Source organism: Thunnus maccoyii, chromosome 10 (assembly GCF_910596095.1).
Source record: "Thunnus maccoyii chromosome 10, fThuMac1.1, whole genome shotgun sequence".
NCBI lineage: Eukaryota > Metazoa > Chordata > Actinopteri > Scombriformes > Scombridae > Thunnus > Thunnus maccoyii.
Genome location: NC_056542.1, coordinates 4,580,079 through 4,685,456, shown reverse-complemented (window position 1 = coordinate 4,685,456; position 105,378 = coordinate 4,580,079). Strand labels below are relative to the sequence as shown.

General features: G+C 39.3%; 4 protein-coding genes and 1 long non-coding RNA gene across 8 annotated transcripts; 2 read left to right on the top strand and 3 right to left on the bottom strand.

Moving 5' to 3' along the window:
• The first annotated feature begins 4,974 nt into the window (after positions 1-4,974).
• On the top strand, positions 4,975-17,876 carry onecutl (one cut domain, family member, like). Of its 2 annotated transcripts, XM_042422627.1 has the most exons (4): positions 4,975-5,441; positions 5,898-5,976; positions 6,135-7,297; positions 14,316-17,876. In XM_042422627.1, the coding sequence occupies exons 3-4, from the start codon at positions 6,253-6,255 to the stop codon at positions 14,624-14,626; spliced, it is 1,356 nt and encodes a 451-aa protein (XP_042278561.1). In that variant the 5' UTR covers positions 4,975-5,441; positions 5,898-5,976; positions 6,135-6,252; the 3' UTR covers positions 14,627-17,876. The 2 variants fall into 2 exon arrangements, with proteins under 2 accessions (XP_042278561.1, XP_042278559.1); XM_042422625.1 differs by having other exon boundaries at positions 5,898-7,297.
• Positions 17,877-21,397: 3,521 nt separating this feature from the next.
• Positions 21,398-34,503, bottom strand: ctss2.1 (cathepsin S, ortholog2, tandem duplicate 1). Its single transcript, XM_042424762.1, has 8 exons — positions 34,203-34,503; positions 31,128-31,252; positions 30,899-31,021; positions 27,574-27,726; positions 25,739-25,963; positions 23,757-23,922; positions 23,352-23,454; positions 21,398-21,614 (listed from the first exon to the last, which is right to left on the bottom strand). The coding sequence occupies exons 1-8, from the start codon at positions 34,219-34,221 to the stop codon at positions 21,515-21,517; spliced, it is 1,014 nt and encodes a 337-aa protein (XP_042280696.1). The 5' UTR covers positions 34,222-34,503; the 3' UTR covers positions 21,398-21,514.
• Positions 34,504-37,220: 2,717 nt separating this feature from the next.
• Positions 37,221-57,012, bottom strand: LOC121906130 (cathepsin K-like). The gene is made up of 8 exons (XM_042424812.1): positions 55,486-57,012; positions 54,009-54,132; positions 48,749-48,871; positions 47,067-47,219; positions 41,011-41,229; positions 39,101-39,266; positions 38,298-38,406; positions 37,221-38,080 (listed from the first exon to the last, which is right to left on the bottom strand). The coding sequence occupies exons 2-8, from the start codon at positions 54,129-54,131 to the stop codon at positions 37,981-37,983; spliced, it is 993 nt and encodes a 330-aa protein (XP_042280746.1). The 5' UTR covers position 54,132; positions 55,486-57,012; the 3' UTR covers positions 37,221-37,980.
• Positions 57,013-79,648: 22,636 nt separating this feature from the next.
• On the top strand, positions 79,649-101,120 carry lingo4b (leucine rich repeat and Ig domain containing 4b). Of its 3 annotated transcripts, none has more exons than XM_042424312.1 (3): positions 79,649-80,033; positions 97,679-97,794; positions 97,967-101,120. In XM_042424312.1, exon 3 carries the CDS (start codon positions 97,979-97,981, stop codon positions 99,791-99,793), a length of 1,815 nt encoding a protein of 604 aa, XP_042280246.1. In that variant the 5' UTR covers positions 79,649-80,033; positions 97,679-97,794; positions 97,967-97,978; the 3' UTR covers positions 99,794-101,120. The 3 variants fall into 3 exon arrangements, with proteins under 3 accessions (XP_042280246.1, XP_042280248.1, XP_042280247.1); XM_042424314.1 differs by lacking the exon at positions 79,649-80,033 and adding an exon at positions 93,147-93,194; XM_042424313.1 differs by lacking the exon at positions 79,649-80,033 and adding an exon at positions 95,425-95,495.
• LOC121905797 lies at positions 84,257-85,299 on the bottom strand. The gene is made up of 3 exons (XR_006098474.1): positions 85,213-85,299; positions 84,722-84,855; positions 84,257-84,634 (listed from the first exon to the last, which is right to left on the bottom strand). It is a non-coding gene; the product is annotated as an uncharacterized LOC121905797 (long non-coding RNA).
• Positions 101,121-105,378: the final 4,258 nt, after the last annotated feature.

The following is a 105,378-nucleotide window of genomic DNA, read 5'->3' as shown; positions in this document are numbered from 1 at the left end:
TACGCTCTATCTGTGCGTCTCTCAGGTTGTTTGATATTAGACGGGTTGGGTCAATATTGAGGTTTACATCAATGCTAATTTCTAACATTAATATCATCATTATTGTTATCTTTTTCTTTTTTTCCTGTAGATTTAATCTGGTCAAATTAATTCAGTTATTGATTATTCGCATTGTGATGTGTGTAACGTCAGGTCTCTTGGTAATAATTGATTTTATCGATTGGTTTGAGATGGGAGAGAAATAAAAAAAATTAAAAAAAAAAAAAAAAAGGAAGTTGACAACAATAAGGAGGAAGAGCAGATCAGTGTCATTTTATATTGTGAAAGGTTTTCAAAAGTAAATTAGTTTCAAATGTTAATTAACTGCTTTAGATTAATAATGAAGGCAAGAATTTTTAAATTTGCTGTTTTATTTTTAAAAAATCGATATATTTTTTAATTTGATATGTTATATATATATAAACTATTTTTAACCATATTGTAGTCTCCCCTCCAAAAAATACAATAAATGTGATTAAAGAAATATTATTTACAAATAAATAATAAAAGCAGTATTTTATTGTGATGACATTTCAACACTGTGTTTAAAAAAATAAATTAAAATAGTGATAGTAATTGTGATTATTATAATAATAATAGCACTGTAAAGATGTTAGGATATATATGATGATATAGGAGTTTAAGAAAAAGAGAAATATTAAAGTTGAGTTCACACTGTGGAGTTTATATCAACTTCTCACTGGTTTAAACTCCACCTGCAGCTTCACAAATACTTTTCTCTTTAACTCAACATTGTGTGTTTTTATTTTCCTGCTGTAAAAGTTTTATCCTAACAAATAAAATCACACTCTGAACACCAGGAAGCTGCACTACAAGCTGTGAAACTCAACTCTGTTTATTATAAAATAAAAAAATAAATAGAGACTCTTGCTTTTTAATATTTGCTTTTGCTGGTAAATAAAGTGGATTTTGGAGGGAAATATTGTGGCAGATTGACGAAATTAAAACTTAAATATCGTCAGTTTGTATTTGTTTCATTGCAGCCTCTTTTAGTTTTCCTGTAGTGAAAACATTCCTCACATATTCTGAAAAGAGGCGCAGAAATTTATTTTTAGGTGATGTTCAAAACGGCTGTAAAAGCAGATGTGTCATATTCGGTATATTATGGTACTTTTAAACATCGAGGATATAAACTACGAAGAAGAATGCAGCTACACAATAATGTCAACTAAATGAACATTAGTGTAAACTGCAGCTGCTGGTGCATATTTGTGAGTTTGATGAAGAAAACAACAATCAACACTGATGAAAACCATATCTTATCTTTTTTTCCTTTAACTCCCGTCAGTTTGGAGCCATAATAGACGAGTCACACCTGAAGCCTTTTATTTTATTTCATTTGATCTTTTTAAAGTTTGTTTTGCAGTGTTTGGTTTTTCTGTGCAAAGTTCATTTTCGCCACTTAAAGTATTGAAACAGATTAAACCACTTTTCTATCATTTTTTTTTAACTATCCATTCCTTTTCAAAATAAAATACTGACTGTCCAACACGTCTTAAATGTATCATATATATACAGTATATGACAATAAATCACTTGGAAAATGAACTGTTTTGTGTTTTTCATGAATGCACTGCATGTGTATGGGTACTGTATGTGTGTACAGTACACACACACACACACACACACACACACACACGCACACACACTCCAAAGGCAGAGGGAACATGCATGGCTTAGTTTCAGATGTCATGTTTTGCAGCCATTACAGTGTGTGTGTGTGTGTGTGTGTGTGTGTGTGTGTGTGTGTGTGTGTGTGTGTGTGTGTGTGTGTGTGTGTGTGTGATTAAATAATGCATGGGATATCCAGATTAAATTAAAACAAAACCACTGATTTAGTCTAATAATAAAACTATAACAACAACATCTGCAGTCTCTCCTATCAATTAAATTATTATTATTATTATTTGGAAATAAAACAACAACATATTTACGTCTGAATGAGTCTTTACATCCGGATTTCCTTCTAAAGACGTAATAACTGACACAAAACTCACACATCAGCTCATCAGAAACTGAAAGAAGCAGCTTTTTGCTCTTTTAATCCCGCAGATTAGCTTCTTCTTCCCTGCTGGACGCTGCTGAAATATGCGTCATTTACATGTTGTTGTTGTTTTTTTGTTTGTTTTTTTATGACTCCGCTGCTGCAAACAGGGAGTCAATATCTCATTCAAAACTGCAACCCCACGCGTGCTCTCCATCCATTATCATTTACCAATAAGTGATCACATTTACTCGGTGATTAAACAGCAGATTTGGGAGGCGAGTGTAAAGTTCAGGATGAATAATGTTGCACTGTGTGTTTTCCTCTTCCGTCCTGTTGCTGCTGCTGCTGCAGGATGTTTGCAGGCCTGCAGGCCAGCATGCACAGCACGTCCGAGCTGCAGAAAACACCAAGCTTCTCCTTATTTATTTATTTATTTATTTCTCTCTCCTTATAATAAAATATGAATTCATGAAGTCACTCTTCCTTCGCAGGCTGGAGTCTCATCTGTTCTGTGCCATTTCTCTCTCTCTCTATCTCTCTTTTTCCATCATTTTTACCAGAAATAAAAACCATTTCTATCCCTTCTGGCTGATTCTATTTATTTTCCAGCACATTCGTGGTCATTTTAAGGTCACGCCAATGTCCTCTGACCCTTGACCTCTTCGCTATTGGCTGCTTGTAATATTGGTAATGCAGGATTTGATGCAGTCCTACATGTCCCTCAGGATGGACGCATCAGCTAAATGGTTAAAAAAAAAAATGTAAACGCCATCAATATCGGCTTCAGATTAAAAGCTACACCCTCCGCATCTACAGTCACTTTGGATGAGAGCTGCGGCTAAATGGCTCAAATGTGAGTATTCCTCAGTTTATTTATTGCCTGTATCGATAATGGCGGGTTTGAAGCTTCTACTGTTGCTTTCACTGTAAGTCCCCTCTGAGAGCTTGAGCTAAATGGCTGAAATGTAAATGATTTGGCCGTAATGTTGCTGATCCTGCTGCTGCTGCTGCTTCTCTCACTGCGAGCAAAGTGACTCTGAATGAGAAGCATCAGCTAAATGCTCCAAATGGAAATGAGCTTCCTACTGGTTATAATGGTGAGATAAGATTTTTGAGGTTATAATGTGGGAATTTAGCTTAAAAGGCTGGAATGTATATTTCTCAACATGCAGGAATTCCTCCTCGTTTATTCATGAGCTCATTCCAATAGGCCTGTTATATTATAAGTGGCTGAATGTGGAGCCCAATGTTGACCAACCAGGACCCTGAACGCCCCACCGGGTGTCAGTTTCCCTCCAGGCCCCGCAGTGTAAAAAAAAAAAAACTTTTGGGGGGCCTTGAATCTCGGGTGTCAGTCTGCCTTCTCGGGTTTTTTTTCCAGCCACAGAAGGTGAACTTTCACCCCGACCCTCCAAAAGGACCTTTTTTTTTTTTTTTTATTTTCGCTCTGTAGCCGTTGACCATTTTTACCTCCAGCTACTCGCCATCCATACTGCGCATCCCTCCTCGCTGGATGCGCGCGGGGCGGATCGATAGGGCAGCATCTGCTCCGGGAAGCCGGCGGTCCCACACCGCGCACCGCTCCGCTGTTTCCAAACGCCAGAACTGCTCATCTCTGAAAATTAAACTGACAGACAGATATGATTAGTATGCGCTCTGCCTCCCTGCTTCTGTCTGTCCGTGTGTCTCTCCCTCTCTCTCTCTCCCTCTCTCTCTCTCTCTCTCTCTCTCTCTCTCTCTCTGAGGCGCGCACAAACACGCACAGGCCTGACTATACACACTATATCCATGCTGCTGCTTATATGCACGTACAGGCGCCAGCACACATAAATGGGTACAAATCATGTGAACACGCGTATACAAGCATGCACAAGTGCACACAAGCACAGATCTGCACGCAATACGTGTATAAAATCACACAAATTAGACACCAAATCAAGCATACACATCTACATTTACGCAATATTACATTCAGTGGACACGCACGGCCTGCAGTGTGTCTGCTCGGTGCTGCAGCAGCAGCAGCAGCAGCAGGTCGAGGGTCTTCTGGAGAAAGAAAAAAAAAAAAGGGTCGCATTGATCTTGTTTGAGGGACTTTCCAGACTGAAGTGTTGGCGTTGCGGAGTGAATGCAGAGTGCTGATTAAGAGCTGAGCTAAACACCAGCGTCACTTGACAGCATTTATTCCTGAAAGGTGGGATTTTACATTTGTCTTAAACTAACAAGAGGAGTCTGGAAAAAAATAAATAAATAAATAAAGGCAACATCCCTCTGGAGTATGTGGTGCAAGACAAAAAAAATACAAGATGTGGCCTGTGAGAAGATGGCACGCAGCAGAGTGTAAATGGATAGATTTTTTTTTTCTGGAGTCAATAAGTTAGTGAGGCGATTCTCATAATTGCATATTCACCCTTAATACAGTTTTTAATCATCTCAGGGTTTTCCAATCGAGTCTCCTACTGATATCAGAAATTAGAAGTAAAACTTTACAACTAAAATCATAGAAATAATAAAAAAAAACCCACACATAATAATAGTAGAGAAAACCTGAAATGCTGGTGTATTATCTCTATGTTGCAGATGATGCTCACAGTGACAATAGTACTGCCAACAACGACATCACTTGTTACATAAAAAAAGAACAAAACGACATTAGCTGCAGCCTGTGAAAATCCATCGATCAGACACAATGAAGGAGCCGAGCGCAGCACAATGACCAGGATGTGCGCATATAATTCATAAATTGTGCATGCAATCAGCTGAAGAAGGCTTAACCTGTGGGGTTATGAGAAAGGGAGCATCTCCACCTCCACACCTCCCCCGCCCCCCCCCTCCCCCCTCCCCTCGTCAAACCTCCCCTCCCCTCCCCTCCCTCCCTCCCCCCCCCGGAGAGAAAGGGTTAATTGGAGTAGGAATTTCATCGCACATCTGTCAGATTTTTAAGGCCGTGACGCACTGAAAGCAGAGAGTCAATGTGAGCAAAGGGGGAGGAGGAGGAGGAGAAGGAGAAAGAGTTGGTGGTGAGATCGATGAAGTGGCAGGCAGAGGGAAGAGGAGGAGGAGGAGGAAAATCTCACGAGATAATGAAAGAAAAAGAGGAGAGCTGCTAGTGTAGAGCGAAAAAATCGAGGCTAGACCCGGAGAATTTTTGTGGAGTGGAAAACAAAGACTGGGAGAGGAAGAAGAAGAAAAAAAAAAGGGGGAACGAAGAGAACGAGAGAGAGATTGGTCTGTAACCGCAGATGGTGTTTGCACTCTGGTTTTGGTGAATGTTGCACCCCGGGGCGCAGCGGACCAATTGTGTGAATCTGCAGGGCTGCTCGGCGACACAATCGGGAGAGATGCACAGGACGGACAACAGCCGCGGACGCGCTCTGAGAAGTGGATAATAAAGGTAGGACATTTAGATCTCCATTAACCGCACATGTCGGTGTGTTTTTTTTTTGTCTCGGAATCGCCATCATGTTTTTTTTTTTTTTTTTTTTTTTTTTTTTTTTTTGCTGCTTAGTTAACGCATCGTTCAGATTCATTACATGTGGAGTAAATATGCAAACAGCGTCTCGCATGCGCGCTACTTCTGTATTCATAACTTTGCATAAGAAAGAAAAAAAAATCCGAGATGAGATTTGGGTTGAAGTGATTAAAAGATTGGTATCGGTGTTTTTTTTTTTATCGGGATGTGTGAGGGGAAGATTACTCAAACGCTTCTGTCGTTGTTATCATTTGCGATGCATTAGTATAAATTAGCGGTTTAAACCGAGGAGACCAACGTTTTGCGATTGTTTGCCTTGTTTGTAACGATGAAAGTTTAAATACAGCGGAGTAACAGCGGCTGTCTTGTCTCACGCAGGCACAAAAGCGAAGGCTTCTTGCCCAGGAACACAGCTGAGCACCAAAGAGACAAGAGAGAGCAGAGTGCTGATGCTCAAGTGAGAATAAAATCACAGTTAAAGCTCCTGATGCGGTTGCAAACTCGTTTTCCTGGAGTTTGAGGGAGTTTGAAGACAGTACTTAACGTTATCAGATAATTAATTAGACACCCCATAAGCCCGGAAATCAATTAATTCACAAATCAATAAATCCATAGTCTGGTGTAACAAGAGACCTTCCAGACTGTTAGCCCGGCTGTTGAACAACAATAACAAGAAGAAGAGCAACAACACGCGCAGGGGTAAGAAATACAGATTTATTTGCTGAAATTGAAGATGGATGGGAGTCTAGGGGAGATGTCCCTCCACAGCCACTCCGAACTGGCTCACGGCCAGGACGGCAGGGCCATGCTGCACTCGCGGGACCTTTCAGCTGCTTTCCCCAGGCCTTCCCTCGGGGGTCCCTCCATGTCTCTGGAGCATGAGCCTCGTCCGCCGGGCTTCGACCACTCCATGTCGGCACTGGGCTACAGCGGTGACTCCCCGTCCAGCGCCGGCAGCACCTACACCACCCTGACGCCCCTGCAGCCCTTTGATGACAAGTTCCACCACCACCACCATCACCACCCCTGCCTGCCTGTCAGCAACGTCATCGGCAGCTTTACCCTCATGCGTGAGGACAGAGGCCTCAGCACCAACTTCTACAACCCCTACAGCAAGGACCTGGCCATGTCCCAAAGCCTGTCGCCCCCCTCCACAGGTTCAGGCCTGGGCTCTACCATGCACGGCTACGGCAGCCTGGGCAACAGCCCCAATGGCAACGCCGGTCAGATGCTCCACGGCGGGTATGACGTCCATGGGGGGAACCTCTTCTGCAGGACATCGGATTTCGCCCGCGAGATGTCCCCACCAGGCCTAGGAGGAGGCGACGTGTCAGTGGGGCATCAGCTGAACAAAATGGAGGCCCATCAGCACGCCCCGGGCCACCACCCTCACATCTACAGCCAGCACTACCAACCCCACCATCACCCGAGCCAGCAGGCCTCCAAGATGGGCGAGCACCTGCATTCCTCCTCGTCCGCCTCGTCCTCGCCCGGAGAGGGCATGCTGCCGGGCTCGCAGGGCGGCGGAGGCGGCGCCGGGGAGGAGATCAACACCAGGGATGTGGCCCAGAGGATCATCACCGAGCTGAAGAGATACAGCATCCCCCAGGCCATCTTCGCCGAGAGGGTTCTGTGTAGGTCACAGGGCACTCTGTCTGACCTCCTGAGGAACCCCAAGCCCTGGGGCAAGCTCAAGTCTGGCCGCGAGACCTTTAAGAGGATGTCCCGCTGGCTCCAGGAACCCGAGTTTCAAAGAATGGCCTCGCTCCGGCTGGAGGGTAAGAACTGGCTTTGCTCTCTATCTGCCTCACACACACACACATACTGTATCTACGTACACACTCATGCTCACACACAAAAAAAACCCACAACAACAAACAGACACACTCTCTCTCTCTCTCCTTGTTTTCCCCAAACACCTTCCTTCTCCATGTCTTCCAAAAAAAATAAAAATTCTCCTCTCCACTAATCAGTATGCAGCTCAGGTTGAGACATGAGGAAAAGCAAAAGCATCATACTGATGTTTCCCTTCTTCACACCACTGAATGTACCTCTGGTTTGTCTATTGTCTCAACAGCCTGGATAATAAGAACTTAGCAGCACATTGAGGACAGTTTGGGCAAGAAAGGGCCATATGTGCCGTTCCTTTGTTTACTTTGCTCCCAAACAGCTCCTATTGATTTGTACAGTAGCTACAATAAAAAAAGCCACAGACATTTGCCCTCCTCTTAAATGAAGCATGAAGATCAGCGTGAGCAGCGGTTGGGCAATTTAATCGCTTTTGAGCCCACAAAATAATTTGTGCAGATATGCCATTCTGGAGCGATTGATTAATTCGAGCGGTGATTTATATCTGCTCAGCGCGCGCGGCTGAAGTTGAGTTGGCAAAGGTAGCTGATGCAAATTAGACTTGAGCTTCTGCCAGACGTCTTTTATCAACGTCGTCACCGAGGGCAATTACTGCGAGGCTAAATACAAATGTTGTCCCGGCTCAGAGGCAGCACCTTGTAGGTTTGTGTGAGATTCTTCATATGTGGAAGGAGGGAAAGAAAAAAAAAAAAAGTGGAGGCACGATTAGTCGACTAACTGGGAAGGAAGTGGCAACTGTTTTGCTAATCATCAACATCTACTGGTTTCAGCTTCTCATATGTGAGGATTTGCTGCTTTTTCTCTGCTTTAATACATTTGAGGTTGTGTGTAAGACAAAATAAGCAATTTTAAGACGTCACATTGGAGTCTGGGAAGTTCTGATGAGCATTTTACTTTTTATCTGACTACATTTAATTGCATTAATCATGACAATAATTATCAGATAAAGCCATGATGAAAATAATCACTAGCTGCAGGGCCTGGTTACATATATATATACATATTTCAGGGGGTAAAGATTTTTTTTTTTTTTGAAATCTGCTGCTTGACATTTAATATTCTTTGGGGATGTGGATTGAAGACACGACAGCACGCTGTACAGTGCCGTGTTACAGTGTTGTCCCTCCACAGGGACCGAGGACCCATCTGATACACGGAGAGCACAGAAAGAGATCCAAGTGAACACAGTAACATGAGACAAGCATAGACGAGTGTATGTGTGTGTGTGTGTGTGTGTGTGTGTGTGTGTGTGTGTGTGTGTGTGTGTGTGTGTGTGTATTTGCAAGTGGTCTGCTCACTGCGGGGGTCTGTGAGCAGTACGTGTGTGTGAGCTTGCCCGGTTGATCACTGCTTTTTCGTTCTCTGTCAGCAGCTCGACTGATTAAGCCCAACAAACACAATAGGGTTCATAGGTAATGATTGTGCACTCTTGCAATCCCTTCACAATTATTGATCTTTGATTGTTTGGCTCTGAGAGCACATGTGTACATCCTCCATTCAGCAAAAAAAAAAAAAAAACATTACAGCAATCAAACCTCTTATCTAAAGATGAGTTATCTCTGCGGGGTTTGTTCTGTAATTCCACATGAAATGTTGTGTGATGAATGCTGACGTGTGAATGCTTTGTATGCAAAACGTCTCTTCCTGTCCACACCACAAAAAAAAAAAAAAAAAAAAATCTAATCTTCCTCAGGATAAAAACAGCCCTTTGTTCCTTTGAGCGGATTGCTAGTCATCAATCATTCTTTCTTTATTTGCAGCATCCTTGTTTCTTCATCTTTTACAAACACAAACATTATTTTAACGAGTCAGGTGCTCCAGAAGTCCGAGCAGCCGATCAATCAGACTCATAAAAAATTAAAGTCCCTACACAGAGAAGTGTGCTAATGTTTGACGATGCTCTCTCTCTCTCTCTCTCTCTCTCTCTCTGCTCCCACACACTCTGAAATTGCATATTTAGTTCTTGGCAAAGCCACAATTTGGACAGCTCGGCACTTTTCTACATAACCTACTTTCCGAAGGGGGTTGTTGTTTTTTTTCCCCCCTCTGGCCAACCCCCTTTTGTTTAATTACAAGCCTCTATTGATTTCCATGGGAAAGAGCAGCACGCCTTGCCCACACACACCTCGGCCGCATCGGCGAATCGAGACTGGAATTAGAATGCGCGGTGCCCTGTGCTCCCCCAGTCTGAAGATAGCTCAAGTGCTCTCTGCTTCACGCCTCAAGTTTTAAGATGATCCTCCTTAATGCAGCGCTCGCTTAAATACATAGAAGGCCCTTCAGTGTCAGCCAGCAGCGCCGTGTTATTTCCATAACTATGTCTCTGGAATGGAGCACTGCAGAGTCTGTCTGTCTGTGAGGCTACTTGGAACATAGTTTCTGCCATTTTGTCTTTCAAATAATTGTTTTTCTGCAGAGACATTTTGCTAAACACGGAGGAGGTGATCCCTCGGATTTATCCGCAGTATCTTGTTTGTGTGTGTTTGTGTGTGTGTGTGTGTGTGTGTATGCTCTATGGATTACTGCGCTGTATATGAGATGCATCTCCAGCCCAACCTCAGGCTGTGGAGGAGGCAATCAGGATTTAGTCGAGAGAAGAAGGCAGGATAAAGACCACACAGCCATGCTCCGACACTTAAAGTCGGAGGGTGGAGGAGATGGGTGGGAAGGGGGGGGGGGGGGGATCAGAGACTATAACTTTAAAGATGATGGCCGAAGCCCTTGACTAAAGGTCTAAATGAATAAGAAAGGTCAATGCGGTTTACGTGTCGGCTCCAGCGCCTGCACCACCCCCCACGGTAATGAAAGCCACAAAGCCCGGTCCACCTCTCTCCTCTCGCTGCGTACAGTTCACATTCGGGCTTAGCCAGGCTCAAAGGTCAAAGCCGATTCCATTTGCATATCAGGAATTGTAAACAGGTCGACGTGGCCTTAGCTGCGCCAACACCAAACAAACAGGGGTTTTTTTGTTTTTTTTTATCTGGCTCTTACAGCTCCCCCCACTCAGGCGCTGAAGGGGTTAACCAGCCTCTGTGGGTCGAGGAGTCTGAGCTGCACAGATTTAATCAATAATTTCTATCAGCCCCTGGCCCAAGAAATCAGCAGGGGGTGGGCTGGGGCTGGAGGGGGGGATAGAGGGAGAGGACAGGGAGGGAGAGGAGGGTGGGGTGGGGGGGGTGTTCTGGCTGGGAGGGGAGGTGGGGGGGGGGGGGGGGGGTGTAGGTTGAGACGCCGGGGGGTAGGGAAAGGGCTTTCGATCACGTTTCAGCAACACGAGACAGGGGCATACATCATGATTAGGGGCTGTTCCCACGATCATAAGAAGCCTATAGGGGAATATTTATGTCTGCAGGAGTAGCCCCAGTGCCGGGGATTTATAGCATGGTAATTGTGAGCCTTTTACACATGATTACAGCATAAGGAAGCATTTACTTAATGGTCGGCGTTATGATCGTCAGTAAGGGAGAGAGAGAGAGCCAAGGATGGGATGGAAGCGAAGGAGGAGGAGGAGGAGGAGGAGAGCGTCAGGACACCCCGACTCCTCCAACAAGCCATAAATCCACACTACAAGCAAGCTAGCCAGCACTATCATGTCATTCCTTTCATTACTACATGAGCTGAGAGTGCACCGCTGTATATACCTTCTATATAACTGCAGCCCCACCACCCGACCCCCCACCACCCCCCCCACCCACCCAAACCCAGAAATATTGACGATGCGGATGGTATAACACCCGTGAAAAATGTAACATTTGGAGGAAAAAAAAATATTTCACTTGTAGTGATATTGACATGCTTCTGACATCTCGGCCTGTTCAGGTTTTAATGAGACGTCGCTCGATAACTCTCAGAAATGCAAACGAGCTCTGGATGCCTAAAAGCTAACAGGCCCCTGTAATCTCAAGTTGACAAGAGTGCATCCCCAAGTCAAAACATTTCCTTCAGATAATGATTTTAGAGGAGAACGTAGAGGGAGGGGGGAGGAGGAGGAGGGAAGGGGTTGGCGGGGGGGGGGGGATTCACATTCGCGAGATTTATTCATGTCCAGTTGAGTGCTTAAGTTTCAGAAAGTCAGCTGGATGTCAGAGCAATCAAAGCCCACGCTCTCGCACGCACACACACACACACACACAGCTCCGGACCTTCTGATGCCGCCGCTGCTGCTGCTGCTGCTGTTGTTGTTGTTGTTGTTGTGATGGCACTCGTGTGGAAAAGACGGCAGTAAGGTCACACTTATTTCTCAAGCGCTCGGCTAATGAGAGAAATTTGCCGCTGCGAGTTCTTAGGAGCGAAGAGCCGGTCATACAGTAAACATCAGCAGCAGAACCTCGCTTGTGTGAGATGTTTCTCAATGGGAAGATGTAAGCCAATCAATCGAACGCGTGTCAGCGCGGCTTCACACCGAAAGGCTGCTTCTCTCTCTCTGTGGTTTTATACAATGTATGTTTGTAAGCTTGTGTGTGTGTGTGTTTGATTGTGTGTTAAGGTTTGAAATATGGGATTTCAAGGTTATACTTAGCTGATATCTCCATCTAATCAAGTCATTTTGTCAATAAAAGAGTTACACAAACCTTGTTTTCTTCAAACAGGTGAAGATATCTGCCAGCGCAGCGAGATTATTTCATCCAGTTTCCACTAGAAAATGGCTCGTTTGAAGGGTTTTCATTGATATTTTTCTTGATTTTAATAATAATCAGCCTGATTCACGATGCAGATGTTAATTTCTGGAATATTCTTGATAAAGGATGGTGATTTGTATTAGATATTGGTGGTAAATCTCTTTACTTTTTGTGAGGCAAAACTCAAATTTAGAAAATATTCTGGTTCATTGAGTCAGAGATATTTTATAACAAGCATCTCAAGATTTGTTTTCATGAGAAAAAATCCCAATGACTCATCTTGTTATTCCTGTAAGTGAGGTTAAAGCCTGTAAAACAGCATCTAAACTACCACGGACATTATAATTCCTTAGTTAACACCTGATAATGACTATATTATTTTAACGAGAACATCAGATCAATTAGCAAAAAAGCAAAAGAAAGAACGAAAAAACACCTTAGTTTCCAGTTTCCAGACCTCCAGGCTTGTGTTAAATAAAAAGTCCAGTATCGGCACTAATCCATTGGTCCTCCTCCCTCTAGTGTATGTGTGTGCATGTGTGTGTGCCTTGTTGTGTTGTGTTGTGTGTGCGCACATACACCAGTGCTTACACTTAGAAACGCGATACCATCAGCAAAACAGTCACTCAACTGCACGGCGCTGATTGAAACCTCTTAAAAGTGTGCATTTAGGTAATTGCACGACTCCCCCCAAATATGTTTTAGTCCACTTAAGGCTTCTAAACACCCCAGGCAATGCCGACTCCGCTTGTTTCACTCACCCCTGACGTAACCCGCCTTTAATAGAAAATAAATTAGTTCCCCCTCTAAAGTGATTATTACTCACTCACTGCCGCCACATGTAAATGACTTTTATGAGAAACTAATGATGTCGAAGTGTCCACTAAGGGAAAGAGGGAAGAGAGGAAGTGGAAGGAGATGGACAGAGAAAGAGGGGGGGGGGGAGGAAAGGGAGGAAGGGAGGAAGGGGGGGGGGAGTTTGGCTCGGTACACAAAGGCAGAGGTTGGTGTTGTGTTTCCTGTAAATACAGAATTACAGCGTGTTAGAGGTGAAAGGTTCAGCGGTAGATATGCAGAGGAAATATGCAGCCTGAATTCAAAATGCTCGTCTGATTCTCAAAATGGATCTGAGCTCTCAGCCCACACACATCAGGCTATTTTTCTTCTTCACTGAACAAAACTGGCTTTTTTTCTTTTTTTTTTTGTATTGTATTTATTTATTCATTTTAAATTTCTGACTTTTCGTGAGGAAATATCGATTATATAATTGGGCGAGCTGCCGCAGCTACAGCGGTGTTTAACCCAGACCCTGAGTTTTTTTTTTTATTTTATTTTATTTTGTGCTCAGTGTAAACTAGACAGACTTTAAAAAGAACAAATTACCAGAAGACTTCATCACCTTTATCACTGCTTAAAAAAAAGTTTGAACTCAGCCAACTTTTACACTGAATTAATTCAGCGAGACATAACGACTTTTTAGCATTTTATCCTCTGAAGACAGAAAAAGCAGATACATAAATATATTAATTAAAGTAAACTAACAGTTACAAGATGTTAGAACATCCAACACATAATTGTTGATTATTCAGTCCCTTCTTACTGAACATGTGAGCGAGTTATTCTTCTTCAGTGTTTCTGGAGTTTGTTATTTTCTCATTTGAATGTAGATTGCAGTTTAAAATGTAAAACAGGCCCGGCGCTGTAATGACTTTAACTAGCAACCGACAAATGAGTTGCAGGAGTATTGTTAAAAAGCAGTAATTACATTGTAGCAAAAAAGAAAAGAAATGCTGACGGTGAAGGATTTTGGCTGAAAAAATTATCTTCATTGTTCTTTTTTGGAAAATTTGATTCTGCAGCTGTTTATGAGTTTGTATGTGATTCATTTTTTGGAAGATAGAGCCATCGTCAATACATGACGACGCCCGATTTTGTCTTCCAGGCCAGATGCATGTAAAAAAGTACACAGTTCTCCAAAGGGAGAATGAAGAGTATAATGAAAACCATGAGGATCATTTAAGAGCTTTTGGACTGGATGTAGATATCTGCTTTATCCCAGCAGTCTACAGCAACTCGCTGGCAATAAGATGTGATAGGTTGAACATCTTGATTCCTTTACTGCACAATGAAACAAGTTGCTGATTCATCTCTTTTAACTAATCAAAGTTGCTTAGCTAATCTGTTTTCTTTCAACAAATCCACTTTCTCTCAGTCTAATCCATTTGTCCTAGTTAGCCAGCCAGTCTGTTAGCTAACTTCCCCTTTCCTTTTTTTTTTTTTAATTTATCTTTTATCCATCTGCCTGCAGCCTGCAAGCGGAAGGAGCAAGAACAGAGCAAACTGGAGCGCAACCAGGGCCCGAAGCGCACCAGGCTGGTGTTCACGGACCTGCAGCGGCGCACGCTCCTGGCCATCTTCAGGGAGAACCATCGCCCGACCAAAGAGCTGCAGATCACCATCTCCCAGCAGCTGGGCCTGGAGCTCTCCACTGTCAGCAACTTCTTCATGAACGCCCGCCGACGCAACCTCAATAAGTGGGCGGACGAGGGTCGTCCCTCCTCCACGGGTTCCTCGGGCTCCAGCGTTTCCTCCTCCGTAGTGTCCTGCAGCACGGCGTGATGACGGACCACCGAGGAGGTGCGGCGGGGAGGGTGCCGAGGGAGCAAGGGGGCACATAGACTGGTCTAGGCAGAGATCAGCCGTAATAAATGTCCTCCTCGTTATCAGAAGGAGCGACGGAGCCAGCTATTATAGATGATTTTATGAAGATGAAGCATTTTCCAAACCAAAGTTGATTGCTCCCTTGAAATGGAAGGGGGGCGATACCCAGAGTGATATGACCGCAGGATGTGAGGTCCTGCTTTGTATAGTCAAGGGTGCGAAGATGATTCGACTCAAAGAAGAGTCACACCCTTACATAGACACCATCTCATTGCATTATTTTGATTATGTAGATTAGAGAGAATGAGGGTATTACAAATCAGGAGGAAGCATATTTTGGTGTACCTTCAAATCTATAGTCATCTCTCCAAACGTGAAGAATCAAGAGATGCCCGTTTGCTCACATCTGGAGAGCTCCATTGTGTAACTTCTTAATCAAAAAGTGTTCACCATCATCCAAAGACGTTAATCTCCTCCCCCCAATGTTCTTATGGTCCTGTTTTTCCTCAAGAATCAAGGTGAAAGAGGAAGAAAAGGCTTTTTTTTTACTTTCCTTTTTTTTTTTTGTGAAGAACCTAATTCCCTTTTCTTAGCATGTGTTTCCATGGTGATGGTTCCCAGGATTGTATGGCGGTGTTCTAAGTGCGGAGCCTGGAATTATCAGGAGGGCTCTGTAGCGTCTCTGTGTGACTCCCACTTGTCAATCATTTACCATCAACAGGAGCCTTTCCTGTTTTTTGGGGGGTTTTTTTGGGTTTTTTTTTTTTGTGAAGATGGTCCTGCCTTGAATGAATCAGAGTTTTCAAGGGGGGGAAACCGCAGCGCATCTCGCCATACACCAGGATAGAATCAATAAACACAAGTAGGACGTAGAAACAGATTTATTGGTGCAACCGTCTAGCTTTAAGACTCTCTCACTGAGCTTCCAAACGAAAGCTCCACAGCCATTTTTTTGACTCAAATTCAAGCCAAACAAAAAAAAAAAAAAAAAAAAAAAAAAAAAATGGAAAAAACAAACTTTGAACACAAAGGCTCCAGAGGGAAGAGGTACACCTGACACAATGTATAGTGACATTGCAGTATTTTTTTCCACTCATTTCCAAAACAACTGTAAACACCTCTGCTCCAATACGAAATCTTTTTTTTACAGATGTCTAGAAAAATGGAGGAATGTGATTCTTTCAACCCTTTTTGTACAGATTTCAAGCACATCGCTCTATTTATAGAAACACGTTGGAAGTGCGGGGCAGTTTGTTTCAGCCCTGCTGACGTACAAGGTCATTTTTTTGGTCCACAAAGGAAAGGCTTTAACATGCCTCCTTATAGCCAATAGTTAAATCGAAGCAAGAACGTTTCAAATGCAATTGCTGATCTGATCAACGTATTTATTACTGCATTTGTGTATTTATTGTTTTCCATTTTTCTTTCCTATCTCTATTTATTTGGTTATTTATTTATGCTATCTATATACTGTAAGTATTTATTTAACAATGCTCTGTATGTCTGTGTGAAACTGAAGACTTTTTCTGATGGGCACTTTTAGCTGTAGAATCCCATCGTAATACCAAAGATTAACATTGCCTCCCTGAATGTACGGCCTGAATCCCTAAAAACCTGTACCCGACCCCGACCCCGGTCCCGACCCGATCCAGCCCAGCCCACCCAGTGATGTTACGTACAGTATCTCTCTCTATCTTTAAGGCCTGGCCTTTGTTTTTGTTTTGATTTTTTTTTTTGTAGAATAACGGGGATTTCTTTACTCTTGCAAATGTCTCTGTGGTCAGCTCTTAACGCCAAGGCCAAAGCTTGTTTGAATGTTGTGATAATATTAATAATTAATAATACTATGAATAATAATAATAATACTATGAATAATAATAATGATAATAATAATAATAATAATAACGTGGCATCCATTAGGTTCACAGGTTGCTTGTAAAGTTGTGTCCAGACCAATGCCATCTGGCGGAGTGTGTAAAGTATCTGCGGACCCACTTAAAGCGCCATCTGAAGGCCCCATTGAGTGCGAGTCCTTCAGGGTCACATGCAAACATGCGTACTGTGTGTCTGCCTGGGGAAATGCATGATTGTGACACCCTCCCTCCCCCCTTCTCTCCCTTACTTGCCCCCCCTCCCGCCCCAGTGCAGCGCAGACACTCCTGTCTATGTCCAACTCAGTGTGATCTCACCGTCCTCCACATGCCAAGCCCTTCTGCCAGTTGTCTCAGTTCCATGAGGGTTCGTTCCTGGAGTTTTGGGGGTTTCTAAGGTGTGTTCCTCATCTTTTGGGGATCTTAGGGTTTTTGCTCCCTGGGTTCTGAAGGTTTTAGGATTTGTTGTTGGTTCTTTTAGGGTCTTGGGTTTCTTCACGGCCTTTTGGGGTTCTTGTGGTTTGTTTCTCATCTTCCAGGGATTGTTGATTCTCTTAGGCTCTCTCTTAGGCTTGTTAGGATTTGTCCCTGGACTTCTAAGGATCTTATGGTTCGTTTCTCTTTTTTTTTTTTTTTTAGGAATTTCAGATTTTGTTTCAAGGCTTCTGGAGCTCATGGGGTTCGTCCCTGGACTTCTAACAGCATTAAGGTTCATTTCTGATCATTTGGGGTTCTTGGATCTTCATTCAAGATCCTCCAGGCTTCTTAGGGTTCCCCCCTGCAACTTGCACAGGCAATATGTTTTGCGCAGTGAATGCTTAAATCAGGACAGAATCACCCAAAATCTGATTTTCTGACCCCTGTGTAAATGCTGCCAAAGAGTGGCGAGGCTAGCTTGACCATTTTCTACCCTCCCTCTCTCTCTCTCTCTCTCTCTCTCTCTCCCTCTTTTTCTCTCTCTTTCTCTGTCTTTAACGTTGGAAGGGGTGGACTGCCGGGGCCCCCTTCACAGCGTGTACTTGAAAGACGGGCGGTCATGAAAGAGGCCATCGACTTTTTCGTGGACTTCAAAGAGGAGACTTTTTTCATCCCGTCTCCTCTCTGGGTATTTGGTCTGGGGTCCGCTCTCGGCCAGACCTGTGGGCTTTAGGGGGCATTCAAAGGGGGCGGGGGGAGATCAGAGAGGAGGCTGAATCATCCAGAATGAGGATAGTGGTAGCGGTGTGTGTGTGTGTGTGTGTGTGTGTGTAGGAGAGGTGGGAGGGGGGTTGTTTGAGGAACAGGAGGTGTTGGAGTAGTGGGGCATGGAGCTGAATTAAACTTTAATGAGTAACAATTGTAAGCATGCTGAGAGCAAAGGGGGGGGGGGGCGGTGGTGGGGGTGTGCAGTTGAGTCTGTACAGGGAGGAAAAAAATAAAAAATAAAAAAAGCTCGGAGGCTCCTCTGCTGACCCCTGGTCGCTACTGTCATTGTATCAAAGCTGAGGTGACACCTTTCAGGTTTGTCTTTGTCTCTCTGACCGGGAGCCTAAAATGGAGACAAAGCTTTTTGTATCGAGCCACCTTCTGCTCCGTGTCAAGCAGGGAAGCTCTTCCCTCTCTGTACAGAGCAGAGGCGGGAGGGAGGAGTGAATCCAGTTGGCTGCTGCAGGTGATCCGCATTGCCATTTTAGCCTACGGCACCCCCTAGTGGCTTTTCTAGTAACTTGACCCTGAAACAAGGCCGGCTGCCGAGGCTGTTGCAGAGCAATTCTGAGGGGCGTAAATAATGAAATAGCAGAACTGAAAGCTTCCATATACTTTCAGGGTAAAAAAAAAAAAAGAAAAAAGACCAAAAAAACCTTTTTTTTTTGATAATGTTTAAACCAAAAAAACAACCAAAGATTGATGGGTAACTGCTGAATCATTATGTATCATGGGTAGTTTTAGCAGTTCCCTATCAGAGTTACAGTAGCACTCAGAGGATTCAAAAAAGCACCAATGGGGTTCCGCGTGCTGATTATTTATGTTTTGCATAAAACAGTATTATGTTGAGCTGGAACTGAGAAACTGACATGAGGCAGTGTCTTCAGATGGAAGTCTTTTGACTCTGTAAAACCCCAGTATCCCCCAGTCTGTCTCCACCCTCTCCCCCTGTGTGTACATGAAGACTTTACCCATCTACCTCAACTGTGTGAGATGTTGTGTGGCAAAGATATTCCTTAACCAAAGAATCCATCCTGTCAGGGTGTCTGTCTATCTATCTATCTTGTCTGTCCATCCGTCTCTTCTTCATGCCTTTTACTCCGAACCAAATGTGCTGGAATCAATCCGTAACAGGAGCCGAACGAGGCCCCAGTCCAGCCAAAGCTTAAATCCAGTATGCTAGAGTGTCCCATCGATCCATGTTCTGTATATAAATAAAAATCATTCTCAAGACCAAAAAAGAAGGAGGTGACAATCCAAGCAAGGAGGATCTTGCTGTAATCAACGTTGCCTATTCCTTGTTTTTTCCGAAAAACTAGAATCATGTGACTTACTTTAACAGAAAAGCCCAAAAATCAAGCGCTCATCCCAAAAATAAAAAAAAGGTCAGAGGAGACAGAAGCTATTTTTCCACATTTGTAAGCCACCCCTCCCACCCCTGTTTTTTCCAAAAATGTTTAGTGTAGTTCAAATACTGTTTGATCCCACTGTTGTAAGTAGGAATTAATGAAATCCATACAAAAAGCTTTAAACGGGGAAGAGCTGAGGGAAATATTATATTTGACTGAGTCTGAGTTTCCTCAGCTTGGACTCGACCCACCATGCTTTATCGTGCCATTCTTGTCCATGTGTTAGACTTACTAATGAATGTGGCTAACCAACCAAAGGCTTTAAAAAAAAAAAAAAAGATACACAACACTTTAAACGTCAATCATGGTGGGACATTTTGTATCAACAACTAAAGAAAATCCCTTTGAATACCTCATGTGAAAATTGTTTGTTGTGATGTTGCACTAAAAAAATAAAAATGACTCATTTGTAACCCAAACATTGTGCACTGTTGACTTCATTCTGACCTTGGGGGTATAAGTGAAGAGGGGAGGGGGAAGGGGGGGGGCTCTCTGGGTTTTTAAAGGCCAACATTGACATCAGTGTTCTTTGAAAATGCTATTATCCAACATTTGAACTGTACTCTTAAATTGGATTTTATTCATCCAACAAAAATGCAAGAAATCACCCTCATGAACCCTTAAAGTTGGTCTTAAGTAGATTTAGTTGCTTTTTAGCATGATGAATATGCAGTATGTTATGTATCTGCTTCTTTCAGCACTTCAGTGTGGCTATACGAACCCGGGACATGTTTTTCAAATGCAAATATTCTAGATTAGGGCTGCAACTAACAATTATTTTCATAATCGATTAATCTGATGATTATGTTCTCAATTAATCGATTAGTCATTTATTATAAAAAATGTCAGAAAATGACAACCGACTAACAGTCCATAACCCAAAGATATTCCGTTTATTATTGTAGAAGACTCAAGAAACCAGAATATATTCACATTAATCAAAAACAGTTAGACAATTAATTGTCTGTCGATTGCTTCATTGACTATTTGTTGCAGCTTTACTCTAGATAGTGTTCAAATTTTTATAGAAATGTCACCAAAATTCATTCTCAAGTATTTGGTATCTTTGGAAGGTTTCGGATACTACAAATAAAAATTACGTTTAGTGACTTTAAACACACATCACTGGTAAAAGTGATGGAGTTTAAGAGATCTGAATGATTCAGTGTTCTCTAGTTTTGTTCTATTCAGGATGAAAAAGCTTGTAAATCTTCATATACAGTAAATTTTTCAATCAAAACCCATCTTACACACATTTTTTAAGTAACAGCTTTCAAAGCAATTGTTTGATATTTTGGGACTCGTACGCTCATTCGGTTTCTTGCAGAGAATTTGGTCACTACCACTCTTATGAACGCTAAATATGAAGCTACAGCCAGTAGTTCGTTTGCTTAGTTTAAGAAATAGTTCTGTAAAACCACAACTTCTTGCTTTTACAGTCTCATTTTTGTACAGATTAAACAAATGAGATAGATAGAGATGCTGCTAGGCGGATTTTGTGCCATTTGGACAAATATAAACTAGTTGTTTGCAGTCTTTATGCTGCTGGCTATAGCTTTATATTTAATGGACGACAACAAGAGTGGTATCAATCTTTTCATCTAACTCTTCACAAGAAACTCTTCTTTTAAACAAACTCTATTGACTTTTTGAAAAAAATTATCCCGTTTGATGTGAGGTTGGTAGAAAAAAACCATACCAAAAGGCTTTTTTTTTTGTTACATAAGACAATGTTACTTGCCTACAGGCAGTTAATATATGGTATGCTTTCACGTCAGCATGTGCACAGGATAGAGATATTTACCAGAGACTCAGGTATTGATTTTGGCGTTCATTGTGTTGTAACATGTAAAGGCTAAATTGACCAACAAGCCAATTTCCCAAAGAGACAATGGAATTCTTTCAGGCAGTTTTTATGGCAGTTGAACCTGCCGACAGACAAACCTGAAGCTGGTTGAGTAAAATCAGATCTTTACCTCCACTGTATCAACGGCACAGAACATAGATCTGATATTTACTGAAAGGAAAACTGATATATCGATCCAAACCTGTTGCGTATCACTGTGACTGAGCTCCAGCAAGGAGGATGTCTGTCCTTTTAAATTTTTTTATTACAGATTCAAACACAAGTATACATACAGTCTTAGAAGCAAGCATACAAGGAAGTTCTGTGATCATGTGTAGAGGAAGAATTTTATTCCTCCTCATAATATGAAAGGAAACACCTAATGTGCTGGTGTTTAAACCTTAGTATTTAAAAAAAATGCCATTTTTGGCGTATGTAGTAAAAAGAAAGTAACTTGAAATAATAAGAAAAATGTACATAAGAGATATAAGGGGAAATTAAGTTTGCAATGGATTCAGTTTGGTTTCCTGTGCAGCTACATGATGGGGTAACAGCCGTACCGAGCGATGCCACACTGGTCGTTCTTGTTGCGTGCCATCCGGATGAAGCCCTGGTCTCCAAAAGAAGCTCCCCAGCTGGATGAAACGAGAAGAATATGATTACATATAAATATTTTAGCTCTAAAGCTAAAATCTATGTTTTTTTAAATGGCACATGGTAAAGTCTTCTGCTTATTGGCAGTGGTGTGATGTAACAAGTACATTTACTAAAGTGCTGTACTTAAGTACAAATTTACAGAGCCTGTACTTTACTTGAGTATTTCCATTTTATACTACTTTGTACTTCTGCTCCACTACATTTCAGATGGAAATATTGTACTATTTACACCACAACATTTATTTGCCACTTGTAGTTACTTGTTACTTTTCAGACTAAGATTTTACATAAAATAATATATTTTAATATTCTAACTGTTGTTTAAATTGTCTGCTCTTTTCTTTTAAAAATTTTGTGTGTAATACTTTGTGATAGGTGCTATATAAATAAAGTGTATTATTATCATTATTATTATTATTATAAAAATATATGATACACGTGAAGTATCTAAAATTGGCTCCACATTGATGAACTACAACATTAAAGTGCTCTTACATGTATTTTTTAGTGATAAAAACAAACAGTGTAGTATACTGTAAGAATTTAACACTCAAGAAGCCAGTCGGCATAATTAGTACTTTTACTTTTGATACTTATGTACATTTTGCTGGTAATACTTTTACTTGTAATGGAGTATTTTTAGACTACAGTATTTATACTTTAAGTAAAGGGTCTGAGTACTTCTTCCACCACTGCTTATTGGTATAATGTTACAAGTGAAGACTGACACAAAACAGGAAACAAGAACTAGCGTGGCTTTTCCCTGGTTTCTATATGAAGAGAAGGTGGTGGGCAAAACACTGAGTGGATGGATGTGTAGTTGCTTAGATTAGCTGCTCTTAATTTTTCCAAATTATCAAATCTACGGGATAAAAGACAATATATTTCTCTTCCAGTTGGCCAGTCTTCTGTCTTTATCTAATGCTAGTTTCTCAGTTTTATTCAATATGCTGTGTGTTAATATAGATAGGGCTTATCTAAAATAATTGTGGACATTATTCTAATACTAAAATCAGTTTTCAAAATAAGAAACACTGTCACAAAAGTGGTCCAAAAGCTCCAAATGCTTTTGAATATTTTTATGAGCAAAGAGGGGCTAAACCAGCACTAACCCCAACGGCACAGATGTTCAAGCTTTTTCCAGTGTGCTATAATGTCCTGAAAGCTGGATTAAAACATTTAACTCCATTTAAACCAATCTACTACAAAATAATTTCCCTTATATGTGAAATATGGAGCAACTGAATACATGGATGATTCATTTGTGTTATGTTGTCAACATTTAACCTCTAAATCAAAGGGCCAACATTACACATCTGCACCAAAGATAACACATAACAGGAGAGAATGATTCTGGGAACTCGTGATGTTTCTCATGTGGTAAGTGACAGGAAATGAAACCCCTTTTTCTTTATTATACAGAAATAATTTCATGACTTAGACCAACCTTGCAATCTGAGTTTATGATTGCTTTATAGGCAGGCGGGTGAGGAATTTGGAGTCAATTTTGAGTCACCACAGCACTCATGTCAGCAAAACACTCGAAACATGAACAACACAGTTGTCATGACTTCCCTATTTCACTTCCCCTTTGTCCTCCAGCATACCCAGAATGCACCACGCAGGGGAACAGACGCAGGGAGGAGCATGCAGGAACTATATATGGACTTAGTTTATATATATATATATGTATATATATATATTTATATTCTTACCTGTTCTTTACCAGCCAGTAGTCTTGTCCATTCAGTGTGCCGTAGCCCACAGCTAACACACCATGGTTCACGTCCTGAGAGCAGGACGGGTCATCATACACTCCTGGAATGACATCATCATCATATTTATATAATTGCAACCTTCACAATTACACCTCAAGAGAACTTTAACAACTTGAACATGTTATAAATAAATATTAGTTCAATGTTATGTTTGTGTTTTTCTTCAGGGGAAAAGATTATAATATGTGAATGTGACCTGATTCTTGCATAAATACATTTTTCATAAACTTTTTTAAGGCAACTACCTTATGTCCATGTCCCACCCCTCTCAAAAAACAATATCTCTTCATATTCATGTCAATAAAGATGAGAGCCTGTGCAGCTGATGATGTGTGAATGTACCGCTTCTGTAGAAAGCAAATCTGGGCCGCTTGGCGTCGATGGCCACTGAAATGGGTCCGATGGTGGCGAGCGCCTGTTTCAGAGCCCCCTCATCCCCCTCAGGCAGGAAGTTGTAGTCGGAGCAGTTGGCAGCGCGGTTCATGGAGTTGTAGCGGCATTGTTGTTGCTGAAATAAGAGGACAAACTGGGTTTAAAACTAAGAATTTACACGTGATCTATGTGAAATATACTTGATGCTATTAGAGATATTTCTAACATGTCTTAAACATTTTTGAAGGGGATGTTTAATAAATGGTCATTGCACAAGAAATAAAACAGAAAACTGAGGCAAAGAGTATTAAGACTAACCCAGTTTACAAGGAATTAAAACATGATGTTCATTCCTAGTGGAAACAAGTAGGAATCCAGTGCAAACTCAGGTTTACAGTTAAATTCCTGTATGAGATAACAATGTGGGTGTAAAACAGCAACAAGAAGTTAAGTCCGACCCTTCAGGCTGTAGACAGCAACACTCTTTCACTTGTCTGTGGTCTGCTGTTAATGTCTCTTTGGAGCAACAATAAATTAATCGGAGCGGACAACATGTTTGTCCTCCAGGCTTCATCTGGTTCGCAGTTGTTTGTTTTTGTGTGGAGGAGGAGGAGGAAGGCAGTTCTGAGCGGATCCGACAGACTGTTCCGGTCTCGCGGAGGTGTTGTGGCTCTTAAACAACCCAAAAATAAATTAAAAACTGTAAAAAAAAATCTGTATCTCTAATGTGAAATGTTCTCTTAATAAGCACTGCGACTGTTATCTGTGTCTGAAATGTACTTTCTGGATCATCTGCCAAGAGCTGGAAAATGTAAAAATGTTGAAAATGTTTTTTTAAAAAAAAACAAAAAACAAAAGTAAAGCCGATCACGGACAAATGTCATCCTAAATTGCTTTTTTTAAAATTAATTTTCATGTGTATAAACAAGAATCTTAAAACTAATTTTATTTTATTTTTTAAATTTTTGCTGACTGTAAATCTTTTATATGTTCCCATCAGGAAAGTAAAAAAATTAAAATTAGCTGTGAAATGATTGGCTGATGATACTTCAGTTGTCAGCAGGGAAATAGATTGAGATCTGGCACAAGAGACCAAAGAAACTAACAGGTCCAACACTTTTCAGCTCAGTGTTAACCCTCCTGTTGTCCTTCCGGGTCAATTTTGACCCGGGAGGACAACATGTGTCATTGTCATGGTTTCAAAACAGTATCCTGACTAAGAAATTACGGATTATTTTAACTATAGTTGAGATCAGAGGAAAATATGTTGATGGATTATGGCAAAAGTTTAGTCAGGATACTGTCCTCCCAGGTCAAAATTGACCCAAGGACAACAGGAAGGTTAAAGGAAAATTACCATATTTTTCAACCTCGGTCTCATTCTCATAATTGTGGCTATTTTAACTAATGGGTCATAATAATCTTGCACGTCACATTTCTGCAAATTGCATATTGGAGCATGATAAACTAGTTGTGATGTCACATAATCACACTCATATGTACACGTCTTAAACTCAAATGTACAGAGTAGAAACTCATCAGATAAACTAAAAACTCAGAAAAGCACACAGACAATGCAAAGACAAAAAGCAAACTCCATCTGCTGATGATGATCATGTGGTATGATCGAAAGCTCCAGACTTATATCAACAGAGGTCCAGGCTGTTTTGATCCTGATAAAAACAAAACTGCTCTGCCTCTCCTACATTACAGACTTAACTTGGAATCACATCAGTTACAGATCCATACAAATCTATATTAGCACTGACCTGCTGTTTCATGTTTTTAATTATCTTTCACATTTTTTGCGCAGTAACAAAACTCAAAGTGGTCCAATTACTTTCACATAGTTTCTCAAATGTCCTAAAACAACTCCCTGGAGTCCAAGCTTAATGGATTTTCCTAAATCTGTTTGATACATTTTTAACCAGCAGGTTAAAGCAGTTACTTACGCGTCCTGTGTAGGGGTATGAAGCGTCAGAGTCGATGCCCTGGTTGTCGATGACGTACTTGAAGGCTTGATGCATGAGGCCACCATTGCAGCCGTGGTTGCCATATTTGCTTGAACAGTCCACCAGGTTTTGGGGGCTGAGGTCCACCAGCTTCCCTGTTTTCTTGGCTAACTGACCCTCCAGGGCCCCGGCAGCACTGAAGGCCCAGCAGGAGCCACAAGCACCCTGGATTTAAATGACTGTTGTTACTTTAATATCATGGACACAATGTAAAAAAAAAAGGATGCATCATATTCTCAGTCCAAAAGTGTTGTTGCAGCCGCTGCATTACATCAAACTGAAATATTCTAAATGTCTTGTGCACTTTATACTTTTCCACATTTGGCAGCACACGATAAGTCGGTTAAGACGGAGCCAGCAGAGTTCAAGAGGTTGAAGGACTCCACCGACTCTTTGGGAATTCAGCCCGTTAGTCAATTTAGCTTTTACATGTTGCAACAGAAGGAACGCCAGAATCAATACTTGTGTGTCTCTGGTTGAATGATACTCATCTACACAACATGAGGTGGTGACAAGTTGAGTCTAAAAATGTGCTTTTTTTTCTTCAAAACATAATAAGGAGTCTGCCAGCAGGATGCCAACTTTTTTCAAGAATTTGCAACTTGAAAGTTTAAAATTCTACACGTTCTTACTATTGACTTTTCAGTACATGAAGGTTTCAAGTTTTCCACTAACAAAACTGTACATTCGAAGCAGGCTGAACTGCTGAGCAATAAGTATGTTTTACTCTTTCAATTGAAGACATTTTTACAGAACAGATGTGGTTTAAACTACGGTCCTGAGAAAAGAACGTAATTGTTATTTTGTTAAGTGATTTGGATTTCAATCTTTTTATTTGTTCAAATTATTTTCATGTCATCATATCTTACAACTGAAATTTGTCTGTGTGTCTTTAAGACTTTGTAGAAATATTATTTATTTATGTACTGCTCTTATAATGTTGCTCCAAAAACAATTTTTGTAATTTTTCAAGTTCAACCATATAAAATACAGTAAAAATTTAATATAATTTCTTCAGGACCAGGGTATGAAAACTGAAAAAATGTCAGACAAAATATAAAAGAAACCAAGACAAAAATATAAAATAAACTTGCAATAAAAGTTCAAATGAAGTGAATATAGCAGTGTGGAGAAATCAAACAGACATATACTGTACATACGAGTGTGTGTTTTTACAGTATGTTAGCTGAGGTGTGTGTTGAGTGCTGGGAAACTATTTGTCTTCATGAAGATGTCGTAATAAAGTCTTCCTAAAAACTAGTTCCTGCCTCTGACAGTGGAACAAGTAATAAGTATAAAATGTTATAAATTTGAAGTGGAAGTTCAAGGATCTAAGAAGCCAAATGAAGGCTATAAACACATTTCTAACACTAATTTATACAAACAGTGGCTTAAAAAAAAGTGATGAGAGAGAGAGCTCAGATATTTAATTGATAAAAATAAAAAAACAACAGTTGTTAGAGGGTGAGTTGTCCTGTGTGTAGAGCAGTGATCTCACACTTCTGCAGCAACAAGAACAAAGTGGGTGGATGTGACAAAAAAACTTGCAAAACTTGCAAAACTGGCAGCCGTGGTGGCGACTTCTTGTGTAAGCACAGACTGAGTCGACAAAAACGGAACGGGATGAATGTGGGAAATGAGACCAGCGGGATGACAACACTGTCGATTGCATCACTGTGAGTCACGAGATGCTTGTGATGAATCCTGCCGACTGCGTTCTCATGCTGAGGTAAACAAATCACAGTATATGTGTGTGTGTTTTTCTGTTTTTTTACCTGCATCTTGACACTGGTGACACAGCCCTTCTCTCTCCAGTCCATGCTGTCTGGTGCGTCAGCGCCTGTGGCCCCCAGAAAAGGAGATGGCCCCCTCTTGAGGTCAGTGGGAGGAGTGAGCGTGGCGAAGTACAGCTGGATCTCCTCTGGTGTCTAACAAATGATGAGATTATCAGCAACTGTTTCAACTTTATTTATTTAGCTGGATGTTTCAGGGCAGAAATCTACTAAAAGAGTCAAAATTTCCATCATCGACTGTCACAAATGTGTGAAGCCAGATTAAACATCTGTTACATGCTATAATGATATTTTGCAGTAAATTGGAAAATTTTAATTCCATAATTTATCTTTTATATTCTCTGACTTTTCCTAATTTGCTGTTTTGTTGATGTTGTGTGAAACACTTTGTAACTTTAATTAAAGTTATCTCTAAATGTGTCTTTATTTATTTACTTTTCTTTCATTTTTGTTCTTTTTTTCTTCCTTTTGATAATTTTACATCCTTTAATCTGATCTTTTCTTTTCAACAAACTTACTGTAATTATCACTTTCTCTCATTTGCATGTCACATTTTTTTTCAGTTAAAGCTGCTTTATGCAATATTTCTATGTTAATAATGCATCGAATTACCGTGTGTGTGTGTGATGCCTTTCATATGTGTGAAAGGCATCGTTTATAGAGACGAACCAACAGAAAGTAATGGTAAACTGCAGTTCCTCTCAGCTCTATGGAGCATTTTAGCGTCTTTCAGTTCATCGTTTTGGTTTTACAGCCTGAAACTTTACTGTTTGGTTCAAGTTTTACTGCTTTCATCATGTTCACTACTGGCAGCAGGCAGCTGTATTCACCAAAAAACCTCTGATAAACCAACCAAACACTAAACAGCTGGTGAACATTAAAATAAAGACACGCTTACATTCATCAGGTGGCCATAAAAGTGTTTCTGTCTGTCTGCTGGATGTGTAAATAAGCAACTACGTGCTAACAGATTAACCACAACACCTCTATTAGGTCAGTGTTGTATTTATAGTTTGTTCTACTGCCAAAAAGTGGCCAAAAAAATCAATGAATTAAGCTTTAAATGTATTTAACTTTAATGCTCCCACCCTCTAACCAAGTATATGAAGTATTGTGACAATAATGAGTTCATTTATAAGAACATTTCATGTAACAACAGGAGAAAATATTCAACATTCATTCAAATCTATGAACAGACAGCAATCGAAGAAAGATCTGCCAGCTGTAGTCAGTTCCTCAGTGTTGCAGTTGCATGAGATCATATATAAATCTTAATTACTGCAATATGAGACTTTGAGAAGAACACATTTTAATGCCCCGGATAACATTACTGTTGGTACACAAATGTAATGCCAGTAAAGTTAATCAGATAAGTTAATCATGTGTCATTCTACACTTTCTTGGCAGCTCTCCGTTCGCTGGGTGAGCTGAGTTTACTTCCTCTTCAGCTCTCAGGGAACAGAGGCCGTGTTTCTAGTGGCGTAAATAAAGATCATTAAACTGAACTCAAATTCACTTTGAATATCGCCAAAGCGTCTCCCAGACAGACCGAGGCGAGATGGGTTAAAGGACGCAAACCAGCGAGTTGATATTCTAGTACGGAGTGAATGTTTTAGTCATTCATGAAGTTAAGACTCAGAAACATACTGTAGGCTATTCGCTGCATATGCAAGCAGCCGCGGATCGACGGATGAGCTGAGGGCAGAAATCATCTCATTAGTTCGACGAAGTCTCAAAGGCCTCGGACGAGAAACTACAGTTTCTCAGGCAAAGTAAAGTCCGACTGGAGGAGCCAAAGGGTAAATAGATAAAGTCCGGATGCAACAACATGACCTAATTTACATTCTGCAAGAGGTTAAAGGAAACTTAGTGTGATTTATTTCCTCATTATCTCGAGCTTTTTATGTTCTTAGAAACAATTAGTTAATGATTACAAACATTTTATATCTCCAGCTTCTCAGATGTGATTAATTGCACTTTTTTTTACATTTAATATAGTTTTTAATAGCTGAATAAATGAACTTGTGTGTTTGTTTTTTTGGTTAATACTTAAAGACATCACTCTGGCCTCTGGTAACTCTGGGATATTTGTTTGTTATCACACTTTCTAGACTCAAAGGTTGCTCGATTAATCAAAGAAAAACAGGAGCAATGGAGAGTTCAGTGGTCAGCTGAGTCGGATTTTTGTCATTTGGGTATTTCTTAATTCTGGAGAAGAACCTAGAAATTTTGGTTTCACTTCGGCTCTCTATAAATGATTCTTTATTTGATGAATAATGCCTGACATACTGGGATACTCCGCTCTTGATACAAGAGGTCACACTTATACCTCAGACGCTCTGATCAGATCCTCTTTATGGTCGTTTTAGATCTACAGAAGATTGATCGTTTCTCTTTGTGTCTTTTGTTGTTTGTTTGTTTTTTCATTATTGAGTTTGTGAGCGTTTGTTTGAGACAAGTTGATGGTTTATCCAGAAATAATACATCTTCTAAAAAATAAAAATAAAAAACCATAAGCTTGGTTCTGTAGTTTTTTAGTAAATGTTACTTAAACCAGAGGAAACAGTGTGTTTGTTATGTGTTATCTGTGAGGATTTATCAGCAGCTTCGTGCTTTAAGGGTCAAATCTTGTTGATATTGTACCTTAATGTTTTATATCCCCAAACAAATTTTCATCTAATTTAATTAAGCCACATTGGAGGTCCACTTATCTGCTATCATGTCAGTAATCCAGCTTGTATATAAAAATCTATCTAACCATACTTCTTTATAAAGATAACTATAGCAGGGCCGGTGTACTTTCATGTGAAGTGCGTTGAGTCAATAATGTAGGAGAAGAAGTTCCTCTTTTTTAACACTTGCGCTGTTGTGAAACAGCCTTCTGCTACCCACCCAAGAAGAGCTGCTAGAGGTCAGGTCAGGACTTATTTATGGATCACATCGGTCTCATATTCATAAGGAAATGAAAGACGTTTTTACTTTAGTCGTCAGATTGACTTTGTTGTACTGAAGTGTGATGATATGTCCGTTATTATCTTTTATTTAAATTGTGATCATGTGATTTTGGATTTCATGTGTTTTTTATGTCTATTTGTCTTTAAATATGTTGGAATTAAGTGTTTTCACTTCAATATGTTTGTTTTGTGTCTGTAATCCGTCAATAAATCATATCATATAAGATGAGTCACGGTGTCTCTAGTCTGTATCCGGCTGAACTTTGAACATCACGATTAATGAATAACGGTGATAATCATAAAATTTGATTTGATCTCTGTAAGAAAAACAGTAGAGTGATCGAGTGTCTCACCAGGTCTCCCATGAAGTTCATGCCCAGTTCGTAGGTGTGAATCCCCATTGAGGCCTCCAGGTTGTGCGTGGTAATGAGCATCAGGTTCTTCTCCCACAATCCCCTGCGGTGCATATTCTCCACCTTAACACGCATACATACAGAATGAGTGCATGAGGTCAAATACTAACTGAACTAAAAACATTTTTTTGAATTTGAATATTTAGCATTTAGCATTTTTACAACATACATCACTATTGTACGTCTTTCCGTGCGTCTTCTTCCACAGGTCCCAGTGGACGTCCAGCCGGCTGTCAAACGTGGCTGCCGCTCCCACGCACAGGGAGACGAACAGAAGACTCCCCAACATCAGGCCTGTAAACACACGGAGAGAAACATTGACCACATGAGAAGACAGGATGTCACCTGACCTTTGACGAGACGGCTACAAGCTAACGCTGGGAAGACGATCTGCAGATAAACCTCAACTTAGAAAACAGACGAAAAAGTATTCGCTTCATAAAAACCACAAAGAGAACACATAGTCTCAGAGATTGGAGGATTAGTCATAGAAAGAACTTCTTAAAATATGAATAAGATACAAATGTCTACTTATAGTTCGTTCACACAGGACCTTGACATTCACAAAGATACATAAACCTTATTTATTTATTAGAAGAATTCCACACACAGTTCAGAAACCCAACTTTTCTGTCTTAATGTCTCACTTAAATGTTTACCTGGATACTCAGAAAAACTCCCAAGTTACAGCAACAAATTTAGTTTGCGATTTAATTTATTTTATATTTTTTAGGGTGACAATGTAACACGTCAGGGGACTAGAGAGAAAAAAAAAAAAGCTTTTTGGCTAACCAATAAACCAATAAACCAATAAATGTATTGACTGATTTTCAAAACTCATGAGCATACAAACCTTATTTGTGGACTTTTTTCAACACTGCTCTGTTTTTTATTTACTTGTGTACCTTTTATATGCTATTGTGATTTGAATTTAGAAGCTCAGCAAACTAGCCAACCTAGATAAGCTAATTTAGCATGATTAATTAGCATATTTTCAGTTAGTAGCAGCAGTGTGAACCTAAAGTTGCTAGCTTGTCTTACAATGTAAACTTTTACCTGACTGTAACTACTTTGTCAGAATAAACTAAGCACTTTATTGGCTTCAGATACTTACATTAAACACGATAATCAGTGAAGTTAATTTTCTCAGAGTCAGAAAACCCACAGAGTTCAAAATGTTGCTTTACTAGTTTCAGTTAGGGAAGGATTTTTTTCAGTAGTCATCACAGAATTTACATATCTGACAAATATTTAGGAATAAAATGAAGCACAAATACAGCTCTGAGACAGCTGACTGCATGAGGGACAGAACTGAATTTTGTTTTTGTGTACATTCTGCTTCTGTATGTAGAGGAAGTGGTTTTCATAAGTGTGTTGCAGCTAAGGCGCCTCTGCCAGTCAGTTGTGTAAGAAATCGGCAGCAACACATCAACACATAATGCCTTTTCCAGTAAGAAGCTGGTGAAGGGAGGATTTCTTGTGTACGACATAATAGCCGCCCTCATATAGGCTTTGGCTGTTTCCCATAAAGTTAATGCAGATGTGTCTGGAGTGCGAATAGCAAAATAGGATTTAGATGCCAACGTCTGGACAGACAGTCATAATATGAAGTGTCTAATTCTAGGCAGAAGTGCAGAGTGATCAGGAAGGACACATGAATTAATCCTGCGTATGTGGGTATGATCTAAGATAGGTCTTGACACACATAAGTAATAAATTCATGAATATTATGTGGATATGAAATGAATGTATAATCCCTTTCTTAGGGGTTTATTGTCCTCCATGCGTCCAGCAATCCTAGTTCAACATAATTCTTTGACATTTTTTGGTGGTTGCCAATCGTTTAGGAGGATTATAACCCATCACCATGTCTACACAACTGTACTATCAAAGATTATATAATGAGTTGGTATGGATGAGACAAGAGTCTAGAGTGAAATGATCTGTCAAACACATTTGGAGCATTAACAGATCTTATTAACATGTACTCCCCCAAAAAAGGAAACCTGCTATTAAAATATATCTTACATTCTTATCTGATAGACTTTTATCAGTGGTTAAAGTTGAGCTTTTTATGAATTAATATTGCTACGCCTCTACTCTTAGAGTTATATGAGGAATAAAAGACGCGTCCAACACATTTCCTTCTAAGTTTAATGTCTTCGGTGTCGGTATGATGTGTCTCTTATAGTGTAACTATTCCTATATTATCTTTTTTTAACTCTGATAGAATCTTGTGCCTTTTAACTGCGCTGCTGATACTGTTAATATTGAGCGTGGTAAGTTTGGTAGCACTATTCACACTATAGTTTAAAATTATGTCCAAATTTACAAATGAGAAAATCCATCCACACATAAATCAAAACAATCATCTAAAGTTAAACTTCCAAACAGCGAGATATATTAACATATGCTGGATTTAACACAAGATTAGGGTATTTTAAATAAATACTCTGCTTACTATTGGATTACACTGTAGAAGCGTTTCAGTTTTACCACTTTATCAAAAACACACAACATACAAGAGCCCGTCCTGCCACCTGGGATTTGGACCAAAAGATTAAATAAAATTTTTTTAAAAAATACAAAAAAGAATCTCATACTAGTACAAGGAAGATGTAATATAAATCAACTGACGACTAATGATTAGTCAGGTTAGTCAGGTTTTAGGTCAGTTACAGTGTACAGTGCGCAGATCTGCATGTGTCACCTGATCCACCTCAGAGGTAAACCGAGAATATAATCAAGACTATTTTATTTGATGAATCTAGAAACTGATACTTCTTAAATAACAAAAAGTAGGCTTCAAGTGTCATTTGCTACCCGACTGCTTCTGGATAAGCGATATTGTTGACAAATATTAATAGGAAATAATAGATCAGGCCTATAATAAAGGTTTTTAATGATAAAATACCTACAGTAAAAGCTTAAATACCCTATAAATTACACTGTATTTACAGGCTAATGTTGTCCTAAAGTCATTTTAAACCACCTCATCCACATTATACCTTGTTTTAACCACGTTATAGCAACATAATAATGATTTTCCGTCATGTGACAAACAACACCTGCAGCCTTTACACGATCAAAAGAATCCCTCATTATAAAACAGAAAAACGAAAGTAAAAACAAATACACGTTAAATGACTTTACAGATGTATTTCCCGTCTTAAATGTCTTAAACATGAACATAAAAAGCGTCAGATTGGATTAAAAGTGTAAAATTATTTGAGGAAGAACTTGCCTTGATCAGTCGGACGCATCGTTGCTTTGTTGAATAGTCTACACTCCCTTCAGTCCTTTTCCTGGTTCTTATTTATCATGAAAGTGTCACATGGTCTGTGGCAGCTCTTCCTCTTTAGAAACAGAAAGCTACATGTATGTTTGGTAATCTCAAGAAGAAACTGCGCACGGTGCTCTCATTAAAAAGAGGAAACACCGACTCTATAAACCTGACTGAGCAAAACTGATCAATCCTTTCGAAAGATTAAAAGCCTCAAAACAAAACAAAAACAAAGAAACACGAGAGTTTTATTTGGTTATTGATTAGAATAAAGCAAATAAAGCGAATAGCCAGCACATTTAGAAACAACTAAAAACGAAAATGATGTATTTTTAAAAAAGTTTACAGCCTCACTAGTGGAACCTAGAGGCTGAAATGTGAATTACACCTCACAGTAAATTAAAGTTGGGTGAACATGAACGTACAAGCCTCTAAAGTCCAGATAACTTATTATAAATAATTTACTATAAATTCATGTGTGATGCACACAACCACCAAATAATTGCGAGAATTCAACATATCAAGTTTTATTTTCACCTCAGAAAGTCATACACTGAAATTCTTGCTGGTCTTACACATAAGAAAGAAAAAGGCTGCAGAGCAATTTATTAACATTTATAACTGCAGACTTTAATTATTTTCATGAATGACCTACTAAGTATTACTGCAGATCTGATGACTTTGAACATGTGACACACTAACCCGTTATTAATGACCTATAATCATTTATAACTGCTGACCTGATGACTTATCAGGAAGTATGAAACATTTAACCCGTCATTAATGATTCATAGTCATTAAAGTTTTGGAGCGGTCAGCCTGTCTCGGCTCTATAAACATCCTGATTGGTGGTTCGTTCAGGGACAAGTGTGACTGCAGTCTCAGCATTTTACAGCCTGTTCAAAAAAATGCTTTGTAATTGTTGTTGTTGTGATAATAAACTGGTGCCATTACAGATGTTTTACTTTATCCAGCTGAAACCGTCTTCTAGCTTCACCCAAAAGAAGATTTAATAATAAGTTCTTGGTTGTTTTGAATAGTAATTAATTGCTTGTGCTTATGAATCACATACATGAATTTATAGTAAATTATTTTGCTTGTACAAGATAAAAAAGTCTCACCTTTCAGGACTTTTGGGGCTTTGTAATAAACTGATGATTTTACAGGAGAAAAAACCCATAAAATGAAACATCTAATGATTTTAGGAGTTTAAAATGCTCAATTAATTACATAACAGTCACTGAGATTTTGTGAAAAATGGAAAACATTCCTCCCCTCAGCAGAATGTGTTCAATAATTTATGGCAATCTGCTCATTAGATTTTGATATTTCTTGTGTACAAGTGGGATACCTGGTGGTGCAGGAACAGGAAAGGTCAGGGGGGTCACTAAAAAACATCTTTTCTAAAAAAAAAAAAAAGGATTCACTCTCTTAGAGTCCAACCAGTGTGTTGCTGTAAGTTGTTCTGGACCAACGTGTAGGTCAAGAGGTAGTTTTGACCTGTCAAGAGGATGGACGAAAGGTCAGGAGGTCATCGTGTTTTATGGCCGTCTGCCAGATGTTGGTTGTAGGTCTTCCTCTGGATTAAAGAGGTGGATGGACGGATGCTGCTAGATGAGCTTAAATCAATAAGAAGCATAAAATGTATATTTTTAAATTGCAGTGAATATAAACATACAGTGTTTTATTGCTCTATATTATATGACACACAATATTCATACTATATGTTTTGTACAACATACTTACACATTGTTTTACATGGCAGTCATGACATCGTGCTTCAGTAGCTGCTACAGCTGCAGACTTTTAACATAGGCCTACATCATTTTAGGGTTTGTAATCAATTGGGACTAAACACAGAATTGATTATTTGGAATCGTGAGAATTGGCAAATAGTTTTTAGTTTTCAGGACCTGATAGCAGATATTTTGTTCCAATACCATTAAAATTCACAGTGTTTTGAGCAAAAGCAGAAAACTCACTGAAATTTAATGAAAATGTTTATCTAAATTATCTCTTTAAGGTGAGATGAACACCGGTTTTTCCCCTTCAATTGTGGAGAATCTCTGAGATGTATTTTGCATAATTTCACTTTTACATAAACTGTTTAATAATGCAGACATTTTGCAAGAAGAAAAACATTCGTCTTCACAGTTAACAACATGACTGGTACTAAAAGGTGTGGCACAATAATTCGACATGTATTTGCAGAACCAGAACGACTACTTCTGTGATAAGTTTCTCGGAATGAATAAACTAAACGAGCCCTGCCCTTATTACAGCTGTGTTTATTTATAAGCTGCTGGGCATCACACATCTACTCAGCTGATCGCAGCTCATTTGCAAATTCACAGAGTGTGATGTCACGTAAACATAAACATTGTGCATACAGGCAAGCGTTCGGTGTGAATAGGTTTGTCATTGTGTTAATTCATGTTTTTGTGTCCTCCCGTCTTGATTACTGCAAGTCACTGTTCACCACCCTGAGTCGTTCTTCTGTGTCTCGCCTCCAGTTAGTCCAGCATAGGGCACACATCTCACCAGTGTTGGCCAACCTACACTGGCTACCAATACCTTGTAGAATTGATTTTAAAATTCTTTTAATTACCTATAAGGCACCATACAGACTGGCCCCAACCTATATATCTGAATTATTGTGACCACAGTGAGATCACTGAGGTCTACTGATCAGTGCCAAAAACTAGGCTTAAGACCAAGGGTGACCGTGCTTTATTCTATTTTATCTCTCTCTCGTTTTATTTGCATTGTAAAGCACCTTGTGACTCTGGTTTTGAAAGGTGCTTTATAAATAAAGTTTACTTAATTACTTATCAAGCATAAATTATGAAGTTTACCAGCCTTGCAACAGTATCTGTACTGTAAACATCAAGCAGAAATGACTACTTGCTGCTACTTGCTGACCTTCTTTTCCTGTTTCCTTGGTTGACCATAAAAAAAACCGAAACTGATGCATCCAACTTCAAAATGAAACCTTTATTTAATTTCATAGAAAACATCAGTTTACAGTTTAATCATCAGAAAAGTGCTGAACAGAACAATAACAAAAGTCAACATGATCAATAAGAAAAACTAGTTACGATTTTAAAGGAAGAGACTTTTCTCTTCATCAACAGGAAAGGAGGAGCTCCCATTGCCCAGCAACGGTTCCTGTCACACTGAATTGAAAACATCATTGGTTATCACACAGACTGTAATTAAAAACTAGGGACTGAAACTATCACTGACTACCAGCCAAATACTGTGAAAATGTTGGTTGTGCCTGGTGGGTTTGTAGATTCAACTTGGCATTTTGGCACAAAACCAACCTTTGTTCTATGTTACTATGTGTTGCCATTTTGGACCAGATTGGAGGTCTGTTGGTTTGGAGATATGAATGAAAAGGGGTTTAAAGTGCTTCAACTCAAGATAACCAGATGTCCTCATCAGACATTTTTAAGGATGTTGGAATCCAAGACTCCACAACATTTGACCCTTTTCATCACCGGAAGAGTTAATCACAAAAGACTATAAGACCAATTTGAGTTTTATTGTATTGTACAGTGAAGTAATTCAAATATGTATTAGTAAACCAAGAAATATGTCTTGTAATTGTTTGTAGTGATTGCTGACATTTTGGAATGAACTCTGCGTACAATCCAAGCGTGTTCTTTGTGTGTAGTAGTCTTAGCAAAGTCCCTTTGATCTCCTTTGTCTTCCGCTGAGCTTCACACTCTTCTCCTCACATGATGGGGTAGCTGGCGAGGTTGGCGATGCCGCAGAGGTTGCCACGGTTACGTGCCATCAGGATGTAGCCCTTGTGGCCCCAGCTCTCGCTCCAGCTGTCAGGGAAAGACAAAAGACGGCAGACGACAGAGACGGAGAGAAAGACGTGAGAGGAGTTGAGCACCACCAGGAGTCAAACAGCATTTCAGCTCATCAGTTTGTCACCAATACAGCTGACAGAAGGCATCAAATCTGCGCTACACAAACAAACATGTTTCATTTTGGTGGCGTTATGTGCCACCTGATCCTGTTCAGACAGTTGAAGTGTCACACCTGTTCTTGACAATCCAGTACTTCTTGCCCTTGGGGGTGACTCCGTAGCCCACTGCCAGCACGGCGTGATTGATGTCATCTTTGTTACAGTTGCGGTCGTAGTAAACACCTGGGCACATGACAGAGAGGAAGAGTGAGCGACCTGTGTGAGCCCGAGGCCACGTCAGGAAAGATTCAGAGCTGGAAGTGCATCAGTGAGCCGTTACAGCACGACTTCAAACTTCAAACCTACAAAGCTACAGTGTAGGTCATACAAGTTTTTATATTGATTTCTCTTTTTCAAAACCATCTTGCAAAAACATTAAACTTGCTTGACATAAGGTAAGTGTTCTCTCACAGTGAGATTTCTACAGTTAAGTTTAAAATTCTCCATGGTGGTGTGTTTAAGGATGCTTCAACTGAGATTTTAGTGCCAACTTTTGCCTCAAGACCAGATCCAGCAAACAAAAAGATAATGTTCAAATGTGTTTTCTGTCATTAAAAAGGTTGCAGGTCTGCAGCCCGCTGTGAAATGTTGACTGTTAGAGCTTCCTTAAATGCACCACCAATAGGGAAGGTTTAACACGGTCTCTGCTCATAACTGCATTACAAAAACACAACATAGATCATAAAAATGTAAGTGACTAAATGTACTGGAAAGAGGAAAAAGGCGCTTTTACTGTATTTTATGTAAAATTGTAAAGTAGGTGTATGACAATCTCAGTTCGTCTCTACTTTGTCCATGAAATGATACAAAGCATAACAAGGGGGCAAATAATTCAGCGTCTGTTATCAGAAAACAGATGTGTGACAGGTTCACTGACCTCTCTGGTAGAACTGGAAGCTGCTCTGCGTGGCATCAATGCCCACAGACACCGGACCCACTTTAAACAACGCCACAGCCAGCGAGTGCTCGTCGCCTACCGGGACCTCCTTGTAACCTTTGCATTGAGCTGCCATGCCTGTTGAGTTGTAGCGACAGGGCTGGTCCTGCAGACAAGACAAAAAAACAGGAAAAAAAAAGCTTAATGTATTTGTTTCTTAATTCTCACTTGATAAACTAGTCAAATAAGAATTAGAGCTGCAAAAGGCAGTTTTATAGCAGCGGTACCTGAACTACAACACTCAGAAATCCTCTAATGCGGTGTCAGTAAACTCCACACAGCATGGTCATGGTTAACAACCTGAATGTTTCAAGGTGCTTTATAAGAAAGGCCACCATGAATTTCTAAATGACAATGAAAAATGTACAGTAATATAGACTGCAACTTAATCATTTAAAGCAAGAATGGCAAATATTTGATAGTAAATTGAGTATTTTTGGGGTTTGAACTGTTGTTCGTACAAAACAAGACATTTTATGATGTCAACTTGGACTCTAGGAAATTGCAATAAGTATTTCTCTAAAGATGAGTGTCAAATAAGCTGATGATAAAAATAACACCCGCACACTGAACGTTGTGGTTTTTTAAAAAAGTCTACGGTGCACATTTCTCACGTGTCTGATCGCATCCTGCACTTACAAAATGAGGAAGCTGCAGCCTTTCCTCACAACACATAGGTGACTAAAGAGGAAACTGCTTTGTAAGACAATGGCAGAGATTCCACTTCATCATTTCTGCTGAGTCACTTCAGACGACTGTCAAATATTTGCTGCTTCTTTACGGTCAAAATGGTCAACGCTTATGAATTTTTTTTCCTGTTGTGTGTTCATGTGATTGGAGCTACGTGTGACACCCTGACAGCCAAATGAAGAAATGTCAACCACTTTGGTTTCAGTCTGTGTCCGCAGCTGTGTTGTGGTAAACAGGCGACTTCTGCTGTCGTCATTTGGATTTTTTTCAGACTCCTGGATATTTATATTTTATAACCAGCATGTTAGAGGAATAGTTCCATATTTGGGGAAATACTTAACACACACTTAACTTATTAGCTTCCTTGTTGAGAGTTAGATGAGAACATTGATACACTCACATGTTTGTACATTCAATCTGAAGCCGGAGCCAGCGGGCCGTTAGCTTAGCTTAGCATAAAGACTCGAAACTGGTGGAAACAGCTAGCCCGGTCCGTCCGACAGTAACTAGATCTGTCTGTTGTCATTTTTATGCTTTGTTTTTTTTGTGTGGATTTAAGCAAATGAGATGTTTGTTTTATCATGTTGTTAGTTTTTTTAAATCTTTAGACACAGCCAGGCTATCTTTCTCTCAATTTAGAAATGATTGATAGGAAATACAGCAGTTGGCAAATCCAAAATGTTTCCCTGAAATCCACTTTTCAGTGATGTTTGGGACACTTTAAGATTGTATACCTTTCTTTTTCTTTAGGTCTGACTAGTCATAAACTGATTGTGACTATCACAAACTCTATTAAAGTCCTAATCATTCAGCGAGGTCACCAACAAATACTAATTAAAACTTATGAATTAGTCTCAGTTGCACTCCATCTTGCACTCATGCATTTATGTTTAGGTTACATCAAAGTCTATAAGCGCTTAGGTCAGAGGTTTGGGATTGAGACTGGGTCTAGTTGCAGTTTGTCACAAAACAGGAAGTCTTACTAATAACAATAAGGGAACAAAGTATTAACATGTGACAGGAAAGCAAATGTGGTGAACCTCAGTTCATGTGGACATTTCATTGCTTCAACAGCAGCAATTTAACCCACTAAAGGGAAAATTTCTTGGTTAATTCCCCAGTATGTCTGGCATTGTCCCTGTAACAGCTCACTTTCTTACCTGTCCAACGTATGGGTAAACCGCCTCAGAGTCAATGCCTCCGTTTTCTTGCACATATCGGAAGGCGTTGGTCATGTATCCTCCTCCACAGCCGTCGTTCTCTGTGACGCAGTCCACCAGGTTCTGAGGACTGAGGTCTAGCAGCTGCCCTGTCTGCTTGGCCAGCTGGCCTTCAAGGGCCCCGGCGGAGCTGAAGGCCCAGCAAGAGCCACAGGCACCCTGCGTTTTGACAAGAAGGTGCACATGGTTGGTAACATGGTATAAAAAGAGAATAAATATGTGCACTTTAAGTATGTTACAATTCAGGCAGACTGATATTGTGGAGCTGGTTAGTAGATTCATGCAATTATGTGCTGCCACTTTGGACACCGTAGCTCCTACCCTAACCCATCATGGATTAATGACTGTGTCTGGAGCACTAGAGGGGTATGTAGACATGCTGAATGGAAATGGAAAGCTGATGTGCAATTTTAATGCCATGAAAGAGCTTTTAAAAGAGTTTAAAAGCACTGTAAAGTAAGACATTTCCAAATAGTTCTCACATCTTATTGCTGCAAATCCTGACAACCCCAGATTGCTATTAAGGACCATTAACTCTCTTATCTACTGCCCTCCTGATTCCAACAAATCTGTTCTATTGAGAGATGTGAGACATTTTGGTCCTTTTTGGTCGATAAAGTTTCCAGCATTAGAGCCCAAATCAGACATCTCTCTTTATTCTACCACACAGTGAGACGTATCAGGGTTTTTATTCATTTTATCTGGTATCTCCAGTCAGATTTACTGAGGATGATTAACGGCATGAAATCTTCCTCCTCTCCTTTAGATATTTTACCCACAAGACTTTTAAAAGAGGTTTCTGCCTTTTTATCTTCAGATATTTTATCAATATTTAAGAATTCTTTAACTTCAGGGATTATTCCTCCAATTTTTAAATTGGCTGTGGTGCAACCCCTTCTGAAAAAGTCAAACCTTGACACCGACGATCTTAATAATTTTAAACCCATATCTAAATTACCCGTCCTTGCCAAAATACTGGAGAAAGTGGTATATTCTCAGCTCATATCTTTTATGAATGACCATTCACTCTTTGAAAAGTTTCAGTCTGGTTTTCAAATTCATCATCGTACAGAAACTGCACTTCTAAAAGTTTTAAATGACATTAGTATGAATTCAGATCGAGGTTGTTGTACTGTTATGGTGTTGTTAGACCTCTCTGCTGCGTTTGATACAGTTGATCATGGTATATTAATTGATCGATCGACTAGAAAACTGGGTAGGCATGACTGGGACTGCTCTAGACTGGTTCAAGTCTTACCTGAGTGACAGTTCCTGCTGGGAATGTCTTCTCTAGCTATGCAAATATCATCTGTGGCGTTCCACAAGGGTCTATTCTTGACCCTTTACTGTTCTGTATCTACGTGTTACCACTGGGTCAAGTTATCCACAACTCCAGTATACTGAAGTGATGGTGTTTGGACCCAAAGCACATAGGGATCGTGTAAATCAGAGTTTAGTTTCCCAAGGTTTGCAGTGCACCCATGAGGCCAGAAATCTGGGAGTAACCTTTGATTCAGAGCTGAACTTCTCTAAACATTTCAGCAATATCACCAAATCAGGAGGATGCACAAGCTCTTATTCATGGTTTTGTTTTCAGCCATCTAGATTACTGTAACTCATTATTTGCTGGACTGCTCCAAAAGTCCATCAACCAACCTCAACTTGTACAAAATACCACAGCTAGGGTTCTTACAAGACCTCCAAACAGAGCACATTTCCCCTATTCTCGCCTCATGGCACTGGTTACCAGTGGTCTTCAGAATTGACTTTAAAATTTTATTGCTTGTTTTTTTTTTTTAAATCACTAAGCGACCTTGCCCCATCTTACATTATCGACGTTCTTACACCCCTCACACCCCTGCTCATGCTCTCAGATCTGCAGACCAGCTGTTGCTCTCGGTCCCCAGAGCGAAGCTTGAGACAGTACGGCTCTACAACCGTGGAATAACCTTCCACTGAGAATCAGACAAGCTACCTCGGTGACCTCTTTTAAAATTCTTAAAAATTGAATTTTTATAAAATGGCTTTTAACTAGAGTTTTTTCTTTTATCATTTAGTTATTCTTAAGATTTTTTATTCACTGTTTTTTTTTAAATCTATGTTTCTGTTTCTGGATTCTGGATTGAAATTATTCTAATTTGTAATTACACTGTGTATTTTCAGTTTTTAAGTCTGTGAAGCACTTTGTAAAGTTGTTTTTGAAAAGTGCAATATAAATAAAGTTAATTATTACTATTATTCATCTAAATAACAGAATAAGAAAAGAACTATAACAAAAAAGAAAATTAAATCAGCAGAAAAGGGGGCAGAGTAATTAATTTACACCAAATCTCAAAATGAGAGGAAAATTGCCTCATTAATACCCTATTAGCCTAATGGAAATCAAACCGATCGATTAATGAGAAATGAAAAACAAAAAGGAACCAGTGTGTGCATTCTCCTGTGTGTCCACTGAGGGGCAGACTTTGACCACTTTCATTCTGTTGGTCGGCTCAAAGAATGTCACTATTGTTCTTACACAGTGTGGTTGTTTGAACAGGAGTGTGGACATGTCACACAGTAATAGATTGGTAATATTTTATTGGACTGAACTGATTCACCTACACATTAACAATATGGGACACACTGATATTGTGTTTTTAAGTTACTTCAATGGATCAAACACCTCTGCTATGATCATCTGTGTAGGTCAACCAAACAATATAGAATGAACATATTTTTAATATGGGTTTGGAGCAAAGTTTTAAAAGATTAATATTGGCGTGATTTTTATTGTTTAAGGTCTTTACTTCCAATAAAGGGAAATCTTAATCCTACAGCATAAAATGATCTTTCAGACAATGGTGTGCCTCCATCTTTTTGGCAACCATTTGGATAAGACACTTTACTGTTTTAACATGACAATGGCTGCGTGCACAAAGTCAGGCTAACAAAATGGTTTTCCCAGTTTTGTGTGGAATAACTTCACTGCTCTAATCCAGGGCTGGCCTTATCACCCAGCATCACTGTCAGACCTCACTAATACTCTTGTGGCTGGATGGGAGCAAATCCCTGCAGCCAGGTTCCAACATCTTATTGGAAAGCCTTCCCAGAAGAGTGGAGGCTGTTATAGCAGCAGATTAATGACATATTAAACAATCATAAATGGATGTAATGTGCAGGTGTCCACATAAATTTGGCCTTGCTGTGTTTTTAGTAATAGATATCGCCTACACACAACTTACCTAAAGGCCAGTATTGTCTGACCCAAACCGATTGCGGACTAGGAGAGCAGTTTTTTGAGTTTTGTAAAAAGAAGTTTAATCTAATTTGACATCTGAAGCAGAATTTTAACACCTGTTTTCCTCCAAAGAACAGGATCCCCTGGCCTGTGCTGGAGAACAGAGCTGCTGTTTTAATGCTCTCTCAGTCCTGAAACATTAAACCTCAATTAGAGTCATTGTCTGAATCTTTAACACTTGCTTGGCTTTGAGTTAAACCACCTCTGCTGCTCCTCCTCAAGGCAAAGACTCTAACATAATGCTGCTCTGGGCTGCTCCCAATTTAAAAACTGCAAATTTGTAATCACATCAGTTCACAGGGCAGATGTTCTGAGTGCAGCATTGAGCTCTGGTATGACTGAAATATTCTTCTAACAAACAAAATATCAAACACAAAACCCAGTCACCATAAAGTGCGCTGGGGAGACAGCAGAGGGGGTTGTTAGTATGCAGAGAGTGCAGTCAGTTTGCTGCATAATTCATGAACAACAAGGAGCTTAGGAGCAGCTCAATAAATCCTGTTTATGGCTGCAGTTTCTTTTGTATCCACCAGAAGGCGACAACATCCTGCACATAAACTGACATCAAAACGACAAATACTGAAACAAAGAGTAAAACAGCAGAATCTAATGGTAATAAAGATAAAGATCAAGCTTAAATTTGCCCAGTCTACCTCTAAAACCAGCTGCAATCAATCTTTGTTGAGGGTAAAATAAAAAGAGTATTAATTTTAGGCTGATTTGCATAATTTTTAAGTTAATAAACCTGCCAAATAATGTGGATTTTAGTATTTGCCTCACAATACCTGCTACAAAAGCGTAGCAAATATGTGTTCCTGTTTGCTAAAAACACCAAAATCTAAAAAACTAAACACAAAGATGTATAATATTACATAACCAAACCAAAATATCAAACCCCGCCGAGCCTTCTGTGCTTCATTATCAGCCCTGATGTTCATTAGATACCATGACATCACTCCGGCGTTAATCTGCCTGTTAGCAGAAAGCACAGATGTACTCCATATTTCAATCTATGTACTTTCTGCTCGACCCTTGTTTACATAAATAATACCCCGGCTGTCCAATCCACTCACAATGACTAATTACATTTAATAACCAAATCCATTTCTTTGTTTTCAAAGACCATTAGCAGTGAGAACAGGCTGTTTCCTCCAGCGGGTTACGTGATCGTACTCTAGCTGGGATTGTGTGCTTCCTTTTCCGATTCTGGAGCAGCAGGAAGGTTGATACTAGGGAGGAAAAACTGGAGGTTGTTTCATGGTATTTTTCCGAAAGCTTTTACATAAGAAAAGATTTACATCATACTCTGAATCTCATGCATTTCAGCCTTTTTTTTTAACGCTACGGAGTGCTGCTCTAAAACATGTTGGAGAAGGTTTTTGAAGTATTTCATTTCAAAGCAGCAACAAATCAAAAGGCTTTTCACTGTCTGGTGTAAACCTTGTACCATCACTGCAGGCTACTGGAGAACTACAATTTACTGAGCTTTGAGAATCTTAGATTATTCTCAAATTTGTGCCTAGTTTATAAAATTTTAAATGGTTTGGCCGCTTCCTCCATTATGTGACTTTGTGTACACTCACTCAGTAAGTTCTGTTAGATCCTCCACAATATCCTCTATACAAGATTGGACCAGAGCTCCATCTATGGTCTCATTAGCACAGGTAGTCTTGCTTTTAATTTGACAAGTTTACATTATTCATTTCTAATTGACATTGTGGGTGTATGTGATGTGCTGTTGTGTAGAGCTTTGTATTTATTGTTCTGTGTGTTTTTGCTTTGTACCGTTTGCTGTTGTGCGAACTGCAGATGTAAATTAGCTTTGAGCTAACTCTGGTGCAGTGCATCTTTTATGCTAAAATCTGTACACTGTCCCGAATAAATCAATACAATACAATACAATCTCCAAAACAATCATGTCAGCTTTTTTTCTGGACTTGTTCCTGAACTCACCTAATGACATTTGTAAGGATTTCATAAGACCAATTGGATAAAACAATATTATAATATTTATCTTGATATTTCCTGCCTTTTACTCTCTTACTAACACTGTGCTGTACTAGCTTTTCTCAGAGTCCCTAAAACCCTCAAACAAACTTCATTACAGGCCAAAACCCTGTCTATTGTCAAGGTTGACAGGAGTAGTGAGAGTAATGTGAGACGCTGGCAGTTCCTGTTTTGTTTCTGGTAAAATATGATACAGTCATATGATGCGGTTTTGGTTGCTTGGTGTACTGAGGTGTGTCGCTTTTATCATGTGATCTCAGTATGTGATCACATTGAAATTTTCTCTTGCACGAGCCCTGTCCTCGCTCGTGTTTTGATAAGGTGTTTTTGTTCATTGTCAAATTTTCTAGAACTGAGACACTGTGCGGTTTTTTGTCTATGTTGCTGGTGCAGTGCGCTGAAGGTGGAACAATTTATGCCAAATATTTAGTCAACCAACAGGTTCTTTCACTTCCTGCTTGTGTGTTGTTGTTACTGCCTGCACCTACCTTCATTAAACACCTGCAGGATTATTCTTTGTAATTCTCATGTTAATCAGACATTTATGAATAGGTTTCTGAGTCTAATAGCTCCATTCATGCACAGACTTTTTCAGCCATCATGCTAGCCTCATGCTAATTGATTATTACTTCTTCTATTTAAACTGTACATTTTTTCAAGTGCAGCTGCTAAAAAACAAACAAATCTCAAAGTTTGAATCAAATCTAACCTGGTTCTTCACTGGAGTCACCATGCCCTTCTTGCGGTAGTCGACAGATTTGGGAATTTTGGACACCTTGTCATCCAGGGCCATGGTGAAGCTGCGCTCGCTGTTCATCGGGACCTGCAGGCCAGTCATCTTCTCGACCACTTCCTCTGACGTCTGCATGGACAGAGACACAGCTACGTTATATTTTAAAACACAGGTTTGTAGCTGAGGGTCTTCTGTGCAACAGCAGAATGAGCTTCTTGATCAAAAAACATTACAAGAAGCAAAAAGTTCAGAGGTCAACAGTCGGTTGTACCACCGCCAGACATAGAACAAATTGAAGAAGATATAGGAGAGAGGGGGATTTGATTCAGCAGGGTGATGGAGGATGAAAAGTATTTCATGAAGAGATGGGTTTTACAGTTTACTCCAAAGTGAAATGTCACTTTCTGTGCTGTACTGATGTCAAAAAGGGACACCAGAAGATGTATAAAAGTATATATATATATATATGAAAAAGCTACAACATTTATAAAACAATGCCATAAAAGACAGAATAGAAGAGAGAGCAATATGAAGAGCAAAAGAGGAGGTAAAATAGCAGAGAGTTGTTGTTAATTTTTACGTGACTTCAGCGCCATTTGTTGGCTGTCATAGTGAAACCGATGGTAATACGATATTTAGCAAACATAAAAAAATCCTGCCATTTATTATCATCAGAATTCCCCCGGTGCTTTCATTACAGCTCAGTCTGCACGCAGAAAGATCATTAATGGAAGAAATACAGGCCATCTGTTAATTTTTATTTCATTTCACTTAAGTGGTTCCTGTTAAAATGAAAATGGAAATGCATCCTTCGTTTCCCGGCCACCTGTTCTCACATAAACATGAAATTGGCCATTCAGGCAGAATTTGAACGTGTATACATGTTCCTGCCGCTAATAAATGAGCCTAAGCCCTGGCATGCTAGTTTTAGGCATCCCCCCTTTTCCCACCTACTTTTGATATACAGCTTGTTACAGCCAGCATCTTCATGCAGAAACAGACTATCAGTCATGACGTGCGCTGACATACGTGTCTGACTACAGCTGATTTAAGGCCACCAAATCCATTTTATGTCACCTCACTGGGATGCAGCATGCATGAGTGAAGCAGAAACACGCTTGATGACAGCCGAGTGCGGCAGCTAAGAGCCAGAGGGAAAATATGAATATCTGATATATTTAATCTGGAAGCATGAACATGTGATACAAAATCAGATGTTGAGGTTAACGTCACACGAGCTATTTAGATATTTGTTGTGACAGCTGGTTAATTTTTACTTAATTTATCTGAGACAACAGGGTGAACATTGGCACCACAGCAGCTGGGCTGAGCCGGTGGTATCATAACATAAAAATAATAAATAGTAAAGAAATAGTGACTTGATTGGTATTTGGGGAGATACCTCTGTGCTACAGAGATGGAAAAGTGATGGAGCAGGAGCAGCCAGAAATACTGTAGATAACAAAAATGGTGTCCACAGCGTTGTGCAGGACATTGTGAAAGTATGCAAGACAAGGCAAAAGAATGCTACACTGATGCACTACATGGGGTAAAACAACAAACTGTTTTCATTCTTAATGTCTGTATGTTTGTCAGATCAGATTTGAGCGAGAAATGTGAGCTCAAGCATGCAGACCTGCCTCAGTGTCTGTACTCACCATGTCTCCCAGGTGGTTCATCCCCATCTCAAAGGAGTGTATGCCCAGCGCTGCCTCCTGGTTATGTGCATCGATCATAAGCATGTTCTTCTCCCAGATGGCCCTGCGAATACCCTCTTCATCCTGCGACAAACAAGGGTGCTCATTTCACTTTGTGTCAAGAGGAAAACATAAACTGTACACTTCACTTTAACACCTTTAACAGCACTTTTATCTTTCTAATTTTCTAGTTTAGGATGAGATGTAAAGCCCTGTGATGAACAACATGTTCGGGCTGCTGACAGAAACAAACAGTGGAGTTTATGTTTGGCTTCCATGATCGCTTGAATGCAAACACCTGATAAATATGAAGTGAACATTTCAAGACTTTAGGAGTCGATCGCAGGAAGGCATCATTAAACAATTGCATAGAACTGAAAACAACTGCAAACAAAGTCAGACAACACAAGGCTGCACTTCTTGTCAATATTTGGAGCATTTGAAGGTATAATTCAGGTCGTATTCAGTCTAGAAATTTGAACTTTGGAGCATCCAGCCCTGACAGTGAGACACAGTAATGGAGTCAGCAGCTATTTCTTCACCACTACTGTGACACTGATAGTCCTCATAAAGGGGTCATAACATGTACAGAAATTTACCCAATATGTCCTATATTTCAGTCTTCAAGGATAGGTTAGGTATATTGGATCAAAAGTTAGGTGAACACTGAAAGAGGTTTTGCTTGCTGTAATCATTAATTCTGTTCATATTGGTCAATAAAAGCTCCCTCACCGATGTGCTTTCAATGTAAGTGATGTCGGTCCAAAAAAAAAGTTCTAATCAAGTGGATATCTTCCACAGTTACAGTCTTTTTAGTACAAAATTCCCTCTTTGTGTTTCCCTCTTGAGCTGCAGTGGAGGGATAGTAACAAAAAGAGGAAAATTTGTACTGAAAAGACTTGATTTGACTAATTTGGACGGCTGAAATCATATTAGCTTCACATATGAATACATATTTACAAGGAAGGATGGCTGTGGATTTTGTCTCCCACCACACTGAAAGCACATTAGGCAGAAATCCTTCAATGGCAGCAAGCAAAACCTGTTTCAGTGTTCATATGGTCACCTGATGATTGTTTAAGAAAGATTTGAAAAAGTTTTTCTTGCTTCTTTCCTTCCTGCATCAACACCTGACAGCGGAAAGATATTAATCTGGGCAAATAGGGCAAATATACCTTTTAATTAGCAAAGAAAAGAAGCTTGTCTCTGATACAGCCCCCATTTCATTAATTAGGCCAATTAAATCAGTGCACATGCACTAACACTCTTCCCTAGTACAGCTTACAGCAACATAATGATCCAATGCAATTTGTGTTAAGATAGTGCTTTATGTTTTATTTTTACATAGAATATTTGTGTCTCATCATCACTATGTGTGTCTAGTATGTGCCAAGAAACATCTATGTCTTTCATTTATAAGCAAACTGTTGAAGTTCAATATGTGAATAAGATACAGCCAAGTGCTTGCTTGGTTACCTATTATAAACCCATGCTGTACTGTTGGTACTATTCATGGTCTTAACAACCATTAGCATAACTAGAATAATTATTTCTCTCTAGATATCCATTCCACTAATGGAAAATGCAAATGATACGAGGAGACTTTGATTCTATTACAGTGGAGTCAGTTCAAGGAGGGTTGAATTAGACGAGGAATACTGATTAAAACATCTTGAGAGAGAGAGAGAGCTATGCCGTCTTTTCTGCCGACTACACAAGAATGTAAATATGCACCCGATACAATAATGATCATATGAATGCACACACACACATTCAAATGAATAAATGCATGTACACAAAGATACTGCAGTACTGTAGATAAACTGCACACACACACACACACACTCCACAGATGTAAAGCGGTGACCTCTAGCCGGAGGTGAAGAGCGGAGGGATGACAGATGTTCATTGAGTGCCGGAAGTAAATTCACAGTCGGCTTTGGTTTAACACCAACTAAACTACATTTCACTTCGTTCTTCACAGCCAAAGAAAAACTAGAATGAAAAAAAGAAGGGGATTTTACTTAAAGAGAATCTGAGACATGGAGTCAGGTGTGAGGAAATTCCACTGCTGGGATTTTTTAACACCTGCTGACTGCTGTAAATTGACCTCAAATGAAACTACACTAGCAAGAAAGGATGACGTGTTTTTTGTGCATATGATTTCAGTTGATCAGATTGGTTAAAAGGCCTGTTTTTGCATGATTAAGTCCTTAAAGAGGAACTTGTTGATGCAAAGTAAGAAAAACAGACAGTCAGTTTGGCAAAAGTGGGTCTACAGCCTTTTGGAAATTAACTTATTTGAATTACTGGCTGAGGATGACAAAGATGAAGTCACAGTAAATTCTCATTGTGCATGTCCTGCTTTACTTTTGGTTCTCTGTTCTCTAACTCCATCTGTCTTGTTTCCACTCCGGGCCAAAACAAGGAAGTAGAGCAACCAGTGCTGCCCTCACATTTTCTTGCTTTTCCATCTGACATTGTTTCCCTCAGTATTTACAGCATGTAGCCTATTACACGTGTGGTTTAAGTGTCGAATGTCAAATGCGATCACATGTTTTTTTTTACATGTGTGTTAAAGATTTACAGCTAATGATGTTAGATAACTCTCCGGCTCACTGGGGATAAGTAGCTGCTGTGTGTGTGTGTTTCTTTTGTGGACACACACATCTGTCAGCAGTGATTCTTGTTTTGGCAGAGAAGGAGCTCCTCTTGATGATAAGGTGGATCTTAGAAGCTGAGGCTGGAAATATCTTTTCTTTCACATCAAACTCTGAAGAGGAGATGCGTAGCCATCATTACCAGAAAGAATATGTTTTTTTTTTCATAAATAATCTGACAATTGCCAATGTATGCATCCCATGATGATGTTCTTTGTTTCCACTTTTCCTTAATTTCCAAGTGATTCTATTTGTGGAAATCTGCACACTGAAATAAATTAGCAGAGAACAATAAGGGAATCAGGCTGTCAGCAGTATATCACAGAACAAGGTTTAAGAAACATCTGGTGTATTAATAAAATATATATATAATATAATAATTACATTTACTCTAGCCCAGAATTTAAAGAAACAACAGTTCATAAAATGTCACTTTTTGACAAGCAATAACACCCTACCTCAAATAAATATTCACAGTATTGTCATATCTGACCATGTCGGCTTTTACCTCAACTTTAACTCCACCTCAATATTAAATCACTTTGGTAAAAACTACAGAAAACTGCCCTACATCAGTCTCTCCTTTCAGCTAAATGAAATAAGACACCAGAACTTTGTGTTTTTTTTTAAACTTCTTGCCTGCAATGCAGCAGAACATAAACATTACAATAATTCAAGCTGGTACTAATAATCACAAAAATCCGAAAAGTCTATATGCTAATGATATAATCGTATTCACTCAAACACCACGAATGAAAGTAGCTCAACAATCTTAATATTTGGGTGGGCTGTTATCATCCAATATTCTAAAATACTTTCAACTTCAGTACATAATGAAATGGATAAACTTCTAATGCAATTCTTCTTCTACAAACAGACTTTCTGCAGTAACAACACTGAATGACCTCCTTCACATCTGTAATTGTAATATTCTGAAAACAAAAGTCAGCCCAACCTGTAACAATATCTACAACTCATCAAACCTGCATTAATTGATTTTTGGCCTCTTGGGGGCAGCAGAAACAACACAACACTGACATACCGTCACCTTTAAAGTTGATATGTTGAACTTAGCAAACAGTTGCTTATTTACACCCAGATTATAAAGGATTGACTCATCTATCAGATACGTCTAATAATGAGCTGTCATAATCATTTTAATTACAAAATCAACATATAACACTGAACATTGGCAACCAGACAGAACAATAATGCCATCTAAATGTAGATTCAGTATCACCACATAGTTACTTAAACCCTTTAAGTATAAATTTGTAATTGAGCAAATTGCGCATTGACCTGTAGAGTGAATGCAGCTTGAATAAACTTCTAAGAGGAACATCTGCACGGTTAAACGTTCTCTTGGCAGAGCCGCATACTCCCAAATAAATATACACCAGACTGGTGACAGCAAAAACAGGCCGACCGAGAAAGAGAGGAGACTAACAGTGAACTGACTGGCTGTTAAATTGACTCAGATGTAGACAGACAGTGAGTCAAACACGAAGACGTCCACATGTTGAGTTGAACTCACTGAAGCAAAGAGAGACAGGAGGCAAACAACAAACACCATACAGTACTGACGCAGTTAAAGGGGAGTAAAGTCACTGATATTTGGAGAAATGTTCTGCTGAGAGACAGCTCTCTGCAGCACACTGAAACTCTAGTTCTAATTAAGATGTGACTTCTTTTCTTATTAATGCTTCCTCTTTCTTGGTCCTGACTTTTGTTGCAACTTCTACAGAAAAATGGGTTTGGTGCAAATCCCAAGAAATTTGCAACTCTGCAAATATGAGTAATTTAAATGAAGGCAGTGATTGGACAAAGTGTGGACATTGTGCAAGTGTGCAGCTTCAATTTGCACATGATTGTTTTTTTATATATATATATTTAATTCTGATCCTTTCATTTTGATTGTCAAGCAAGTTGTGCAATTAGGTTTCCTCAGTTGAAGAGAGCAAGTCACATGAGACTGTTCTCACCAGAGAACCAAAAGCATTATTAATATGTAAAAGTAAGTTTTAGGAAGAGGAATCATAGTGAGTTCAGATTTTAGTATAGTGATGTGCACTAAATGTCTTTTTCTACAATAGGTTGCTTGGTTTTTTTTTGTGCAGAACTATTATTTTACTATTCAGAACTAAGACAGAAACGTTTTAACCTGATGATGATGACAAGATGTCTTTTTTAAAAGCTTGAGTAAAATGCAAATTTTTCTATCAATCTGTAATTTAGCACCAGGTGCTCCACATCTGCTGCACAATTCCTCATGCAAAACCCCAAAACATGTATTGTTATATGTTGGTATCTGATATGTTAGTCTCTTATGGGCTCTTCAGGCTTGTTAAGTCCCTACCTCTCATGTTGGCCTTGCAAAAACTGCTCAACACTTACCGAAGGCCTTTTCAAAGCGGTTATAGGTTTATCTGCCTGTCCTTCATGATTTTTCTCTTTATAATCCCTTTTGTTATGAAACCTTGCTGTGTTCTTATTTTGCACTGTAGTGCACTTTGTAACATTTTGCTGAAGTATGCATACAGGAAATAGGAACACACACTGACCAGGCCGTTGTATTCTCTCCTGTGTGTGACCTTCCACTGCTCCCACTGGGCGTCCAGAGTGACTTCGTCCAGATGGGCCAGAGCTGAGGCCACCAGCAGCAACACACACACGCACGGCAACATCCTGGAAGAGCAACAGTGCATAAACACAGACGCAAGGGTTCATATACATACACATACATCATTATGTCTGACTCAGGAATTGTTCTCAGTGTGGTCAGAGAGTCGTTCCGCAGAAAGAAATCAAATTATGGTTTCTATAGACTGTTTTACTGTTTAATCACTGTGTCTATATTTTTATATTTCCCTCTAACACCTGATTTCAGAGGGAAGTTCTGCATACCAACCAGCAGTCAGCTGTTACTCTGAGAGCCGTTTCCTATTCTGCCAGGAAAAAAATAGTCTTGGAGGGAAAATACTGAACTCATGCCAATTTTTGTGAAGTCTTGTTTTCCTTTGACACAAAAACGATCAAATTTGGGGCGTAAATTAATATCATCTGTCAGCAGTAGCTTCATACCGGACATGTGAGTAGCAGCCACCCACATAAAGAGTCAAATACAGCGACATAAACAAGCTGACTTTGTTGTTGTTTTGTTGGAAAAGTTCACTCTCCAAACTTAACCAGTGCAGAACATTTTCGCAACCTTTGCTTCTCTCTGCTTTCCTGCCCGTCTGTCATTCATCAGCTTCTCCTTGTTGTTTTATTACATCCTGCTTCTAATCTGCATTTTGCGACTGTTGTTTCCAGAAAAAGGCCACTGACCTGTCGAGTTTAAATAAACTAAAAGCAGAAATGAAACTGTGTATTCGCTGTGTGATCTGAACTGCTTTACATTTTAAGCTTCCCACACACATTGATTAAATCTACCATGGTTTCACCTCTGGGTGAATCAACAGAAATGCCATCATTTAAATAGCAGCCTCTTGTGATCTATGCAAATAATGTACAGTTTACAATATATGCAATGTGCTGTATTGCTGTATGGGTCATGGATATTCCCATGGTATTAGTTGCTTTATGTTTAAAAAACCCCACAATGTACATAAAGCATCTGTATTTCTAATCCTTTTTTGCATGAGTACTTCACATTAACTCACCAGCAGCTCAGACTTCCAAAACTCCTATTCTGTTAAGGTGCAACTGGGTCAAAATCATTCTTGCCTAATCCTAATCCTATTAGTGTTAATTACTTTCTTAGCTGGAAAAAATACTTATGGATTTATCTGAGCCTCAATTCAAAGGGAAGGCATTTTAAAAAGTCAAACTCATAATCTTTACTGAAATGAAATGAAATGAATTCTATGTCGTTTTGGTTCAGTTAAGTTCACTTACACATAAGTTGGTTTACCTCAAGTGCAACACATTACTATTAGTCTTGTCTAATCCTTTAAGACTCGCCAGGAGACAGACATAACAAAACTGAAAGTAAAGCTCTTTAACAGGAAATCAGTCAACTTTTTTTTTTTTTTTTACCTTAAATCCAAAAAAGTCAGAGTTTGGTGAAGTCCTCTTGAGTCTACTGCTGTGTTCCTCTGCTGCTGCCGAAGTAGGTCAGTGTGTGAGTTTATATCTGTTGGATTTTGAGGAAGTACAATGGGAGCTCCAGGTTTGGGGAGGAGTTTTTCTTTTTTTTTTTTTTTCCAAAGTGGGGGAATTACATCTGGTTTCACTCGGAGAGCAAGGATCCATAAACCAGATGATGTCAGGTGTCGGATTACACAGACGTCGCTGACAACTTCACAGACTGGCAGTGAACTCTGTGCTCTGACGCTGCTTAAAAATACTTGGGATTTTTTTTAATTAAAGTTAGATGTTGGACTATATTCTCTGTCGAACCTCAAACGCCAGTTTAATAATTTATCAGACCTTTGTAAAACTTTATGCACTTTGCTCTGGGCTGTAATGTGTATGAATCAACATGATATCAAAGAGGAAAAGGCTTCCAGACTGCAGCTATTACTTAGTTTAAATAACAGTAAAGCATTTTAAAGAATAATTCTGTACTTAATGTAGATGAATGGATGAACCCTGAGGCGGTCTACTGGCTTGACAGAACCAGGTGAATTTGGAATACATTACACCTCTCTCCAGCATTTTTTCCGAACCTAATGTTTATGTAAAGTAACATCCATTAAAATGCAATGTGACACTTTTCTGTTGAATTAATTTCCAGGGATTGATGAGAAAGTAAAAAATCCTTCCTCAGCAATGTCACATAATCTTTAACAGCAACAACTTGGAGAAGATTGTCTGTATTTGTTTTGGAGCTGCAAAATCGCCCTTTTACAAGAGGAAATGAAAAGGATACTGAACTAAAGAAAGTGCAAAGTTGTTTATAAGCCCTGCTGTTTATTTGTAATATTTCACTTATTAGGCTACTTAAAGGGGACATTTCCAGGTCTATATGTTTATTGAGCCCACTCTGTTCTGATTGGGTAGCTATAAACAATAGTCATAGGATTTCACTGGGATTTTACTCCAAATGTAGACTCCTCAAATACATCCGTTCATGTTCGAGCCAAAATCTGATCCAAAATATGTGAACAGCCGGTGGAACAACCTTAGCAACAAAGACTGCAGAACTCATGGCTGTTTGTGGGTGTGGGTAAATGATCAGATATCAGTTTGATGGGGAAGTAGAAGTAATTGAAATGTTCAGAGCAGCATGAAGCCCTGGCCTTTGACCTTTAGGAAACATTTTTACATATGTTCACATCAAGTTTTGGAACTTTGACTCTGTTTAACATAGACATCCAACATTATCACAGTAAATAAATGACAGTAATCCTCCAGCCATGTAAAGTATGATGCAGGGTTTATGATGTAGATTCTGTTTACTACTAATTTGTTTCGCCAGTTGTGTTTTGAGAGGAAGTGAAATTATTGCCTGGATTATTTTCCCAGCCAACATTTTTTGTAGCGTAGAAGGTGCTACATTGCTGCACCACATGCAAGTCAAGGTATCAAAAGCATTGTTTCAGTTAACAGGAGTAATTAATGTTGTACAATAAAATGTGAAATATATTAGGCTTATAATATACATATATATTTTACATATATACTTTTGACATGAATTGAAAACCAAGTGAGGAAAAAAAAAGATTGTAAATCTGATGGTATTGGGTATAAAGATGATCTGAAACTATAGTAAATGTGCCATTTTCTGTGTATTATGATATTCGACCTTATACATGGACGTATGACCCACATTTTGAATGAGGTCAAAGGTCAAATTTCCATTACAAACCCTGTAAAAAATCACAAAAAACAAACAAACAAACTAGTGAATATTCACAGTTAGACCCTCAGGCATACAGGACAAACAGTGGACAAGAGTGCACTGAATATACAACAACATATACAACATTTTATTGATTTTTGAGGGTACTGAAGATTAAGAAGCCTTTTTTCAAAACTCTTTTTTTGCTGTCACCTGCACATTCACCCAAGAAGACAGCTAAACACAATGCATATTTCAGAAATAGGTTGTCAAGAGCACCTTCTGCAATCTACCATAAGTGTGAAAAGGACTGCAGATTACATATTTCAGTCCAACATCAGACCTGTATATCATGTTTTATTATAATAACAGGATCAAAGTTTTGAGAAGAGCTTTTAGCATTAATACAACAAGAATGTGACACATCAAACTTGATCATGAGCATGAACTTATTCAAATAAATTTCCCACACCAGAGCTAAAATACATCTTCACCATATTTATTTTCTCTGCTGTGTCGTCTGGTTCTTGGTGGATACACACTTCCTCATAGTGTTAGTCAACAGCCTAATATGTCAGGTCTGTGTGTATATATATATATGAACATGTCGTGTGACTCCTATAGTCATACAGAAGTCTACCACATGTAGTCAGTCACTCGTCTAAATATAACGTAACGTCCCGTGTACCTCATATGTCCAGTGATACATGTCTGTGTTGCAGTAGGTTACTCATACATGTAATTAGGTCAATAACATCAGTCAGCAGTATGAATGGAGAGGCTTTAATAGTACTACAGCTACTTCTTTTACTGCTTAAACTGTATCTGAAACTATATTAAAACTCCTACTACGACTACTGTGATCTACTACAACACTCATCATAATCCCATAATAATAAACCCCTTGTTCAATGTTTTATATGTGATGTGTTTGTGAATAATTCTGTGATTTTTTCATGTGAGTGATCTGTTTGTACTGTAGCAGAACTAATGTAAAATCTGATTTTGATGTAATTAGAATATTTGTTTTTCATAATTATACACGGAGATATTTGTCTTGTGAACAGTGTCACAGTTATTCCACTATCATTGTGATGATTCATGTTTACTACATGTTACAGACTAGGGCAAAATGTTATCCACAAAATGATAACTTTGTAAAGAAGAAAGCCACTTAAAGCTATAATATGTAACTATTCTGCATTAAATGTCTAAAAACAACTAGACCTATGTTGTATATTTTGTTGAGTTGTGTACTTACATTATTCCAAATGTTTCCAACAATTTTCAAACCCAGAGAAATCTGTAATTTTAATCAAGTTAACGGTCCGTTTCATTTTCATACCCCTCCACTAAAGAGTATACGCGCACAAGATGCATGCGTTGGCGTTGTGGTTGTCTGTCAAAATGGCGTCTACCAAAGTGTATACGCATACAAGATAATACCTCAGCATTGTGGTTGCCTGCCAGAAACTTAAATAAATTGACTTATTCAGTTTTAAGCCATATTTTTATGGTAAACTTTGTAGATCTTGGTCGTTTTTAACTGTATCTTTTAACTGGATGAAGTATTTTAGACATTGCACGTCTGGATCTTAAGTTATCAGAGAAACAAACTGAGCAAACATTAGCAACAGCTCGGCTAACAGCCCCTACCGGACATCCTCTTTCCGCCAAACAGCATCGCAGAAACACCGATTTTTAATGTGAAACTACTTTACTCACTGTTTTTACCCGTTTTATTCCCTATGTATGTTTGTTTTGGAGAGGAGTCTTTGCTAATAATTTGACTGAGGATAAAAACCTGCCGAATGTTTGTATTTAAAGTTATCAGAGAAACAAGCTAAGCTAACGTTAGCAGCAGCTCAGCTAGCAGCCTCTACCGGACATCCTTTGTCCACTGAACAGCGTCAGAAAAACACTGATTTTTTTTTTTTTTTGAGAGAGAGAAGCAGACCTCTACAGATAATTTGGCTCCAGTAAAAACATCCTGAATGATGAAAACTGGAGTAATCCTAAACCGAAGAGGCTGGTTGTTTAACAATGAAGACAACAACTCCCATGATCCCACGCTACTTCACACTCTGTCTGTCCTCTGGCGGCAGAAATTACATAATGAGACATTGAACAATGAAAAGTTTTTCTACACTTCTTTCTATTATAATAGCTACTGTTCTTCTCAAATGAACTCTGCAAATCACTGATGCTTGTTTAGCTGTACATACATTTTAATCATTTGTATTTTAGTTGAGATTATTATGTTTTTTTGATATTTTTGAGTAGGTAATAAAGAATTGTGCCAACATTTCTGCTTTGCGGTAGAGCCTAAAGATGCTGATGTCAGTCAGTAAGGTGATTCTTCTGTCTGTCCAACACTTTGGTCCACAGCAGCAACAACAACTGGCTAGGTTACCATAACATGTGTTACTAATACTCATGGTCCCCAGAAAATGACTCAATATTTGGTGATAATTATTTTTTCTCGCACCAGCTTCAGGTCAAAATTTCCTCTTGACCAACACATTAATCCAGATATATAAAAGTGTATCAAGTATGACTATTCACCAGACTTCCATAAAGTTGATGAATGATAATGAATCATAATGTAAGACTAAAACATCCTCTTTTACAAAGGAATATGATAATCTAATGGTAAATTACCATTAAAACATTTAACATTAAAATTCCTGCTACCCAGAGCATAAACCTTTTAATTTTGGAACCTTTATGAGTTTTTCCTCTAGTGTCACTCTCAGACCAGAATGTCTAATTTGCATGCAGGCTAGTTCATATAGGCAGATGTCAATGAAACATACTGAGCTAATGCTGCACTTCTGCTGAATAACAGCCACTTTAGATTGGAATGGAAATGGGTTTATGGTAAGTGGTAAAACAAAGTGCACCTAACAGTGGCATAAGAAGAGATAAAGTCAGCTAAATTACTCAGCAATATTGGCTACACAGCAATATCTAGCTAAAGTTTGCTAACATTAGCTAACGTTAACCACTGTAACCTACTGATCACACAGGAACAAGTAAGGCTGAGTGTGTGTGTGTTATTTCGTCTTTCAAAAGTGACAAACTCTTGCTTTTATGCTCCCAAAAGGATAAACCTTTCTGACTTAAATAAACCCATGAACTTTCCTCTGGTGCCACTCTTACAACAAGTTTTATCACACTCTGATTTGTTTCCTTTTCAATACTGACAAGACTCTACAAATAACAAAACTGCCCGTATGTTTTATGTTCCACTGAACACTTTTGTATTGTGTGTTGGTATATCGACCGTATGGGTGTAACGAACATTGCTGCCTTGAAGGGGTTTCACCCTTTCAGTCTCATTCTCTAGTGTATTTCCCCACACATGTGTTATATAACACTTAATTATGAGTGCAGGTCTAATGGTCTAATGCTCCAAAGAACTTTATTGACAGTAAAATGCATTCAGTCCCCCCAACAACATCATTTTAAGAGTATTTCATGTAAATGCAGCTATCTCTCTCTCTCTTACGTTAGCGGTGTCAGCGCTCCTCAAGGTCACGGACAATCTCTGGCATGCTAAGATCTCCGTTGTGTTAAGATCTCTGGTGTGTTAAGTGCAGCCCAGGCGAGCAGCTGCAGGCCCGGCCTCTCATCACTGACAGCTCACTTTCTATCTGATTGATGGCTTTTTTCTTTTTTTTCTAAAAGCGTCTGCTCGCTGGATTTCACTGGGCAGCAGAGTGCATCTTAAGCTCCTTTAAGACTCTTCCTCCAGGTTCCTCTATGACCACTTTAGATAATGAGAATCATAGTGTCTCGATTGATCTATCAACCGGCACCCAACCCCCCTCTCAGCTCCAGCGTACATACCATCAGGCAGCAGGTCAAGACCTGTGTGCAAATGCATGAGTGTGTGTGTGTGTTTGTGGGCTTAGTGAAAGGGGAATGAGTGCTGGCTGTGATAGATTCATAATCCAATATGCCTTACTAAGGTGTTTACCAAGTGGTCAATGGCTCTATTTTTATTGGGAGTGTTAGAAAATCTATTAAAAGATTCTCGCCAGACATTTATTAAGACGTATAAACATACTCCGCTTGGACCAGTAATGCGTGTCTGATATTGTTTTTCCGTGAAAAAGTATAATCACCACTTTAAAATCCTTCAAATGACGCCTACTCATTCTCCCTCATTAAAGTTTCCAGAATCTACGAATATGTAAATATATTCATGGCGGCGTGCAGCAGTGCAGCGGCTTCTCTGGAACCCAGTTATGGTGTAAAGAGTGTTAGGGGCTCTTCTCCACATATAAGTGTACAGATAACACGACCAGTGCGACTAGGCCTAGAAGGTACAGCCCAACCGAACTTCTGAACACTATCAACAACTCTCTGACCGAAGCTTAGAGCGGACACAATGCCCCGTGGCAATGGACTGGCATAGCAGACTACAACAGCTCAGAGGCCAAAGGAAGCGGTGTGCACATAAGCACAAGACGGTTCAGCGGGCTGGTCTGTTAGCCAAGCTAAAAGCTAACGACGCGACCAGGCCGTCCATTGCTCTTTCTGGTCGACATTCGCTCACTGGATAACAAAATGGATCTGATCTGACTGAGTGTTCATTGGGAGATGAGGGACTTTTGCGTTTTTCTCCTGACGGAAACTTGGCTAAACAGTAATATACCAGACTCGGCTTTTCGACTCGCATACCTGCCAACACTCCTGATTTATGCGGGAGTCTCCCTATTTTTAATCCTTTCTCCCGCTGTGCTCCAGATTGGTAATTACTCCTGTTAATCTCCCGATTTCATATTTTCTTATTTTTCTTTATCACAACCTGTTTCTGGCACTGTACAGCGTGTGTGCACAGCTGCTCTCTGCACAGTCTGTCTTTCCTGTCCTCTGCTGCTGATATGATTCACTTCCTGCAGGTTCTGCTGGTACAGAGAGAGGAGGTACTGGTTTGTCACAGCCAGTAACTAAGTTTACAAGAATTTGCCAAATGTTGAGATACGTGGCAAACTCAGATAAACAGTTAGGCTGCATACAGACAACTTTCGTTGTGATGTGCTGTGGTTGTATAAAACATACCAGCGGTAGATTGGACACTGCAGGCAAAGCAGTTTATAATATCACTTTTCTACATGTTTAAGCTTGTTGAACAGGTGGTTTGATACCTGAAGTACCTGACTTTCTACTCACAAAGGTTTTGTTGCACTTACAGTAACAAGTGTATCATCACCTCCAGTCAAATGTTATCTTTCACTTCTTCATTGTGCCTACTAAAAAGAAACCTGACGCCCAGTTTGATGGTAAATTTCTTTTCTCTTCCCTCTTATTCCCTCCCTCTTAGGACACATCTGTTTCCCATTTGGGCTCATTCTGTGAAAACTCACCACAAAACTTTAAACAGCTCAGCTCCCAGAATCCTCTGCACAGTCATATGATCAACCTGCTGACTCAGGCCATCATGGGATGTTATTTCTTCCTGCTATTACAGAACTGAGTTGGCTCTGTAATAGCAAGAAGTAATCTTACATCACAGTGTTGCTGCACTGCAGAGAAAACCGAGTGACATCCCATTTTCTATATGCATCCCCAATCCATATGACTCCCTCAGAACAGGTTACGTAATCCTAATGCTGTTCCCGCTGAAATGAATTGTGTTTAAGCGCTAGGAAACATCAGGCCTCATTCAAATTCTTCCCCCCTGCCAATCTACTGAGAGCCCGAGAGGTTTTTAAATCCTCATCTGAACTGTGTGCACTTTTCACTGACCAGTTCAGAGATTAGTGCAGCAGACACCAAAGAGGTTTTAAAGGCTTGTTTTGATTCCAACAGATTAGACTGCTTTGTCTTTTTTTCTTTCCAAGCTCAGATTGTTTGTCGAGGGAAAAACAGAGTGTGTTCACGGTGGTCAAAAAGTTGTTGTTGTTGTTGTTGTCTGAGCAACATTCATGATTTCTCTTTCCGATGAGTGTTTCACATTAAATATTGAACAGAAAATGTGTCTGCATGTATCATGAGCTGTTGCCCATTTATGTGAGGGTACAAAACAGATATAGAATAAAAATAACAGATTAGCTGAAACAAAAGGACAGCCAAGAAAAATCTGATTTTTGTTAAAAAAAAGAGCAAGCAATACAGTGTAATTTATATACATTCATGTCATAATTTGGCAAAAGGAATGAATAACATTTGACAATGTATGAATTGAACAAATGAACACTGCCCATATAAAGTTAGTTTTAAATGCATAATTTAACATTTTGGGGAACATGTTTCTTTTATTTCTCACCAAGATGGATACCACTTTCATATCTTTATGTTAAATTTGAAGTTACAGCGACAAGACAACGGAAAGTCAATACGCCATCATAAGAAATATACAGCACATAACCCCCGATAACACCACAAATTAACATTTTTACATAGTGGCTTTTGTATTGATTAAACAAAGGAGATATAACATAACATTAGTGAGCCTTAGAGGTGTTGGTAGGAGGATTTTATACCTTTACACAGAGCTAGGCTAGCTGTCCAGCTCCTGTTCTCAGTCTTTATGCTAAGCTAAGCTAACTAACTATAGCTTCATTTTGAACAGACTGATATGAAAGTGGTATAGATCTTCTCAGCAAACCCCTGCCAAGAAAGAGAATATACTTATTTCACAAAATGTCAAACTACTCCTTAAAAAATTCAGGAAAAAATGTACATATTTTAGGCTTCAACAACCACCAAATCTCAGAGATGGAACAGCTGGCCCAATATTATTTGGAAATTATTTGATTGTTGGATCCTCTCATTGGTCTTTTAGGATTTTGTCAAAATACTGTAAGTTAGGTAAAAGAAAAACAACCTATGATCTGTTTCTGTTTGTTGAATTTGATGCAGACTTTACTGTTTTTTTCATGGTTATGTTGCCTCTACTGTTGTCATGATCTCTGAGAATGATGAGACAGAGGAGATAATGGCCAGAGGAAGAACCTGCTCTAATATTCCAGGTATAAGAGGCCAAAATAACATTTTCCCCCCTTTTATGAAGTGAAAGGAAAGCAAAAATAGCACGTGTCATCATTGTATCTTTGCAAGAGTGGGATCAAAGTGGTGTTTTTATCGACATCACCCATCCGAAGATGCCTCACAGATGCCACCTAGTGGTTGAAAGTACACACAACAAGTATTTCTCTTATGAATTGAGGGTACAAATATCAAACCCACCATTGTGTCTTTTGAAAACAAAGCAATGAAAAACTTTGCATGATAATATCAGAAAGAAAAGGAGAAAGAAAATCACACAGAATTTGAACATTTCAGTGCTGATTTGTGTTCTAAAATGTTGTCCTAAATCTGACCCTTGCGTTGTGCCAATGCAACATCTAACAGACTTTTACATTTTACACTGGCTCTTGCGGATGGAGCGTAATTGGAATGAATATGTTCACTGGAGGGGCAATATTTCCTTTTTTAATGCTAACATAGGCTTCAATAAAAGAAGCAGTGTGTGCATTTTACAATAAGTGAGACCATTAAAGCAGCTATGAGCCACTGGAGCATTGTGATGACACCATGCATAATGACTTTATTCATTGTGACCTTGAATATCATTTGTACATTTCTGTATGAGCATCCTGGGGAATACATCTATTTTTGATCTCTTTTATAGTTTTTTTTCCTACCTTTATCTTGTGTTTTTTCTATTAATAGATGCTGTTCCTTTGGTTATATCAAAAGGGCTCCGACTGGTACCCAATTATGGTCAAATTTAAGAACATAATATGGATAGAATAGTCAAAAATCTGTTCTGAGCAGTGAAAATGAGCATTGTGAGCATACTGTAGTTGATTCTTCCAGTGGAGCTGGATCTCAGCTATCAAAACAGCACTTACTCCTCGCCTCAGCCGGGATGATGCAGGAAGCTCCAGTGATTGATGGTTTGTGAAGGGGCAACAGATGGAAGATGGAGGCTCCTCGAATGACTCAGGACACTCAGCAGCTCCAGAGGAGGTGAAGATGTTTGGATGGAAGTGGGTTTGATAACACTTGGAACATCTTGTTGACCTCAGACTCACTTCAACAGCAGCATCTAACCACTTTAAGTTAGTTTTCAATACATGAATCTGATTATTTCTGAACAGAACTGTGTGTTCTGTCCTTAGATTGGTTCATTTTGAGTGCGACAGACATCAGAAAGCTTTTTAAATTCTTTTATTCATCCAAACAGATTAGATCAAATTTGAACACTTTGATTGCAAGCTGAGACTATGTCCTGAAAAGCCCAATTAATATCTAAAACAAGAGGAAGAAAACATGTTGTCCTTTTTTTCTGTTGTACTTTGTTCATGTTTGTGAATACAATGCATAAAGAGACTCTTTCTAGAATGCTATATTTGGAAAACTGTGACATGATTTTGTAGCTCTGTAACAATATTCAGGCTGAGATCAGTGCTGCCACCAGGTGAATCAAGTTGCAAGGAAGACAAAGTTAAAATGGAAGAGGCTCCACTTTTGTTCACAATTAAAATCAGTGTATTTATATAATCCCCAGGGTTAAGTGGGTTACGAGACCTCAGAATGTAAAATGAGGTTGAACTAAACCGACTGTGTTCAGTAGGTCAATTAGGGGCGGCTGAAATAGCCTATAACCACAGTCATCATGGGACAAAAAGCAGAACAAACAAGAGAATAAATAAAACAACAAGAACGTAAGGAGGACATGGAACAGACAATAAACTAGTACACACAACACACACATGAATGAATCACAGGTACATCCATGGGGGTTTGTTTTTTGGATTAAAGTTAGTTAATTAGGTAAAATTATTTGAATTACTTTGTTGAGGTAAATAGGTCTTTTTAAATTGGATTAATCAGCAACACTGAATAAAATTACTAACAAAAAGGGGCCATTCGTAGTGTCAAAGTTAGGGAGAATTACCACCCAACTCTGCAGGTCTACAGAACTTTCTAGCCTCTTTTCCTCATTTTTCTTGGTACTTTTACTTCATGGTTCAGTTTCCTCAATCTTATCAACCCAATTTCAAGTTGCAGTAAATACCAGTTATCAGAAAGAAGAGCTCTGACAATCCACCTGTGTACTACCTTCCACCAGCAACAAATAATAGATAAAGTTATAGACTAGCTGGTGCAGGCATTTAAGAGCTCACACATATTTTCCTCAGGAGTTGGTGGAGACCAAACTAGAGCTTAAAGGTAGAGTGAGTATTAGATATTCGTTTGTTAGTTGGCCACAAACACAACTTCAAATGAGTGACAACGCTGCCTCATGTCTGTTGGATGTGTAAGGAGACAAATGTTTGCTAACCTTTTAGTCATAAAAACATGAAAAGGTGAAAATACCTCATTGCTGTGTGTCTTGTTTCGTAATATGTTTGCCACCGAGTGGTCAAAATTTGATTTATGCAGCAGTTAGTTATAACAAGATATGTCAACAATTACTGGCCAGCTTGCCATGAATTTTTGATATGGACATTATCATTCACCAGAGGATTTGGGAGCTTTCTTCTAGTACTGCATGCTAAAATCAGCGTGCTAACACGGCTTTAGTTAGTGTATTAACAAAACATTGGATTTTGACATGGCAGACGGCTGTTGACCACTGCGCCTCACCGACATTGATTTCTTTTAACCGTGCTCACAATCGTTCCTCATCCATAACCGAGTAGTTATTTCAATCCAAACCATGTTGTTGTTTCTTTTGGCTAAATGTAATCAAATCTCAACCATAGCTTTATAACATCAGAAAACTTTTATTTTTGCAATAGTGATTTGTAACCATTTTGGAAGGCAATGACAAGTGACGTCCTGCAGTTAGGGGCTTCAGATCAGAAAACACTAATGACGTATTTGGTGATTTAAATGACCAGTGTGAGGGTTTAGTGGCATCTAGTGGTAATGTTGCAGATTGCAACCAAATGAATACCCCTCCCCTTCCAAGCGTGTAGAGGAAGCTATGGTGGCTGAGAAACTTGGGAAAAATGCGAAAGGCCCTCTCTAGAGGCTACTGCTACTGCAGCCTCCGTGGAAAGGGACCCTCTCCCTCTTAAAATATACTTATGAATATTATATTCCATTTCTGCCAAGTCCATTCCGCTAGATGCCACTAAATCTTACATACTGCTCCTTTAATTTAAGGACTTTGGTAAGTCCTTTAAATTAAATGTATGTTGCCTGTCTATAGTGTAAATCCTCATTAAAATCATGCCTTTCACCCATTGTGTACTGGCATAGGCGCACTCCCCTGTAACCCTGAAGAGAGCAAGCATTTCAGGAAATAGAAATAGACACCAAGTGATCCTGTCATCATCTGAAGTGGATGTTTTGATCTGTTGGTTGCAGTAGATGAAAAGTTCAGGGATCACAAAAGTCATTAGGATTCACTTTCCTGGCAGCACAAACGACTGCACCAAAGTCTAATTCAATCCAAGATATTTCGTGACAAAATCGATTGTGGGATGTACTTTCCAACAAGCGGCGACACTGCCAAGACTGCAGTGCTGGTGTGGCTAAAAAGAAAGAAAAAGAAGGATGAATACAACAAACAGCATGTGGGCGGTGGTTAGGGTGAATACATTGATCAGAATACTGTATTGCTTTTTAGCATTCACGCCTCAAGGGGTCAATGTATCCAGGTTGTACAGCCAATATGTTTCCTTTGATCTGAGCCATTAATCAGTGTATCCTGCCCTTCTGGGTTTTCTCAGTGCCAAAATGAAAATCATTCTCAACCAGAGTGATTCCTCCTCTTTCACAGGATGTCGGGTATCAGTCTGCTAGATGGTGTTGTGGTCCAACCTAATTGGGCATGAAAAAGCATTTTGTGCAGGTAGAACACTGACATTTGGTTTATAGTTTCTGGGTAATTGGGTGAGATTGTTTTATTCCCGTTGGAATTTTAACTAAGTTTTTCACCCATGTTTTTTTTTGTTTGTTTGTTTGTTTTTAACCTCTAATCTGTCTGTGTGGGTGGTGTTCTAAGATAAAGCATGCTAGTGGATCTGTGCCTAAAAGGTGTCAATTCTTTATCCAGTAACACTTCTGGATTTTGGCAAGTGTAGGTGGTTTTTAGCTGAACTGAGGGTCCTGTTTTTTTCGCCTACTTCATAGTACACTTGTTATTGCACTAATATTCTTCAATCTACAACTGGTTTATCAACAGTTTAACATGACTCTTCTCCCTTAATGGACGTTTCATCTCTGCTGCGGTTCATTTGAAAATATTGTGTTATAAACTCCTCACTGCATTGACATCAGACTTTTCTTTCAAGGTAGAATTATAAGTGAACTGTATGGGAATAACAGTAAGTGTCTGAGGTCCAGGAGGGCCATCCAGACCTCAACGCTCAATTAAAAAAGAATATGTATACATTAAAAAAACAAAACAAAATTTTCTGAAAAACAGGTGTTCTGTTATTCACACCTCTTTAAAATTCAGTTCAGTTCAACAAACATCATGCGTGGGAGCTTCACGCTATCACCCCGCTTCCATCCCCCACTGTGTAGGCACCCGCAACAACCTGGTGTCACCAGCGCAGCGACAAGGACAGGAATCCTCGCCAACTATCAAACCTGTTACCACGAATGCACGGCCAAGCTGGAGGGACTGGGACTGTATACCAAACATGGTAGCTGTATCTCCAGCAGTACATACACATATTTCAATAAAGAGAGACTCCATCCAAACAAAAACGGCCATGAAGATAAGTTCATCCTGGAGGAAAAAGTGGTGATGGGGAGGTGGTGGGAAAGGATCTGAATGATCAAAGAAAAGCATCCAAGGATCGATTAGCTCGAGGAAAAATCAGATATGGCGGTGTCAGAATTTGTGAATATAAGGGACTGAGATGATTAATGTGAGATAAAATGGCAGAAATTCCCACATGAGGGAATAAAGGCAAAATGTGAGAGAAACTATCATCTTCATTGAACTTTGCTTGAGTTGAGTTTGACTTGTAAAGGTCTTAATAACAAAGAGCAAAGTCTCTTATACCTTCATGAATAATTCCACATCCTTAATATCCCTTATTACTTTTTTAATAAACCCCTGTAATATTTACATATATGTACTGTAATTTTGCATAGAATTATTATTCTATTAGTACCACAAGTCCACTTATTAGATTTTTCTGGAGCTTTAACTCATATCTCATGGTCTTTATCAAAGGATGGAGTATGCACACTGAATAATTCATTGTATATGTGTATATTTCTATTATATATTTGTTGTGCAAGGGAATCCTGTGATATAAGCATCCACATTACAGTCACCAACCAAAGAAAACATGGAACTGTCATCTGTTGGACAGGTGTGACACACAGGAAACTACAATAAACAATAACATAAAATAAGCACGACTACGAGGACTGAATCCACCTCTGACATCTGCATCTGTGTACAACTCTGTAAATCTGTCACGTGCCGATGAGAAAATTATCAACGAATCTCGTCGGAAACTGGCACTAAAACAAAGTCATTCATGATTCCTGGCCTCTAATCTCTTTATATGGCCTCACTGTTGTGCATCTGTGCTTTCTGTTGATGCACACATGTGCTGTAATGTTTAAAGGATTAGTATTTATTCTAAGTAGAAAGAGAAACCCCCTCCTATATCACGCACACTGAAATGAAAACCCACTTCACAAACACAAGCTGCAAGCACACATTCATAATTTTTCCAAAGGTTGATCTGTCACGTGCTGATCCGTCTCCAAGTTCGCTCTTTAGGGATTAGTAGTTGACATGCAATTTTAAAGTGCTGCACAGCCTCACACTTCCATCCTTTAATTCATATTTTTAGACGAGGTTTACGCAGAAATTGCTGACATGTAAAAAATGAAATGAACTGAAGGCTTGTAGCTTAAGTGACACTCTCTTTATAGTGGCCGATATTTAACCCCAAAGAACACTTGAGCGTTCAGCATCAGCTGGACTCTCATTAGAGGAGGCAGCAGCAGCTGTGGCCTCAACATGGATTTAGAAGCTAAAAGGTCTGTTTGTTCTTGTGTGCTTTGGTCTGTGGGATAGCATTAGTGTGACCTTTGAAACCAGTTGATAGTCCATCACAGCATCCATTCATAGCTCCCATTCATAAAGACAGAGATTTACATCAGTGGGTTTATGCAGGTTTAACTGTTAGAAGCTTCAAGGCTTTGCAGGAGAGCCATGTTGGAAAATATTTAATAGAAAAACAATAAAACGCAGATTAAGAAAAATTACTGCCTACCTTTATGACACAACCTCCGTTGGAACAATCTGTTCCTGCTCGCAATATTTGTCTCTTGTTGCAGGTTTTGAATGCAGATTTCATGATAAGGTGGTATTAAGGACAATTAAAAATGAATTATTTTCTATATACAAAATGCTAGGGGGGGATTTCTTTTTCTTTATTTCACAGTCTGGGATATGGCAATGATTAGCAACAACATTAATTCTGATGCAGTGTTATTTTTTGTGCTGTGTCAGATTAAAAAAAAAAACCCAAAACAAAACACTTGTTACCTTAGAAGACAAAAATGTTGCCTTCCTAAAACTGCCATAAAATTACTATATATTAATATTATTTTCCACTTTCACTGAGTTAATTTTATTTAACGGACATCAGTCCTGATCATAACAATAATATAAGAATAACAATAATAATATTCATTCATTTTCATAATTGTAACCCTTTAAATGACAGTTTTTGAGGCGGAGAGAAGGGTGGGGGTGGGGGGGTGTCTTTATTTTGGCTACACACTTTATTATAGACTTATTGTAGGAGCTGAAGTTGAACTTCCAAAATTCGAAAAAACACACCCATGTCAGAATGTATGCCATATGCGTTAACATAGCTAAATTAATGATCAAAAAAATTCTTATTAAAAAACCTAAAATGTCCCTCGTATTCAGTTTTTCCCCAGTATGTTTTCAAAAACAGCCCTGTTTGTCACCAAGATGCCCATTATAGCTCACATCTCTCGTGAAGGGGTCGGCTGTTATTTGTTTTCCCTTCGTCTCATTACAAAAACATTACTGGATGGACCGGATCTGCTGAAAAGAAATAATCCCTACATTAATATTCATGGGTATAAGAACAAGCGCAGCCTGTGGATGGCAGCGGGATGACCAGATGTCGCTGGCAGCCATTACTAAAGGATGAGCACTTGAGAAGCCCCCCTTCTATACCTCCTCCCCGCTGTAGCACTTCCTGTTGGCTCGCTGTGCTGAGGTGCATGCTGGGCACAAGCCAGGGTTACTTTGCTGATGCAGACATTTAATTAAATATCACATCAGCCAGTCAGCATTGTGGCAAAGTGTTTTCCTACAGTTTAATAGACCCAGTGGTTCAACCTACTATCTACAACTTCAGTGTTATTGGTCTCAGTGGAGAGTTTTAGTGTCCCATGATGCTCTAAATCTTGTTTCTGTAGCATTTTCTATCCTGAAAGGAAGAAAATTCAGCAGAAAACCCTGAGTACTTCATGACATATGATAATCTCACAGCCACAATCTTTAATTCAAAAGTAAATTTAAAAGAGGCACCAAAATTTAAAGCACAAGACTGGAATCTACTATCTCTCTTAAATTGATTGCATTAATTAATTCATGTGAATATATCTGCAACAATAGTCAATAACTTACCTGATTAGGTCTCTATAAAGATATTAAAGCTGCATTCATTGATTTTTTCGGCCACTTGGGAACAACAGAATAAGCTGATAACACAACATTTACACATTTTAACCTTATATAGTTATTCTGGCTAACATGTTAGCAAGCTTATTTACACCTCCAGCAGACACAGAGCAACATTAGAATTCATTTTAAATTGTGTAGCTGTCCATCTAATCTAAGGTCCAAGTATTAACTCTCTTTTTAGCTCTTGTTTGGTGTCCACACAGTTTTGAGGGAAATATCTGGCTCTTTAGCAACTTTCTTCACCAGCTAGTTGCTAATTTTGTTTGTCTGCTGTTTGGTGCTGGACAGGTAGCATACAGTGGGTTTTATCAGAGCTTTTTCATCATAAGGTTGATGAGAGTAGTGAGACTGAAACATACAGTAAACATGCCATAACATTTAGCTAAAAGAGGCCAAAAAAGCTCATCACAGTTGAGGGAAACTGCAGACATATGTTAATCCACTGGTAACAGAAACAATAGGCTCTGTGAGTCTGTACTAGGGGTGTGCCTGAATACAAATACATTATTCAGCAAAGCACAAAAAGTGGGTTTTATAAGAATATTTGTTTTATACAAATATTTTATAAATTATTTGTTGGGGGTGTTCCCCAGAGATAAAGCTGAGCTACTGACACATGCAACGTGCTCCCAAGGGAATCTCCATAACCTGTTGTTCCCCTTCTCCTTTCCACAAAGTTAGGTTGTAAAAAATAGGCAATAATGAAAAGTGCACAGTAATAATTGCCTTTGAAGTTCCTCCCTACACGTTACACGGTGTGCTGTCTCTGTTTTATGGGTGTATAAATAGGTAGAGGTCTGTCTGCATGAGTCGATGAGTAAAGTTTTAGCTCAGTAATCAGCGCAGTCGTCTATGATCTGGGAGACTCCAGTTCAAGATCCGGTGTGGGGAACTCCCTCATAAGGTAGTTTATTCATGAACACTTATTGTAACACTTTAATTTTCTAAAATTAAGAGTGTCATAAAAACAAAAACAGGATTTTTAAGCCTCTTTCCACTTTTATTCGAATACAAATACAGATACAAATAATTTTGCTGCCTCAACAAATACAGATACAAATACAAATACTGGGATCTTTGCACATCCCTAGTCTGTACTTATGCACAGCAGTGCCGTGAGCTAAAAGCTCATGTCACAATGCTAACATGCTACATCTTTAGTAAACACAATATACAGCTGAGGCTGATGGGAATGTCATTATTTTTGCAGGTATTTGTTCATAAACCAAAATATCGGACCAATTTAAATTCTGACCTGATGGACAAAAGTGATGGACCGACTGATACTGACATTCCAAGAACTGCACGGCTAACTTGGCTAAAAACAATTGGTGCAACTTTCAATATTGGCACCAAATATAACAAATTACAAGATAAAAATTGTATTGTCTGTAAACATCCAATAAAGGTTGAACTTGAAAATAATGTTATTGCAGTTTTATAGTTTGGATTTCATTTTCCTTTGTTGATTCTCCCTCCAAATGTACTAATCATTCCCTCCTTTGCACAATCAAATCAAGCAGAAAGGACGCTGAGAGTTGCACAAGTCTCTTTCCCACGTAGATTCACACAATGACAGTCAAACAGAAAGGACAACAGAGGAGGGTAATTAGAGGCAACCAGCCCTGCAAATTATTCTCCTCATATGCATATGGACACGATGGTCATCAGCTGTTTATTTTTGTCTAGAAAAGCGGCCACATGCTGTTCAGAATCTGCTCATGTTTCTGCCTAATCACGCAGAAACTGCTCTGTATAAATTATACTAATTTAAAAGACTCGGGATGGAAACAAATTAGGTTCTTAGATACATTTTCCTGCTAAGGAATTGATATATAATTTGATATTTATGATACGGTTTCCTCAATCATACAGTTTGGCTGCTGTATGAATATATACAGTAAATGACCCTCTCCTGACCAGTCACGTCTTTCCCCTGCAGTGCCGCTGTTAGTTTTAGGAATCTGACAGGAACTCCTCCAGGGGCAAAGGTTGGGTTTCATGATTCCTCTCTTCTAATTGGCTCCGGTTTCCCATTGTTCATTTCAAGCAGGCAGGGCTAACCCCTCCCGAGGGAGAAAATCTAATTAAACCCCTCCAGAATTCGCAGAGAGTACCAGCATCCTCCCAAAACACTGACGAATGAAGCTACATATATGGATTGCCAGTTTACATTGTCCTTTCCATACACAGCTATTGATGAGCTGTCTACATGTTGTCTTCTTGCATCTAAAAATGCAGTAAAATCATGGAATGCTGCTTTCATGGTTTTGTTGTTATTCCGGTTTTCTAGCTGCTTGTATATATATAGTCTACTGCAAATGAATTCTGACAAGACCTAAATTAACATTACCATGTGCTGACTGTTGTAAAACTTAACAACCTTTTGCACCTTCCTGCGTATCAACTGCGGTCTCCCTCCTCTCGTCTGTCATCTGGCAGATGCTCCATGTTCTGCTGCAGGGAAAAGAGGAAGTGCAAGGCTGCCCTGCTCTAATCAGAGCACCACAGGCGGGCGGATGAGGATTAATTAAAATGGAACGTGAGGTTGAGCCTCAATCCAGCATTGCCTACTGGGAGCCAAAATGCAGAACTCGTAACATCCTGAAAATCTGTTTACAGACTGAGAAAACAATCTCAGTGTTGCGTACACATATACATTTTGCACATACAGTCACAGAGAAGATACTTAACTCAAATTTTTGCTACAGTTGTTGTCAAGGTGAGAATCTGTTGCACAAGTAAAATATATATGACAGATTTTATTCTCAGAGTTGTTTGGTTGAGTCCCTGATGTTTACAACTTCAACAAGACTAAATTGAAAAACTTTAATACAGCAAAAAATCCAAAGCTCTGCTAGTGGCGCATAGAGACTGAATATTTCATTAAAATACATAAAATAGAAGTTTTGGATCAAATAAACAATTTACTGAAGACTTTCACTATTAGAGCCATACCAGTACTGTGGCACTACAGCAAAGATCAGAGAGTGTCCAAACTGGAAAAGGTTCATCCTCTTGAGAATATGAAACTAATAATGTTAGTGAAACATGTATCATCACCTGGGTATCGTGACTATTCACAGCAAATTTTGTGGAAATTTGACAAGTAATTGTGGAGATTTCAAGCTTTGGACCAAAAGGTTGGATGGTTGCACCAATAAATGGCCGTGCAGCCCTACCTTTTCAGGTGAGACTGATAAGTTCTGCATTTATATTATTATTGTGTTCTTTTTTTTCCCCATAAAAAGATACTTTTCCGACTTAAACAACAAATGCCCTTTACAAAAATGATTCACATGAGTGTTTTCTGATCTGCTACCTCTATGGTTAGGACCTGGTAAAGTGTAGGCAACTAAAACTGTTAGATTGAGGTCATGCTTAAAATAGAGCAACTCCAAGAAGTTGTTTGTCAGGGAAAACATCCATTTTAAGCATTTGAGCAAATGACTGATGCTGATGTTTTTCTGTTGAGGACAGAAAAAATCTGTGTGGTTAGAGACGAAACTACTCTTGAACTGAATTCAAATTCGATCTATCTCTGCAGTCAGAGCCTTGGTTTTTGATGTCTCCTCTCTGCTCGGTCTCTGTTTTCCTTGTTTAGGTGTACTCGTCTGTTCCTGCTGCTCATGAATGGAGCTCTGACAGACACGCAATGCTAAAATCCGGAGGGAAGGTCTCTTTGGATGGGTGACTTTGCATTTCAGGCTGGGATGCATTCACTGTGAAAATGTTTCTGCACCCGTTTGCAACAGTTGAATGCTTGAATACTTTCTTCCCAAGCCGCGTGAAGTTCGGCAACGGCCTTTGAGATATGTTTGCTCCCATTTGGTGAGTGTGACGAGACTGAAAACCAATGCAGGTGCAGCAAAAACCCAATGGAGCAGTATAAAAACACTGCAGTGTACCGAAAAAGCCTTAAACATTTTTAAATACTTTTTACAAACCTTCACTTTCAATGTTCCCATATTGCACGCCAGTGTGTCCAGTCAGCTATTTAATGGAGACCAGCACCAGTACTTTGCAACAGCATCAATCCATTACAGTTTATGTTCAGAAAACACATTTTATCTGGTTGGAATCCAGAGACACTCGCAATAACTGCAACCAAGATGAGATTTTCTGAAAGAGCAGGTAAAGTCTGCAGAGAGGAGAATTTATGTGTATGTGTGTGTTTTTGCACTTTTATCTTTGTGATCATTTAAGACCTTGAGAGTGAAGGCATGTTTGGAAAATGAGCACATTTTGTCACAAAGAGTTATTTGTGGGTTAATACCTGATTTTAGGGTTACAGGATAAAGCTGTCTGTCATTCTATGTTTATCAATTAGTCAATAAATTCCATTAAAATAAAGTCTAAAACTAACAATGTGTTAATACTTGCTGATTTCTCTGCCCTTTCTCAGCCCCAATTAAGGCCATTTGTTTTCTACTGAATACATAAATCTTTTTTTAAAATAAAAGGTCATAAATGTATAGTTTCATTTAGCAAAAACAAACAAAAAAATTCCTTAAGCAGCTGGGAACACTAGTTTTTTACAAAACGTAACTCAAACAGGAGTAAATAGTGCATTTGTTGAGGACTATTTTTAGCTGCGGATTAATATTCATTTGCTGCTCCAGTGAGTATTTACAGCAGCAGGATTGTGTTTTGCGGGATTGAGTCAAAATAAACTACAGTGTGTGTGTTTTCATGGTAAGGAAGGAAGATGCAGTGCAACTGTATGACTCATTAATGTGTATTTAATGTTTTTTTAAGGCAACAACGGAGCTCTACAGCACAAAAAGTAAAATATTTCAGGCTTTGGCTACACAGACAATACTTGTAAATGGGCTGAATTGATTGTTGGTTTTGATCTTTGAATTTTTTGGCTATAAGAAAGTACAGAATATCACCAGACTTATCCTTCAACGTTAACATTAAATTTAGTTAGGTATAGCTTAGGTTTGGTCATGTAGTTGTGATGGTTAATGTTGGGAATAGTGGTCATGTGGTAATGAGGGTCTTTACAAATTCAGTAAGTACAAATGTATGGTTGTGTACAACGTGAGGTCCATGTTAAGCAGATGAGTTTTCACCCTGCAGGAGGGATCGTCTCTGTTATTCTGACCACAGACGAAAGGTCAGCCGACCAGCGGAAGCTAAACAAGAACGTGATGAAAAGAAGAGTTACTTTGTTCTCAACAATTTTCTATTTCCCAGCAGCTGCACCCAATCAGTTTGTTCACTTTTTCATTCTGAGTTTTAAAAAGTTAAAGTAAATTGAACTAAGCCGAGACTTATGATGAGTTTTCACAGGGGACATTAAGGCTTTAAAAGCAAAAAATCTGATTTCCTCTTTTTTTATGGTGTGGGTCCGATGCATTTAAGGTCCTTGAATCAACTCAGGCAGTTTGTTTGTGTATTAATGTGTATCTCTCTCTCTCTCTCTCTCTCTCTCTCTCTCTCACTCTCTCTCTCTCTCTCTCTCTCTATCTGTGTATGAGAGAGCGAGCGTATTCCTTGCCTCTACTACAGAGTTGGAGTATACTCATCTTTATAATATCCAGCTGTTGTTCAATCCAGAGATTTGGCTGACCCATGTCTATCTGCCCGTCTATCTCCCTCCAAGCTGTGATAGTAATGTACTGCCCTGGAAACATGCCAGTACTCACTCAGTGTAGCAGATAAAAAAAAAAAAAATGGAGAAAAAAAAAATCACAAATCCCCTCAGAGCTGACAGCTTGGGGATTTTGCCACCCATATTATTATTATTTGCACATCTCCGGCACCCTGGATATGTTCTAACAGTTATTTTGTTTGCAAAAAATCTGCTTTTACGAACATCCACCTGTTGGGATTTCAGCTGGCTTCTCAGTGAAGCACTATTATTATTATTATTATTATTATTATTGTTCTGTATCCGCTACAGGAGGTACTACTGTACAGCTTATTAGTAAAAGCAGAAACATCATATAAAGGAAAATTCCTGTCTATTACAACTTGGGACATAGTTTCTGCTAACATTGTGCTCACTGGAGTAATTGAAATCTTTGAACATGGCAACATCACTACAAAGAAGTATGACAAGGCAAAAAAAAAAACAAGAGCAGTCAGACAGTCTGAAAGTTTACTTGTTGAAAAGTTGTTAGAAGCTGCAGTTACCCATTAATGGAAGATCTCAACAAAATAACCCTGTTTTATAACTTCTGCCAAATGAAAAGTATCAGCCATGTAATATAATTAAAGCTACATTTCCTTAAGTGCCAAATAGTGCCCCAAAGTTATAAATTTCTTCCCTGCTCACTGAAATTTGGGCATTTTGGGGACTATCGTTCTTTGGATGTATACCTTTAAATAAAAATATTAAACTATAAGCGATTAAAAGTATTCCCAGCACTAGCAAATACTTCAGGAAATATTTTAGAAGTAGCTGGTTTCTACATCCGTATGGTTACAAAGTAAGGTTTTTCCTGCAATGTATCCTTAAGTTTAAAGATGTGGTCCACGAAATGTTCTTTATACATCACATAGTTTATGTGAAGCGTCAAAGAACGTTCTCCATATAGAAACTAGCAGCAGAAACTATTAGTATTAAGTCCCCACCAGTTTTTACTTAACCGTGAGGGAATTTTTGACCAGTATGATGAATCTTGTAGACGTTGTGAGTACCGAAAAGCAGAAGCAGTGGACGACCATTAAAGGTGAAAAGGCAGTTTACTTGGTCATTGTTCTGACACAAAGTCGGTACCAGTTAGACAGTCAGCAAAGGCAAATGAATCCACAGAGTTCTTGAACAAGTAACCAAGCAGACAGGACAAGGTGCTGGTATGCTAAGACTATCAGGCACAATAAACAATCTGGTGAATGGACATGTACTATATATAGGATGTGACAGATTAGGGAGAATGAGTTGCAGGTTAGCATGTGGGTACTGTGGCAGAAAGGTGCAAAGATGAAGCTGTGACCACAAATAGATGCTATGGGAAGAATCTTGGAACAAACTAAACCGTAATATACCTGTTACGTTCTTTGAAGGTCGCCATAAATTAGAAGAAATGTGTAGATTACAGGAGCGTCACATTTTTATGGTTGATTTGTCTTCATCACCATGCAAAGATTTCTGTTTAAGTTGTCATGTTAGCGTTTATGCTGCCAAACTGCTGCAAATTCTGTCAGCTAGTTGACAAACTTTAATCATGCATCAAATTATATGAACCAATCTGATGTAAACACTTAATTAAAGTAACTTTAAGTACCAGAGAAGACCAGCGGATTCAAGAAACTGCAGTTTTCCCTATTTGTTAGGCATTGCAGTTAATAGGGAAATCTGCAAAACAGTATTTGATTAAACGTAGCCTTCTTAATTACTTTCTTATACTGCTCATGAATACCAAGACTTTAGTTATTACTTATTGGAAGCAATCAATCATAACACTAACTCTTAACTTTTCAATTTTACCTCCAAAATCAGCCTTTCTGTACCACTACAGTGAAAGTAGATCTAGAAAAACATCCTCTAACAGACTCCGTTTGTGTATAAATGTAAGAAATGTGAGAAAAGTCAACATTATAATGGCCTTTCATTAATTCTTGAATATTTATAGAAGAAAAAGGAGTGTGTTATAACTATAATAAACCTAATCTTCGTTACACAAGTCGTTACATGGGGATTAAAGCATTACGGCCCCAACACATGGCGCGTATCCAGCCTTAAATCTGTGGGACTTTTGTTCCAGCTGAGCGGAGGGATGCAGAGGGCGCAGCATCAGCAGCACCGCGGTCAGAGCGCAGCAGCTTCTCCAACAGCATCACTACCACCACACACACAATCAGACAGACACAGACACAGTCGACCTAAATTATTTTAGTAGCGCAATTATCCCGAAAACTCCCCCGAGGTATTCGGCAGTCGGGGAAAAAAAAAAAAGGAAATTAACGAAGAAGGAGGGCGCAGTAAAATTGCGCGACTCTGATGTGACAGATGTTGGAAAAGTCTGCTTTGGATGTAGACTGAAGAGGAGGAAAGAGGAAGAAGGGGGAACTGTCCCGAAAAGACATGAAGATGATTTTCTGTTGGGAGACGGACGATGGTCGTTGATGAAGTGGAAGCTTTGATGTTTCTTTCTCTGAAAGCTTCAACTGGTGAGTTTAATTTGCGATTCTCGATTTTTTTTTAATACTTTTTTTCCTGAAAACCTCAAACTACTTTTGAAGGTTTTCAACAGTTTTACTTGTTGTTGAACCTGAACACAGGTTTGATATATAAAGCATGAACTGATTTTAGAGTTTAGAGTTTATACTGTCTGTCCTGTAACATCCATTTTGAGGTTCGTAGTGTGTCTACTTAACATGAGTCAATACTACCTTCATGCTGTACCTCATTTATTATTATAACTATAAAAATATTAAAACGTTCCTGTTCGTTCTGCTTTTAAGTGTGTCATTATCAGTGTTGTTCTGTGGTTGTATTTGCGCACTTTTATATATGTATATATATATATATAATCATCATATAGATAGAATTACTATCTATATACTACTGACTTCTTTCTCAATGGTCAGCAAAACCTGGTTTACAGTGGAACTCAAGGAAAACATACGCAAACATATAAAAGACCGGAAATGAAGCCTCAAATTGCATTTATGTTTTATAACTAGGGCTACAACTATTTACCGTCATTATCGGTTAATTTGTCGATTGTTTTTTGGATTAACCAAATAGTTGATTGGTCTATAAATGTCAGAAAATTGTGAAATTGTCAGATCAGTGTTTCTCAAAGCCCAAGATAGAAACTAATATATATATATACCAACAGTCCACAACCCAAAGATGTTCTGTTTACTATCAAAAAGGACAAAAAAACAGAGAATTCTGGTATTTCTTATCTTTTCTTTTCTTAAAAAATGATTCAAAACAATTAACCAATTATCAAAGTGGTTGGTGACTAATTTTCTATCGATCGATTGTGGTTCTATTTATAATGGTTCCATATCTGAAGTGTATTGTTTATTTGGTGTAGTTTTGTCCCCATTTGGATAAGCTGGACAAAAAGAGTTATGACCTTTGGCGTTGTGGGTTGGGCACTTCTTTTTTCTAATCTTCCAAATTGTCCTCTGCAGTAAGAAGTCCCATCATGAAAACTTGCCATAATATTACTAAACTATAACTTGTATTGTGTCTGGTACGAGTTTAAATACTGACCTATGTTAATACTTTTATTCCCCTAGGTTTTTATGAAATCTCTTGAAACCATATTTTCTAGTTGCTTTGTTGTAAATCTGTCTTTTTGTTGTTGTTTTTTTTTGTGAAGTCCATGTGAACAGTAATCCTCAGGATACTTTGTTCCATAAACCTAAAAAGGGCCACAGCAGACTGTGTTTTTCTGCAGGATTACAGACAGCAGTTACTGCAGCCTCATTTCCCCCCTGGGACATTGTGATGCTGTTGGTGATTTTCTTTTTTCTTTATCAAGATGCTTCACTTTCACAGTAACTCTGATCAAACCTCTGTTTGACGCCCAAAACCGTATAATCTCCAAACTTGGCTCCCGATATCAGATTTGATTATTATCTCACCTGCAGTCTGACATAAGCCAGGATCAGCGTTTTCGTCAGGGCGCAGAGGTGAACTCAGACCAGCAGCAAACTCTCTGTCCTTTCCTCCTGTCATAATGAGGACGCACATCATAACAGATAAAGTGTAGCTCGGAAGGAGCGGATCGCCATCAAGGGAGAACCAAGGATTTGACGCTTGGGATTCTGCCAAATGGGCAATTTAATCAGAGGGCATTTTATGCACAGGAAGTATGTCAGCCTCCTTGTTAGCGGATGATTTATCTGGACTGTTATATTGGGCAGCCGCTCCAGACCTCAATTGATTTCAGCCTCAGGGAAAGAAGTATATGACAAGTCCTTAACTGGTTTCTCGGCTTTGCCCTCAGTGGGAGAAATGTAGCAGCTTTGAAGTGTACGTTCTTTGAATCTATACTTTGCAATATAGCAGTTTGTCTGCATTGTTCTGGCAGTGGCTTATATGACATTTTCCTTTTGTTATGTCAAACAGGTACCACATCACCATGACTCCTGCATGATTAGATGTGAACTCGCTAAGTTCTTTTGCATCCGATAGTACACATCTTGAAATTTCCTCCCAGCTGTGTGAATGACTAAACATCAACAGTGACCTCAGAGGAAACTTAGGGATTTGCAAGAGCTTATGAGCACTGTAGCAAAGTCAAGATGTACAAGCTTTTGTTCTGGTTTTGGGTTTTTTTTTTTTTTTTTTTTTTTTTACTTTAGGTAAAAAAAAAAATATTGCGTAACAGGAATGGCTTTTATCACAGTTACAGAGAAAAAACCTCCCAGAACCAAATCCAAAATGTTTTGTGTCCTACAACTAGAGATCAATATTCAGTTCAACACAACAATTTGTAGTTTAAACATGTCTTTTTCACTTTCTACTACTGGGGAAACTCTTTGCTGCCCTCACTACTAGAGGACCCTGCTAATGAAATCTGTGTTAAACTGTGTCCTCTGGTGCAGGAGAAAATAGATTTTTGTTTGCAATCCAGATAATTTTATTGTTAGTTCTATGTTTTTACTTACAAACTTGATTTTTGATTGCAGTGGTACAAATATGCTCTAAATCTCTCAGTCTGCCTTAAAGAGGTAAGAATAAACTTAATACCTTTTACCTTTCTTCATGTTAAAATATATTCCAGATAAGCACAAAGAGCACTCATCAATGCAGCATGACAATACTAATCAATGCAGCATGACAATAATAATTTACAATTTGTATTCAAAAAGCCATGCCTCTTGCACGCTCATTGTCCCAATAGAAAAAAAAACAAAAAACTAGGCAACAGTGTTTGACTGCAGCTTTGATTCCTTTCCAAGTGCACCTCCTAAATACCAGGCTTAGCCAAAGAGGTTTGGAGCTGCTGGATGTGTATCTGAGCCTGGAACAATGCATCCGCACATCCACTCACCATGTTTTCGGTCTTAAAGGCCATAAGATTAACATCAGAGTTATTCGGCACAGCTCGTGTTTTTGCAGAACACATAAATAAAGGATAAATATTAGTTTTCACGTGACGTCCCTCCTGTCTGTCTTCTGTTGTTTGTCCTCTCATCTGAGTGTCGACGAGACCTACTTTTTTGGAGGGATTGCACATGAAAAAAAAAATCTGTCCGGGGCAGAATCTGTGTGGCACAGCACTTTTGAACCCACCATGTGCACAAGCACTGTTCAGGCCACACAGTCATTTATAGTCCTTTTGTAGATGAATAGAAAGATCAGATGCTCACTGCCACTGGAGAAATGTAGTCAAAGCATTGAGTGAGGAGTTGAATGCCACTGCTCCGGGGGCTTGTGTCAGCAGCAGCAGCGTTGTGTTGTTTGGCCATGAGAAAAAAGCATCTTTGTACTAGAGGTGCATGTTTTCTTTCATGTCACATTTCTTGTTCCGTGAAGCGTGTGTCCTTTCCAGTTTGATTGTATCTAACTGTTTTGATTGTGCAGGCTTCTTGTCTCACATGCATTTTTATAATTTTTTGTAAAACTATCTGCACAAACTACATTCCAGCCTGTCTCTTTTATCACTGTAGCTTCGAATATGGAAGGTTTTAGTATCTGCCAACTATACACCTGTAATGTTAGATCTATAACTTGCTCAAAGATTTGATCCTCAGCTTTAAATCTTTTACATTTGCTTTTAACATTCATATCATCCATCCATTAAATGTTCATACAATCATGCATATATGCTCAGGGTCATGGTTCATGGACAGAGGCAACAAGGAAGGATCCAAATATAGACTCAGGCAGGCAGAGCAGGTTGAATTAAAGGTACTTTTCTATAACTAAAAATTAATGAACATGCTACCATTGTGTCAAATTTTAGTCAATCCAAAAAGGCTGACAAATTAGACAGGACTAAAGCTGGGAGCAGGTAAAAACAAACAAAGAAAAAACACAAAAATTGTAGCAGGAAAGAGGAAGGTTTACAGAACAGAATAGTGACAGGCAGAAACGGCTGGAAAACAACATAGAGGGCTGGCAAATAGTAGGAAAATGTCTGGTATTTACACTGGAGGGAACAACTGACAGGGCGTCTGGTCGACAGGTTGGGAATAAAAAGGTCTGGAAAGATGCAGGGGCTGCTGTTCCTTGCAGTGGCTCATCCACTGCGTAGGAGACAGTCTCAGATGGTTACAATACAAAGGCCAAGTGAAGCCACTGTGTGCTACTATTTATTGGAGGTGAGGAAGTTAACTGTGTATTTACGAGACTTCATCCTTGAAGTCTTTCTTCTTGTAAAACCGAGACATACGGTTTTAAAACACTCCTGATAAAAGAATTATTCTGACCTTGGTGAGACTTGTTAAAGTAAGTTTTCAAGTGCACCACCTTCTGTCTCTCATTCTGGTCCACTAAGCTGGACTCATTACTGTCCCCTGTGGCCAAAGAGAAGAAAACACCCACTGGAACTGTGGTTAATGAGAACTGCTGTTTTCCCAGATCAGCCACTAGGGGCAGCAATTAGCCAATTCTCATCTTGAAAACTGCACAAATGTGAGACTTATGCTTTGTTGGAAGTGTTTTCAAACTGTATGCTTTGGTTTTATTAGTGAAAGGGCTACAAGGACGAGGAATAATGCATGTCTGGTTAACCAATTTTCTCTTCTTCTTAACCACTGCCAAACATTTCCAAATGGGGCTGGAGGACCAGAAAGGTTGTCTGAAGTAGAAGAGGGCAGGTCACCATAACAGTCATTGTTTTTGTGTGTTTTTATGGTATTTTTGTTCTACTTTTCCTATAGATTACCTGTCAGTCACTGAGTGTCAAAGGCTTTAAAGCTGATGAGGATTGATTTCCTTTAGGTGGCGCTCTTTTTGGCGCCCATCTGTCAAGCCGTCATCTGTTGATTCATGGGGGCTTAAGGCAAGGCATATTTGTACCTGTCAAACACAGAGGTAATTGAAAAAGCTCACATAAATAGTAAAGCAAGTAAGCGCTTGTCGGATCTTCTAACGGAATCTGAAACCCCCTCCCTCCACACCTTTCCAATGTCGGTAATGGGGTGGTGGGCAAGTTCACATTTATAATTTTCCGAAAACGCCAATCTGACAATCGTTCTCAATTCATGCATTTGCTTGGATCAGCCAGGTGTGTAGAAATGTGACGGAGGTTAGGGTTTTAACGTCTCTCTCAAGCTTTCTTTTGTCGTTCTTTGTATGAGTGCTTTTGTCACAGTTTGTATGTAAAATAACATGAATGGCTTCAAGGATAGACTGTACAAAAGTGTGTGCTCTTACCTTGATTTTCATGATCCATTGAATCAAGACCACAAAGACATGTAGAGGACACAGAGTTCTTGGTGTGAGATCAGGGACGAAGATGAATGATGAAGCCATGTGAGTTTGGCCATTTGGAGAAGGTATAAACATTTCTGTCTTTAGCTGTGGTCGGATGACACATTGTATAAACTAGTTGTTCACAAGCCCCTTAACAATCCCTTAACTATTTCTTTCTCATTTGGTTCCAAACAAACTGCTTTCGCTGCTTTTTGAAAAATCACTTCCTGTCCAGCAGAGGAGTTTTCAAAGGGCTATCAGACAGTGAGTAGTCAGGATATCAAATGTAAAAGCCTCCATTTACTAGCTGCATGTTCCATTTCCATGTGTCCATTTTTTATAACCATTTAGTGAGGGTCATTGCCGCCGGAGCCTGTTCAGCATGCAGTTGGCGAAAGGCAGGGTACTTTCCGGAGAGGTAGCCAGTCCTTCATAGAGCTACGATCATAAATTATCAAGATAAAACTAAAAGTAGTAATGATGTCACAGTCATGCAATGGTGGTGTAGAGAGGAAGTGGATACTGTCTTTCTTGAAACACCACCAGCATTTTCCTCCACATGCATGAAGCTCTCTCCTAGACTCCCTAGACTGTTCTCACCTCACTTTTTTTTTAGCATTTGGTCAAATGACCAATGTTCACACTTACTTAGTGACCTCTTGCAATCGTGTGATTGTCCTCTCTCAGAGGCAAAAGCAGCAATAGTGTGACACTGTTATACCGCCACAAAACCTCATCCAAACCGATGGTCTGAGGATAGAGGGTGTTGTATGAGATACCGATTGCAAGGTCTCGATTGGTAATCTTTTGCTATACACTTACTATATACAGTAAATACAACTGATTTGATTTAAAGAGTAGGTCAGGGTGATGGTTCTGTGTACAAAGCATTAGCTTAGTAATGGGCGGACGGATTCTTTTCACAGTATCGGTTCCTTCGAGTTGATCCATGTAAATGTATCGAACCCAAGCGGCAACCTCCAGGGCTGAAAAATGAACTACAGTTCCTTGAATGGCCACTTGGGGCTCCAAAAGCGAGTCAATCTCCATAGACCCCCATGTTAAAATGCCCAACTTTACAGTAGAAATAAACATGTTTACAGCCTGGTACAAAAAACGGTTTTGGTCTCTATAGCTAATTTCCCCTTTCATGACAACTGTATGGTGAATTTTTTTATAACTCACCTGTTTAAATTTTATTAAGCAAGCAAGTAAAGTTATGCATAATGAAGGACATGGCTGCTTTGAGTGACAGGTCCGCCAGCCACTAGGTGGCTTGTTTAGGCCATTTGGCCCGCCTCTTTGCCCATTTTTGATTGGCTGGGAGTTAGGCAGAGTCACGTACTTCCAAGATGGCGACTGCTGAAGCAGCTCACTTTGAGCTTCAGAACTATTCTATGTCCACATGTTTATACAGTCTATGATTGAACCTTTCAAGTTTTGATAGTTTTTGCAAAATATGCCATCCGTCAGTTTCTCTGTGACGCTCAGTTATAGTACAGGCACATTCGACAGCTAGTGCTGCCTGCTCCACAAAATTTCTCTTCAGTGCATTACCAGTCATCATGTATAAGTTTACATTAATAAAGATAAAAATATTAATTTAAATGTATTGATTCAGCAATCCACTTGTATGTAGGTAGTCTATATAAGCTCAATACGATGTTACAGAAATGTGATGTGACACTGACCAACGATCTGTCGGTCTTTCTGAAGGGCAGGTAGCAGACCAGGTAGCAGTTTGTTCAGTCTCATTCAATTTAACCTGCCGTCTGTCTCGACTCGAGTCCAATTAAATCGCTTCTCGTTCACTCATACGTCCTAGTTCGAGAGAACGGTTCATTTGATCTTGTTCAGTGAGTAGCTGCCAGGTTGTCTCGACTCGAGTCACTCACTGACGTTCTCGTTCAAGACAATGATTCCCGCTCATTCATTGGTGCTCATTCATGTTTTGAGTGACTGCACCACCGTAGCAGGCAGGCAGGCAGTGTGAGCAGTACCCTATGATAACAGTGAGTGGATGTGGGCGGTATGAGTGGGAAAAAGTCTGGGATTCATGACCACTCGGTACATTCGACAGGCTGACCCGGTACATACCGGACACTAAAAAGATTAGTTCAAAAAGGTTTGTTTGTTCATTTTTGCCCATCACTACATTAGACTTCGACACTGGTGCCCACAGTTTGTGTTCTGTCTCTTACCAACTGCCAACGCCGCTTCCTTTTAACCACAAAGATGACTGTTTCCCAACATGAACTAGCTAGTAGGGGTGGAGCCGAATCCGAATCCGATATTTGGAAAAGCAAAAATAGTGGGTTTTTATGAATATTTATTTCATACAAATATTTTAGAAATTATTATTTGTTTTCAGGAAGAAAAGAAAAACATGTCAAATAACAGCGCGCAGGTCGGTTACATCGCCGTCTCCGTCTGTGTGTCATGGATGTATAACCTATGTGTATAACTATCCTCAGGTCTCTGTGTGTAGTGAAGCTGCCCGTTAGCTGAGTAGTCAGAGCAGTCATCCATGGCCTGGGAGACCTGACTTAAAGACCTGGTGAGGGGACCTCCTTCGCAAAATAGTTTATTGATGAAACTTATTTTAACACTTTAATATCCTTAAGTTAGACATGTAATAAAAACAAGAACAGTATTTTTACACCTATTTCCACTTTTATTGGAATGCAAATACAAATACAGATAATTTTGCTGCCACAACAAATACAGATACAAATACCAAATACTGGGATTTCTGCACATTCCTACTAGCTAGCTTTAGTTGCCTAAACTTTGTACAGTTGCTATAGTTACCTGGAGTTTAATATACTGTGTGCAGTGATTTAGAACAACCATGTAAGTTTGTATATGCACAGCATTTATTATTTGTTATACTTACAAGTATTGGGTGTGTATTCAAAGCCTAATATATCATAAGTTGATTTGGCGCTATACATAAGATTTGATGATAAGAAAAATATAGAAAATTGCCAGCCATATCCTTCAAGTGAACAGTTTCAGTCATGCAGATAGGGTATCTAAAAGTGCTAAGTCAAAGGCAGCTGGATTAGCTGTTTTATTCTTGAAGATATTTCATCCAAAAGTCCCCCTTAGTTCTCTTGACTGGTAGGGGAAATCAACATGTCCCCCTCAGGATGTCAATGTCCCAAAAGAGGTTAAAATGCCTGGGACTCCCATCTTTGAACTTCCAGATATTTGTTCAGTTGCTTTTGTTACATCAAAAATGACAAACATCAATATAAAATTTGAACTGGTGCAATTAGGTCTGTTTTGAAGCACATTGTACAGTGTGTAATGAGTGTGCAGGGGAGCAGCAGGATTAAAAAAGAAAAAGAAACTTTCCTACACTTTGTATCTATAGAGTCTCCACGGTTTTCTGTGGGAAGTGAAAGCAGCGATGTGTAGCGAACACAGTGACAGAAAAATATAAAATAAAATGACCAGAAATGACATCTTTGAAAGTAGACTTCAACAGCAATGGACACATCAGTGGCTGTGGGGAATTGAGTCCCTGACCTGCCAGTTAAAAGGATGCCTCCCTCACATATAGCCTACACACAGCACTGGCACTCCAAATGATCTGTCTGCCGCCCTTTTTTTTTTTTTTTTTTTTTTTTTTTTGCCTTTGTGCCTCTCTTGCTGGCTCAGGCTGAGCTGAAAACCAGGTGGGACTGTGGATAGACTCCGTCAGATTAGCGACCAGGTCAGTAAGTGTGCCAAAGATGAAAAGCTCCACCTGCACACTACTGAGAGGAGATTATGGAGTTGATCGCTTTTCCTGTGGAACAGGGGGGAAAAAAATTACAACTGTGATTTGTTTCTTATTTTGTTCTCAAAAGGGTCAGCTCAGCATCATTTCCTCTTAACCCTTTATTTGACACTACTAATGTTTGTTAGAAAAAGTCTATTTGGATGGTTCAAAGGTGCACAGTACAGTAACAAAGACAATATACTCAAGTTTTCTTTACTTGAGCACAATTTTACTAAAGTATTTCCATTTTTTTGACTTGACTTCTTTTCTTTTTTGTTTCATTTTCTCCTTAATCCTCCCTTTTGTTCTTCTAATTTCTTTCTATCCCTTCATTCATCTTATTGCCTTTTTTCCTTCCTTTTTCCACTCATTGCTTTTTTCCCCCTTCTACTTGTTATTATTGCTTTGTTTACCACCTTTTTCCACTTTCCCTGCTTTAATCCTTATTGCTTCGCCCTGTTGTTTCCAACCGTTGCTTTCTGTTTTTTTCAATGATCTGAAAAATGAACTCAAGTCTCCTTCTTCAAATACCTTTGATTCTTTCACTGCTCGTACCTGTTTACTTTCGCTTAAGTGAACATTTGCATCTTTCTACTGAGATAGAACATTTACTTTAATAATCTGAGTGGGCCCACTTCTTCTACTGCAGGACTTTCAGATTTTATCAAAGAATCCTTCTCTAATAGAAACACAAGAACACATGTTTGCCTTTTGTCAACAGCCGTCAAAACAGCAACAGTCTGTTGTCCCAGATTTTATAAGGGCTTGATCGCAGATGAAGTCTACAGTCTTGTGTTGCCCTCAATTAGTTTGATCAGTGTTTGACATGTGACCTCTTCCAGGTTAAGAGCCTTCTGTCTCCCATCAGTCAGCTCCCCTTTGATGCGTGACCTCCCCTCATCCCTCTAATGTACGCTGATGGATCCGACACATCACCGCTGTTAGCTGAGACGACCTAATTTGTCACATCACATAGGCGCTGCACTGAGACTAATTCCCTTCCCTCATTTATTTGTGCTATTATTAATATTGCAGACGGTGCACTCTGTGTGAGTTCTAACTCTCTCCTCTTCAGACTGAGGAATTACAGCAGAGTGCTTTACCCAACACGCAGTCTGGAGACCGATGTGAGTGGATATGTCACTGTGACCCACTTCCACCACACGTTACATGGATGTAAATACTAAAAACACCCATTCTTAATGCGTCTGTCCCTCTCTCTCTGTCTGTCTGTGTTCCTTTTACAAACATGTTTGCTTTTTTTCACTTGTAGGCAGTCACTTTTGCCCTGTTATTATTTTTTGTCTCCCATTGTCAAGGCGCACATGAGCAATATTTTTTTATATTAATAATGGATCAGATGATTACTTTTATATGGAACGGAGCCGCTTGTAGTCGTAAACACAAAGACAATAATCATCCAATTCTGCAGCTTCTACAAACCTTTCTAGTGACTTTCAGCTCATCGTTTTGGATTTTGCAACATCATTGTTTTGGTTCACTCTCATTGCTTTCAAAATGTCATTTTGGGTCACAAGAGGCAGCAAAAGAGCTCTAAAAACCCGCTGTGTGCTACCTGCCCATCACCAAACAGCAGACACATGGTTAACAACTAACTGGTGAACATTGTGGAGCATTTTAGGAGCTAAAGAACCAGATATTTACCTCAAGAGTTGGTGGAGACCGAACGCAGAACAAACCGCTATTGCACAAGTTTAACTTGACATTTCATGTTAATATATCTGAGTTGCGAAATTGTAGAACAAGGAAAAGAGCAGGCAAATACAAGAATAAAGGAAGCAAATAAATAATTCAGGAAGTGCAAATGGCAACTAAAGACAAGAAAAAATAACAAAAACATCCACACTCCACACAAAAACACATTCAGAGTAACTAATTATACATTTGAGACGACTAGAAAAACTGTCATGACAGATCTCAGCGAGAGCAAAAACTTCACCATTTCAAAATAGACTGAAAAACCAGTGCAACCCGTAAACATTCAGATGAAATAAATCTGTTTCAGTGTGTAGGCACAGAAGCAAACAATTAATATAATCCTATTTGTCACAGGCACAAGCTCGCAGCCATACTGACACACACTTTTCTTTATCTCAACCCCACATGCCAATTTCAAATATGCAACCAGGCAAACACACCCTTCCTTGGTGACATTAGTATTCATGGGTCTGCAGTTCTCTCACAGCTGTGAGCAGCTCAAAATGATCAAATTAGAAGTAGCTCGCTTGACCTCCAAACATGTAGACCTTAACATGTTTTGCATGATTACGTAAACGCGTGAAGATTATATTCCTCCGCCACCACACGCTGGATTACGTCATAAGAGCAGATACTTCATTTTTCACCTGTTCAATATTGTTACGCTCACTGAGTCGAGCAGCAAGCAATATAATTAAGATAAAGTTATTGTGTCGGTATTAGAATTTAATAGCGTGATTATATTGGCGAAAAAAAGGTCTTCCCAAGCAATGTTATTTTAATAAATACAGAAAGACGAAAATGCACCAAGAATATTAAAAGCATTTTGAATGTTAACCTTCAGCAATTCTATTGTATGAAAACATACAGTATTTTTAATCAGATCACGTAACGTGTCAACTGTTCTTTTACAACGTTTAATATTCAGTTTCTTCCACCATCTCTTTGTCCACTGTTGGCAATGACAAATATATTTTTACTGACTTTACCGGCTGCTTTGTCCTTTTTAGTTGTAGCTTCTGTGTCCTGCCAAACATCTGGCTCATCCCACATAGGATTACAAGACACCGCTATTTTACAAAACATGCATCCTCCGGTAACACATATACAAAAGCCTGTGGAAAAAAAAATAGTAATAGTGATTATTCTACAAATTCATATGAATTATATAAATTAAACTATATAAAAAACTTGTATTTTTAAATCGACATTAATGACACCACAACTACTGTAACTACATGTTTTCTATTCATTTAAAAACGGGACAAACTTGTAGAAACAGCCTCCAAACCTCAAGACTCCGAGTGGGTGTTTCTATGGCAACATTTGGCAATTGAGAGCCGTTGCTAGGAAACATGTTCCTGAAGAACTAGTTGTACTACTGTACTACTGTATAGCCTAAAGGTCCACGTAGTATTAGTTAAAACATTAGCTATTTAAGCTAGCTGTCCTTTTATCGAACGTTGGAGGGCAACGAGCTCTTAAGTTTGTTTTTGACTCAGAAAGCGGAAACTACTTAGCCTAGCTTGCTAAATGTTAGCCCTGATTCCCACTTGACATTACTCGCTGAGTCACTGGCAGCTCATGCACATGCTCAGTGTTGTGTTCGTCCCATCCGATAGAGAGAAAGGTATCTAGCTAGCTAGTCTTCCTTTCATGGGTCCAGATGTGGTGATGTCATGAGTTTTGCTTTGAACTGACTCTACTTTTGTCTCTTCCATGTTTTTCTCCCTTGCATTTCAAACATTTTGTTTATTTAACATTGATGTGGCTCCCAACATGATCTTCTGTACAAGTTCTATCTCTGACAAACCCAAAGGGGAAAGACCGGGGAACTTTTGTTTTCCAGCTATGCACCCGACAGCTGTTCTGCCAGCAAACCTTTTAATATTTTCTGCTTGCATACTGGAGGTCTCAGGGGCCGTCACAGTGCAGCAGGTGCCAGAAGCCCGTAAAAAAGAAAACACACACCAACTCCACCACCACCACCACCACATATTCAAACACACATATTCAACGACTGCAGCACACAAACACACACACAGAAAAATACACACAAGAGTGCAAAGACACAAGCTCACGCTCTGTGATCTCTGCACTGTTGTTCTGTTCCAGCCGCTTTAATTGGGGATTTGAGCCAGGCTCTTGTCTTTCTCACTGTGACGAGCTAAAAATAGCTCTTTGACAAGTGTCAGAAAACCCAGCCGGGCTCAGACTGTGCATTCTGTGTCAAATGGGCTGCTTGGCAGAGAGATTCGTGCTTGGGGCGCCGAACACAGAAGGAAACAAAGACAGTCACCCCGCAGTCTGTATGACGTTATGCTTCTGTTTCACGCACCTGTTGCAAAGGAAGTATTCATGCTAAGTCTTCATCTCAGTAATTGCACACTGTCTCATTTTGCTGCAGGTCGCTAAGTAACAGGAAGAGATTGAGTGTTGGAGAAAAGCAGATAAGGTAAAACTTAAAAGGGCCAAGCTCTGAGAGACTTTCCTCTCAAAGCTAATGAAGCCGTAATGCGAGCGAGAAGAAGAATTCAAGTTAATTGAGAATCATTGCCCTCTCCTTGCTTCTGGCCATGTTACAGCAAGATAATGGTATGAGTTACTGTTCGCTGTCGCATTTCGTTGAATATGATCTTCAGCAGAAGTGCTCATGTTAGCAGTTTGGTGAATGAGATGAACACTAAAAATGTTCCATCAGAGCTGAGTTGAGTGTTTCTGGTGAGCATAACCAGCAAACAAACACCACACATGGAGATAAAAAACACTTCCAAATATCTGCCCCACAGCAAAATCTTTTTTTGTTGTTGTTATTTACTTGTAGTTTGGTGGAGATGTTCTTTTTATGATGTGATTCACATCACCAGAGAAACATAAAGCCACTCGGAAGTGTAAAGTAATGACTAACTCTGCAGCTGTGTGCAGAAAGTCCTAATTTTAACACGGGGTGGCAACTGTCCACAGATTGATGTAAGGCGATAAGGGCTGAGAAGCTGAGGAACTTGATGGGTTTTGTCCAGTGACAGAGGAGAGAGGGCAAACTGAGTACAGTCAGGAAGTTGAATTATTTCAAAGAATTAAGTGATGATGTTTACCCAAAAGACTCTGCTAGGAGGTTACATCCGAGTGGCTTTGATGTTCTTTGCATGTTGGTATTTTGAGGAGTTTATTAGGTAAGAGCTGGCCTCTGCTTGGCTTTAGCAGAGTGGTTGTTTTTGAGTTATGCAAAAAGGTTTTGGCAGGGTCATCAAATGGCAGCTAAGGTTTTATTTTGCCAGACTCTGGCAAAGTAAACACAACAGATAGAGAGACTTCCCTTGCTGACCAAACAACATTATTATTAAATCAAATTAGAGATGACTGCAGGAGGGGAAAAAGCAGCAGAGATGTTTGATTAATTAATTATTGATTGCAAAGTTGTTATTCTAGTTGCGCAACTTCATCAGTGGGAAATGAAAAAAATGTCCTCAAACCAACTAAAGTTTAACAGCAGACAAACTATTTTTTTTACAGGTTGTGCACATTTGCACATATTTGCCTTATAGTAATTCATTTGTATGTTTATTTGTAGTATGCAGATTATAAAGAATTTAAAAAATTCACAAAGACTATCATGGCAAGAAAGTTGAGTTTCCTGGTGATAGGGGTAGACTGTCTGATTCCTAAAAACATTATGGTCTTAAAAATAGAGTGTCTATTCATTTGAAGCCTTTCTGTATCATATTCCTGAAGGCATCACAAGTTTGAGGTGTTATGTCTTCACTCACATTCACAAACACTGATTGGACAGACTTCAACCAAAGCGGTAACGGCTCTTTAAGTGACTGCTGTCGGCTCTAATTTGAAACCGCATTATAGAAAACGACAAGCGGCTGTGCGTAATAGAAAATAGTTTAGCCTTAATTAACATGGTAACACAACACTCATGTGACTTCGCTCCGCGCAGGGTGAGAAATAGATGGTCGAAATTACAAATGCATTTATTTCCTCACTTTCTAATTTGAGGGACGGGGTCAGTACTGGCCGTGACTCAGGGGTCGCGACCTTTAACTGCACTGTAGTTTTATGATGTGTGCAGAGATGCAGAGGAGGAGCAATGCTGATCCCTGATTGGTTGGAAGGACTTGGCAAGTGACATCCCACCCGCCTGAGATATCACACACCTGCCAGTCTCTGTCTCTCACCAGTTCGGGGCTCGGGGGGGATCAACAAATTTGAATTGTGAGCCCCTCCCATGTATTACACATAGCAGAGCAAGGAGACTGATATGAGTTATTGAAGGTTAAAAGCCAATATTTGTTGCCGATAATGAATTTCTTTACATTTGATTGTTTTCATTTAAACTCCAAATGTACCATATCAGGCATTTATAGCAAGAATCAACTTTCAAAAGCAAATTAAAGATGAATAATATTAAAAAGTAATATTAGGTTTCCTCTGTGGTCAAGAAAACCTCCCCCCCTTGATCAATCACGTCTGGCCAAAATCCAACATTTATTAAAAGGCCAGTATCGGTGTGTCTGATATATCGGTCTACCATGAGTCCTGAGAGTCTGAGTGCACAAGTGTTGCGTTGTGAGTCAGCGCTCCCAGCCAGTATAAGAGCTGTTTGCATGAAGAGTAGGGATGAGACAAAGATTGTGCAGCTCTGGGACTGTCGACAACTCTGCCACTCAGAGGAGAGGCTGCAGCAAGGGCGAGTCCACACTCTGGAAACAGTCCGATGGTGGAGAGTGAGAAGCTGCAGCTGCTGCGGGTTAGACTCCAGTTTGACATTTGATATATTTAAAAAATTTGGATTGTATTTGCTGTATTTTTTGAAACATAATAAATGTACATAACTTTGCTCATGAGCGCAGCTTATGTTTCGGGCTTTTGAGTTTTACTATGTAGCTGTGGGACGTTTGTCGGTGCTGTGTTAAGAATTAGAGTTGATCTTTTTAGGTTAGTTATCTTTGTTGCATGTACTATAGAAGGTCTCAGTGGTGGTTGTTGGATAGGAAATACATAATTTAACTCATATACTTTCCTAGTATTCAACTGGCAAGTCCAGACACTGGCAGAATAATGTAATTATGCAATATTTCATAGTGCAGTGTTTTACATCAGTGGGACTCTTTTTGGATTAATTTCCCTCAGAGTGTGCACGTTGCTTTCCTTTATACTCTGTATCAACGCTGTTTTAGCTCATTTTTTTAGCTTGACTAACACTAGGAACTCTATCATCATGTTTTTTAAACAAAAGTGGATGTTTAAAATCTCCATAATTATAAGCCTATTATTTAAGTATTTCCCTCTAAATCCCTACATATGTGAAAAATGTTGCCACTGTGGATGAAATTCATTAGTCAGTATTTCAAACGCTGGCCAGTCCTAACTTGATGAGTGATTTCCCTAATTCAGAATGCACTCCATTCTTGCAATAATTAGAGCAGACTGGCCATCATTTAGTGAAACGTTGGACATAAATTACCTCCTTTTGGAACAAAGTTCTTTGGTAAAAATATCACTGCCATCAATTAAAATACATAGGTTACTTGACAATTTTTTTTAGAAACTATCCTTTGGAAACAGAATCTTAAATAGATTTAACTGAACTGAAAAAAGCTGAAAAGAAAATTTGCTTCTGTAAAAGACTATAAATAATGATAAAAACAGCTTGCAAGTAGTGTCAAGTTCACTTATGTAGCCAAAAACCACATATGTGTATTAGAGAGCTTTGCAGTCATTACAGCATGAGACACCCTCTGTCTCAAGAACCTCGATTCGAATAAGAAAACCCTTTTACAAACCAAAAAAATGACCTTCCAGGACAAATACACATGCAATATCTTTGTCTACACTGATTTGTCTACACTTTGTCATACCCTTTAATGTTTTAAATGTCCTACTTCATTGCTTATTTTGAGATTTAAACTAATTTTATTGAGAGAATCTATATCACTCTCACTCTGTTGCTAGCTCTGTCTCCAGTTGGCGTGCCTAAATCCAGATGCCTAGCCCAGGGGGCAATGCTCTCATCCCACTGAGGCCTCATCTGCACTGTCAGAGGCAATGCACATGAGACTGAACTCTCTAATACTTTTTTAAGGGGAGGGGGGCAGATCATATGTGAACATTTCTGCGACTGTTAAGTGCAGTTAATGGTACTTTTCCAATCTTTGGGAGGATAAAATGTCCTGAGTAGAAAGTAAGATATATTCTTTGATAATCAGCTAAGTAGAGATTTTGTCTGTAGTCCGGTTTTACCAGCTGCAAACATCTGCTTCACACTCAGATTCTGTGTACTCAAAATGTGCACTTTTTTGTTGTGTTCTCCTGCATATCAAATGACAAGTGCAGAAAGCAACATAAATTAATTATAGGACATATTCATGGTCAGAAGTAAAACCATGTTGTTTTCTTGCTTGTCATCATGCACCTGCGGACTTTGGGGGTGGATCAGTTTGTCTCAGTTTGGCATCCACTGCTATAAACCTGAACCAGCAAATAGCGAAGCTCAAAAGGCTAAAAAAAATGTTCTTTTCATTTAGATCCATTGGTACTCTGGTCACTCTTCTCTGTGAGACAGCTGCTACAAAATGAATCATTTAAAACCCAGGACAGGACGGCCTGCCTGGGTTTTAAATGAAAGTTGTCTTTGTGCTGATTTTTAATCTGTCTTATTAACAGAGAGTTAACGGTTTTCTTATGTCTGTTTTACTAAAAGCTGAAGCTTATTGCCATTACACTACACCAATAGATGATGGCATATTAATTCTCTCATAATGTGGTGGTAGAGGTAAATGCAAACTTAAGTGGAGCAGTTTTTTTTATATAGAACCAAGTGTTTTGGGATGCTCTCTTTTGTTTGGATATTGAGTTAAATGTTGTCTTAAAGCCAATGTTTCTTTCATTTTGTTAAGACTTGTTTTCTTTCTGTCTCTCTGTTCTTTCCAGGCCACTCTAAAGGGTATGTTATTGACTGAACCACATCTCTACAGAGGACTTAACTCAAGTCTGATTTCCACTTGACTGCCACTGGTTATGAAAATCTGCACTCTGAGACTGAAACGGTATGTCTTGACTAAATATGTCTTTTTACTTAATAAAGAACATAAATCCAATGCAAACACACTTTGTTCTGTATTTCTTATGAAAAACATGAGCTGAAACAATTGCATGCACACTGACATTTCTGCATTAATTGCCATAATCATCAGAACTTATGTCTATGTCTCTTCTCAGGCTGGGGGTAAGATGTTTGTGGAGTCTGTCGTGCGATGGGGGGCATGGAGCGTCCTGCTCCAATTTGGATTGGGTGTATCCGCAGGAGGCTGTCCTCCACCCTGTGTGTGTCGACCTGAAGCTAAAGAAGTGATCTGCTCTGGCAAACATTTGAACTCAGTGCTAGAGGGCTTTTCCAGCGATGCGAGGCATTTGGATTTATCCTACAATAAGATTAAGACCGTGGGACGCCGCCAGTTCTCTGGCCTCCAGCAACTTCAAGAGTTGGACCTTAGTGATAATATAATCTCCATGATTGAGGTGGAGGCTTTCCAGGGGCTACAGAATCTCAGGACGCTTCGGATTAAGAATAATCGACTCAAGATCATCCCGGTTGGGGTGTTTTCTGGCCTGTCCAGTCTGCGTTTTCTGGATCTGAGCCAGAATGAGATTCTGGTCTTCCTGGACTACACCTTTAAAGAAATGGCGAACCTGCAAACGCTGGAAGCCGGTGAGAATGACTTAGTGTTCATCTCCCAGCGGGCTTTCTTTGGTCTGCAGAATTTACAAGAGCTCAACTTAGACCGCAGCAATTTGACGTCCATTCCCACAGAGGCGTTGTCTCAGCTCCAGAGCTTAACACGGCTGCGCATGCTACGGCTCACCATTTCTACACTCCCCAACAACGCTTTCCGCCGGCTTCACCGTTTGCGCAGCCTCGTGATTGCAAACTGGCCATCATTAGACACTATGGCTAGTAACAGCCTGATTGGTCTCAATTTGACCTCGCTTGTCATCAGCAGCTGCAACCTAAGTGTGGTCCCTTACTCAGCACTTCGTCACCTGGTCTATCTGCGCTTCCTGGACCTGTCCTACAACCCCATCACTGTTATCCAAGGCAATCTGCTTGGGGACCTTTTGAGACTCCAGGAGTTACACCTAGCAGGGGGGAGCCTGCTGCGAATAGAGCCGGGGGCCTTCAGGGGTCTGGCCTACTTTCGCATGCTCAATGTGACATCCAATCAGCTCACTACTTTGGAGGAGAGCGCCTTCCACTCAGTGGGGAACCTTCAGGTGTTGAGGTTGGATGGGAATCCCCTGGCATGTGACTGCCGCCTTATCTGGGTGGTCCGCCGCCGATTACGCTTGAACTTTGATGGACATCAGCCCACTTGTTTGTCTCCTGATGCTGTAAGACAGCGTGAATTCAGAGACTTTTCAGAGAAGGAGCTCCCGAGGCTGTTTACCTGCCGCCCTGCGCGTATCATGGACCGCAGGCCGCAGGAGGTGAGAGTAGAGGAGGGTACTACAGTTCTCTTCTCCTGTAAAGCTGATGGGGATCCATTGCCATCTATCACCTGGATCTCATCCCACAAGAATGTGGTTTCTCCAACAGGACGAATCAGAGTTTTGCCCAATGGTACTCTAGAAGTGCGTTTTGCCCAGGTTCAGGACAGTGGCACATACCAGTGCCTGGCAGGCAACGCAGCCGGCAATGACAGCTTGACTGTCGGTCTGTACGTCAAGGGGCTCCCTCGTAATCGAACCATCCCCTTCTTCACAGAGGAGGGCTGGGTTGAGCCTTCAAACCCCCAAGCTGTTAACTCCTCTGCTCAAATGGCCAAGCCATACCCTTTTGATGCAAAGACACTGATCATTGCTACCACTATGGGCTTTCTGTCTTTCCTCAGTTCAGTGGCAATCTGCTTTGTCTTCATGTTCTTCTGGAGTCAGAGCAAAGGCCAGATCAAACACACGGCGACTATCGACTTTGTTCCTCGGTCGTCCATGGGTGGAGGAGGAGGGGAAGGAGGTGATGGTGGCAGATTCACCATGAAACTTATTTAAAGCCAAGGAAGAGCTGAAAGGGGTCTTTATACTGACTGTGAGTTCTGCTGCACTACGGACTCCCCATTGGGACACTGAAGGACAGAGATTCTATTCAAAGGCCCCTCTAGAGGGTAGATCAGAACCAGTTTGTTGGCTTGTGCTTGTCCTCTTCTAATTTTAGTGCCGAAAGTTACATCTCAGCACCCACTTGGCTGTATTATTTAACTAATGAATATCTCATGATCGTGGAATAGAAAGATGTTAACAGATTGTAGGCAGAGCTGTCTCATCATTACCGTGCATTTGATTTAAACAACTTGTACTTTGAATAAACCTACCTAGCAGAGGTCAATTTTCTATGTAGCATGTAATTGTAAAATAGTTTGAATTTTCACAGATTTTGGGATTAACACATAAAGACAGTTTGAGTATGACACATTTATCAAATGTTTCTTGGTTGTCAAAACATATCAGGTGCTTGTATGCAACCCATATTGTACAAGCGTGCTCAGCTTTATGTCTTCACTTGCCAATACAAGCCAAGTAAACATTTGCCCTTTTGACCCTCGGGTGGCTATTTCTGCTTACCCACAGGTTCACCTCAAAGACTGTCAATTCAGCATTGGTTGTAAGACTTTAACATGTGAATATGTTATGTGCATAAAGCTTTTGATACTTGCAATAAATATATGGAATAGACTAGCCAAATAATTTCTGATTCTGAGTTGATACTAACTTTATGTTTGCATTTTGGATATTCATAGAGTGTTGCAGTATGTTTCAGGTATGCAGCATTGGAGAAAGATCTTTCTGTTGGGTTACTACTTATTTTAAATGATCACATGACAGTGTAAGGGGACTGATAGCATACCATAATGTATATAGGAATGTACTGTATCCTTTACTATTTCATATTTTAAACAAGTTTGTCAGGTCCAAATTGGATCACTCTCTTTCTTTTATAACATATTACTGTAATAACATTAGATGACTCCTTGTTCCATTAGAAGATGTTATGATTTCTCCTTTTTATATTCAAGAAACCACTTTTTTTATTTTTTACCCGCACAACACACTGAAAAATATGTGCCTCAGCAACATTCTCACCATCGACAGAGAGAATGCTCACGTGACCATCTTGTAAATATTTAGGTCAAGGACATTTGTGTGCGCTGGGTTTGTTCTATCATTTTATCTAGTTCTGGGGATTAGTGTCTCTCAAATAAGCCACTCTTGTTGTGTTTAAACTTAACTGTAGATGCACTACGCACAAACAAATGCTTCATTATGGCTGGAAAAAGTTGCTCATAAGATATGTATTTTCATTTTTTTTCATTTTATGTTATTAAATGCCTACATTTGAACCTACCTTGTGTGTATGTGTTGTTTTGAATCTTTTCATGTAAGATATCCTGGAATGTTATCAAATGGAGAAAAAAAAAAAGCTAGATCCAATCATCTTCAAACCAATCTGTCTGTGGATCTTCATCTGAAATGATTCCATTGTTGGGAAATTGGCAAGAGAAGCACACATTTTCTTGCGTAACCAAAGCACTTAATCTCTGTGCTGTGAGTGCATTGTGAGGACTTTGTGTTTCAATTTGAGACAGAAAGTGGCCTTGTTGCCCCTTTGTAAGACAACAAAGCTACAGCTGGCAGTTAGCCACACAAATGTACTTTTGCCCCCTTTTTTCTGAGTAAAGACGAAGGATTATGTGTGCAGAGGAATACCATTGTGGCTGTCTTGTTTTCCCTCAGAGCCACATTTTGAAATCTGAATCAATCTATTTAGACATTTACTGGAATTTCCTGTCACCCCTTTCTGCACATCCTTCACTGCTGACCCTCTGTTAAAAAAAGAATATTGCGCTTGAGAGTGATAAGCCGAACGTTAACCAATGAATTACCCTCACTTCACCTTAGTACAGTTTAAAGATTTGCAGCGCTCAGAGTGGATTCACAGTGGACAGCAAATAATTTCGTCTGTCTCATGCAGTTGCCCAGAATAACCCAGAAAAGAAGAAGAAGAAAAAAAAAAAAAACGGATAATCACGTGTATGAGCAGAGATTTAAACCCTTTTGGATTACCTCTGCATGTCTCAATCTGTTATATAGGTCTGTCTGGCGGGTGCTATCCTGCTGCCCAGCCTGGCCCGTCATATTATCTATTTTAATACAACTATTTGCTCCCATTGGACAGAAAGCCAAAGGGTCAGATTAAAGTGGTGTTCATAAGCCACTCCTTCCTATGACTGGTATGCACAGAACATTATGGTCTCTTCAAATCTCTGTTCATTTTAGGCTCTTCTTCTGTTTTGACGGGAAAGAAGGGATCACTTCTTTACAACATGAGACAAATTTAATTGTTACATCGTAGGCATTTAGGTGACACTGCTATCCAGAATGACACGGGAGCGGGCATCTAGGATGAGAAAATTATAAGCAGCTAACAGCAAGGGCAGCAAAGATGAATATTCCTGTGGCTGCGGATTATATGAGCAAAGTGCTGGAAAAAGAGTAACAAGTAAGACGCAGGACTGCAATTTTCTTCTAGATATACTGTAGGTCTCGGTCTTTGTTTATTGTTTTGAAACAAGTCGATTTTAATTGTATAGCTCAATATCACAAATCACATATTTGCTTTGGGTGGGTTTAGAATCTGTACAGCAATACAAAATTCTCTATCCTTAGTGAATTCTTTCTACCCTTGATTTGAATAAGAAAAAACTCCCAAAACAACACTTTAACAGGGAAAAAATGGTAGAAATCTCAGGATGAGCAACAGAGAAGGGATCTCTCTTCCAAGACACACATGCAATAGATGTTTTGTGCTCAGAATAGACCAAGATAACAAAATTATAGAAATACAGCTTGGAAAAACTGGATGACAAAATTATAGATGGTGTCGTTTCTCCTTATGAATACATAGTCAAGTTAAAATGTCTATGTGAGAAATACTACTCAGTAGTTGTCTTTTTACCAAGACAACAACAAAAACCACTTTGGAAGTGTGTATGTAACAGTTGTAAAATGTCAACTTTAAGGAACTGATTTGTTTGACTAGGAGTTTAATACAAAGCCATACTGGATCTGAATCTCTATCCATCCTCAATAAATCACCTTTATCATTATTTTTTCAATGGGATTGAAATATACAAGGTTTTCGGTTTTTTGATTTGTTTTTTGGTCTTGAAAATTACTCAATGAACTCTTTTTGCAGCCCTCAGTGTCCCAACCACAGTTGTACTTGGTTCTCGCTCAGCTGGAATCGACCTAGACTGGACGTAGGCGGTCGCTACAGCCCTTCAGCGAGGACAAGAGCGGTGGTGAGAGATCCTTGAAACGATGAGAGAAGAGTTTTCAAGCTAAATTACTGTGACAAAAGTAGGCATCATTAACATATAATCAGGAAATCCCTCATTTCTGGAGGGGCTTCTCGGAGCGACAACAGATTATCTGGTTTGTACAAGAAAATATAAATTTTACTGTGTTATCAGTAACATTAGCAGCACATTTAGGCTCTAATGATCATTACACACCAAAAAACTAAAATGCTGGACAGATGAAAATAGGTAGACAATATTGCTATTGTCATATTCCTACCAGTAGTTGGAGGAAAATGTTAATGTAGGTCTCAACCTGTTGCCAAAAGAACGGCCTTAAGGGTTTATTGTCTTTACAGTGGACATTTTTGGACATCTCTGATGGTTCAACTTTACATTGTCTGACCTGGCTCACCTTTTATCAGTCTATGAACTTTATCAGCCTCAGCTTAGCTTTGAGCTGAATGCTGATTGTGATGCAAGTTCTGCATTAACCGTTAATTGAATTAGACCTTTGTAAGTACTTTGTTCTACATGCTTGTTAGAAATCAGAAGGTTAGGGGTGAGTAGCCATTTTCTTTTCTTCTTCTTTACTCATGTTGTTGGTTTAGTTATTTGGGGAGATTTTTCTGCATTTGGTTGTTATTTGGCAGGTAAGTTTTTTCTAGGGGGGATTTATTTCTGGTTATTGACTTGGCCATACTCACTCTGAAGTTTATTTCTGCCTTAAAGGACTAAGAAAATAAAACAACTAATTGCTCAGTCACTACTCATGCCTCTGCTCATCAACTGGTCCTTGGTAGCTGGTGAAGATGATTCTATTTGTGCCATTACCCGGTTTCCCCTAAAGCATAACACAAATGGAAAACTGACCAAATGAGGACTGTTCAAAAATTAGTAAATGGACATTTGAGCTTAAGAGCCTCTTCACCACACCCTGTTCCCAATGACCAAAAATGAACATCAGTGAACAGCAATATTAAGCTGTTGGTGGAAGGGAAATAAGGGAATTATCATCCTCTGGGGACGACTAAGGACTGTATACCAAATTCATCCATCCAATCCATCCAATGGTTTTCAAAATATTTCACCAAGGACTAAAATCAATAAATAAAATAAGGTTTTGGTTATATCTACACATTTTTTTGCAATTTATTCCATTTTATCACTGTGAAGATGAGATGAATAAACTAAAAAACCAGTATTCTTGCTTCAGTATTGAACATGAAATTATTGCATATTTCCGGTGTTATCCTGCAGTCCACAGGACTGTTGGTTTTGTTTTTGTTGGTTTTCACCAGCAAGTGGGTTTAAAAGCACAAATTAAAGCTGCTCTCCCTTCGTGGGATTCATTACATGAAGCAAGCACATACCAATTTGCATCAATTATCCCTAAGTGTTTTCTAACCAAATTGCAGTCAGTAATTATCATCTTGTGATGCCTTTAGCCTGATTGGGTTTGAATAAAAAGGAAAGTCTGTGATTGGTCACAATTAGAAATAGTCAGTGCCTACCTTCATCTACACACACACACACACACTAAATACACATGCACACAAGTTCAACATTTTTCCATGATTGCATTATGTTTCAAATTTGATTTCCAATCAAGTTCTACCTATTTACCTTTTGTGTTATTTAATTAACTATTTAATTATTTAAATAATTAATTCATTTTGTCAGTTTTGAGAAAAGACATGTTTTTAATCTAGGGAGCACAAACAGATAATTTTATTTTGTAAATTTGTTTATTACTACCCATATCATCATTTATTATTGTTTTATCATTTCAGTTTAAGTTTATCACTTATTTATCCCACAGACCGTACCTTTAAGTATTATCTGTTTTTGTCTTGCGTGTTAAGGAATTTAGAAATTTTAAGATTGGTCTAATGCATAAAATAAGCAAATCCATCCACTTTCTGATAATGGTGCTTGTAATGCTGATGTGTCATCCATGCAATCCACTTTTCAGACTTGTTTTCTTGTCAGCTGTAGAGGAAAAACATAAAATGATTGAATGACTGACTTATTGCTGCATTGGGTGCATCTTATTTAATGAAGTCATGTCCATCTCTTTCTCCTGATGTGACATTAAAGGGCCAAAGCACGCCAGATGAGTTCCCTAATAAACCCGCTACCACAGACAATCAGTGCAGGAAGCTGCTGAAGGAGATGGGAGAACCCTGTAGCAGTGAAAACCCTGTTAGAGTGATGAAACCAAGATTGAAAATCCTGCTTTTGCTGCCATCTAGTGGTTGAAAATTTGACACCCAAGTA

Excerpts from the sequence above, each read along its gene's own strand:
- onecutl (XM_042422627.1), top strand. The coding sequence starts at position 6,253 with ATGGATGGGAGTCTAGGGGAGATGTCCCTCCACAGCCACTCCGAACTG. Across the intron at positions 7,298-14,315 it reads GGCCTCGCTCCGGCTGGAGG|CCTGCAAGCGGAAGGAGCAA; the intron begins GTAAGAACTGGC and ends ATCTGCCTGCAG.
- LOC121906130 (XM_042424812.1), bottom strand. The coding sequence starts at position 54,131 with ATGTTGCCGTGCGTGTGTGTGTTGCTGCTGGTGGCCTCAGCTCTGGCC. Across the intron at positions 47,220-48,748 it reads TGAACCACCTGGGAGACATG|ACGTCAGAGGAAGTGGTCGA; the intron begins GTGAGTACAGAC and ends CTGTCCATGCAG. Across the intron at positions 38,407-39,100 it reads CTTCCAGTTCTACCAGAGAG|GTGTTTACTACGACCGCAAC; the intron begins GTCAGTGAACCT and ends TCATGTGCCCAG.
- ctss2.1 (XM_042424762.1), bottom strand. Across the intron at positions 23,923-25,738 it reads CATACCCCTACACAGGACGC|CAACAACAATGCCGCTACAA; the intron begins GTAAGTAACTGC and ends CTCTTATTTCAG. Across the intron at positions 23,455-23,756 it reads ATTTGCTTTCTACAGAAGCG|GAGTGTATGATGACCCGTCC; the intron begins GTACATTCACAC and ends ATGTCATTCCAG.
- lingo4b (XM_042424312.1), top strand. The coding sequence starts at position 97,979 with ATGTTTGTGGAGTCTGTCGTGCGATGGGGGGCATGGAGCGTCCTGCTC.